Source organism: Chaetodon trifascialis, chromosome 2 (assembly GCF_039877785.1).
Source record: "Chaetodon trifascialis isolate fChaTrf1 chromosome 2, fChaTrf1.hap1, whole genome shotgun sequence".
NCBI lineage: Eukaryota > Metazoa > Chordata > Actinopteri > Chaetodontiformes > Chaetodontidae > Chaetodon > Chaetodon trifascialis.
This window is the reverse complement of record NC_092057.1, coordinates 3,894,914-4,039,092: the sequence shown is the minus strand read 5'-3', so window position 1 is coordinate 4,039,092 and position 144,179 is coordinate 3,894,914. Positions and strand designations below refer to the sequence as shown.

The 144,179-nt window shown below is 43.2% G+C and overlaps 1 protein-coding gene across 12 annotated transcripts; it reads left to right on the top strand.

Annotated features, from left to right (window-relative positions):
• Positions 1–64,726: 64,726 nt before the first annotated feature.
• Positions 64,727–140,813, top strand: fat1a (FAT atypical cadherin 1a). 12 transcript variants are annotated; one of them, XR_011603460.1, is made up of 32 exons: positions 66,600–66,772; positions 68,292–71,581; positions 83,137–83,451; positions 94,290–94,351; positions 99,588–99,917; positions 101,692–101,908; positions 102,853–102,921; positions 103,460–103,599; positions 111,021–111,296; positions 111,534–111,744; positions 112,371–116,444; positions 117,332–117,528; positions 117,660–117,813; positions 119,060–119,293; positions 123,420–123,806; positions 124,664–124,878; positions 126,461–126,598; positions 126,798–126,941; positions 128,319–128,516; positions 129,160–129,750; positions 131,240–131,462; positions 131,551–131,682; positions 131,885–132,042; positions 132,844–133,312; positions 134,023–134,176; positions 134,494–134,604; positions 134,742–135,382; positions 136,243–136,380; positions 136,597–136,659; positions 137,611–137,670; positions 138,065–138,100; positions 139,247–139,279. XR_011603460.1 is itself a non-coding variant. In XM_070990171.1 (30 exons), exons 2-30 carry the CDS (start codon positions 68,320–68,322, stop codon positions 139,924–139,926), a joined length of 13,956 nt encoding a protein of 4,651 aa, XP_070846272.1. In that variant the 5' UTR covers positions 64,727–65,086; positions 68,292–68,319; the 3' UTR covers positions 139,927–140,813. The 12 variants fall into 12 exon arrangements, 8 of the variants coding, with proteins under 8 accessions (XP_070846272.1, XP_070846264.1, XP_070846341.1 ...); XR_011603458.1 differs by lacking the exon at positions 137,611–137,670 and having other exon boundaries at positions 139,247–140,813; XM_070990171.1 differs by lacking the exons at positions 66,600–66,772; positions 136,597–136,659; positions 137,611–137,670 and adding an exon at positions 64,727–65,086 and having other exon boundaries at positions 139,247–140,813.
• The last annotated feature ends 3,366 nt before the right edge of the window (positions 140,814–144,179 follow it).

Sequence of the window (144,179 nt, the reverse complement as noted above, 5' to 3'; positions counted from 1 at the left end):
AAAAGACACCCGCCCAAACCTGGTCCTCAGCACTGGTGCCTCTGTTGGCTCGGGGCTCGATCAGACACCACAGACCTTCCTCAAAGTGGGCATTTTGACCTGTCAATCACATGTGTTACTAATTACATTCATTACGTCTACACTGCATTCAGGTGTGCTCGTTCCAGGACTCCAGCATTGTGCTTTATGGCTCACTGGCACATCTAACTGGAGCACAGCCATCATTCATTCATCACACTCACCTCTTCCTATAGGACAAGTCAAAGTGCGGCACTTGGTTTATGGTCCGGCAGCCTGAAGCTTCTACGAGATTCTGTTCTTGTTGCTATAGTGGAGACTCGTACTGGTTGGTTTGGGTGCCTCTTGCAGAGGGACTGGGATCTGGAAGAGCACCCATTCATTCCAGTAGAAGCTGCTCGGACAGCGGAGACGTTTTTCCTTCTGCACGTGTGCATTTGTGTCGAAACTGATTTAGGAAAAGAACGTGATTTGGTTAAAATACGTGTGACTTACAGTTAAAATAAAGTCCGGTGTTGACCCATCCATGTGCAGACTTCGGTCTTTATGCTACATTCATCCTTTGCTCCTGTAATTAGCGCCCCCTGCTGGTACTGCACCTTCATACACCAGTGTACTTTTAACGCCTTTCTTAAGCGTCACCGCTCATAATCTGGAAGCTTGTGGAGTTAAATGTGCCAAACGTTCACACCTTCAATTATCGATCAAAAAAGTACACAGCGGGGTTTAAACACATGCAGCCGTCTGAATGAGCAACCTCTTCTGCCGACATCGTGACACATTTGTGCTACGGATCAAAGCATTCACGTGTTACAGGTTTACAGTTAAGTAACTAATTCTGAAATCAGGTTTCATCACAAGCGAGTAAAGCGTTTAGGTTATCTGCTCTTGAGTAGCAAAGATCCTCACCCTGCAGGATTAGAAAATACTGTCACCTTCCTCTCTCACCTCTTTTCTCTCTCACACGATTGTCCTCTGGCTAACACACACACACACACACACACACACACACACACACACACACACACTCTCTCTCTCTCTCTCTCTCCGTCTCTCAGCTCGTCAGCTCCTTTATGCTCAGGTATGACATTTCCCAGAAAACACATTAGCCTTTGGTGCTTTGACTAGCGACCAAGACCAAGAGGAAGCGAATCAGACAGAAAAAAAGGTTTATGTCCTGGTGGAACATACGAAGGGTCACTTGGTGAAGAGGTCACAGGATATTTGGATGTGAAATAAAACACGTCTAATGAGAAAAGGTTGTTGCAGTTTTTAATCCACTTCTAGCTGATTGATTCATTACAGAATTATTGCACAATTCTGACATTACCAAATTAAGCTAACAACTTCCCAGCTCTCTAATTACTGCCCGTCATGGGATCTTTGATATCTCACAACAGTCAGATAAGGCCAGGCAAATGTCAGGAAACTGTGATATGAATGCATATTTGACAGCAGGGGAATGATGAAGAGGGAAATGAACTCTTTTGCATAGTTTTGAAAACTACTTTAAGTGAACAAAACAGCTTTTACATCACTTTTAAACACAGAGAAAAAAGCATTCATTAATGCTTAAATAAAAATACAATTACTGGCAGTGATATGAATAGTGTTAGGTTCTTGTCTCTGCAGAGCAGATTAAGTAACTATGCGATGACTCACTTTTTAAAGTGGATGGGTGAAAAATTACACTTCATTTTGTTACATTTTGAGCTCAGAGAGAGAAAATTGTTGAACGAACATTAAAGTTTTTTGGTGGAGTCGTATTTTAAACTTTCCAGCCTTAATGGAGTGTCAATCTTTAATACTGCTTGATAATTTGCACTAACTGCTGATGTTTATCTGGCTTTTATCGCAGCATTCTGTCACTCTGCTGAACGTGTTTCACAAATTAGATTAAAGCAACTGAATAAGTTCTCCTTGGCAAGGACTTCCAAAGTCGTTAAGCTGTCGAACGTGTGTGAATATGACAATTCAACCATCGTCCTCACACTGATGGACCGTAATCACTCTCAGCCAAAACAACTGAAGCAGCATTGCTGGTGCACAGATTAACATGATTTAATGGTAATCTTGCAGATTTTGGCATTATTAGCCTGTGATTATGTGACTAATCTTGGCCTCATTGAGCTGGCCAAGTGGTTTAGTGGTTTCCAAGGGTTATTTCTGTCTCTGTCCAGTATTCTACTGATCCAGTGACATATGGCACGCTCGCGAGCCAAGATCTTCAAGCGCCGTCAAACTGTGTCATCACAGTTTTCTTCCTGAATAATGTTGACATGGTGGTGAAAATATCAAGTCTAGGCACGTTCAAATCAGAATATTTTCATGGAAAGTTTTCCTGTTTTTTTCTCTTGCATAAAAGCTTTGAACAAAAGCATTTGGAGCAGGATGGAGATTTCTGTCCTGGTTGATTGAACCTGTGGATAACGGTGGGAACACCAAGTGTGCTCTAATACCAGCAAACACTCCTTCAGCAGCTCAGACGACCATCAAGGTCAGAGCTCTCACCTCAGTCACAAATGCATGTGTGCTGCGTTTCCTGCGACTGCTTCCCATGAAAAGCACAATGTGTCTCAGCAGGTAAATGCTGTGAAGCAGCAGCAGAAAGGTCCAGCTGGTATTAGCAGCACCGTGTAAATAAAGTGAACATTAAGCAGTGAAGCTGATGTCAATGGGATCACATAACTGTGGGAATCCAGTGTAGGAATGGCCGCTAAAAATAAAAAGCTTCAATACAGAGATGAAATTACAGCATGTAAATACACTGAATGGCCATTGCTCAAAAGTGCAGATCATAATTAGCAGCAAAGGCGGGGTTTCATGTGAGGGTTAAAGCAGGTGGTCATATACGTCAGCCTTCATCTCATTTCTCTTTGACCAGAGGCACGATCAAGCCGGGGTAAAGCTCGCACTAATCCATCACTGATAATCTAAGCAGAACCTGGCTGGAAACCCTTTTCACCAACTGTAGCGGCAGAGTTCATAATGAAGCCCTTCGTCACGATCTGTGTCTATAAACCCAATTCAAATGCTGCAGACGTGTCGTTGGATGAGCGCGTCTTTCTTCAAACGCTCTGTATTCTGATGACCGTGTTTTTTACCGTGAGGCGCTAATGAATCACAGTTGCCGATGTTTTTGTAGATTGCTGATGACTACATTCCTATTGAACACAATCAATTACTCCCCAAGCCTGTCGATACATTAATCAGGCTTTAGAAGGCCTATTAGCAGTGATCAGAGACCACCGCCTTGTCTGGACCCCATCCAATCAGACAGAGTGACTCAGAAACCAGCAGGGTTTCACTGAGTGCTTAATTGTCTCTTTCCTCCAGCAGTTTCGTATTAGTACTCTTATTATCAGCAGTCTTTTTTTGGACAAACTCCACAGAAAAGTTTTTGCTTCGTTTCCTCTCACTCGAAGCCCATCCGTCATTTTTATTCGCGTTTTGGTCTCCTGAGAAGCAGCCTCATGTTTCGTCACTGACACGCTCTTAAATGAGGACAACAAATCGTCAGCTGTTAATCGTGGTTCAAAGACACGTAGGCTTCAATCAGGTATTTACTGTCACTTCATAAGAGGGACTAAACTGCCATTTAGTTTTGATCCCCGGAGCGTGACTTGTCAGTGCGTATTTGATCAAATTTTACAGGTAATTTGCTGTTTCCTTCTACTTTTTTCTTCTGCGCCCCGATCAAATACTCTGCTCAGCGCGCCTTGTCAAGCCAAGTCAAAGCTTCAACTGAGAGATGGAAAAAAAACACTCTAAGTGATTGTTTCCAATTAGCAGTTTCATTAAATGTACATTCTGGGTAAAATATAAAGGCCTTTTGTATTTCTAATAGAGGCAGAGTTGTCATAACAGAGCTAATGGTTCTTCAGCGATTCTGTAATTGTTTTGGACATTTAAGTTGACTCGCCAGTTGAAGCAGCTTAGCGTGATGTGACAGTCACTATTAAATCCTCAGCGCAGGAAATTAGGAAAATGGATTTTAATTATCTAATTAAACAGAAAACAAATACATTTTTAAGTCCCCCTCTGCTCAGAAATGTGTGTTTCTTCACTTCAGTGTGCAGATTTTGACACAATCTGTGTTTTAAATCTGAGTTTAACAAAATGTAGTGTGGAAATTTAAGTCTGCGAAATCACAGCTAGCTCAGCTTCATGGGCCAATATGCAGTTTTCTTAATGAGGGATAAGGAGCAGACGTAGTTTAAACATTTTTAAAGATGTAATTGCATTTTATCTGACACATATTAATATCCAGTGAAAAGTTCATGTCTTCGATATGCCTGGAGGAGGTATTCAAATCATCTTTTGAGCGTGTTTGTGGATATAAATGGCAACATGAATGAATTAGATTTGACTTTGGTACAAAAAACCTCAACAATAAAATAATTAGTCCTATTTTATGAGCTTGATTAGGTTTTGCCCCAAAACAGCTTTGTTAGGTTAATGGAAAGATCACGGTTTGGATTAAAATAAGTACTTAGTTAAGAGTACAGAAACATCTTGGTCTGGGTTTATTTTGTTGTTAAGGTTAAGAGACGAAAACTGAAATGAAAATTAAGACCTACTTGGTAGAGATGAGGGAACGAGTGTGGTCATAGTCGAAAGGGACGTTGACTGTTGTACATAATTAACAGGAAGTGCGAGTTGTGTTGGCCCCACCCTGTGAGGATTCTGCGGCTTAATCCCTGCAGCCGCTGTTTCGAGGCGTTTGCTGAAACGACTGACGTTTATCCACAGCTTCTTCATGCGACGAACGCTGAGCATCACCTCTGCGTCAGAAGTCATTTATTATCCCCATCAGGCTGACAGGGGATGCTGGCGAACTGCTCGAGGTTCAGGTTCCTCTACAGTCGACTCAAGCTGGACAAAGTGATTTAAGCAGCCCTGTGGGGAAAAGGCGGTCACTGTCAACAGGCTAACGTCACCAGAAGTGGCAGCGTGATGGAGTGGGTTTCCAATGAGGCTGGAAAAATGAAAAGTCGATAATGCTTTTATGGGAGCCTGAATTACATTTTTCAACTGTCTGTCTGTTGTGTTCTATTCAAAGTAAAGTAAACATGGCAGAGAGTGTTTGTTCTCGAGTCTAGTTTCACATAATGTTTCTGTGGCACCTGCCCCCCTCACGGCAGCGAGATTGGATTTTATATTAAACACGATCATCGCTGCATCCTTTGATGCCAGCTTTACCAAATAAGAAGTCAGTTCTCACTATTATCTTCAGCTGTGTGAATTTATCATCGTTTGCAGCTTTGTGTCTGCGGGGTCAATCCTCTTAGGCTCTTTGTTTCCCCTTTAAATCACATCCCTAAATCTTAAGCTTTTGGACAAGCAAAACACTTTCAATGCAACTCATATTTACAGCCACCATTCTGGCTTACATTGTGACCTTAGCGAGCCCCTTCTGGCAGCTGTGTTTCAGGGTGAAACTTTGAAATATCACCCCTCTGACTAAAGAAATGCATGTGTCCAGGTTTAATTCAGTCTGTTGTGGGACTCGTCTCTGCAGAACGTAGGGAGACTAGTGTCCCTCCAAACAGCAGATAGCGGTTTTCTTGTTTGATCGTTGTTTATATTCAGTTTGTCAGAAATGAGAAAGAGACAGCTGCAAATCTGACTAAACAAATGGATTGGGAGCTCAGTGCTGGGCTCAGCCCTGATTACCTCCCATAAGCCCCATCAGCTGATGCCTCTGAGGCATGTGTCTGCTGTTCTTCATGAGCAAATCCACAAATTGGGGGATCCAAAGAGGATTTATTAGGCTCTGGTTTGGGTTAATCTATTCACAGGTAAAGATAATAGCTAATCATCATGAGGAAAGTCCTCTCAGCCGCTGAACGTGTCTCCTTGTGTGCGGCAGTCAGGTGGAGGTCTGCTCAGCCAACCCACCGTACGTGTTGTCAGCTTATCTCTGCGCTCCGTCGACATTAGGAGTATCGATAGCATTAAATATTAAATTAGCCGACGTGCAGGCTGCAGTTTTGCGGTTGCAACGCACCGTGTTTACTACTGAGCGCAAGAAGTCTGCAGTAGTGTGTGGATGCAGTCAAAGTTCAGCAGCAGCCAGTAATTAATCACAGCAACTTTGGAAAACTGTCACAATGTGATGAGAAATGTGCTCGCTGAGGTTGCATTTAATTATTGTCTGTCAGCTGACGGGGAAAGCGCTACATGGTTCACCTGTAAGCACAACGGACAGGTTCTTCAGCCACATACGTGTTTTCTCCAGAGTACTTGCAGTTCTCTTGATTGTGGAAGAGTTTTCTCGTGTTTTAGTTAATGACTTTTATCATTTTGTGACATTTATGTGCATTCCTAAAGTGTCCTGGGACACTTTCACTGTGTCATACCCAATCATGATACTATCACCTGTTATGAATGTACTAAAGGATTAGCACATTTTTTCATTTATGTTTCATACAGTTTTATCCAAATGTTTTCATTGGGCTTGTATACGCGCCGTATGACGTCACTGCTTGCTATTCCTGATACAATCATTCCGGCACCATTTAAGCGACTGCCTGGGTATTATCCATCAGAAGAAGACAGAAAAGGTCAGATTTTGCCGGAGCTCCTCCTCAGAGGAGTGGGACTGTGTTCAGTCCTGCAGAGATCATGGCTTCCACCACAGGCCTGTCAGCGTGGAGGCTGAGCTCTGAGAGTTTGATCCTCAACATGGTCACAGGCAGAAATATGAAAATCGGATTAGAGCTAAAACAGTATGGGAGCAGCCCTGAGTGTTTGGGCCAAATCGTGTTTTCTTCTGTGTTTTCAAAGCATGTTATATCATCAGTAGATCAAATTAGTAGATAAATATAGACTGTTGAGGCAGTCCAAAATTTCTGATTGTCGTTCTTATCTACTGTGCAGGTGGGTGAGTTGGACTTTTGCCACTGCTCACATGCATCAGTGTAAAGAAAGAATTCACAATCAACTGATGTAAAAGGACTCCAACGCTGTGCATCCAATTCTTTTATAAAACTGCTTTTGTTTGTGTTTCTTACCGGTTTTGGAATCTCCATCCTCAATGTAGAGGAATAAAACAAAACAAAAAAGTCTTTTGTCTCTTGGCGCGACGTAAAAATGAGTTTTTGGGAGAATAACGGTGCAGTGAAAAGAAATCTCTGTATAATTTACTGTTTGCTAAACCCCTTCCCAGAGCAGCTATTGTTGAATAATCGCTTTCCATAAGTAGACAAAGCAGGATTGGATTTTCGCACATGCCAAACTGCAAGGGGAGGTTTTTAGGTTTTTAGCCTCCCCAAAACCTAACACGAGATCCAAAGTGCAAAGAGTTCAATGATGTGTTTATCTGCTCCAAGCTGCCTGTCCAGCTAGCTATCTACACTATTTATATAATCCAGCATTACTTTGAAAAGAACATTGTGAGGTTACATTCATCATAGGATATCTAATATGTCGTGTGTGGGAGCCGATATTCCAATAATATCAGAGTTTTGGGTAATGTTAGCAGCTCTGTCCTGCTTTCTATTGGATCTGGATGAGCAACCTCAGCTGAATCCCGTCGTAGAAGCACACAGGTTCGTCCTCATCCATCTTTCGTGACGTTAAAAGTGAAACACACTGTCGAAAATGCAAACAGTGCAACATAAATCTAAGCTTTTGTCCAGGAATGCACACCGTAACATGCTAAACTGGGTGAGGTTAGAGTGAAAAAACAATTAAATAACTGCCATTTTTCCCTATTGTACTTATGATAAAAGCACTAATTAGCTCTGCGCTGGGACTCAAACAACGCTCCTTGATTTCCATATCTTCCACATGGATAATTAACTCGTAGGGATTCTGACTTCTTGGGAACTGAACAGCTTTAGCCTCAGTCTGTTAGCATGATGTCATATGTGTAGCATTCGTGTGCATATTTAAACTCGTTTTGTTGGATTTTTAAATGCAATGCGAGGCAGCATTGAGGACAACAGTGATGGCGGACAACATGTTCAATATGTATGTATGTGATCATCCTTATTATGACTATCTTTAGATAATGGATTATTACAAACGGCCATGGTAACGCGTCTCCACGGAAGCTCTCCACACTGACATGCACACTGTATTTATCTACACAAAGTGTGTTGAGTGATAGCACACATATTGACTTTGCGGTGCCTGGTATGGGCCCTGAGCGCGTTCACGCTTGGAAACACGTATGTTTTGTTTGCATCGATTAAAACGTAACTCAGCTCAGATGGGTGAAGGCGAGAGCTGCTCCGCTTTCTATTCCCCACATATTTACAACCTCAAATATTCCTCCATGAACGCACACGTGGAAAACATCTGCAACTTTTACGCTCCTTCCTCTCCCTGCCTTATCGCGTGCAAACAGCTTCGGATGAACGAGGTGGCTGGAAGAAAAAACCCTTTTGAAGCTTGTTAGCAGTTGCATGGTTACAGTGGGGAAGCTCCGCTAAGGGTGCTCCGTTTCCAGCGACAGCCGTTCGGAGATTCATTTGTCATCATCCATCTGATCCTTTCTGCCTTCTAATTAGGAGGAGAATACAGGGCCGTGGTGTGTTCGCGAGAGAAAAGAGGCGCTGAGAACAGAGGCTGAGCATCCTCTGTGGATGTGTTCCGCTGGAGAAAAGGCTGTGAGAGCTGTTTGTGTCAGCGGGGTCCTGAAATCACACTCATTGTCTGAGGAGCCATCGGGGCTGATAAATGACTCTCGCTATTACAATATTCTCCCGCTAAATGGCCGCTGAACAGGTTGGACGCGGACATGGCAGAATAACCGTCCATTATCAGAAGTGGCCGAGCACATCTGAAAAGCTCCCATTCAAAATGCATTGGTTTCTGTGGTGTAAAGAAAATGCCCTATGAATCACACACTGAACGTAAGAGTCATGAATCTGGATTCAGAACGCATGGATGAAGAAACCTGAGCAGATATCATATATACAGAATATGTCAGTGGTGGGAAATCAGTACATTTTGAGGTACTTTTACTTAATTATATGCAATTTATCCTACTTCATGCTGTACTTCTGCTCCACTACATGTCAGAGGGAAATTCCGTCACGACCATTTGTTTAACTGAAGTAGCTGCTAGTTACTTTCATCCTACAGAGATGACATGTGGTCACCTTCTTAAATAGATTAAAGGCCCCACGTAGCATAGCAGGTGTTTTCAGACCTGCTCATCCAGCCCAGTCTCTGCAATCTGCGTGCAAATAACACGACTTCACGCGTTCAAACTGAGTGAAATGCACTCACCAAAGTCAAATTCTGCGTGCAGGTGATCAGCCAATCCTCCCCTTTAACTTACAGATGCGACAAATACCGCGCAACATATCAGGTGACGTAGTATAAAGAGCAACTTACATAACGTAAGTCACGTCACATATTTTCATCTGAACCACGATCTGTTCCTGAACCTGGACTATATGGACGTATTACCAAAAACTGTTCTGGGTTAAAAATGCAATTAACAGATGTAGTAAATCACGAGATGCTGTGAAGGTGCTGCCAGTCCTGTGCGTGTGATGGATGAAGGGGGTTTGATGAATGTGGTCATTACAACAGCATTTTAAATCACGACAAGCTGTCCTGAATAGACTGCTAAATACATGTAATACAAACAGTCAGACATGTTTCTCTTCTCTCTTTTCTGTTGTTTATGCCCTTTGTGATGTAAAACAGTAGATTCCTCCATTTATGCAGTTTGACAGCAAAAAAAAAAATCCCATACATTTGTTAATGTTACACCTCGAGGAACGGCGACTTCCTCTCTTCTCCGCTCACCCTTGCTTTTCCCGGCGTTTGTTGCAGCTGTCCCCCCTCTGCGTTTAGCAGAATAGTAGGCAGTTAAATTGGTTCCCTGCAGTTTCAGATGACCTCTCTGTCTGTCAGACACTTCACACCTGACTGCCAGCTGAAATCCCCATATTATGGCCAGCGACTCCCCGCTGTGTCTCGAAATGCTCCATTGAGCATTGGGAGGGTGTTCAGAGCGGTACCGTCTTATTCAAACCCACCTCTGCCTCTTCACGCGGCCTCATGCGGAGATTCGAAAGGATTGATGGTTAGAATATCAGAACACGAGCCAACAGTACCTAAACAAAAGGAATCTAAGCTGGTTTAAGATAAACTAGCCGTGGGGAACATTGCTGTTGTTTGGTCGAAAGCCAAACCTTTGACCCAGAGCTTCCCGTCTAATGCCTGACCCTCTCACACGGTTTAAGAAGACGCTTTCTCCCTCCTGAAAGTCATTGACATGTAGGGCAACACGCTTCAGCAACGCCTCGCGTCTTAAACAGATGGTGTGACATAAAATGCGCCATCTATTATGGAATGCAGTGCTGTAAATCTGCTGCTCCACATCCATGCAACATTTCATGCTGCTCGACACGCAGCGTGTGTGGATGTATATACCCCTGAAATGATGCCAGTAACCTTTTTTTTTTAGATGGGATTAAGTTCAGCGGCGTCATCCCTCTGTGTCATAGCTACAAAAACAGTAAAACAAAAATGGCCACAAGCATTGATCCCGCTTGTTGTAGGTCAACTTATGTAAATAACTCCTAAATCTGCACCCAACATTATGTCAGTGGACGAGATGCATCATCGCTCCTGATTGTTAGGGGCAAAATAACTCCTTGTAATCAAGAGCTAAAGGAACACAGCATGAGACCGAATGAAGGAGTCAAAACAAAAAAGCAATTCAGTCTGATAATCAGGCCACGGGGATGCAGACAGCTACAGACAGACGAAACTAATAGTCATCTATTGACTTAATTAGCTTAATTGACTTAATTGTTTAATTGCCATTTCCTTAATTTCTTTGAAATAAGTCGTCGCACTTTAAATTGCTTTTGTTGTGTTAAGTCATCTTCATGCAGATAAATAGAACAGTTTCACCTTTTTGGAGTAGGCCAGTGAAGAAAAGGAGAATAAACCAAAATATATCTAAAATCTGAGTCTGTCCCTGTGAATGATCTGGTATTTGGAGTTTTCCGGACCCTGTCTTGGTTTTATCTTTGACATTTTCCCCCTCTTGTAATTAGTCTTCAGCCATATTTATATTCTCACTTTCTATTGAAACATACATAGTTTTTCAAGCTGCCATGTCATTTGAATCGAAGCATTCGATATCTGTACGTGATGTGCAGCGTTAGCCAGGCACAACTGTATTCTGACATAAAGCTGAAAGTTTTGGAAATATATCCGTACATATGTAGTGGTTGCACTCACAGATTAGCATAGAAGAGCATTTCAAAAGTCAGCTGGCAGAGGACGCCTTGTTCTCGAAGCATCGCAGAGCCTGAACGCTGCTTTGTTGTATCATGTTTGGAGGTGAATGCCTGAAATCTGTCCTCATCCCACTGAAAGCCTCACACACGGCAGAGGAAAATATACTGTCTCCTATTTCCATTACAAAACCAGCTTTGATATATATTTATCTAGATATTTATTATCATGAGGAAATGGCTGAAGGCATTTCAAGGTCTGAACATGCATCACTTTCTTTCAATATACCAACTGAAAACTGCAAAGTACTTAAATCATAATTATTGAATTTCATTTGAAAGAATTAACACTTCACTTTAAAAAAGAGATATTTGGTATCATAATATTGACAGTGGGAGTCTTAGATTATGAAAGCTTTAACAACAGCTTTAAAGTAGACTGGACACAGCACAATGGATCATCTTTCCCAAAGACTTATTTAGTGCTGCTGGTGGCACTGAATAAATAATCAACTAATCGGACTTAATGATTCATCTCTACCCTCCATTTATTTCCCTCTTCGTCTCTTTTCCATATTGTTTATCTGCAGCTGGAATAGTTTAACCGACCGATAGTCTGTGTTGTTTCCTGTAAACTTTGTTCATCTGACCTTGATGAAAGATACTGCCCGTGTTGTAAATGCATTCAATGTTTTTACCGATGCTGAACATTTTAAAACGTATGTAGTCCTGTGTGCACACTGTAGCTATGATAAGCGTTTTATTCAGATAAGTATTGATTCTGACTGTTCCTTCTGGTCTGTTTCCAGGTCCAGCTGGCCTGTTATCAAACTGAGATCTGTTTTTATTGTTAGTCACATTTGGCCACAGGTTTCTCATATATTCTGTTTTAGTGTCTGCAGGATATTGTCACGGGTAGTCGAGAGCCCATTATGGATAATTAAATCCCTCCTGTCAACCTGGTACTTCTACTTAAAGGACACTAGAAACCTCTTTCCTCCGCTCTGGAAAATGTTCCATTTGTTCATTCAGGCCAATAGGTAAATCATCTTATTAGAGGAATTACAGATGGCATCTGTGTGTGAATGAGTGTTGCTTTCTTTCATGTTGTTGTTGAGCTACATTGGCATTTTATTTTCTTGCATCGCGGCTCGCTGTGAAATATCGTCCCATTTCAAAGGGTGTCATTGTTTATTCCTTCACTGTTCACATCTGCCCCTCCGTGCTCAAGTGTTCGGTGCCATTGATCAAGAGCTTTCTTGTCTTTTTAGATTTTGATTTGTATGACTGTATGAGTGTTGCTCCCATTTGTCATTCAGTTTCGAAAGATTTCTTGCCTTGAGGATGTTGACGAGACCTCTGATTTAAGGTCTGAGGGCATAATTCTTAAACTGTTGAGTGACGGCACGCTAACCACAAGCGTGTGTTTTGTGTATTAAAGTCATGCCCACTTCATAGTTTGCAGCAATGTTCTTGGCACACTGAGGAGGTACAACATCATCAGGTTTTCATGTTGAAATCCTAAAAATGTTTCTCTCTTTATAGTTAGACTTTATATGTATGTATTTATCTCATAGTTCTCAGCTCCAGGCAAACTAAGCAGGGCCCTGTAAAAACCAGATCTTGCCTCGGGCTCCCTGTTGTCCAGAGCCGACCCTGCCATCAACAGCTTCCAGAGGCATCAGAAACCTTTAGGAAAAAACACCAGCAGACTCTTTTCATGGCAGACACACCGTCTGTCGGCTTGTCGCCAGCAAAAGTCCAGTTGACTGACTGGGACACTTGAAAAGAAAGAGTAACACCTGCATTCCCTGCCAGGACAAGTGAAAATGCAGTGAAAGAGGCTCACCTGCAGTTCCTCACCTGTCCACTAGCTGCCTCTGCAAGGGGTCCTTCTTGCCAGCTGCCCTAATCCTCTGCCTGCCCAGCTGATCTCAATTAGAGTTTTAAAAGAGGGGAAAATGTCAGCTTTAAAAAATATCCGTATACGTGTGCTCAAAGCGTTTGTCTCTGCCTGATAATCGATGTTTTCTTCTGTACCTCACCAGCCATTTCTGTTTCCTGCCTGTCTGCTGACTCTGTGCCTATTTGCCTGATTTCAAACCTGCCTGCCGGGTGCAAACAGGAGGCCTGAACTTTGAACTAGCAGAACTGCTTTTAACAACACCTGGAAGAGTCCTCAGTCTTCCTTTGGGCCCAATTACCTGTTGTCAGTTGACCTCAACTGTGGCGTTGTTCCAACACAAGGTGTGTCAGCGGTATCCATTCTGTATCTTTATCTCCACCGGCTAATTAGCTTGATAGCGAAGGATGAAGTAGATTAGAGGTACTAACAATTTAAAGCCACATTAGCCAACCTTTTATACAGTACATCAAACTTACGGTCATCTGAACTTCACAATAACAATCACTTCAAGCAAGGATGCACGCTAAATGGTGGAAATGTGATCCACTGTGGAAGCATGTGTGCACCGGGTCAGTCAGCAACAGACAAGGAATACTGCTCCCAAAATGCCTCTTTGGATGATTCAAACAGAACAGAAAGGATTTGAAAAGTTTACAAGCTTTACTGTCACCGTCAATGATTGACCAACGCATTGTATGTTTGCTCTGCTGCAATCAATCAGAGCAGCGCATCACAATGCACGGCAGAAGTGAGCTCGTCTATAAATTGGGAAAAGTGGAGGTAAATGCTTCAATCCGTCACAATCAGGTGGGAATGGGTGAGGGGGCGGAAGAGCGGGAGCAACGCTGCTGGTCAAACACCAGCTGGAAGTTTGATAATCACCACCTGGCCACGTTTTACTCGAGAGCGTCTGCATCGAGCCTCATTGCGTTTTCTTGTGTTTTTGTACCAGTTTGTATGTGGTTGATCCCTCCGCATCCTTGAATCCACCTTATAACCCAGAATGTATGCCATCTGTGGACTTCCTGAGCAAACTGTCAGGACTAATAACTGGAAAACGGAGCTGGGTGGCACGTACGTCGTACTCATATATGTCAGCTTCCTGCAATGCAGCTGCTGTTGTTGTAACACAAAAGTTTGCACGGCCGTTAACATGCCATCCGCATCCAAGGTGTTCTGAGAGACACCGAGTCCTGAAGTAGTTCCTTCAGTAGCAGGAAAACAGCAATAACAAGTCTCAGATGAAAGCCAAGATTAAGGAAGGAGAGGCTGCAGCAGAAGCTCGCTCCTCAGATAATTCAGGTCTAATCTATGCTCTGCAGGTGTGCAGTTAGCACCAAGAAGGTGAGCCAAGCACCTCCACAAAGATTTACTCTCAGCACTCACCCGCCGTTATCGTGCCAACAGGAAGCGCGGACACACACCGGCACACACAAACACACAACATTACACGGGTGATTTCGAGAGTTTGTCATGATTAAGCTCCATCGCAGAATTATGAGCTCTGATTTTAACAAGCCTGATGTCTTCAGAATTTATGATTCAGAGAAAAGGTGTGAATCACGTAGCTGCATCCAGAAATATCACCTTTTTAGTATTTTTGAAACGGTCTATTTTCAAATGCATTCAGAGAACACACAGCCGAGCAGAGCAGAATAAATGATAATTTAATCATGTTTGTATGGTAGTGCACTGTCTGCCTGATTAAAGCAGCCTGAACAGAAAGTGAAAAACATCTCTAATGAGCTTTAATGTGCATTCAGACCATTTTAAAATCACACTCTGCTGAGGTATTTGTTTAGAGAGAGCACATACTAATGAGAATTAACATTTTGCCTGTGAAAGGAAGGTAATTACAGCTGCTCTTGGATTCTGTTGCAAATCTTAAGTAACTCGTTTTGTTCTGTAAAATATTCAACTTGGAGCTTTTGTGTGACTTTTGAAAAGACGAGCCATTTAGAGCACATTTATGAGGATTTATTTGTCTCTGTCAAGTAGATTAATACTGGACCAGTAGATTTCTCTTACTAGGTTGATCTGTTAATTTATTGTCAATAAATCGACCAATGTGAGCTTAATAAGGTTGTGCATGAGGAAGCGTTTGACCAGATCTGGTAGAAAATATGGCAGTTTCTGACATGCTGATGGAGCGAAGTGGTTCCATACATGTTTTCCTCTTTTTAATGCATCGAAAACTCTTCGCAGTCGGAATCAATATCCTCCAAACTGATCACACCCCCAGTTGTGTGTGAAGAGGCAAGCAACACGCTTCTTCACAACCGCCTTTCAAGCCAACAGGGAAAGAAATCAAAAGATTCATTCTGGCTGGAGTATCTCCGTTTGAAGGGCCTGCGAAGGTGTGTTCATTCAGGCTGATTAGACTTCAGCTCAGGTTCACGCTGGAGATGACGTGAACCAACAGAGCTGAGTCTGACCTTCATACTGCGCAGGCTACTCATTGAATATACAGTACTCATACTGACATAGTATCTTGCTTTTTTTTTCGCCAAAAAACATATGTACTTTACAGTTTTGTGTTTCTTACAACAGGAGTCAATCAAACTGTGACTTTGGCATAACATTACTAATTAAACATCGCAAAGATGTGTGTATATTGTTTTTGTTGTTGTTGATATTTCTGCAGCTGCTTCACCACCACAACCTCCAGTTTTATTTTTTGGTGTTACTTTCGTTGACAGGTTCACTGATCAAAAGAGGCCTGAAATAGAATAAAACGCAGCGTACTCGCTGCTTTGTAGGAGTGTGTAACAGGGAATTGGGACACAGCTCGTGCACTAATTCAACTAAATAGCAAAGGAGCAATCTCAGTGCCAATCAGCCACAGCCACAGTCCTGAGGAAGCTCTAATCAGGTGAGCAAGTGAACGCACCTGTGTGGGTGGACCGTGCCTTTGCTGCTAACAGGAGCTTTGAGCTTCTGAGGCTGTTTGATCAAACCAACTTTCTCTGTGCTATTACATCACTTGATTTGTATTAATAATGGAAGAGAATACAAAGGATAGGATGAAAGACGTTACATACAAGAAGGCTTTATGTGGTTAAACATATGATATTTGTGCTGCCACCATATTTGTGCTTGGGCAACTTCTTTCAAAGCCCTTTAACACCTTTAGTTTAAAGCACGCAGAGGATCTGAGGCTGCACCCTGGCTCAAAGAGAATTAAAAATATAGCTCAGGGCCATGTAATCATGTTTTAAGGTTGAGCACTATCATCTTCAAATCAATGCTGAACAGGTAACCGGTGAGGAAACGCCAGTCTTTGACCTCAGCAGCGTTTAACATCTTAGCTGGTGCATTTGGCAACATGTTAAAGAAATGTGGTTGTGACCAGGAAAAAAGTGGATCTGGGTATATAAATGTGGTGAGAAAAACACACGGTTGACGTTCAATAGATCATCAACTGCTTAATGCGGCTTCGTTTACGCCTCCTGCTTCACGTGGTCTATCAGAGAAAAGACTGACCGTTAGTGTCTGTGTTATCTCAGTGATAGAAGTGATTCACCCTCCTCCCATCATGAGATCATAGCCTTTTAAACAGCCAGCAATCTCCATTTTGTTCAGCAAAGTTTGGTATTTGGTATTTTTTTAGTTCCCTACAAGTCAGCATTTCCCTCAACATTTTTCCTACCAATCGGTTCTCGAAAAACCTCCAGCACATTCTTCTGTTCCGGCTCAGCAGGATAAGCTATAAAACTGCACTTCATTTGTCTCCTGCACAGATGGAGCATGTAGATGGCTGCAGCCTCGTTTCTGTGCTTTAGCGCTGCGGGCTGTGGTGTGGCGTACGCCCGTGCTACTCAGCCTCCTCCTCTGCAGAGTTTGCCAGCTCTCAGCTGGCAAATTCCCTTTCAACTTCATTTTCCCCACACAGGAAAGAAGCATTAGCCAAATGGACCATATATGAGTGTGTGTGTGTGTGTGTGTGTGTGTGTGTGTGTGTGTGTGTGTGTGTGTGTGTGTGTGTGTGTGTGTGTGTGTGCTCGCTCGACAAAAGAGCTCCAGTCACTAAAATGCTTTGCTGATGCCTCGTATGCCTCATTTTGCAACTACTTTATACACAAATCACACTAAAATAGTATTTGCTTAACAGTGTAATCATTTCTCAAAAGCATTGATCAAACAGCTTTATCAGCAGCAGCTAAAGTCGAGTTTTGACGCCTCTTAGCTGATGTTTTTTTTACCTTTTTGACAAGACATCAAGGTTTGGTGCACGGCTTGACTTTTTTTAATCTCATGCCACAGCAGGCCGACACTTTAGTTTCAGAGTGAAATATATCAAAAACTCTGGATTGTTTGCTTGAAAATTGCCCAAAAGCTGCTCTAAAAGTTGTCATCAGATAGCTTTTTACATAATGTACGAGCATTTAAAGAATAAAAATGGATGAAGCTAAAGCTAAACTTCACTGACACTGATTATTTTTTTAGTCGTCATCTTCTCGTGAAGACACACGGAAGCATGCTAGCACGTTAAAGTGAGATGGTTTTACACATACTTGCTAAAAAATCTTCAAGTTAAGGTTGTCCATGTGAGTATGTTGCCATGCTAACATTAGCATTTAGCTCAAGCAGTGCCGTGCAGACATGGCTGTGGAGTATTAATGTTGGACAAAGAAGAAGACGAAAAAACAAGCGAATGGTGCTTCAGTGCTTTCCTTCCTGTCCAGTGTAGACAGCACTGCTCTCTGCACAGGTTGTTTTTGCAAGCTGCTACTCGTGTAGCGTGAGCCAAACACTGACCTTTAATAACTCCATTCAGGTCTCAGTGCCACAGACGTCCCCTGTGAAATACACTCACCTCTTTATACCAACGTGTCACATTTAGAGATGGATGTTTTGAGCAGCATATTCATCCCCTGAATAAATCCTTCAGATGTCAACACACTCAAGGACAGGGACTCCCTGAAGTTATGAGCCGTCCTTTTTCTGAAGCGATGTTTGGAGCTCTCCTGAGAGTAGCTGCCAACATCTTCCCTTTAACCCAGCACACTTGTAATTTAGACATAAAATGCGATCTGTACATTCTGCACAGACAAAATTGAAAATGCTTGCTTGCATTGGCAGGAGGTGGGGAGCATGTTATGTTCCTGCTGAGTACGACGAACCCTTCAAGTTAACATTTCACATTTAGAAACGATTGGATTTGGTTTACTTGTCTCTCTGAAAGTGGTTGCAGCATCGCAGCTGTCATCCATCTGGTTCGTAGCCTACAGCTTGTAAGGCTACGTTTTTAGCATTTTAAACATGTTTACTTTCAATTAATTTCTTCATTTCTTGAACCCCCCTTCCCTCCAATCTAGCGCAGCGTAGATCATCTCCAAGGTCATCCGACTGTCCAGACTTACAGTTATTTAAAGATTAACAATTAAAAAATCCATCTTTTCATTTTAGGATCAACTCTGAGGCTTTATAGCTGATCAGAGGATGCAGGCTGCACTAAGTAGTCTGTGCTGCTACAGTGGTATATTAAAGATTTTCAACCATTTTTAATTCAAAATACATGCCAGTGTTTGTTTTTCCATTGACGAGCTCTATGTGTCCTCGTGGGAAACAGTCACGCTCACCTCAGATGCGTTTAAGCACAAAAAGCTGTTTGTTCCTGAGTCCTGTTACCGTTTCAGATCTCTGACTGCTGACGTGCTCAGCTTTGCGCCTGCAGACATAACATAATCCAGGTCAAACAAAAGAGGAAGAAGACAAAATGAATCACTGATGATGCAGCTGAGGATGGTGCAGCAGGATCTTTGGTGACACTTTCTTTTATTTGACAGTGTAACCACCCCCCATCAGGGTCCAGGTTGTCAAGATGTCGAGGGCATTTGATGGGCTGCTGGTGAGGTGTTTTCATTGCTTAAGGCAAAGTTCCTATTACACTACATTTAGATTGTCCTGCAGACAGTTTGCAGGGAAATTATGGTTTAACTCTGCAGGAAGAACCTCATTAAAACTTTGCATTAATTTTCTGTATTTATTGCAACTCCTTTCGATTTGACAGGTAATTACTTTCATTCTGCTCTATATCATGTAAACATTGAGAAATGTCAGTCAGTGTGTTTACACGCACACTAATATTCCTCCATTACAATGAATAAGAATTTTCCCAATTTTATGTGGGTCGTGTAAACAGTATATTCTGGTTGGGTTTTCTGACTCAGGCCTGATTCCAAAGGGAGCATTTTCCAATTCAGACATGTGGGTTATGCCGATATTCAGCACATTCACAATATTTCAAAAGGAAAGCCCACATTTCTGCTCTGAAGGAGAAACACGCCTACTTTTAAACGTTATGAAAGACCTCAATAGTTTATTTTTTATGTAAGTCCATTTTACACCAGTGAAAAGTATGGCTGCATTCATTAATCGAGTATGGGCGGCCTTGTGTAAACGGTGATATTAGTGGAATATTCGTTTTAATTTTCCATGTAAAGGGAATATTGTCTTTTTCAGAATAAAGGCAAAAAACTAAATATTTTGCACATGTGAACAGGTAGTCAATGACATTTGGAAGTATTCTTTAAAGGCACAATGAAATTTATTTGATTACTTTAGAATTAATTTTTTTTTTTTCCCCAAGCAATTATTTATTATTATTTATTTATGTTCTATTTGAGGCCTGAAGCTGTGGCATGGTGGCATTGTCTTTATGATGGTCTGTCCTTTAATAAGAAAAGAACCTGTCAGTCTGTCGACGTCTTTTTCTCGAATCCTGTTGAGCTTTACGACCTCCAGTGAAGCCAGGCGTTTTCACCTTGGTGCGGGCAGGCAATGATGACACTGACAGGCTTTATTACCCCGTAAACAACCTCCACTTCTTAGCTTTTGTCCTCAAAGGATGATGGTGTTAATCAGAGAACATGAAACGGCTCCTAATTGATCCAATAGGACGTCACAGACTTAATAACCCATAACAACTTTTCGGCGAACCTAATAAAAGTGGTGACATTGAGGAACGATCATAAAAGCCAACTTTGACCGAAGATGACTTGTTAAATCTGACTTAATTTGACTGATTTAACAAATGTATTAATTGAATGATAAAACACTTTAAATGCAGGTTGGAGGTTGCCTTTCTGTTGTTTTCCTGGTGTGTCACGTTTGATGTCACCGACATGTCGGAAAACAAGGAGCCGTGAAAAGAAGCTGAACTGTACACTGGCAAAAGCTGGTGACTAAATCAGCTCATTTCAGGGCCGTCAGTGGATTTGTTTGTTTGGGCGACGTGAATCTGTGCTTTCATTGAGGTCAACTTTGACACCAAACGTCGTCCCATCCACCAAAAGGACACTGCCATGGATGTTCTAACCTTTGAGCGAACTGAGTCCTTAATGGAGGAAACTATCATAGTTTACGAACTGCATTGAATCATTTATTTAACCTTTGTCGGAGTATAAACTGCTCCAAGACGAGGCACGGCTTGCTGACACTTACGAGACAGGAGTGTGTTTTACACACATACATCTCTTGAATAAACGATGTGAATTTATTACCCAGAGTGAGCGAGCTAACTAGCTTTCTAAATCACGCTGTCTCTGAGTGATATTTAGACTGACTGGGACTGAAACGATCCCAGCTGGCTAGCATGTTTGCAGTTAGCTCAGCTGCTTCAGTGTTTGATCATTTAGCCTCACAAGCAGCCACTGGATTACCAGGCTTCTAAAGCACATGTGACAAGGCTGGTGGACGAATTTCTCTTTGCCTCCTTTTAGTCAAAGTGGAACATTTTTTCAACTCTCTGCAGTCTGAAAAAACAGCAAACGCTCAGCGCAGAATCGACGCTCAGCACCTCGTCAGCTGGCTTTTGTAACGTGTTGTAAATACATGAAAAACATTATGGTTTATTTTAGCCGTGGTGAAAGCATTATCATGTATTTATCCTGTCTTTTGCAGCCAGTGTCATGAAGGCGTCAATGTTGCGCTCGGGTGGATTTGTTTACTGTGAGGGTGCATATGAAGAAATGTGTGCATGTGTATGGAAAAATAAATGATATATGTGTGCGAGCATATGGAGAAATAACCGGATATCCTGCTGCTTACCGGGATTTAACAGTTCCTGTAGTTTATTAAAAAACATCTTTTTCTATGTGTTTTGCCTTTTCACCCACACACAAATGAAGTTCTTGGTCCATCACTGGAAAATGTAGAAAATGCCCTCCAGCATAAAGATATTAAATTTGCAGTGCTAACGTGAGGACGGTGACAGGAAAACTTTTTTGCTTGTGAAGACAGAGTTCACGTCTTTACATGTTTATATTTACATGCAGTTACATCACCGCCTGTTGATTTGGCATCGTCATATAACATCCCATCGTCCCATCATCGTCGCCAATGCACGAGTGGACCTAGAAGGGACAACCTGACGCGGATGTCACTAAATCCCACACACTGAAAGCTTCTTAGTTTGTCATTTAATGGAATTTTATTACACTGCATGTCTTGGCAGAATGCTGAATTCATTCTCGAGTGGCTCTATATTTGACCATAATACACTTCTTAGATGAGGGCTCTGTACTCAGGCCTGGATGGATGGCCACAGCAGAAGCCAAATGGACATAGAGCCAAACTGTCTGTGGTGCTTGGAGGGAGAAAGGCGGCATTGTTGTTCATCTCACTTCCTCCACTGTGAGGCTCTGGGTCCGTTCCACGGATGGAAGCTGTGCTTTTCTCTTCACCCTCAGCCATGACTGAGAGCTTAAACAAAAGAAGTACAAGCAGGAGGTTTTGCAGGGAAAAAAAATCTTTGTATGTATGTACATTTTCAACCATGTGGCCTCAAATAAACTGAACCATTCAAATGGATTTCTTTGGCCATTCACCTGTTCAGTAATTTGACAGACATGAATGAGCTTCATGCAGCAAAGACAGAAGAACAGACAGAAAACAGCTCTTGAAAAGCTTTTATTGAACCTGATTATGTGAACTTCAATCAGCTTTAATGTAAACTGTCTTCATTTCCTTCAATCTATAATTCCACACTGAATCGCGACTGCAATGCTAATGCTAATAAGAGAGCGGACAGTGAGGTAGAACTTTGGGATTGAAAAACACACTTGACCCCCCGCAAGTTCACTTGAAATGCCTCCAAACGCAGAAGCAATTCAAAGCTCTTTACATGCATGGAAGACATGCACTAGAACAGGACTTTTTATCTATATGATAAATAAAGCAGGAGGACTTTCGGTCACAATCATCTGTTCAAAGTGCCTCTGGGGGAGCATCTAAACAGTGACTGGATGATGTCAAGATTGTTGGCTAACAAGCAGCCCACTCATGGCAGGTGAATCACCCCCTTGAGTGCAGGAGCCGTGCAGCAGCAACTGATTGGAGGACAGTCATTTTCATGGCAACCGTTCCCTTTGACTGAACGGCAGGAAACACTAATAGGACAAATAATGAAACTTTTTTTTTTTTGCAAAGGTCATGAATGAACTGAGAACCTCAGCTTTATTAAGCATGGACAAGAAATCTTGTAAGTCTCCAGAAAGAGTGGAAATTTTAAAAATCTACAGATTCAGACCTTGTGATGAGATTGTTTTGTCAACAGCTGTTTCCATGATCAAGAATGATCCTTAAGCTTCATCATGTGACGTATGTAGCTTGTGGTGAGATGTCCATCCATCCATCCATTATCTATACCCGACCATCCCTTTCAGGGTTGTGGGGGGCCTGGAGCTGTCATTGGGCGGAAGGCGGGGTACATCCTGAACCGGTCGCCAGTCGATCGCAGGTGGTGAGATGTTTTTACTCATTCTCAATAGATGAATAGCAAAGAAATCTGTCTACAAAGATGGATGAAATACTATTAATGATGTTTTTTAATTAAGTCTTATGAAATGATTAGTACCTATAGTAAGTAATCAATAAAATATCTCACCAGATCCCTGAGTCACGTGGTTCCACTTGCTAATGACACGTATCTCATGGGCAACAAGGTAAAGACTCTACAAAAGAAAATTATTATTATTATTATTATTATTATTATTATTTTAAAATGGTAAAATCAGAACACCAACATGTTGATGTCTAGTAGGTATTAGTATTATTATTATTTTAGTTTCATCTTGGTTTAGACTGTTAGCATGCTAGGATTTGCTAATTACCATGAAACACATTACAGCTGATACTGAAGAGTAATGCCACTCATTCTGAGGGTGATTGGTCATAAACCAAAGTATTGGACAAATTAAAAATTCGACCTGATGGTGGCACCACATGAAAAGTCAAGATCACCAAAGTTATTACAAATCATATTGAGAGGACCATGGATGTGTGGGCGACCTATCCAATAGTCAGTCAGTCGAGACATTTCACTCAACACCACAAATTTCACCCTCGTGGTGGTTCGAGAGGAAAAGTCAGGGCATCGCTTCAGTCATTATGGTTCATACTCTGGGGAGCGTGAATGTGATATTTCAATCTGGAGCAAAATGGGGATCCAGCTGACCGACGGACCGACATTGCCGTCCGTTGAGCCATGCTGCTAACGTGGCTAAAAATCTCCGGCTAAAGCATGTGGCAGAAGAGCTATTCAACTATTTCTGTTGTCAAGGACTGCTCAATTGGTATTTGTGACCATGAGAAACTCCCACTCGACAATAATTGTAAAAGAGATTCACTTTGCTCTGCAGAATATTAATAGAGGAACCGTTGCATGCAATCATGAAATGAAACTCAAATACTATCCAGCACAGGGCCTCGTGTAAAAGTACAGAGCCGGATCTGTGCAGGGTGACACTTCTTTAAGCCGTGATCCATGATACTGATCTAATGGTCTGCAGGTTGGGAGGGAGAGGCGGGACCTTCTGGGCGCTTTGTGACCTGAACATGTCTTCCTGATAAACTGTCAAGGGGTTCTGCTGAACTATCTGCATTCAGCAGAGGTGAAGGATGCTGGTGGGATGGCCTCGCTCTCATCATTCATCCCCAACAAACTGGCCTGCGATCCATATTTGTTTACCGCTGATGCATTTATTCTCCGTGGGTGAAATCATACTTTAATCTACTCTGTGGACGCTGCGCTCTTAATTTTGGATGATGAAAATCATATATTGGCTTCAGCTAAAATATGGCCAACCCAGAAAATAGAGATACAAGCAGCAGTTTGTTAACAAAGCAAAGGCGAGCTTCTTTTCTTCCCCCTGAATATTTCCATTAAATACATTTGTCCCCTGAAGAGAAAACACGCCGGTCTTCGCAGTGCAATTACCTGTTCTCATCTAATTTTCTTCAATGCCATGTTATTTCAAGAATCACACTGACCTTTAGGCATGTTATTGCATACAATTATAGGCACTTCCAAGACCGAAATCAATCAAAGGATGTAGAGAAAGGACATGCTCGTACATGAAAATTGGCATTTTGTTTGAACAGGAAATGGGGAAAAAAGCACTCCACACTGAAGGTTAACATTATGGGACTTATTCTATAATGTGTGAAACACAAGGAAGTGCATTATAATCTTGGTCAGCTCACGTTAGTTAATGTGTTTAGACCTTTTCTTTAAAAGCGGCAAAAAATCTGAGATTTTCTCACTGTTCTTTCACATACATGTTCACAAACAGTTATTCATGTCTAGCACAAGGTTTAGTAAAGTTTCACTCGAGTACTGAATTTAAACATAGTTTTGACTGAAAAAATAAGATGAAAAACATGACATGTATATTTAAAAATGTATTTCATACTGATCCACAAGTCAGAGGGAAAAAAACTTTTATTGGCCAGCTACTGTTACTGGTTATTTAAGAAATTAGGATGTTATATGCCTACTTCCTCCATGGGAAAGGTGTTGCTAAGTCTGTAGTTCCCTCCAAGGTTTACAGAGCATTTTAGCATCTTTCAGCTCATTATTTTGGATTTACTGCAACTTTACTCCTTTCATTCACTTCCACCTCCTTCATCCACGTGGCTTTTGGTTGCAGCAGGCAGCTGCTTCCAGTGAAGTTTGGAAAAACCTGCTGTGCACAACCTGCCAGCACCAGCAAACAACAGGCTAAGCTGACAACTTGCTGGTGGGCGCAGTGCAGCATTTAGCTGCTATAAAGCCAGATGCTTCTTTAGGAGATGGTGGAGACCAAAACAAGAGGAAAAAGAGGGTGAATATTGGATTTTCATTCATCAGTTCACCGGAGACATGACTCAAAATTAATGCTCACAGATTGCTGACCTGTGTGCCATATCAGCTTAAAAGGTGATATGTCAGGGTTGTGTCAATAGCTTGTTTTGCTGCCCCACAAGTGGCCGAAAAATCAGTTATTGTCGGTTTAAACAGCATTCAATGCAAGATCCTAATACTTACTCAACCAGTGTTTTTACATTGTTGTATTGTTTCTTCAAGTTTCTTCTTCATCCACACAAGTATTTTCACTTAATGTGAGTGATTTGAACTCACATTAAACATTAATATATTTATATATACCTACCTTTGCTGGCATTTTCCCTCTCGAGCCTTCTCTCAGTTACATACCCACTCTCCTTTCAGTTTCAGGCAAGATTGCCGGTGGTGCTTTCATGTTGCGCGAACAGTAAATACACAGATAATAAGCTGACGAAAAGGGAGGAGGCTGGAATCTAGATGCTTTGTGTTGATCTCTTGGGTGCTGATTACTGAATCTATATGGCTTCACGCTGAAGTATGCTGCACTGTGTGATTGTGGAAAGTAAGAATTTATGTGAATAAGCACAGCGGCATAACTCACACACCTGAAAGCCACAGGATATCCTGTGGAAACCTGCTGTGAGAAGCAGGGGGTGACTTAACATCAAGCTAACTTACTTTTCAGTAACTTTATTTATCACACACAGCGAGTTTCCTTTGCTCTTTATCCTCTATTATGGAGGCAGCAAGAGCAAAATAGCACGTTGAAACCATTGAGGGAAGTAGCACTTCTTTAAGGCCTAAGGAAGCCTGGACACGCCACTGTTCCATTAATGATGTCCTTGTTCTGTAATTTGTTGTATCCCTGTGCATGGACACAGAGCCAGCAGTCTCAAAGGGCTGTTAGCCTGAAGAATATGATGAATATTGCACGTCGTGTTTGGAGAGGCTTTTTAGAAGGTAATTGTTCCAGCAAAACAACCGATACATCTGCTTAAATCTGAGACACCCCTTTATGCTATTCAAAGCATGCAAAAGCCCATCACTAATGCATTAATAATCATCTCACTTCACACAGTGCTACTCTCTCAATTTGCTGCACAACAATGCAGAATTTCCAACCTGACGATGTGGATCTGTATGCTGCAGCTGATAAGAAAGCTTTTATAAATCGTCATCCTTTTTTGAGGAACTATTGGAGCAAAGTGGCGCTTCAACGCGTTAAACTCTGGCAACCTTTTATCACTGGAAATTAACATGTTATCCCAGCAATCTTTCCCCGTTCTATGAACTCACAGTCAATGTGAGGCAGGCTCGCTGAACATGGTACAACTCAACAGGAAGTAACCAACAAGCAGAATTACAAAATAAATCTACTTCAAGCCACTTGGTTAAAAATGTTACTGAGACATTTTTCTATCCAGAAGGAACATTAGATTCGCTGATACTGTCAGTTCTGTGGTATTGTTATGAAGATGTACCGTATCTCTATGAAGGGCTCTCTTGGTGTCGAGCAGGAAAACAAACTGGAAGTGGATGTGAGTCTTCTGTGTGAAGCACAGGACACATTTCTCCAAAAATGACCCACATGGGTATAAATCAGTGTTGCTGTCACTCACGGCGGCCCACTCTCGCCTCCTCGGCAGTGCTCCCACTCACCATCACTGCTCTGCGGGGTCATAACAGACAGGTCTTGGTGGGAAATTAACCGTTGCATGACACTGAAGGCAGAACCTACCACGTTGGTGCTTACATCGAGATGGTGAACAACTTTTAGTCTCCAGTATGTTTCTAAAAAAAAAAAACACATTCTGGATTATGTGAACAGATTTAAAAGCACATTTCTGCACAGACACATCTCAATTTATTAATATTATTACTTGGCTTTGTACGTCGCCTTGGATAAAGGCGTCTGCCAAATGACTAATTGTAATTGTAATTACTTAACGCATTAGATTATAACCCATAAATTGTAGTGTCACTATTTTGTATATTTGGGGTACCAATAAATAGCTAATAAATACAGTATGTAGGTAGAGGGGTAGACAACAAAGGGTTAGGGAACAAGGGACAAAGATTGTGTTTAGTACCTGCAGTGAAAGACATTTTAAAATGAATGGCTACCTAATTAATAAAGCAGGGTAGAATAATATGCTTCCAGGGTAACAAGGCGTTGAAAATGCAATAAATTTACTTATTTAATCAATTATATGCTGAGAAATGAATTCTGCTTTCAGAATTTACATTGTGAATGATTTACTTTATTATTGTGTACTTGGTGTGAACGGCAAAAACATTATGCTTAGCATGAGAGGAAGGTTGTACCTCTGTGGCGATCCCAGTATGTTTTTAAAATTATAATAAACTATTGGGGGAATGCGTGCAGTGCCGGCATCCAGTGCATGAAATGTGAAACTGATGTTAAACAGGGACCTTGACAAGCTTTTCTGTCTCATTATATCATCAGATCATGAACAGTTAGCGGGCTGAATGCATATATTTTCTCCCAGAAACAAACATTATTCAGGTTTATTATAAAAAGACTAGGGTGGCAAATTAATTTACAAATGCCACAAGAATTTTCTCTGTGTACCATTAAAACACGTCTCTCTTGCTGGAATTACCGTACTTATTCTTGTTGTAGCAGGAAAAGTGACAAATAATATGACTTTTGGCATTGAAAATAATATCTGTAACCTAGTAAGTGACTCTTGATTTAAGATTGTTTTGTCACTTCTCTTCCGAGGTCAAGACAGAACTTTCATGCTCAGAACCTGTTAAGTCCCTCCACTGGCCTCCAGTGCCTTTAAGTTTACAGTATGAGTATCAAGCCTTTTTCCCCACAGACAGCAGCTCCAGTTATCTCTGTGTTTTCATGTTCTTTTCAAATGCACAGAGGAATTAATGAGTCTTGATAAAGACTGTTATTGAATTTAGCCGGTTATTGCCATCAGTTACAAACATGTTAATCTGAAGGAAATTTGTAATTGAGAAATTTGGCCCTGGATATGTAAGGCCTCTGATCAGAACTGTTATCCACTTAGTTAAGATGCATGCCATGCATTTTGAGATTTTTGCTTTTAGTGCATTTTTGTCCACATAAAACTGATATTTGAAGAGTCTCTTGCTAGCATTCGGATCATGTCTCTTATTCAAAAGGACCCTCGACTGACAGGCTGAGAAAGTGCCTTTTCAAACTGTTTTCCTCGCAGACGTTGACATGAGATTACATTTATTTTGTACAGCTCGTTGGATTCTGGTAACCCCACCGCAGCAGAACAGAGCCAAAAAACGCCCCCTTTGTACAGTCACCTCCAGGTTAATTAACACATGGAGAAGGAGCCATCTCCCCTGACTGCCACTCTCAGAATAGTCTCCTGCCAAAAGCAGCTGCAGGTGGGCCAGCCAATGAGCACAAACAAATCCTGCCTTTGTAGGTCACATTAATTGCATCCCAGTCTAACAGAACATACAGTACCAACGCCAGGAGCTGCAATCAGGAGGGTGTGTGGATGCTGTGGCATCACACAGAAATTCACAGATGCCCTCGCATATTATTGTTTGTCACCCTCTTTGTATCAAGAGAGATTTTTTCTTGACAAGGTGCCAAGAGAACTTCTGAGGTGACGCCGCTAAAGCAAAAGCAGTTAACAGCCCTATTGGGTGTTGCAGAGTTCATTCTCACTTATTTGATTTTCTGAGTTTTTCTCAAAAAAAAAAAAAAAAAAGAACAAAGACATGTTTAACTTGAATTGTTTTTGACATTAGCTCATCCTTGTATGTGTCTTGTGTGTTTGACCTCATGGTCGCGTCTCATTTTTGATGTGCCGCCATGAATGATGGCCCCACTCCCCCTACTCCCATGATGACCACTGATGCAGTAAATCTCATGCTGGGGGAGTCCCCATAACAGAGGAGGCGAGGGAGGAGGAGCACACGAAGAGGACTCGCCGTGGAAGGTTTCTATCACTACGCAGTCAGTTCTTATCGCTTCTCCCTTTGATGAGAGGAGAGCGGGGGAAGATAATGTCTGAAGGTCAACTCTCAGCACCAAGCAGGAAACCTGATAAGGACTGAGCTTATAGTGAGTAAGAGAAACCTTCCAGTCCTGACCGACAACTATAGCACTCAGAAGGAGATAGAAAAGCTTCTTTGAACACAGCTGTACGCTGGTTCTAATGTTAAGATAAGCAGCTATTTTTTGGATAAAACTATTTTGAACCTGGTATTTATGTCAGCATGCCAGGAGCAGTGAATGACTGACACGTGAGACCTGGCAATACAAGGAAGCTCACTGCCAAAGGTGTGCTGCTGATTGGTGCAGGTCATAGTCCATGAACATAGATATAATAAATCTTTTATCCTCGAGTAGTTACTGTTGGCTATGTGCAGTTAGCAGCTTAAGATTTATGTCCCTTTACTGAATCATAACATTGTAGGATCCGTTGTAGGAAACATTAGAAAACGGATGCTAGCAAGCTTGGCTAACACACTTGGTCTCTGGAAGCTAGTTAGCCTAGCTTGCTGTCATTAGCATTGATTCCTGCTATCTGTTACGTTTTGTTCATGTTATATCAACACATGCTGAGTCATTCTGCATTATAGACGATTAAAGCTAGCGTTAGCTCTCACTCTTTCATGGGATACATAGGTGCACACTTGGACTCTGGAAGCTAGTTAGCCTATCTGACTACCATTAGCATTAATTCCCACAATATGTTACGTTTTGTTCATGTTATATCAATACATGCAGAGTCATTCTGCATTATAGACGATTCAAGCTAGCGTTAGCTCTCACTCTTTCATGGCTTCAGCTGTGATGTCGAAGCAACAACTAGTTCTGTAACCTCAGCACTGGATACGCTATTACGAACGTACAAAGTCACGTGGATTGCTCAAATCACAGATGTGATTCCACAGCCGCTAAAAATGTCAACCCCCCCCCCCCCCAGCCACGTGTGGCCATTGGAACTGAGGAGATATTGCAAACAAGCGTTAGTGCCCACCCACTCAGATATTGCACCAATTAAATTAGTTATTTCACTAATGCACAGTGCATCACATCACTTCAGGAAATACATTTAAATCTTCTTCTTCAAGAACAATTTGACCAAGTCAAACAAACAAATATACCATATATCAAGTGTGTGAGTATTTATAGTATAGATTACAGTTTGACTTTTAAAATACTGTTTACCTGTTTTGGATTTAAATTCTTCACGTGCAGAAGATAATTTTATTTTTCTGCAATCCCAAAGGCAACATCATGGTAATTAGTTGTAATCACTTATCACCCAACACAAGGCTAAAATGCCTCTCAGGCTCTCTGCTGCAGGTACTCAACACTGCTCCAAAGAGAGTAAATCTGTGAAAACACTAGACGCAGTGACCCTGCTCACAGAGTAATATTTAGGCAGCTGTTCAGATTTCCCACAGTCAGAGTGTATTGACCAAACCCTTTTACTGACGCAGTCTGTTTTCTTAACTTGACATTTCCTAAATTTCCCATGGAAACAGTTTTTATTGCCTTACTACTTTTGCCATTATCAATAGTTATGACATGCTATAGAGTTACAGGTACATTGTATTGTCAAATATGTAATTAAATTCCCCTTTCCTTTAAAACATGCGGAGCCTACACACAATGGAAAATCCACCAGAACCAATCAGCTGATATAAAGAAAATAAGCCAGTTATTCGGTACTTACGTATTGTATCCACATTCAAAGATGTGGGCTGTTCTCCGGTGATAACAGATAGTGGTTGAATAATATTATCTCTTCTCTTTGTATTTGAATTTAAATGTATTTGAATCACAATGGAATGTGCGATACACCATTTCTAAAAGATATAAAGAACATTTCAAAACATTCGGATTTGTGTTTGTTAGCTGCATCTAATTTATGCCCCAATCTCAATGAGTGACTGAACTAGCCTATTTTTTAAATAGGCGATACTTCAATCCATCTGTCACTCACTTTTGCATTTGCAATAACACATTTCCATCAATCATGCTTTTTCCTTTGTACAGTGCCTCAAATGCTTTCAAACCAAACAATTGTGAATTTAATTAAGTTCATGTTATCGTTTTTCTTTTAATGTTGTCTTTTAGTCCTCACACTTTCTATTGTGGCAGTAGCCCAGCATTGTGGAAGTGAATGATCAGTTGACTAAGTTCCCACAGAGAAAAACTTTGGACTGAAGGAATTTGAGCCAACTGATGCCAAAGTAACAGCAACAACAGCAACTATCAGGAGCTAATTTCCATTGGCTGCTCCAGAAGCTACGATCCAGCTCCCATTTGATGATCTGGAGTCCTGAGATGTTAGCTTAAGTTTGAGTGGATTTGACACCAAATATGAAACACCAACTTGCTGACAAGTGAGCGCATTGTTAGTTTGGGTTCAGGACATAAGCGTCATTGCCTCTGCAGTACTGTGGAGCAACCTAGTACACTATGTTTTCAATTCAGATTCAAGTAATTACACTGCAGGGGAGGACCGGAAACAAAGAGCAGCCTGGGAATTTGCCATCAAGTAGCCTGTGTTTCTTGTGATGCAACAATAAATAACCTGAATGAAGCAGACCAACCTGAACTTATGAATGATGTGCTGTGCTCTCATTTACTTCACAAACACACAATAACAGTCAATAGTATCATTGATATTTAGTATAATTGGATCTGTGGTGGATCCTGCTCCCTCCTGCTTCATCCGCTGCCTTCCTTGTTCAGATCCATGTTTGCCTGTGAGGTATTTAGCAAAACATTTTTATTGTTGGTCTGGCTTTCAAACAATTTGCTTACAGACAATATGGTGAAGGAGAATTAATGAATAGCCTTGAGGAAAATTATCATATTTACATGTTTATTTTACCCATTTACTGTCAAATTGATGAGTGGTTTTTAAACCTCACTATGTATGCCACTCATTACTAGCCAGACTCAGGGCTAAGACAAGAATACATAACCTACAACCTTTTATTATGCGTGGCTCCCCGTGTTGTTTGTATTGCACATGCACACTTGAACACACATGCACGCAAGCATCTGAGTACAGGTGACATGATTCGGAGTCCTCTTTCCAGTTTCATGCAGTTCGACCAGTTGGTGGCAGTAAAGTGCATAGACACATAACAATATGCCAACAAAAGCGAGAGGAAGGAGACTGAAATCTAGCGCTCAGTGCATTTAAATGCACTTAGATATCCAAGTTACTCCTTTAATTATCTCTCCTTTCATCCCACTGCTGCACTGTTAATTTGCTTTTTCTCAGTCTGTTGTTTCCTGTAAAATTAGACACCAGGTTTCACGTAAACATGGAAAATCAGTGCTCTCCTGCAGAAGTTAGGCTTCCCTAATCACCTACCCTGATGAAGATGGCCAGGTCCATATGTTGTTTTCTATGCTGTGAGGCATATCGTGAGCGAAATAATCAGTCGATGCTATGCTTGAGGATTTGCACCTTGGAACTGCAGTGGATGGATGACACTCACACACATGGATTCAGAAACCAGAGTTACTGAAGGAACCAGTCCTCTCAATGCACAGAGTGGGGCTGCAGTGAAACGAGGGCTACCAAAGGAGAAGCTAGGTGTGAGCCTTAGAACTTATATTGACACCCAACACTGCACCATCCATCTATCCTGGGAGTTCAAGCCAACAATAAGCATTTTTCTCCTGTTTATTGGTTGGCTATGTCCAAACAAATCTGCTGCTTCATGATGTTAGCCAACGTTAAACAAGGATTCATGTCAAATGCCGACAGGACATTTTATACGGCTCCGGGGTGCTGACGAAGAAAGTAACGGCAAACATTACTTGAAACAGTTTTTCCGATAACTAAGCTGCTGATGAGGTTGATGAGTGGAAGCTGTCGACGAGCAGCAGAGGGCTGGGTGGAGCTAAAGGTGGAGCCTGCAGAGCCGCACATGCTACATGAAGGCAAAGGCGTCGAGTTACATCTAAATCAATGAACAGCATGAAGGGATGTTTTCATGGGGAAAAACAAAACATAACCCAGTCATTTAGGTACGTGCATGTGCACAGACTGACTGATGTAAACAATGTATGATTTTAAACAGTGAAAGAAAAAACACCTTTGCAAATGTTTTATGAGGAAGGAAATGCATTCACCATGTTTGTTAGACCTCAAGGGAAGGCACAATCCATCTTGGTGAGTAACACTGACTGTTAATAAGAAAGAAGAGGAAAACTCCACAGGGCAGCTTTTAAGACACATTTGCTGGCAGTTACCTCAAGTATTTCTGCAGCATTGTTGATTTGTTTTTCTTGCTCTCAAAACTAGATTCATATCATGACTAAGCAACTGTTCCTTGATGGTGATGTGCTTTAAGCTTCGCCTTTTAGGGATCTGTATTCAGCCAAATATGGCCACAGTGTGTCCACCAGTCATCTTTAATCTACATTGTAAGCAGCCCAGTGTTTGTGTAATGCCATGAAGACAGCAGGCTCCATTGTGTCTTTCAGACACGAGTGCATTACACAATCAGTATAATACATGGAAACTGGAAAGGATGATGTTAGAGGATGAATTTTGGTTTTGCAGTGTTAACATTGAGGTGGCCAAGTAAAACCTTTAGAGGAGCATTACAGCAAAGAAAGGCAGTTTTACTTGGTGGGGGGTTCAGCTTGTGGTTACATTTTATTACGTCTAAATAACTGCAAATAAAATCCCCATTGATCGTGTCATGTGTTCCAGATGTGAAAAAAAAAAAAAATAATAATAATAAATGCTTTTGACCAACAGTAAAACAAATAAAATCCTGGGCAGGAAACAACCAGCTATCTGTGAGGGAGTCAGGACGGAGTCTGCTTTCTGACCAGGTAGCCAGTTTTTTTATGAGCTGGATGCTGGAGTGAAAAATAGGGAAGGAAAGGGAGGCAGAGAATACCAAAAACCTGAACAGACTGAGGGAAATAAATGAGAAAGAAGAGCAAAGACGGGAGTTACAGTGAACAAAGGAGCCAGATAATGCCTTATCTCACTGCGGTCAAGGGTACTTGCACCACAAAGTCTGACACTGCAAATAATCCCACTCTGTAACTCTTTAAAGTTTCAACTCTTATCTATGAAACTTTATTATTACTCTTCAATCTATTTTCTTTTTATTTACATAGACATTCTTAAAACTGACCTTGCAGTTTTTTGCTGCTCGCTGTGCGATGAAATTGGAATTGATTTTATTGATCTGAGGTCCATATGCATCTGAGTTTCACTAAGCTGCAGTTACTGTGGACTTAGCTGCAGTTTCTGATTAAAACTACAGACGTTTTTGTGGGTAATGATCGTGATATAGATCTAATGATGAGCATGAGGCTTCCAATAATTGAAGAGTCAAATGTTAACATTGCACAGCCTTACATGCAGTGTTATAGTCACAACAGAAACTGGTAGAGCTCCATTTATTCTTCCAACCATGCAAAAGGTGGTGCTGGTAACTTAGCAGCTTGTAGGTTGTGCAGTGGCTAATGTTGACAAGATCTGTGCAGACTTTTCAGGCAGAGATTCGCATCGTTTTTTTGAAGTTTTTGCATGACCTTCCATAACGTTTCACAGAAGAAGAAGAGAGCTTCTATCTTCTATATTGTTATTGTTATTTTATTAATGTTATTGATGCTCATCGTCTTTCGCATTAGCTTGCTGAGTGACGTCACTGTCTATTGGACAAATTTTAGCTCGTTCACAAACCAAAAAACTTTGCTAACTGCAAAAAAAACACCTTTATCTCATGAATGTACTCGTTTTCATTAGATGGTGGGATGTCTGAGCCTCCACATAAGAACTTTGACATGAGACAATCCCAATTATCCAATAACCTTAGCTGCAAGTTTATTATATATATAAAATCATGATGAAGAAGAATTTAAGGACTTTTTGGAACATTGGTGCAGATTATTGGTGACGTGCACAACCATCATTCATGCTTTGCTGAGGTCAAATCCGTTGATCTGTTGTTTGGTGACACTGGGCCTAACCTGCTGTACGATACATCACGTGGAACTTAAGTGGCACTTAAGGACGGACTCCCGGAGGAGGAATGAAGTGAGGGTTGCGCTGTTCTTCACACAGTGATTTATCCATCTGTAATGAGTCTTAAATGAATCAGGAGTAATGACAATACCACTTTACTGAAGACTCATTATCTACTACGGTCCTTGCAGCTCCTTCAATTCAAATGCATGAGTCCATATTCTGCCCAGCTGTTCTTCTACATTATTAAGGAAAACTGGAAAAATAGTGAATGAAGAACAACTAAGATTTAGGTCTCTAATTAAAATGATGTTCGAAGATCTGCAGGAACCATGTTTTCCACCGAGTATTCCTTGAGATGACAACCACTCAGTCAGGCATGTGTGTGCTTTGTATGAGGATACTGCAACACAGAATTGACTGAATGACACTTTTTTTACCTGTTAAAGTGATTAGAAACATTTCACCATGGCCTTAATGCCTCACTACATCTTAGCTTCACTGTCATCAGGAACGTTTCACGAATCAATTCAGTCTGTCTGTTCATCTGCCTGTCTGCCCCTCCCCAAACCATTTGCATGTGCTCACACCCACGCACTCACTTTTTTCCATCAGGGATGAGATACGAAGATCACTCATAAGAGGCTCTCTGTGCCCCCTCATATCAGCCTGTTCGGTCTCCTCTTGATTCGAGTAGTCAGTGGCTGGCAGTGAGGAAATTTTCTCTGAGACTGGGCTGATGCCAGAGATGCTGTGCGGTGGTTCAGTTTTCAAGTTTTACCACAGCAGCCCATTAGGTCATACGTTTATTACTCATGACAGGCCAGGGAGGCAGAGAGAGATAGGAAGAGATGAAATACCCAAAAGTTTACATTTCTTCTGAGGGTAAAATGGAGAGAATATAGTAAAATAAAGAAAACACAAGCACACTTTCCCTCTTGCCTCATACATTTTCCACGTTTCCCTACAAGGCTGACCTATGTGTGATTGTTGTACATTAAATTCATTAATCTCATATCTTGTGTTCAATGGCTTAGTGCAAAAGCATGAGCATTAAAATTTACTTAAAGTACCAAAAGTAACAGTGCAGATGACCCATTTCAGAATATCTATTGTATTACTGGATTATGATTATTGATGCATTAATGTGTTCATCATGTTGCAGCTGGTAAAGATGGGCCTCATTTTAATTACTTTATATTCTGCTGGCCAATTTAATCTATACCATAACACCATCATTTATTCGTTGATTTTAAGTTTATATGAGTAGTCTGAATCTGCAAAATGACTAAAGTTATCAAATAAATGGAGTAAAAACTACATAGTTGCAGAAAATGGAAATACTTAAGTAATGAGCAACTACTTTGTACCTGAGTACAGTACATGAGTAAATGTAATTAGTTATATTCCACCACTGCCCATCAGATGGGATGTCGTTCAGGTAAAGTGGGAAAGATTGTGCTTGTGGCAGTCATTCTTAAAAGTGCATTAATTTTTTGGCCACTTGGGGGCAGTGCAACAGGCTGTAAAGACAACTGTGACATATTAACACCTTCTAAATTCAATATGGTGAACTTGTTAGCAAGCAGTTACGGAGCAACATTAGCTTTGGAGTCATACCTCCGGCCACCCGGTGAGTTTCCGTTCAGCTTTCTTTAGCTCTCTTTTTTAGCATCTTCTGTCTCTTTAGCTGCTTACTTCTCCACTATGTTCGCCAGCTAGTCGCTAACTTTGTCAATTCGCTGTTTGGTACGGGACAGTTTTTGGAGCTACCTGCTGCTGCTGAAAACAACTCTGAGGCGAGTCAATCAAAACAGGAAAGTTGTTTGCCATCAAACAAAAACAGTGCTTAAGATATGGTTAAAATGCTAAAATGCTCCACAGAGCTGAGCCGAGGTGCAGAGTTAGTAACTCTCTGTGTGGTTGTTACTGATAACCTCTTTCACATTACATTGTTGTTAATATAAGAATATTAATTAGGGTATCTTTAAGCTTTGGTTAAGCTTTAGTTTTGATGTAGGCTATTAGCAGCTTATAAGGCTGCAATGGTGGCAAAGCCATTCAACTCATTATTTCTAATTAGCCTGCCTTTTCTGTCCACCACAACTATCCTTTATCAATGCCTGTGTCAACAACTGTTTGAGCTGCCAGTAACACGACAGTCAAACCAGAAGATTTTTGATGTAACACACCGAGTCCTCAGCCTTTAGTGGATAATAGTTCACACTGATCAGACTGCTAAGGACTGAGAGGATCCATTTTTTATTATATAGTAATTTAGAGTTTTGTGCAGCTAAATTAACTAAATCCAGGTTTGTCGCCTTTAACTGAACAATGTAGCTGAAAAATGTAGGAGTTGTGAATTTATGATGATATTATACAATGAATCTCCTGTCGCCTGCATTGCTGCTTCGACAGTGCAGCCCGAGTAATGGAGAGCTGGCTTTAACAAGGCTAGTGAGTAGAATTATAATTTTATAGCGCGTACCTTGTGCACCTTTGATTAATTTCTCATGCACACAGAAATGAAAGTGCTTACATACTAAACCACATTGCAAGTCAAACACTGTAGCTTGACGAGGTGCAGGGGACATTAAAGCAGCATTTTCTGAAGATGATATGAAGTAATTCCCATAGGTTTCCCCCCTTTCAGCAGCGATGTGCAGTGGCTCACAGGTCAACCGTGACAAATGGTCACCATTAGACATTATAGAGCAGTCAGTTTAATGATAAGTTGTGTTTTCACACAAAATTACTTTGGTCTGCTTCCTAAGGCTCACCTCATTTATTAGCAAGTACATGGACTGCGTAAATCAGCCAGTTAATCGTTGGTTTTACATCAATGCTTTTTTCACTGAACAACCTGCATCACACGCTGCTGGCACCCTGATCTCAAGGTGGAACGTCCTCACGGGTTGCTGGACACGGGCAGCACTATCCCATTAATGGTCGACTCATGTCTGACATGGGTCAAGGACTCAACCAGCTGAAAAGGAACTCTCCCCATAGAGCAGGGCCTATGGAAGTAGAGACAAAATAGGCAGATGTTGATCTGTCTGCAGTGAACCGTAGAAGTTCATTTTTTTCCACTTCATTATATGGAAATTAGTGCAACTGACATCAGGATGAATTCAGCTTTGCATTTGTATGGTTTGACTCTATAAAGCAATAAAGCTTAGAAATTTCCTTTGTTATGCAGGTGTAGGATTTCAAAAGACTTTCTGCAGTACCTCTGAGATTTGAGATTTATCAACAGAACACAACACATGGTGAATAATGGCATTTTGATGAATGTTTTGCCTGTTTGAATTTGTCCTCCATCAGGACGTATGAAACTGTGTTGGGGAACCAATGGCTTCCAGTGAAAGCAGTTATTAAGCTGCCCATTTGATGTGCCAGTTAGGATGTTATTGGAGGCAGAGGGGAAATGTAAAGGACTCATTAGGTTTAAATCCAGGACAGGGAGCAAGGGAGGGGAGATGAGGGAAGGAGAAAGTGGAAGGGTAGACTTTATAGTTTGCCTATGACAGGAAAAAATCATCCGAGGGAGACGGAATAGAGAAGGAGACAGGCAAACTTCTGAGGGGGAGAGTGCAATGATTGTGGTAAATGATAGACAGCTGCAGGGGTTGGATGAGCTGAGATGATAAACGATACATAATCCGAGGCTCATGAAAATCATCACTCCGGTTGATTGACAGATAGGCCAATTGGTGGCCAACGAGAGGAGGAGGCAGGCTACAAGTCATGACTAAGCCAGAGTCCATCATTCCAGTTCCCGATATATTTGTCGGAGATAAATCTGTGTGCTCAGTGTGACAGACGGGGTGCGCTGTGTGCAGCGCTCAGGCTGGATAAAAGCGGAGTGTCTCGCTCTGTGATGTCCACACAGCAGCCGAGTTCAGAGATGAGATCGGAGTAAATTATAATGCCAACCATCTTCATTAGCCTGTGGCTGCTATCAATGAGAAATAACAAATAACAATAACAATAAATAACAATTCTCTCAATGCAGGCGAAGTGTTTTAAGACACACATAATACAGTCATTTCAAGTAGCTCATAATAAACACCTGTGTCAGTGATGGATGCAGTACGTATGCATAGAATAGCTGAACGTTATCACAGCGACGGAGAAGCACTAAACATCACAGTTAAGGGATTAATGGAAGCACATCAGGGCTGATGTGCCCTGGGTGAGGCCTATTAACAATGTGGCTCTAAATGTTTCTCATGTTAAAATGATCCTTCATTCACTCAAAGTGTGTGAATGGAGGATCATATTCCGGTTTCACCGGTGAACTTCTGGATTTATTCACTGAGCACTTTTCATCTAATTTATGATGCACCTAACTGTCAATAAAGAAATCCTGCAGTGCATGAGCTGTTTACATTCCAAAACAACACTGCTCAACTATATTACTGACATGATCCTGTCATTTGCACTTACAGCATTACTTCAGACTAGCGAAGCAAAGCTTGTGCTTGTTATCATCCTTATCAGCCAGGTGTTTAAACAAACACACAATATGACACCTGGAACTTTCACTGCGGGTCCTTAGATTCTCATACCATTTCACTTTGTATTAACACGTCCGTCTGGCCCCTCTTCACCCTCAAAAGTGGACTAAATGCTCCAACTTTGATAATAAAAGTCAAGGGACAAATGACAATAGAGCCTTTGGAAAAAATGGGACCACACTAAAACTTGACATACAACACCAAAGCATTATCAGCTGCCATTGTGCTTCAGCTTTGTAGTTTAGTCAGTGGCGTCAGATATCATTCACCAGAAACACACTTCCTGGTTTGTGATGGAGTCACTTGTTATGAACATCATTCTACATGCAAACTTAAAGGTATCATTCAGAATAACTGTGGTGCCCAAACGTGTGCAATTTATGGCAGTTTGGATGCTCTTCGAGCGACACGTCAAAGAGCAAAAACTCAATCGTATGGTTGATAAAAGAGTATCGGCTCAGTGAGTAATTGCCTCACCTTCTCCAAACGTTCCTGCCCAAAAGGTGGGGCCCGATTCTTATCAGCGAAGACAGGAAACTCTGATGCTTTTCCTTTGGACAGCTTGTACTGTTATTTGATTCCTGTGCAAGGAGTAAATGAGCTGTGAAGGTGAGGCAAGAAAAGAGAGCGATTGACACCTTTCTGACCATGGAAATGTGTTTACACTAAACCGGGGGGGGTTTAAGTCAGCAGCTGGGTGCACACACACATGGGCACACACACACCTTCCCACCCAGTGGAGACTTCATTATTCGAGGAGAAACAAGCCTTTGTTCAGAGCACAAGCCGATTCAGAGCATAGTGGAGGACTGGCAGTCTATTTCCAACAGTGAATGAACTCAGTGTGCGCCGTGTGATCTGCCCTTTGTGGCCGTCTATTGTAGCTGAGAGATGTGATCAGAGCGCTACTCAATTATTACTTCACACTCTTGTTTTTTCTTTAAAAAGAAGAGGAATGTGTGAGCACTTTATAGAGACATAACAGAACATCCTCTGCAGGATGTGCTGGTGTTGATGTCAAAAAATCCCCACACTGTTTGCATTGAGTTTATGAGTGTGTTTTCCTATTTCCCTGTCTATCTGCGGCTCTGCACTGCATGGCTGACAGTCCCGCTGCTCTGGGACTCTGCTCAGATGTTGCTAACCACAAATCTGTCCCTACAAGTGAAGAACAGCAAGGAAATAGATTCTTCACTCATTCTAGACACACACACACACACACACATAGATATATACTGATATAGTGGTGGATGCGAGCCTGCGACCATAGAGACCATACTTTATTACAGCCATACAGATTCTACTGCGATGCCTCAGTGAAGTCAAACATACAAATATATGATGTTGCCCTTATGCACAGAAGGCACACTGTACTTTTTAAGAAATCTTAAAGAGACATGAGTATATCTTAGCAGTGCAATGCTTTAAGTGTAAGACAGCTCTAATTAATTAAAGATTTTGTGGAATTTAAATTCTCAGGATTAAATTAACCACTTCATTATACCAGAGAGGCATTAATGCTCCAAGGAAGCATTGGTGGGATAGAATCTGTGCTAAATATTAATATGTGTGAGATTTAATTAAGGTAGTGAACAAAGTGAGGTTTCGTGTTCATTTACTTCACTTTAAATAACAAAACACAGATCAAGAAGAATATGAAAATAACAGAAGGTGCTGGTGAGACAACATCTAACCTCCAAAATCTTCATGTCTATCATGCATACATGCTGTATATCACTAATGTTTGCGTGTTCTCCTCATGGTCCCACTTTCTGCTCTTTGCATGTTCTGATACGTTCCAGCCCCTCCATGACCCTGCACAGGAAACAGCAGGTGAAGAAAATAAACAAATGAGTAACGTTATCTCCATCTTAGTGGATATAAAATACACTCAGGCATGGAGAGGCAAGGTGAGGCAAGTTTACTTATAAAGAACGTTTTGTACAGGCAATTCAGAGTGTTACCTGAATGGGGTAACACAGTGGAGTTTGAACCAATGACCCACTAATGAAATTTCTGGGAAAAATGCTGTATTAAGTCACATTAAAAGCATTTAACTGGCAAAACATGAGTTGACTTTTATTTTGAGGTAGTCACAGGAAATACGAAGTGTTGTCATTGAGCTTTGCATTGACCGCTATCGATCATCAAAAATGTGGGTACAAAACAAAACATGACATGTTTTAACAGTGAGCTGTTACATGAAGAGCTGCAGGCAACAGGCTGCACACCTCCAACTGCTCAACAAGGTAACCAACTCCTTTCAGTTTGACTGTGAACAAGACTGATCACGATTGCACCTTAAAGAACATTTTAAAAGACATTAAAAGATCAAAACAGATGTAATTGTTAAGATCCAATCAAGTGAAGAACAGAAATGTTGTTAAAGGTAATAAAAGGTATGATTTTTTCATCATATGTTTTAGAAGTTTGTTCCAGCTCTGTGGAACATGCTTCTCCATTTTTACTTTACACCCTGGAAACTGGTCTAGATGGACTAGACAGTCAGGGATGTGTTTTATCCCAAACCACTGAGAGATTTAGAGACGGGAAGCCACTGCAGACACTTGACAGTAGGTGTGATGTGTTCACTTTTCTTGGTCTTTGTTAGGATCCTTGCTACAGCTTTCCGAATGAGCTGAAGCTGCCTCACAGTTTCTTTTGGGAGACCTGAGAAAAGATTGGTACAGTTGTTCAGCTTACTGGAAATAAAAACGCTTTCAAAGTTAGGCCAGGATATAATATAGGACATCTTATCTCGGCTTTTTCTTTATTTAACTCAAGGAAGTGCAGGCACATCAAAAGAGTGGAAAGAATGAGGATGTAGCTGCATGATGACAGGCCTTTTCATAATGTGGCACAATGATATATAAAGAAGAGGCCCAAGGAAAGAGCCTTGGGGAACGCCACATGTCATATTGGTTTGATCAGATACATAAATCAAACCAAGCTTAGCTAACTGCTCTCTACATATGTACAAATACACTGTATGCATATTTGTTCACAAACAGCCTGTGTAAATGTATTTGCATGTGGTGTTTGTTTAGTGTCTCATGCCTGTTTGAGTGTGAAGCATTTGAGAGGAGCCCACAGCTCTTTGTGTCAATCTCTTGACCAAAACCTCTCTAAAATGAGCAATGAATCACAGGAGAGGGAAATGTAAACATACCTGTAAAACATGCCGGACTACAGATGCAACATTTACAGATAACATCTATAGTACATGACAATCTCTCCCTTGTGTATCAGAGTGCTGTGAATAGAGGACAGAGACATCTGCTTCTTCCTGCCTCATTACATTGTACTGTATGCCAGCTCACAACAGCCATTCTTTCACATACAACTGAACGTAACTCCGATCCATTTACCCTGACATGTTATCGCGTTTTGAGATCAGACTGCCAGAGTGAGCGAAAATAACCGAAATTACCGAATATAATCTCTGTAGCAACCTGGGTTTCACTGCTTTTTACCTAGTGCGCAAGGATAGGCCAGGGGCGACTGTGGGGCGATGGATGTATGGATACATAAACAGAAGGACAGACGAGCAAATGGACGGATAAATGAATGGAGATATGAATGGATGGATGGACAGATGGACGGATAGATATATGGGTGGATGTGCATGGATGGCTGACTGGATGGAAGGGTGGATGGATGAATGCATAGATGTACAGATGCACAGACGGATGGATGGATGGATGGATGGATGGATGGATGGATGGATGGATGGATGGATGGATGGATGGGTAATTGGGAAGCTGGGTGGGTGGATGGATGGATGGATTGAGGGGTAGATGGATGGTAGGACAGGTATAATGAATTCATGAATGGATGAGTAACAAATATATTGATGCATGGATGAAGAGATGGAAGATATGATATACTGGTAGATAGATAAATGAACTGATCAACAGATGGATGGATGGATGGATGGATGGATGGATGGATGGATGGATGGATGGATGGATGGATGGATGGATGGAGTAATCCTCTTTATCTCTGTGAGAGATGAGCGTCAGTTACAGTGACTTCCTGAAACTGAGTCATGCTGAAAACAATAGATGAAGGAATGAAGTGTCATTTGTGTGTGTGGCTGTTGCCCCATGAGTGCCATTGTATCTGAACAACCCTCCTTTCTCTTCTTCAGAGGCAAACAAGTGATTATGCAGCTAACTAAGCTTACAGACAGGATGAAGAGGAGTCTCTGTGGATGTGTGCCTCACCACACAGAGCAAAGCTTTGTGGTACGACACAAACACACACACGTAAATGTGAGAGGGCTTTCGGTATAATAAAACAACCTACCAACTATGAGAAGACGCCACACACATTTCTCTGATCTCATTATTTTTGAATAGACACCCTGACACGTTTCTTTATGATACTGAAGGGTTTCATTCCAATGTGTACTTGGTACCCACTCAAGCCAAAATTTGCATTTAACAGCATTTATGTTTGAATTAAGCTCATCATGGGTAGCTATTCAAAAACTGACTGAAACATCTCATGCAAATATTTCCGGAGTGGATTCAGGCAGTGTTTTGGAATCAGCGCTTTGAATTTCCTTTGGTGAATGCAAGTGTACGCCTGTGTGTTTTTGTCTAATGCTTCACACTAACTAGCGCAATGTGGACGCTGTGTGTTTAATGGTCCATTGGAAGTGCAGATGCAGAGAGGTCAGCAGCAATGCCCTCCGATTGTTTTTCGCCCTCTTTTGCATACACATGCCGACAAGCCATGCCAGCTGCTATCTGCCACGATAGCTCCTGGAATTGTTTGTGTGTGCGTGTGCATGAGTTAGGCAGATTATATGTTAGAGGTAAACAACTATTTCACTGGTCCACGCTTCCAGAAGAGTCGTAGTTTTCACAGTTTTTCTCGGGCGTGATCATTCTCGTCCTAACTGGCTGCTTAACAAAAGGAAATCGTTGGCAGAAGTTGCTGTTTGAACAACTTCACAGCAATATTTACTCTTGCCGAATACTTTTCTGGTCTAAATTATTTGTTTTCCAGATTTTCAGCTACAAGTATATGTAATTATATTAATAACACCAACAAATAATTGTGACTGTGACAAGGCATCTGACCTGTTCTGCGGCTGAATTAGACATCAAGCTGCACCATCTGCAAACTGTCAGCATCAGCTCACATGTTTGGACCGTCCTTTGATGTTGTGCCTTACAGCGGACTCTATCGGTTCAACCAGCACCGTGATCCACTGGAGATTTATGACCGGACTATACACAGCTTGCTGTTACCTTGGCACTTATTTCATGTGAACGCTGCTGTTGGAAGCACTAAAGATAATTTGTACCTTGGGTGAAAAGTTTATTTAGTGTGTGTGCCCCCTTTAGAGTTTAAGCACAGCAACTCTGAACAACACGAAAGAAGTTTGCTGGATTCCCTTTCTTTAATAAAGCAATCCCACTAATATTTTAGTGCCGCAAGGCCTCCTCAGCTTTTATTGCCAAGAATCACCTCCTCATCTCTAAATCAGACTCTGACAGTTACCTCCAACAAGGAGGCTAAAAGACAAGGATGGCAATCTTTCATATTTGTCTTACTGGCAACGAATTCCATTAAAAGACCAGAGCTAACAATAAATTGATCCTGCTAACAAGTCTTTGACTGTGCAGCCAAAGCTTGATATATAGTATCTTAACAGCAGCTTATTCCTCTGTGCAGTACACTTCCTCTCTTGTCCAGAAACTTAAAAACACATCAATGAACCACAGCATTGACTCGGTGACATGGTCCTAAATTACAAACTGGGCAATGTAGTTTATTTTGATTCAATGCCAACCTCCTTATTCCTTCAATAATTGCCGGTTTGATGTCATCCACGGCTGAAAATAGTCCCCCACAAACTTGCTATTTCCTCCTGTTTGAGAAAGAAAGCTGCTAAATACAGTGACCAGTTGCTTTAGGAAATTACAGAGCTTTTCTAAATAGTGAAACTACATATTTGTGACATTGTTCTTAAAGTTTTATGCCTCCAGTGGCCACCAATGGGCTCAGGGCTGATTGCCACAGACTGGGTTGACACTATTTTCCGACTATAACAGCACTGGGTTTGGCTCTTGCACAAGTATCCCATCATGGTTTCAGACTACATTTTGTGTGCTAATCCGAACCAGATGCGGATTTAAAAGGAACATGTTCTTTTGTCACAATAATGAATTCAGGTGGTGGTGCACCCTTGGCAGAGGTATGCAGTGTTTCCCACTTTTGATCTGTGTTCATGGTCACATTGTTTCAAGTATTAATATCCCAAAAAATAAAAAAAAATCTAACAACAACAAGCTGGCAAAGCTGGATGTTGGTTGTGACTACAAATGTCCATAACATCCATTAATCAGACAGAGTCTGTTCAGGCATACTTAGCATGAAGTTGTGATCAATACTCTGTCCTTGCTGTGCACTTGGCAGTTGAATGCGATTCTGTCTGCTCACCTTTGGAATCAGTATTTCTTTCCATATTGCCCATCAACCTCTGCCACCACCATCACAAACTTTTACTCTTCAGTACTGGTTGCTTGCCTGCAGGCATAAAGCACCGGGGTTAATTTTCTGATGTCTAAATGTCTGCGACATTGTAAAGTAATGGCCCAAGGCACAGTCCAGGTCTCAAATCAGGCAGAAAGTTGGAACGCCTGTGTTGATAATAGCATAACTGTGGGATATACAAGATTATAGTGATCACACACACGTGTAGGAGGCCACAAGCAGCGCTGTTACAGCTGTAATCGAGTGCAATGGGGTGTAACATCACTGCCCTTTCCATGTGAACCACCAATGGCCACTGCTTCATTTTCTCTCATATAGCTTTCAGCATCAGCGGTATATCACTGACCAGCCTGAGACTGGTCCACACACACACACACACACACACACACACACACACACACACACACACACACACAGTATATACAAATGAAGATATCACACACACATTGTGAACAGCTGCCTTACAGTTTCACACTCCCTCCAGGCTAGCAGATGATGGATGTGAGCAGAATGTAACCTTATTTAGAAAGCACGTAACATCCTCTAGATGGGGAACTCAAAATCTCAAATCTTTTAATATTTTTGAATGTGATGTCAGCCTCGCTTTGAAGACACATTACGAACAGTGTCTAAACAAAATCTGGGTGGTTTTACATATTTTGTGAGGAGCTCAGCGTTTGTCTGTCGGTTTGAGGAGTAATCTTCTATCGACCCTCCTCTATCCTTTCATCTCTCAAACCCAATTTCACTTTGAGTTCTCATTTCCATAACCAAGGAGGATAAAATTAAAATCTCATAGATGCAAACAAACTCTATTTCAGGGGAAAACACTTCCCTTGTCTCAGAATTACATGTGTGGAGTCAAATTTCATCAGGCTTTACTTTAAAAATCTATATTTCTACTACAGATCACTAAGACCTGGGGACATTTTAATGTAACTTTTAATCCCGCAAAATTACAGTTAGCTGATAATATACTTGGCATTGAAAGTGTTGCGAGGTTACTAGGCCAACTGTAGCTAGTTAGCTGGCATGCTAACATTGGCAGCTTACCTTAAAGCAGGCAGAGCGCAGTGTCGATTCCTCGCTGTGCTCCTGTGTTTTTGATTTTGGAAAGACGGAGAGATCAGAGAAAATCCAAAGCTTGACAGGCTTGCAGTGCTAAGTTACGGTTGTTAGGCTATGACTGGACAATCACTGCTTGGGGGCGGGGCTTAGCAAGCGGTCAGTAGGTTGTTTCTAGTCAGGTGTTAAGTTAGTTAAATTGAAGTTAAATTCAGATGGAGGGCAGGAAGGGAAAACCTTAACGGACAGCTTTAAACGATGCAAAATAAAAGCATTTTGAGTGTGTGTTATAGTGCTTCCCATGCAGAAAACCACTTCCTGCCCTCCATCACTTCACAGTTTGTACTACAAAATATATGCAAGCGACCTATTAATGACAGATGATACAGAGCACGGTGGCTCAGTGGTAACACTGTCGCCTCACAGCTAGAAGGTCCCCGGTTCAAATCCCTCGAATGTCCTCCACCATGCCTTTGGTGCCTGCCTGCTCGAGGAAAAATAATGTGCGGAGTTTGCATGTTCTCCCCGTTTTCACCTATGGTATCCTCCCTAAAAATACCCCCAAGATCACCATCTGACCAATGGTGACAAAGAGGAACTGGTCCCCGGGCGCTGGTCGACTGGCAGCCCACCGCTCCTGGTCTGCTGTGGAGGAAGGACGGATCATGGATGGGTCAAAAAGCGGGATAGAATTTCACAAATGCATGGCGTGTGCAGTTTCCCCCTCAACTCTGCATGTTGTGTGTAAAAAAATGTGATGAATAAAGGAATTCTTAAACTAATGAAACATGAACTAATGAAACACCCATTTTATAAAAAAAAAGAAAATTGAATCCAACAGGCATATTCTTTTTATCACAATTAACAACATCTATCAATATTATTACTATCTATAAGTAGTGGTGTGGTGGAGGTATACGTGTTGTAGTGATGTCTAGTATTTTTCAGAAAGCACGCTATTGTACAAGCAGTACCTCTACATACCTATGACATGTCCCATTTGTGTGTTTGCTAATGGTTCAGTTGTTAATGTTAACTAGCAAGTCAAGTGAGTCGATGTCACTGTATTCTCCACAGGATAGATGAAAGCAAGATGAGAATGAATGGTTAATTAATCAGGTCTATTTGTCATTGCCACGAGTGTGCCGTGGGACTCCACTGAATCTGCACTTGTTGATTCTGGTAGCTGCAGCTGTGGGGGTGTCAGATTTCCCTGGGGTGTCCGTGAGGCGCAGGCGGGCTGAGAAAAGAGTGAGCGTCTGGTGGCTGAGGCGCAGACAGACACGGCCTGCTGACCTTTGAGCCAGTTGCTGATTCTGCGGGTGGCGGCATGAGAGTAAATAATGGTGACGTGCCTGTCACCTCAGGGTACAACTGCTCGGAAGTTTGGGGGAGGGAGGAAGCTGTCATAAATTCACCAGGGGCCAGATTGGGTGGTCTGCTGCCTCAACTGAAGGGCATTTCCATTTCCCTGTAGTGGAAGTGTAATGGACTAAATGCAATGGCAGGAAAAATAGCAATTTCAACATATCTTTCATCAATAAACACAGCGGCTGAGGCATTAGCAAACAGAGTGGCTGCTTAGAGGCAACGTCCACCAGGGAAGCCAAATGAACAAATTCTGCTCTTATTTTGGTCATTGAAAGCTTAATGAATCAATATATTTTAACAATGAATCAGGGTAATACGAAAGGGGTCACTCATAATGATGAACCCACAGAGAAATATCACTCAACCTGCTTTTTTTGTGCCTCTTCAAGCTCATTGTTTTGCTTTTACTGTACGGTCGGGTCAGAGCGTTCTCATCAAAGCCACTTCCAGCAGCGGCAGGCAGCTTTTTTCAGCAAACAAGCTCTGATAAACTGGCTCTACCTTATCTGAGCAGCCAATCCAAACAGCAGGCAAATGCAATGGACAACCTGCTGGTGAAGAAACAGAACATCTGAGCAACCTGAGACATTAGGAATCATTATGCAAACAAAAAGATGTGAAGAAGTGTTGTTTTATCTTCTGCATTGTACACTGCAGCAGTGTGTCAAACTGAACAAAACACAACTTTAAGACCACCACAGCTGCTAAAGGTGACCGCATAGGAAGGCGCTGAAGTTTGCAGATACTGCACCATGGCCCCAGTGATAAATGCCTTATTCCCATTCACAAAATCAATTCAGCTCATTTGTCTCATTCCACTGCTAGAAAGGTCCCAGCACCAACATACTACTGAGCAACTTCAGTGATCAATAGAAAATTAAAGCCTGACAGAGATTTATGTTGGAAGCTCCATTGTAAGAATAAATGAGTTGGAGGGAAAGAGGAAGTGCGTACCTTTTGTCCAGAGGATCCGGTCAATACGTGGGAAATACATACTGCCGGTTGTTGGCGACAATATAATTGTATTGTCGCAATTTCTACTGCAAACAAACGGCAACAATTTTTCTTGTCTCAGTGGAAATAGAAAGTGGTAATTTCAGATCCTTATCGTCAATATGGTTGAACAGGAGACTCTAATTGTTTGTTGTTGTTGTTTAACTCTGTAGATAAAGCTCAGGAACCATTTGGCTGATGTAATCTTGATAAACCTTGACAAGGAAATCCAGTTTTACAGATAAGCAGTTTGTGCAAAAAGCACTTCACTGGTGTACATCAAGATTTAGCATTGCTGCTCGTTTCTAGTTTAGTGGGACACTGCAGTATATTGCCGATAGGAAAGCAGATATCTTCACCTTTATAGGTTACTATTATTTCTCATAGTAGGAAACAGCTAACAGAGAAATGGCCAGAGGCAGTAGAAAAAAATGTTTTTTAGCCTTTTTTTCATTTGTTGCAGATAAATACTAATGAAGGAATATATGAAATTCAACAATAGCCATTAAATGTATTCACATTTTGTTATGATCTCTCTATAAAATAATGTTTTATTGTTCGCGCTTGAGTCTGCGATTCATGAGCTGGATTATACGCACAAGGGATTCACAGGAAACTATGCATGCATGTAATCCAGCTTTACTGTGTGTAGTTTTATCTCGTCGACATCAGCCTCACTGTTTACTCCCTGTCTATAGTTTCAGAAGAAGCTGGTCAATAATTGCCTTTTTTCCCCTCATCATGCCACCATAGCAAACTGGGCACCAGTGACTGGAGAGCTTTCGGGCATGGCTGATACTGGAGAATCAAAAATACTCCCTCTCCAGTCACTGGTGCCCAGTTTCTGAGAGCAGGTTGGGTTCAATAACAGCATGATGGGAGGAAAAGGTAATTATTGACCAACAAATTCAGTTTGTTTGGCTGCACTCTAAACAGAGACTAAAGCCGCTCTTCTGTCTTATTTCTGACAAAGCAGCTGCACAATGAGTGCTGTACTGAACCACTGCCACCATAAGGTCACCAAATAAACCAGGGCTGAAATCTTAAAGGGGGATCTCACTGATTTCAAACATCAAAGTCTGTTTACAGGTCTTGGGGAGCACGACTACATGTGTGGAAATAGTTGTGTAAAGCCTTTGGAGGCTCCAGAGGGAGTTGAGAGAAATCTGCAAGTTTGAGAAAGTTTGAGCAAAATCTGGAGGCGGAGAGAAGTGAGCTTACAGACCTCTATCCATGCTCCTCATTTTAATAAATACATTTCATTAAGTAGCCGCCAACAGAGTCCCAAAAGCACGCTATGCTGAGCATTTAAATGTGTTATTTTTAGAAAGAACCTGATTAAAGGAACAGAATAACATATGGCCAAGCATAATGCCCAGATGTCACTGCAGCAGTGTTGCCCTCCCCTTGACTTGTGGGTCACAACATCAGCATCTGCAAAGAGAAGAAATGTATATTCAATTTGTTTTGTGTCTTACCATGAACCCAGGAGCCGTGGTCGTGTGTTCATGAGCCTTTAATGACCTGCCTTGATGCCCGAGCCCCGGCCATTCGCACGCTGAAAAAACACCAAGGGTTATAAACATGCCAGAGAGTTTAAAAGGTTGAAGATTGGACTGCATGTCTCAGTGGCCAAAGGCAATTTCAGGATGGGACTAAATGAATGATGATGATAATAACATCCCAGGAAGTCACCCCTGCAGTTCTGTGAAATATTTCCCTCCTATCTAATGTATTTTTGATTCTCCAGTATCAGCCATGTCCAAAGGCTCTCCAGTCACTGGTGCCCAGTTTGCTGCATATTATCAGCCTGTGACGAAATGAAAGAATTAAATATTCACTTCAATTTCACTAACTTAGCAAAGGCCCTGAAATTTTCATGATTTCTTTACTGCTTATGATAAAATAGTTATATTATTCTTTATCAATATTTTAACTTCCGTCCTGATGGCTTCTGTGCCTCTCACAGAAAGATACAGACTGCTGCACACATTATAGCAGGAAAATTATTATTGTAATCACACAGACATTACCGTATTGTGTACAAATGGCTATGTGGATGCATAAAACCCATTTGCAGATGCACATTTTCGTAACATATAACTGCAATGACTCAGTGCTGCACTACACTGCATTCAGGCTGCACAATCCCCGTATAAAGACGACTTCTTGTCTCCCTCCTAATGGTCCAGATCTCCTCAGTTTGTCTTAAATCCCAGAAGAGTTGGGAGATAACTCTGTCTGATCAAAGAATTTGAATGAATCATTCTGCAGTCTGTGGGCCTTTAGCTCCAGGGAGAGTCACAGCCTGATTGGATTTTCCACTTTCAGGAGCAATCCTCTGTAATGTCACCGACACCTTACTAAAGCAACACTGTCATAGTCTGTTATCTGGTTCAATATTCTTCTATTGGCATTTCCCTGTCGGTGAAGAGCAGGGGGCACACTGAGAAAATGAGACAAGTGAGGGAATATTCCCCTTGTTATTTCCAGGCAGCGAGAAAGAGAGCAAAAAATGGTGTTTTGTTCGCAGAAATGTGAAGCTGCCTTTCTCTGCAGGGAGTCGACTGTAACAGCATTTTGATACAGGTAGCATTACCCAGCGCCACATAAAACTATTAGATCCACAAGTACAACAGCACTTCATCAATTATGCTCAGAGACTAAACATGCAGGCTTATTGACTCTCATGGGAACGCTCTGTCAGTTCAGTTAGCTCGTGTGTTTATGTATCCACATCAGAGTGTGACAGCAGACTGTATGTGCCGTGTTTGTTTATGCGCGAGCATTAATCATTAAATCTCTGAAGGAAATCTCACCAACACGCTCCATAAGGGAACTCTCTTAGGTGGAAAATGGACAGACTCCAGAATATAGATGGCATGAAAACAGTGCAGTTTTCGCCTCTTGCTTTTATTCATCAGAAATGTGCTACAAGCTTAAAATAGCAGATGAAAGCATTCCTGGAGATTCGTCACAGCAGTCTGTCAATTGTACTTATGTTACCTCATCACTTTCCTTCTCATAATATATGCATAGTCTGATCTGATTCTTTATGAAAATATTGAATTTATGTAGCTCCAAATCATCACATTACGCTGCTTTTCTCTCTTTCCTCATTTCCTTGTTTTCTCACAGGTGTGCTTCTTCTAGTCTGCTGATGAGCAAGTGCAAATTGTTTTATATTTCCCCATGAAGCAAAGTTGGAAACCTGAATCAACTAAGCAGGTGCATAAGCAATCTGCATGTGTAAGCTGTTCAAGAGGCTTAAGTACAGATGTTTTACACTCAACGTCATTATATTGTGGAGTATATTCAATATAAAAGTATATTCTGTCTTTCGCATCACCCACCACCAATACCTGCTGCAGAAGACAATGTCAAAATTCGCAAGAAAGGGGGAGTGACTACATTTATTTCGCTCTTTTTGTTCCATAATTTATTCCACATTAAAACATTCTCCCTGCAAGAGCACAGTTGGTTAGATATAAGCACCATATGTAATGATACACTGTGTGTTATAAAGCTTTTTAAATAAAGAATGAGATATCGGCCACAATTCATCTCTGACATGATGGATGCAGTGCAGGCTGTGCTAACCATATCAAATGTTAATACGGCCATAAAATTAATGTATTATCTACTCAGAAGTTATTCAGACGACTGTAGGCCTTTAAACTCTAATGCACCGAGCTTAACTCATCTGTGCATCACACATGCATCGAGGCCAGCGTTGGCCAGTAGCACCATATTTAGGAAGATATTGAAATAATGTGATTGCTCAAATGATGTGAGGGATTACAATTTGTAATTCAGCAAAGTTTGATGGAGGGTTGGCAGACAGCTGCAGGGTGCATCAGCTTGGTACCGGGGCAGAAAGGGGTGGCAGGCAGAGAAATGTAGCTCCTGATAGCTCAAAGCTGTCTTACTCATATGTGTCTAATTAGCTGCCAGCTAGCCACAGGTAGCTTTGCCTGCATTTGGCTTCAGCTGAGGATCTTCCCTGCAGTGCTGCATGTGGTCAGCTGCAGAGCTAAGCTAACGTGGGCTGTTAATAGTCAGTAAGTACCTCCTGACTTAAGCTGGCTGCATAAACCACAATGTCCAGTTGTATTTCTACACTGTGAATCAAGAAGATGTGCTGTGGAGTTGTTTAAAGGCGCCATTGACGGAGTGAAAGAAACAGCACAGGAGTGAAATGGATGTTAGCTAATTAGTAGAATAATGTAATTACTTTTTTGACTAACTAATATGTAATTAGTGTTGCCCAACACTGATCAGACCATCATTTATCTTCACATTGTCAGCTAATACGTCTGTTTGCTATTATACATCTATATTGAGGAGCCGCTATAATCGAGTGTATCCAACCCAATGTGAACTTGCCGACTTCTCTCTGGAATTGGCCTGTACATCAGCCTCTTGACATCACAAAGGCCGGTCTGTTCTCTGGCAATTTCATGAAATGAGCACGATTTTGTAAAATGCTAACCTCCCCTGTGCAAGAAAAATGAGACAATTATATTTTTCAATCCCAACAGGATTACATGGCTGCAATACACCTCGAGAAAGGCAATAGTTTGACACTGAAGTAGAGCAGTGGAGAGAGAAGCTGCAGAGGGATGGTTTGTCTAAGCTCACAATGTGTTTGTGAGTGAAGCTTTTATTTTCACAAAATCACACCTTTATATACTAAGTTGCTTTAGGTAATAATACAGGTAAAATCTATTTCACATTTGCTACATGGGAGATTTTGTGACATCTTTACACATTCGCCCACAAGTCGTGTTTTACATTTCATGGTTTGTGCTCGTTTCTCCAACTCTTTTGAGGTTGTTTTGTCGTTCTGACAGCGCCGCTCTTGGACTCTGGGAAACTGCCACTGTACAGAACAGCCTGTTCCCAGGTGCAGCCATATCAAGGCTTGCACAGGACAGCAATGTTTGAACACCCTAATCCTCAGCCTTCATTCTTCCCAAACTTCAATAGCCGCCGCTGTTGCCACTTCCCCCACAACAACTGCCTCCGTAATGTTTTGCACACAAACCCAAAGAGGGCCCGCGCTGCAAGAGACATTCGTTAGACCTTCAAAGGGGAGCCGAACCTGCCTGATGATAAAACACTGTTTTGACCCATCTCTTTGAAGAGTGTTACAATGCATGAACTGTACCAAAAGCCTGAACACACTACACAAACTCTCTCATCCACGCACACGCGTGCACACACACGGGCACACATACACAACGACACGGGGGAAAGATGGATGGCAGGAGCGAGTACAGTCCATTTTGCAGCAACCTTCAGATCAATCCAAAAAGGAAAGGGCAGGGTTCTCGCCCTATCAGTATTACAGAGTCTGTTGACCTTTTTAAATGAGTGAAAGATACGCTAAGGTAAAGTAAACAGTGGTTTGTTTGCAGCATCATGGCAAGCTGTATTGATCCCTGTTCTCAGAAAAGGTCATGCACTTGAGAAGTGATTGTTATTAGATAAGCAAAAAACCGACCGTGAACTTTTCAGTTTTGCTGGTGCAAAGACAGACTATGACATTTAATTGCATTAACCCAGTATTACTTCAGCGCCACAAGTTTATTGTCATTAAATGCACATTGTTGTGTTACGTACAGTACTTCAGCTTGGCTTTGGCCGGACATCTGTGCTGAGTCAGCAGTTGTGTGTGGCAGGTCATTAGCTAACAAGGGCCAGTCTAATGTCTGTTAAATAGCTAATAACTGCAGTCTGAGGGAAGGCAGCCAGAAAATGGATGAATGTAAATTTCGGCAGTCTCACACTGGTGCATTTAATGTCTGCGGTCATTTCGGTAAATAGGTCATCAGTGTAGCTTTGGTTTTAATAGAAAATGTATTTGGGAAGTTGACAGTTCATCTATCCATCATCCTGTCTGCTTCTTTGTTTTTGTCTTTTCTGATCTGGAGCTCAGCAACATAAATAAATTATGTCTTCCGAACTGTTCAGCAAACATATAGAGGCACCTTCTGTTCCGCTGTATCTGCTCTGCAGGGGGCGCCCCTCAGGTGCTCTTCCATCTGCACAAGTGCTGGTGTGACTGACAACAAAACATGGAGAACACATTTGGCTTTAATTCATTTAGGGCTCCTAATAGCTGATTTCAGTTCTAACGTGGAGGTTTAATTGTTTCAGTAAGACGATGTTACAGGGCGTGTATCGAGGTGCGTTTGCTTTGATTGACAGGTGTCTCATGCTATCACTCCCAACTGGTGCTTGGTGCCTGACTCGTCCCTGTTTTCCAACTTTGAATTTTAAGGCTTCAGCTGCCAAGATGACAGCAAGCAAATCAAACTCGACTCCAGACCTCAAAACATCTGTTCAGAAAGTCACATGTGACATCACAGAGGCGATATCTGTATTTTCCTAACATGTACGGCATGAAACGTCTTCTGATGCCAGATGTGAGCAACTTTCCCTCTCAAGTGGATTTAAACACAATCTGGATACACAACATAAGAGGGTCTCAGAAACCTTCATCTTTAATCCCAAAACTCCTGAATCCTGCTTCAAGGTACCTTCATATATACCTTACACCAGTATAGCTACAAGGCATTATTCAGTTCAAAAAGCCATATGTAGTGTCTAAAGCATGAGCATCACTTGACTCTGTCTGTCTGACGTGTGCAACTACTCATCCAAATGAGTTATATATTACAGCAGCGTTACCAGTTTCAAGGTTTTTTTATGCCAATGAATCAAAAACTTTACAATGGGATTACTGAGTAAACCTGCTCGAAGGCGACAGGTCTTTTCTGCAGTAAGTATCAAAATGTCTGCTCGCATTGTGTGTGATGTCATTTTTTGAGGGGCAGAGGGCGGAAACTGATGCATTAAAAATAACCCTGAGCATGGCGAGCAGAGGCACATTTTACCCCATTATATTTAATTGAATGACAGACAGTGAAGAAAGGGCTTTCACTCATAGAGCAGCTGACAAGCTCCCGCAGAGACGAGGAAGTTGATGAAAATGGAATGAGTTTTTCTTTCAGGGTCTTTTTCATTCCTCTGAAATGTTTACGTACAGTATGGACTATTGATTCAGACAAAATACGACGTGATAATGACCCTCTGCGCTGCTGTTTGGCTGCGTGTGTTTGCCTCTTGCTCATCTCTCTGTGCTGTCCTGAGTTTGCCAGACTGCTGCTCAGAAAGAATGAATCCCATCAAACATTGATGAATGCCACTCTCCGCCTGCTGCTCCACTGATTTGCATCTCTGTCCTGGTGATGATTTCCAGCTCTGGGTCTTGCAGGAGGGGACTTTAACATTGATATTCACGTCAATTAAAGTCGGTATCCTAGAGCCAGTTCATTTCTATAAAGCGTTACACACAAGCATGACAGGCATGCACGCACACACCCACAGAGGAACATATCGCCTTATTACAATGACACCGATGTCGGGGCCACCGCCGCAGCCCTCTCTGAACATGTCCTGAGGGCACGTTATTTGCCACCGAAGCACTTTGCTATTTTCCTGCTGCTGGTCTGTGAGGAGACAAGACAGGGCTGACGTCCATCTCACAGTGTCAGTTTCTTGCACATAATGCAGCATGAGAATACATCTTTCATGTCCCATGAATGTTAGTAACTCTCGGGAGCAAGAGGCAAGCATGGGGCAATTTTTCTGGCTGGCAGTCTGACAACCAAATCAGTGCTGCTGACACATTTCCAGGGGAAGTTGCTGCAGGCAGGTCAGTCTGTTGCTAAATGATGTTGTGATGTCATGACGTGAGGACATAATGATACTCAAATCGACCGTTCGTCTTGAGGAAAAATATGCTTTTATTTTTTTTTTTCTTAGTTTAGATGTGCTTCTTTATCATCACATATTCATTGTCACTCTGTGGTGAACTATGTCTCTATGTGTCCACATTGAGATATTTTTCATTTTAAACACAACAGATTGAAATTGAGCAATTGCTCACATTTGTGTCATTTAGAGGGAAAACGTGTCGCCAGGTGCTTTTTGCCCCCCCCAAAAAGAAAGTTGCCTGAAAATTTGTTAAATCTGGCAACAAAATTGTTAAGTTGGCATCAGTGAGCCAAATCAAACAGACGAACACATTCAACTGAGCATCAGCTAAGCCACACCTCCTTAGATACTGTTGCTATGTCTAGTTTTTGTTTGGGCACATATGATAACTGGTAGATTTATCGCTCAATATACGAACAGCTGGTTGACAAAAGCAGTCTTAGCCAGCCAGCTGCTTAACATTAGCATTAGTTGAGAGGAGAAGCTATGTTATCTAAGGTAGTGACTGTGCTGGAGTGTCAACTTCCCAAAATCAGAGTGATACTGAACATTGACATATCCAGAGCTGGCTCACACATTTTGGGTAGATATTAAGTGGATCTTCCAGTCCGAAAGGGGGCTAATGAATGTAGTAAGCTAATGATATGCTACTCGGACTTGGTGTGGGTAGCAAGACAGTTAGCCAGACATGCTAACATTTGCATCTTACATTAGAGCAGAAAAAGAAAGAGTTTAAAACAGCATGATCCATTCCAAATAGAGAAATAAATAAATAAAAAAAAGGAAACAACCCTTCAGACTGATTGACTCATCTTGTTACTCATATTTACTTTGCTGTGATTGGGCAGTTGCTGTTCTTGGGAGGGGTTTAGAGAATGGCTAATTTAGCATAAAAGTGGCCCATAGTTAAGGGTTAGCTGTGGCCAAGAACTGGTGATTCACCGATCTCAGCAACAAGACACCTACAATTACACAAGTTTAATTTGTCCCTGCTGTGAAAATGGTCTGAATGTGGCGGCCTGTCTGTTTGCTGCAGACATGATTATACAAAATATTGTCTGCAGGCGAGGACCGAGCACCCATCCTCTGCTGTGACTGTGCCAAGGACGTGCACACATTATTCCAGCACTTAGTCACACAAATGTTCTCTGTTTTGTACACAAGATGGAGAGGAAAAACAACGAGGGAAACTTTGGTCCTTTTAGGTCCTTTTATTCACTCCCAGGAGTGATATGACATCCCCAGATCTGAGGATTAGGAAGCAGTGCGAGGGCCTCGGGGCATTCCCTGTGCTGTCTAAATCTGAGACACGATATGGCTCCTATTAGATAAGCAAATGTGTCTGTAAATACATAATACATGACTGCCAGAGGACTATGATTGGCTTGTTTTTTGTACAAAGAATGCGATTGAAGAGCGAGGCGGTGTCTCGTGGAGCCTGAATGAACGCACTGTGAAGTACTTAATGGTTTTGTTTTATTTGCAATTTTCTGTTTTCTGAGCAGCCGTTTGTTGAAGAGAAAATGTGGCTGGGGGAGAGGGAAAGGCAACATCATCCTCAGGGGTTCAAAGCACTCCCAATCCTCTGTATCACTGTCTTAAAGCCCTGAGCTGTAAGTGAACATACAGCGTTGGGTGTCTGTTGTTTCGAGTGGCTTGTTGACATGTGAAACTGTCCTTGTAAAGCAGAATGTTTCTGACTCGGGCATCTGTTTCTTGCTGATATATACAAATTCGCAAGTTTCATGGCAATGAGAAATTATCTGTGCTCCCAGGGTGGGAGATGAGTAATGTGTGTTAACATGAAGTGGAGCGCTGCATCATTTTTATGTGTAGCAACAAGAAGATGGAGGTTTCTCTACAAACGCGAGCCTCCATTACAAGGCTTTACTAATCCATCCATGCAAATCCATGTCCAAAATGCGCCTTTTGTGTATAATCCCGACACAATTTCTGTGGGATTAGGATTTAGCAAGGCAAAAAAATGCCTTCTGGAATACAGTACATCAAAAATATCAGTCGATGTTGTGTTCAATTTGTATTTTTTATCCCTCACCGCCTTTATATATTACATCACATCAAAGAGCTGGCCTCTCCAGAGGGAGAGCTGAAGGAGGTGTGCTTGAGAAAAAATTAACCAATTTCTATATGTTGACATGCTGCTTGTGTGTGACAGTAACATATATAATGCAGAACCAGAAAGTTAGTCTGCATGTAAAAGCAGATTAAATTCCTCTATCCTAAGCCTTCACAGTTTTTTCCACCTAGTTGAGCTTTTTTCTTTCGCTCCCACTGACACTGCACAGATCGACTGCATTGCATATGCTAAGCAGTCATCATATGTTTCGCACACACTCTTCAAAGATATTATCTCCCTGAGCCACCTACTCCACCAGCCAGTCAATCAGCACTCCAGAGCCCAGACTGTGGAGTCTGTGGTGGAGAGGAAAGGTGATTGAACAAGAAACTTGTTTCAGTGCATCTGAGCTACATGACGAAACAAGACCAATCACAGCTCCTCTCGGATAAGCTCAACATTTTCCGAATCATGCTTTATTGGCGTTCTTAGACACAAAGATTGATATGAGTCATTGTCTGTTAAATATGATGCAAGAGCTTGTTAGCTTAGCTTAGCATATAGACCGGAAAATGGGTTAACAGCTAGCCTGCCTCTGCCCAAAGCTAACAAAACCAGCACTTCTTAAACTCACTAATTGTAAAAATTAAATAAACAAGATATAATAAGTTCATTAGTAAGCTTTGCTTGTGCTGGTAGGCGTTTAGGGTGGGCTTTAGTATGCTAAGCTAAGCTAAGCTAAGCTAAGCTAACCAGCAGCTACATATTTACAGTTGTGCAAGAGTGGGACCAGTCTTCCCATCTAAAGCACACTTTTTTGCATTTGTGTATTTTCCCACAATAGTTGGCCACATTGAAAGAGTTAAATAAGGAGACAAAATCCATCTTCCAGCACCTCGAAAGCACCTAACCCCCACAAAACCACAAGTTTGCTTTTATTAGCATTAAACAAACAATGCATAGCATGTTCACTGAGCTTTAGAAGTGCTGGTAGGCCGATACTGTTATCTTTGGACAGAGGTAGGCTACCTGTTCCCAGTGTTCATGCTAAGCTAAAATAACTGGTTACAGCTTCATACTAACAGAGAGTGATATCGCTATTGTCAGGAAAAGGAGGTAAATGAGTATATTTTGGATATTTCTGAGGCATTCCTTTAAATATTTCTCGCCTCTGCAGTTTACAAGCACAATGGAAAAACTGTCGCACTTGACTGTAAAGAAGAAAAGAAAAGAAGAGACGATAAAATAAAATGGGAAAATCACTGTCACTGCCTCCCTCTTCAATGGACTTTTCTCAGAGCTAATAAGGTGAACGGTCTGTTTACAATGCATCTGAAATGTACTGCTGCGATCCACCTGGGCTCGTCTCCAGGGACAGCCATCTTATTAGGATTATGAGCCAGTGAATAACAAAGAGCTTCGAAATGCAACCCCAGTCAGAGTCCAATGCAGAGTTTATAAGCGGGAAAAAGGGGGTTATTGATTTCCCAGAGGGCACCGTACAGGTTTTCATGATGGCCTTGCATGCAGAGAGATGTGCACTTATCTATTTCACACATTTTATTTTTCACTTGCATGCTCTCTTAAAGTAACAACACCAAATAAATAATGCAGAAATGTTGACTCTCCAAACAGGTCGCTCCAGATATAGCACAGTGTATTCCTGTGTCGTTTTTTGGGGTAATTACGGAAGCTTCTACAACCAAGAGGCTTTGCTAAGATAATCTCCTGCTTTGCTTGAGGCAGCAGAAGACTTTATTTTCAGAGCGCAGCAGTTTGTCTTCAGCTGTAGGGGAAATGTCAATTGTTTATTATTATTTCCCACATTTCTTATGTTATTTTCTACATTGTGTGACAAAAGCTTATTTAGACGCCTGAAAGATCAGCTCTGTGGGCAGTACTTCATGTCGAAATAACGTATATCCTCGTTTTGGCCCATCTTAAGAACAGTGGCACCAGCTCCGGGAGGGTCAGTGTCTTTACTTGAGGACACCACAGCAGGGTGGATATTGAATTATTCTAATCTCTCTTACAGTTAAGCTCTGCCTCAGGATTCAGATTCTACACAGATTGGGTGGTGGGAGAAACAGATACCTGGGCGCTCTATTGCTGCAGGCGCACTACAAATCATCTCTATCTTTTCCTGATCTCTAACCAGCTTCAAGTTGCAGGGGGAACCTTCAGCTTAAGACATTAGTCACGGAGAAAGGAGAAGTAACTCACTCGGCATGCCAGTCCGTGCCCATTCCCTAACATCTCTCAACAACATGAGGACGATGTGCAGAGGATTAGTGTGATTTTAAGAGGAAATAGAGCCTGCCGTGTGTTAGATGAGAGAAAATGTGCAGCATCCTGCAGACTTTCATAACGAGGCAATTTGACTGAGGACTGACTTGTTCTGCCTTTCACACCAGTTTGTACACGATGCAGAGACATGACTGATATGTCAGTCATCAAGATATCGCACTGTGGTGGAATGTAACTAAGTACATGTACTCAAGTACTGTACTGAAGTGCCATTTTAAGGTCTTTTCGTCTCTATTTTGTTACATTTCATTATCTAACAGCTTTAGTTACCAGGTACATTAATGATTATTCAATTTATCAGTTAGTCTATTTACAGAAATTTCATTGGTGAGTAACGTGATAATCATTTAAGGCGTTTTTTCACATGAAACCATTTCATGTGTTCGAGCTTCACAAATGTGAGGATTTGCTGCTTTTTCCTTTTGATTATTCTAATAATTTTGAGGTTGGACGGTTGGCTGCACAAGACAAGCGCTGTGAAGGTGTCACTTTGGTCTGTGGCACGCTGAATTTTTTACAAAACAAAGAATCGATTGATGAATGGAAAACACACTCATGAGTTGCAGTCCTATGCTAAATAGTTCCACCTCTACCGACAGTTAAATCCTGCTTTTTACATTAATGCATGAGTAATAATAATCTAATGATATGATATATAATAGCATAACTCTCACAGGGGGCAGTTTCCTGCATTGGGTACTTTCAATACTTTTCACCTTTCTGATTCTAATTAGATTCTCTTACTTGAATAACTTTCTCACTGCAGAGCATTTACTACTTACAGTAGTGCAATAATTCCTCCACCACTGTCAGTCTATGTAGTTACTGTAAGTAGTTATTAAGGGGCTGGAGATGTTCTCCAATGCAAACACTCTACATCCATGAGGTCTATATGGCACTAGGACCTGACCCCCAGCAGCCAGGACTGCAAACACTTGGTGAGATCAAAGCAGTGGAACCAGCCCTGGGCATCACCTGACCTGAATTCAATTAAAGCTTTACAGGCAGATCAGAGGGGAGGCTACGAGAGACAGAGAGCGCGAGAGAAAAAGAGGAAAGCTGTTTCAACATTGTCTGGAACAAAACTGGGAGCGAGATAGAGGAGAGACCAAGGGAGGAGAGAGAGATGAAACATTACACACTCGCTCTCCAACACACACGCTCAGTCTTTCCCTCCCTCCCTCCCTCTCTCTCACACACACATATGCGCACACACAAAACCCATAGGTCTGGTTCGTTTACTCAGCCTGTGGGCAAATGTGACTTTAATGAGCCAGTGCTGAATGGACATTAGGCAGAGATTCTCACGCTGGACCGCCGGCTCAAACAGCTCCTCTCTGCTCTGGCATTTTTTGGCAGCCACTTCACAGCACGGTGTCGAGTTTAGCCGTTAACCACATGTTCGAGGAGGTGAATGAAGACATTTGCTTCTCAGATGCTCGAGTGCATTCACTCATCACTGTTAAAACTATGTGCTGGTTTCTCAAAAGGGCACGAGGACGCCATGCATAAACAGAGTGAAGCGAGAGAGTGATTGAAAAAATAAAATGCTGGGAGGTGGTAGCTTAGATTTTGGAGGGAGGATAGTTAGACTCAGTAGGCAACCTGAGGAAGGATGAGGGGCGATGCCACCCCCCTTGTTAGCAAAATTACCAAAATGGATCCCCCTTGTTAAGCTGCAATGCCCCCTCTCCACCCCCTGATAGCAGAGAGAGCACAGGGGCAGACGGGTTGTTTAGCTGAATATCTCATTGATCCTCCATCTGACTGAGGTTCGTGCAAGTTAGAATCTATGGCTGGACCACGGCTCTGAGATATCAGTGGTATTTGTGCTGTGTGCTGATCAATCCATGCTGCTTTCTGTGGTCTTGAAGTAGCAGATGGATTTGTAATTGTGCCTTTTTCTCTCAGTCTCACCCATCTGTTAGTTTAATCTTTGATCCATAATATTCTCTGAACTCTATACCATAAACGCTCGATGCATTGCAGCCCATATACTCTGCAGGGTAAATGGACTACATTCAGATTTCACAACACACGTCACATCCACCCATTCACACACTCTCACATCTCCATGGCACAGCTGTCAGGAGCAATTTAGGGTTCAGTATCTTGCCCAAGGACACTTTGACATGTGGACTGAAGGAGCTGGGGTTCGAACCGCTGACCTTTTGATTCGAGCCACCTCCTGAGCCACAGCATGTCGGGAAAGAGCGTGAGGATCATAGAGACACACTGCTGCCTGTAGTATTTTTGTAATATTCATGTAGTACTTCTATGATCATTCAGCAGTGTCAGCATAGATGTTCGGTGTGAGGCGTCCTGCAACAATGCGCTTTTTTTGTGGTTGGTGGTGTGAAGGCAGGGGGTGGTGGTCCCATCATGCTAGAGCAAAATGAAAAAAAAATCACTTGCAGGCAGATCCCGAGCTGTGCATGCATGGTATGAGAGAGGAATCCGTGACCTCAGAGCCATTTCTCTAGACGGAGGCGTCAGATCCTGGATGCCTTCAAGGAGATCTCATTTTCTCCTTATTTCAAACTTTGTGGTTTTTCAAGTGACTTTCAAGTGCATTTAGTGTGGAAATTATAATAAGAAATGACCCTGTAACGAATGGTGCTTTAATGTCTTTTTTTTTTAATTTAAGAGAAGGATCGCGTTGGGCTGTGCAGAAGGAGAAATTGCGCATCAGACAGCGCATCAGTTCATGAGCGGGGTTTGTCTTTGTGACAGATAATCCGCAGATCTACAAAAACATATGGGCTCATAATCAAAGGCACCACTTTCACCTTCAGTTGAGGATGTGACTTCCTTTCACTCCGCCCCTCGGCAGCTCTGTCACTTCGAGACGAACGTAGGCAAGAAAATCACGACTTTGCCATTTCTTTGACTATTTTTTCCGTCTTCTTGCGCGCTCCTATCAGGGTTGCTATATTTCCGATATCACCTGAAGGCAGCAACAGAATGCAACTCCACCTGAACAGTTGGAGAGGAGAGGAGCGAGGCAAAGCGTAGCCCAAAGCTCCGCTGTGTGAAGCCACCAAGTGTGGAGCCTGTGCTGTGAGCGAACAGAAGGCGCTGAGGGGACCGGAGAGGAAAGACGGTGACGGATTCTCACAAACTGAGAGATGCTCGCCAAAAATTATTTACCTAAAGCTGCCAGGATTTATGTGAAGTGAAGTTTGGAGCGGCAGCCCGCGATCATCCAGCTGGTCTGGTGAGTGGCTTTGAGTAAAATTCAGAAGCGTCGGGCTCTTCATTTTGTTTCTAAGCATGACTTAAAACTTTGCGCTCAAGTCGCGGCGTCTTTTCCAGTGCGGCGAATAAAAAGTGAGCGTGCGTGTTTGACTTGTGCCAAACGACCAAACGCACTAATGCGCACACTTGGCGCACTCACACGCACATGCACGCACTCACGCACGCTCGCGCACAGGCAGGAGCGGTACAAGTTGACAAGTTGTCAGAGCTGCATGCAGCACGGGCTTTCTGCAGGCGCACCAGCTGTATCGCTGCAGTCCGGGCAAGAGCAGTGAGACAGCGCCATCAATCGCATGGCAGCCACACTCCTGGGCTCCTGTAGAGGGAACGTGGTGCAGCTTTGGTCTGAGAGGCAGTCAGCATGACTGTGTGGGGAGGGGGGTCGATGGGATCAGCGCCTTCATGGCGAGTGTACCTCCACCATCAGTCACCCTGCTCCAATGCCAAAACACAAACCGTGGGACGCACTGCTGGGCACTACTTTTTTTCCCCAGCACAACCCAGGCTATTAAAAAATAATTACATCAGTGAGAATAATGAGAAGAAGAAAATCTCCAGAATTGATGTTAAAACACATAAAATGCAACAAGGCGCGCGAGGAACTTTGCATTTGCAAGCATTATGAGTAAATTTATCATCATCAGAGAAGCCCTGAAGTGCGATTTCGCTCTTAAAAGAGAGTTAATCCTTTTTATGCTGACAAACAAAAATACGATGCGAATTCACGGGTCATTTTTCAGCACAGCGAGCAAAAAATAATTGTATAATTGATCTTTACAGTGTTTGTCTGCTTATAGAACCAGCTTGAGGTCATGCTAAACTCGCCTTTTTTAATTTCATTTTGTTTTTACAAAATCGCCTTATGACAGCCCAAAGTGGTTTGGGCTGCAGCTGAATAGGTGAATATTGGATTAAGGTTAGTCCCATTTGTGCGGGGCAAGGTTTTGCCCTCTGTGAAGGAATCTCGCGTGTCATGCCCTAACCTCCGGAGGACTTAGGTTATTTTATTTCTAGCTCATTGCAACAATAAGCGAACATAAAACGCAGAGAAAAAGACAGAATTCATGCAGGGGGAAAAAAGTCACATCAGGGATTCACATAATCCTTCATCATCTCATGCGCGCAACAGCAAAAAAATGGTCACAATGAGCAATCTGAGAAGAAAATACAGTCAGCATCCTGCAATTAGGCCTGTAGCCATGATCAACATGCTCCATTTAGAGTTTTAATAGCAAATATTCTTGTGAAAGGACGCCCATAATAAAGAAAATGCTGCCTCGGGACTATGTGAGATTTAAGATTAATCTGATTTAGTTGATCGCAGCCTTTTTGGGGATATTGTGGATAAATATAGGCCACGGTCAATCAGAGCAGCCTGGTCCTGGGTCCAGAGCGGAGAGGTTTTCTCCTGCTGCCAGCCGGCCTGGAAGTAGATCCGGACGTGCGCAGCGCGGAGAGATACCGGGCAGCTCAGTGCGCGAGAGAAAGGGAAGCAGCGAGGGGCGAAAGGAGAGAGGGAGCCTGCCGCCGCTGCTGCTAGATGGAGTAACGGAGAGGAGGCAAGTCCACGTATTACCATGCCGAGATTTGGACAACATAAACTACACGAAAAACCTCCTAACATGCGAGATTAATAGACGAAGAGGTATGTGAATCGCTGTTTTTGCGCCCGGTGGTCGTTTTCCGTCCGCGGCGGTTGAGCTTCGGCATCGTTGTAACGTTTAAAAAAGTTGAGGCAGGTTAGGTCGGCTATTGTGAGCGGTGAAAGAAACCGACCGCCGCAGCTCCGTGTGCTTTTGGAGAAGTTTAGCCTCGGCCAGACTGTCGGTTTTTGAGAACTCGTACGGGTTTAATGTGCATTAACATTCATGTTGAGTTCAGTTTGTGCGCTGTTGCGTTGGGAAAAGTGCTCGTTGAAGCGGCTGCCATCGTCTCGTGAGGTGAATGGCTTCAGTTGGGGGATGGGGTTGGAAATGAAGCAGTCTGGAGGCTCCTAACTTATTTTCTCAAGCTTTTAGTTTTTTTTCTCAATGAAAACACCGACTAGAAGCTGCACGGAAACCGAATATAGCAAATGCTGAGCTCATTTGTATGTATGCGTAAAAATGAGATCGAAGTTTTATTTTTTTTCTCTTTTTCTTTTCTTTTTTCTTCTTTTTTTTCTTTTTACAATGGTCGCCCCCAAGCAGATGGTTCTTTTGTACCTGCAGGCGATACTTTAAGATTTAAGGTGACTTTAGCTCGGCTCTGTCATTTATTAACCCCGCATAAAGCATTAATAACTAAACCCTTCTCGGGTCATTTTGACACGCCAAAAGTAAATAATGTGCGTTTTACGACGAGCAGTCCTGCGCAGACATAGCAGCGTCTTGCTTTTATTTGTCTTTGTACGGACTCCCACGCAGCCCGGGACGCTGTAAAACGGCTGTGAACGAATGAATCTGCGATTTTAAAGCTTTTCCAGAGTCATCTGCTCTGTTGTTTTAGCGGTTACTGTGGCTTGATGAGATAGGAAGGAGCGATCCCGTGCTTTGATTTTCTGTATCATCATTGAACCACAAGTTATTCTGTTGCACAGTTTCAGCTGCTTGTGCACATTGCGTTTTAAAATCCCCACTGTGTGATCAGAAATCAAATAGTATTGCATTACCATACGCCAGTGAGAGAAAGCATTATTAAATGTGCAGTCTTGTAATGAAAATAAATTTGCATGAGCAATGAAATGAAAGATTTCCATGTTTTCATATGAAGAGTTCTTTCTCGGAGCTCATTAAGCTGATGTTTTGGATAAATGAGGCTCATCTGTTATGAAGTGCACAGCGTTGGCATCTGGCACGGTGCAGACGTGGGAGCAGTGCAGGCTTAGATCTCATCACCTGACTGACTGCTTTATCTTATTTCCACATGGAACCTATTTAGCCATTTATCAGCACAGCCATCGCTTGTTATGACATTAAAAGCAGTCTGGAAAGTGCACAATGAAGAAAAGAATATGGTTTTTAGATGTTTCCACGGGGGGGCATAGTGGAAAATGATGATTTCACATGGTTATTTGCTTGTTGTTTTTATTTTACTGCTTGTTATTACCGTTAACTTTGAGCACTGACTGTATTTTGTGTGATTAAGTCGTATCGTACTCACAGTCGCACTCTGTTTGTTTCCAGGTGGTTCTGTGAAGATCACGGTACGATAATGGGGAAGCGCTTGGTTTCACTGCTCGTGCTGCTCCTGCAGCTCCTCTGTGGCTGCGCAGGGAACGAAAGGATGGTGAGGGCAGCCTCCATGCAGTTTACCCACCCTGTTTACAATGCCACCATATATGAGAACTCTGCTGCTAAGACTTACTTAGAGAGTCACACCAAGATGGGGATCTATATCTCAGATCCGTCCTGGGAGATACGGTACAAAATCATCTCTGGAGACAATGAGAACTTGTTCAAAGCAGAGGACTATCTGCTGGGAGATTTCAGTTTTTTGCGAATAAGGACCAAAGGAGGCAGCACAGCCATTCTAAACCGGGAGGTTAAAGACCACTACGTGCTGACTGTTAAAGCGTCAGAGAGGAGCAGTAACGTGGAGTGTCGCACTAGAGTTAAGGTGCAGGTACTGGACACCAATGATCTGAGGCCCCTCTTTTCACCAACGTCCTACAGCATCTCTCTGCCAGAGAACACGGCCATACGCACCAGTGTGGCCAAGGTGACGGCGACAGATGCAGACATCGGTACGAATGGAGAATACTACTATAGCTTCAGAGAGTGGACGGACATGTTTGCAGTTCATCCGACGAGTGGTGTGGTGACGCTGACCGGCAAACTCGACTTCTCCGAGACGAAGCTGTACGAGTTGGAGATCCTCGCGGTGGATAGAGGGATGAAGCTGTACGGCAGCAGCGGCTTCAGTAGCATGGCCAAACTCACAGTGAGGGTGGAGCAGGCCAACGAGCACGCGCCTGTGATCACCGCTGTCACCTTGGCCCCCTCAGATACAGACCATGACCCCACTTACGCTATCGTTACAGTGGAAGACGGTGACCACGGACCAAACGGAGAGATCGCATCATTGAGTATTGTGGCCGGTGACCCTCTTCAGCAGTTCAAAGCTGTGAGAACCAGCCCCGGGAGCAAGGAGTATAAAATAAAGGCAGTCAAAGACGTAGACTGGGACAGCCAGCCTTTTGGATATAACCTCACTTTGCAGGCGAAGGACAAAGGCAGCCCCCCTCAATTTTCATCTGTTAAACTGGTACATGTCACTTCGGCACAGTTCAAAGTGGGCCCTCCTGTGTTTGAAAAGGCTGTTTACAGAGTCAATCTGAGTGAATTTGCCCCCCTTCACACACCTGTCACTATGGTAACAGCCGTGCCGAAGTATCCACAGCTAAAATATGCTTTTAGACACAAATCTGACAAGAACAGATTTACTATCAATCCAGACACCGGCTTGATCAGCACCACAGGACCAATCAATGCTGATTTTGCTCCCCGATTTGAGCTCGATGTGATCACCACTGACAAAAAAGCGTCAACAAAAGTGATTGTGGATGTGATTGATGTGAATAACAATGCACCTGAGTTCCAGCAGACATCTTACAAGGCCACCGTTGATGAGAACGTACCCACGGGGACCAGTGTGGTCACGGTTAAAGCCACTGACCTCGACAGAGGTGAGAACGGCTACGTGACCTACAGCATTACCAATCTGAGCCCTCAGCCATTTGTCATTGACTACTTCTCCGGTGTCATCAGTACCTCAGAGGTCCTAGATTATGAGCTCATGCCCAGGATTTACAGTCTCAAAGTCAGGGCATCAGACTGGGGATCCCCTTTCCGGAGGGAGGTGGAGGCATCAGTCACCATAACACTAAATAATCTGAATGACAATAAGCCCCTGTTTGAAAACGTGGACTGTGAAGTGACTGTGCCGAGAGACCACGGCGTGGGAGAGCAGATAACAACAGTGTCTGCCATAGACGCCGATGAACTGCAGCTAGTACGGTACAATATTAAAGCCGGTAATGATCTTGATCTGTTTGAACTGAACCCCAACTCTGGCGTGCTGTCGCTGAAGCACTCGCTGAGTGAGGGAGAAGCAGCTAAAGTGTCCCTGCATAGTTTACAAATCATTGCGACGGACGGCGAGCGTGAGACTCAGCCGATGATCATGAACATAACTGTCATCACAGCACGCAAGCCTGTCCAGTTAAAGTGTGTTGAGACCGGTGTCGCCACCATGTTGGCTGAAAAGCTACTTCAGGGCAGCAAAATCCACACGCAGACTGAGCTGGATGACAACTTAATGGACATTCACTCAGTCAACCGGTACTCTCCCCAGTTCGCAGAGTCTTTCCCCAGTGTGATTGAAGTTAAAGAGGACCTCCCTGTCGGGGCCAGAATCGTCCATTTAAGTGCCACGGACTCAGATAGTGGCTTCAACGGGAAACTTGTGTATGTTATTTCGGGAGGAGACACAGAAAGCCACTTTGTAGTAGATATGGAGACCGGCTGGCTTTTGGTTTATTCTCCTCTTGACAGGGAAACAACAGACTATTACACCCTCAACATCACAGTTTATGATCTCGGCATACCGCAGAAATCCTCATCCCGTCTCTTGGGTGTTAAGATCCTCGATGCCAATGACAACAGCCCTCAATTCTTGCAAGATTTGTATTCAGTTGAAATAAGTGAGAGCACACCTGTCGGGACGGAAATCATCCAGGTGGATTCGACAGACAAGGATCAGGGAGATCACGGAGTCGTGAAGTATTCGATTGTGGGAGGCACGGATCATTTCGCGATCAATGAGGAGACCGGCGTGGTGACTGTGACGAAGCCGCTGGATCGCGAGCTCCATCCAGTTTATGTCTTGAAGATCGCAGCACGTGACCAGGCAGTGAACGAGCCTCAGTTAGTGTCCACTGTGCCGCTTAAAATCACCCTGGAGGATGTGAACGATAACCCACCTAAATTTGTCCCCCCTAATTACCGCGTGAAGGTGAGGGAAGACCTTCCTGTCGGTACTGTAATTATGTGGCTGGAGGCTCATGATCCTGACATTGGACCTTCCAGTCAGGTACGATACAGCCTTATTGATAACGGAGACGGGAATTTTGAAGTGGACAAACTCAGCGGTGCCCTGCGGATCGTGCAAAATCTAGATTATGAGACCAAGCAGGTGTACAACCTGACGGCGAAAGCTAAAGACAAAGGGAAGCCCATGTCCTTATCGTCAACCTGTTTCATTGAGGTGGATGTGGTGGACGTGAACGAGAACCTGTACAGGCCCATGTTCCGATCGTTTGTGGAAAAGGGATTTATAAAAGAAGACGCCCTTGTTGGGACTTCTGTGATGACTGTGACAGCGGAAGATGAAGACACCGGACGAGATGGAGAGATTCGATACTCCATCCGAGATGGATCCGGCCTGGGGATATTTACCATCGACGAGGAAACTGGTGAGTCTCTTTTCTCAGTGGCACTGTGTGAAGCTTGTGTTGCTCTCTGAAATAGCGGTGTCAGCTTGAAGTAATTTGCATAAGGAAAGTCTGATGCTGCTTGAGTTTATTCAGTCATGTCACTGTGCGGTTCAATGAGGAAAAGGGGATCGTGCAGGGGGCCGGTAAGGTTCCTGATTCCAGTCATTTTCCTTCTTCGGGGGAATTGACGGCAGGAACAGATGGACCAGCTGTCTCTCAGACCTGTGTGGACATTCCAGAGTAGTTGCTGTGGTGCTAAGAAGATTCTGAGTGATTTCACCACCTCTTACTGCCACCATGCTCTCACCGTGTACATGCTCTTTATAAGATCGTTTTACCTTTTACCTGTAAAACGTACAAAATCGCTTAAACCAAAAAGTTTTTTATACCCACATATTTTTCAGCATACTGTACTGAGGGCAGGCTGTGCATGCTTATTATATTGAAGAAAATATGTTAATACTGGCTCAGCTGCCCAGAATGATTTTAACAGCTGACTCAAATTAGCTCAAAATAAGCAGTCTGGAATTCCAGGAGTTCCTGCCCAAAACCTAGCAATCACCTGACATGGATGTTTTGGCCTTGGCTGGCTGCCCTCCTTTTTAAACTTGGTAACCACATTCTCGGGTGGCTTAATGTGACTTTCTCCCTGATTTGAAATTTAATTTCTCTCTGCATTATGCATATTTAATGTCTAAATGAGGCAGTGAAACTCAATGCATAATACATTGATTTCTCTTGGCACATGTAACCTCAAAGGTTTGTATCTACATAAGAGAGCTGTAAATGCAATTTATTAGTGTGCTGCTGATGTAAACTGTTGTTTAAGTGCTTTATATCTTTAGTTTAATGTTTATTTAAAACCAGGTGTATGTGAATCATTCCATAAGTTGACAGCATGTCTCCTCATCCCCTCCTCATCTCCTCACTTGGTAAGTTTAGCATGAGGAGATGAGCCTTTATGAAGAATCTGTCCTCCAGGCCTGTGTGTCAGCTGTGGTGTGTGTGTGATTGTTTCTGTGGTAGTGGTTGTTTTTTTTTTTTATTTGTAATAGGATTTAGTTTTATGAACTAAGATGCTTTGATACTTAAAGCTTAAACTAGTTACTGTCTGTGCTGTCTTGGAAGAATTACAAGCACTGTTCTGTGTTGTTTTAGTTCAGTTTCTTCCTATTTATGTACTAAATTGACTGTGGATGAAGTTTAATTGTGCAAGGAAGAGTGTAGATTTAAAATTGACTGCAGCATTACAGTATTAGTCTTGGTGGAGCCTCATGCAGGCCAGCGGCTAGTCCATTTCTGACTCAAAATCTTGTGTCGGGTACAGACTCAGGGAGCCTGCTCTGATCTTCTTAATCCCGGAGGCCTCTATTAAGTGATTATCAGGAGGTGCAATGATAGGATTGTCCTGGGTTGGGTCCTGTTATTATGGATTACATCTGAGGTCAGTAGACAACTAAATACAGCCAAGGTGGTGATGCCCCTCCTATGATTTCACTGGATGAAGGGTGCGGTCTTTAAGGGTACCATATGCATTTAGAATATTTTGCTTCCAAAAGGAAAATATAAGCATGGGTGCACACCCCGCTATATACTCAGTGCTGCAGCTGCATGTTGTGAATCTTAACCAGAATGTTTTAAAAATGGTTTAAAATTAGAAAACAAATGAAAAAGTGGTGTGAGGAAAAATGCCAGGAGCCACACACCTTCAGTTATGGAATTTGTGGGAAGGACTTCGGGAACACTGTTCAAGTCTTTTCCTGTTTTACTCGACGCTTGTAACTCTAAACCCATGCAGTTGTGTTTGTTAAGAGTACATCCGCCTTGCACGGTTTTATCTAGGTTGCAGTGTTTTGTTTGCTTTATCACCACAGTATAAATCACTGTTCTTTCAGCTATTCCTCTTGCAGTGGCATCCACAACAACACAGTACCAACAATACTACTTTGTGGGTTAGAGAGTGCTACTGTGGAAAGCATTGGACTCTGTGGTGGTTGATGCAAGAAGACAGTGAGTGATTCTCACAGAGTAGGTGCATCCAGCAAATCTGAACAAAGCTTGTGTTTTACAGCAGGCAAACAGGCCGTGCTCGCTACCCACTTGACTGACGTTCCCAAACCACACGAGGAAGAAGCGAGTTATTTGTCTGTGAGAAATATCCATTGCATTTAAAAGTGGTGTCTGTGATTGCTGTTTATTGAATGCCATCCTGTTCTCATTTACACCAATTTCAAGTAGAGCCCTTGTATGCGAGCCACGTCGTCTTCCCCAGATAAGGTCCTTTTTCTGTCAGACTGCTCTGGGAGTCCATGGCAACTGTTTGCCCAGACATTCTCTGTGTTATTAAAAGCTCCGTGGTCACTGGCTCGGTGCCACCTTAATTTAAACTTACTCATATCAAGACTCTTTCTTTTCTGGGCCCCTTCTCATGCCGTAGACCAAATTTACCATTCCTCGCCTGAATCGGAAAATTTGCTAAAAGTCAAGCAATTTTTAAACGAAGGACCTGGAGCAACCAAACCGAACTTTGATATACTGAAAGCTTTCCAAGTCCTTATGTTTAACATGTTACCCAACTCTAAGATTCAGCAGAAACAGAGCAAGCTGGACAGCATTAGCTTTTAGCCTCAGTCCATTCAGCAAACTTTTTAGAAATATTCCTGCATCTCATAACTTGTGATAAGTTCGAGTTCCTTCACCAGCCACCAGTGCGCTTTGTTTCTCCACCATTTTGTGCTGGAGAGGAAGCATGCACGTCACTTGCGAGGGCTTGTGTGCCATAAGTGGCTGCCTACAGCTTTACATTTGGGGCCTTAGAGGTCAACCGACATAGATCTTCAAGAGTTAAGTGCAGCAAATGGCTGTGCAGTGGCATTTTTCTTTTGGACGTATTTCCTCTTCCCAAAGACTTTGTACCTGGTGTTCTGTAACAATGCAAAGCAATTTTTTTTTAAATGCTAACACTTTCAGGCTGGACACACACACTCAGCTGACAGTGTGGCTGTAGGGTAATCCGGAAGAGCACTACATACTGTATGTGGGTCAGTAGTGAGGAAAGTTGTGAGGATTATAACTCCTTGTGCAGGGCCCACAAATTAAATTTAGCCAAAGAAGTATGTGCCTGTAGAGGGTCAGCTAAACAGAACCCATGTGAGGTCAGTTTCCACCCCTAGTCGGAACAAACAAGCAATAAAACAATGCTTATCACAGTGAACCCGAACAAGTTTCCACTCCTCCACAATACACCTGATTCACATTCACTGACACACCTTACATCAGGCAACCATCAGCAGATTTAAAGGGCGAGTTTATGTCTTTATCAATGAGTAACTGTCTTTTCATTTCTTATCATCTGGGATGACTAAGACAGATTGTGCAAATCAAGGAGCCGAGCCCTAATTGATCACAAGCTCAGGACAGTTACAGGAATATTGGAAAGGACTGCACTTTTGAATGGACCATTGCATGGCTTGTTGTAATGTCTGGCGAAGGACATTTGGGACACCAATGTCTGTGGCTCTACTTCTGGACAAAAGACCCACACTAGTCAAGAGTGCCTGGAGCAGTAATAAGCAGTGTGTTGCATAGTTAAAGAGGCTGGGGAGATGTGATGATGGAGGGCTGTGCCTGATTGAAAATATAGAAAGAGTAAAGGTACAGCTATACCTATCAGCCTTCTTTTGTTAAGTACATACATATACATTAGGGCTGAATGACATGCAGAAAATTCATAGTGCAATTATTTTGTAAGATACTGCAACATGTTTTGTGACACATTAAGCATTTATCAGAAAAATGAATTGTTCAGCCCTAATTCGTGTACATTACATATGTAGGTCTCTAGATGGATTAGCCTGTCTTTGCTCTATTTAGATCGATATATTGTTATGTCAATTTTATGCATATTACTTAGTCCTTGAGTCAATATCAGCTAGCATGCGTTAAAGGATAATCAGGGTGTATGTGTGTGTGTGTGTGTGTGTGTGTGTGTGTGTGTGTGTGTGTGTGTGTGTGTGTGTGTGTGTATGGAGCTAGACACAACATACTTGAAGTGAAATCATCCAGAATACAAGGTGACCAGAGCGGAGTGTGTTCAGTCCAGAGGAGACGCAGATGCTCATTGTATAATGTATGCACTGCCCTTTCTTGTTGGATAATATATGCGTTGCCCTTTCACTGTGCTGTAAATGCGTCCTTTGTCAAAGCAAATGAAACAGTTTGATGCGTAATGACAAAGTCCCGTTAGTGTGTTTTTCAAAAACATGCTGGCCCTTCACTTTTTTTCCACTGTCCTCTTGTTAAAGTAAACACATTTTTGACGACGACGAAAAGACGTGTGCTCGTATTTGTTTATGGTCGGTGTTTTGAGAAGTATAGTTTGTGAAAAGTGAGAACGCTTGCCCCCCGTCCCGCCTATATGTTTGAGATAAAAGTGGGACTGCAAAGTGGCACATGATTCCACATAGTCTTTGCTTGAGTGCTGTTACTGTGGAGACGGGACCAGGAATGTGCAGCGGGACAAAGTTGATTGTAGGTTGCTAAATGAAAAACACACTTCCCCTCGTTAAATGTATGTTGTTCTCTCAGTCCATTAAATCTTTTTAAAGAAACTTAAGGCAGCCTTGTGCAGAGGATGTGCCTCATTGTGTGCTGATTCTTGTCATGCTAAGACCTTCATGAATTAGATTTATACTTTCTATCCCTGTCAATGCACTGTGGATGATATCGCAGATTTTACGTTTTTATAGCAGAGTCTTTCATTGTGGGCCCCAAGGAACACTCAGAAGTCCACAATGATGTTATGCACATTAGCTTATTTTGAGTTTATTGTTAACGTCAAGCCACGGGTGATGAACAGAACCAGTGCTCTAAACAGCAGTCTGTAGCATTAAGTGGTACAAACGGCAGTGATATTTTGCAAACATTTGCATCTTCCCCACAGACACATCTGAGCGTCTTCACCAGGGGCTCTTCGCTAAATTACGGCAAGAGATATAAGAGATACTGACATGCTTTTATCCTTTTATTCAAATTCCAGCAACTGTTTCAGGCATTTAAAGCCAATTTCATGCCGTCTGATGCTTGACAAGTGACAGCCCTGACCATAAATACACTCACATACAGGTGCAGTGAAGTGGGTGTAGTGAAATACATTTGCCTGTCTGTCAACCAGTAATTTCTATGGCCACGTTGGCTGTTACCAGAGTGTTTCATCTGTCAGTTGAAGCTGTGGCATAAATTTGAACACAATATTGACTATAATGCTGTGGTATTTTAACAGTGTTTTGGGGAAGTTTTGCTTTTATTCCAATGCAGGCAGTACAGAAGTGATGGGAGAGAGAGAGTGGGAGGAATAACATGCAGCAAAGTCCCACAGCCGAGAATCTAATGGAGGACTTTACAGCCAAGCAACTGCAATCATCCGGTTAGCTTAGCTTAGCATAAAGACTGGAACAGAGAGGAAAACCCCCCACCAGCACCCCTAAAGCTCACTAATTAGCAGGCTATATCCAAAGCAGTAAATTCTGTTTTTGTGGGGAATTACCTGCCAGGTCCGGTGACTTCAACCAACTTAGATGCTCTGGAAAGTGGAGTTTGTTCCTTTGGACAGAGCCAGCCTTTCCAGCCTTTATGCTAAGCTAACCTACATGGCTGCTGGCTGTAGCTTCATATTTACCATGCAGACATGAGAGTGGTGTCAGTCTTCACATGTAGCTGTCAGCAAGAAAGGGATGAAGCAAAATCCCCAAAATGTCAAACTGTAAAGTTTTTGCTGCCACTGTTAGAGGGGTATTGATCTGTAGTCATGTACTACCACGTTTGGTTTGGCTTCACGGACATGAAGCCCTCTGGTCACCGGAGTCGTACCTGGGGAGAGAGCATGTGTCCCTTCTCATATTATGCTCTCTCGGGGAAATTGTTTGCTGTCAGCTGAAAGTCAACATGCTCTGCTTTGGCCAGCGAGCCTGCTGTACACAGAGGAGAGTAGAAAAATATTCAGTGGTGTGAGGGTAAAGCAATGAACGGAGACGGACCCTGTGTTTCCCTCATTGCTATCAGAGACGCAGGCAGAGAGCTGTACAGGGCTTGGAAGTATAGTAAGTGCTCCTAAATGATACTGTGATATTGAATCAAGGAGTATTGCTGTGAGGCCTGTTCAAAGGCCTTTGAAATAACACTGTTCCCAGTAACAATGGAAGCTTTGTATCGTCAGCAAAGTCCCAAAAGCTATCTGAACTGGAATTAATAGGCAATTTTTTAGTAAAGGAAAAAGCCATTCAGTCGTGCATCACAGAGACGTAACAGCTGTATCAAAAGATTTTTTCGGTGGCTTTTCAGTGCTCACTCGCAGTCAAGGCACAAATAATTTCATTTCTTCAGATGTGAGTTTTACATACATTATGGCTAAAGAGATTCTGAACCTATCATCAGCATTGGCTGTGAAGCAGTCATAAATCCCACAAAAAACAAACAGATGAACAAAAAACAATAGGATTACACTGACATTCACACTATCAGTGTTCTCCATTGTTAGGCTGGTGAAATAATGGAGCTTGTCTTAAGTACTAGTTCCCTTAAGCCAGCTGTTGACAGTCATTTTTCTGGCAGCGCTGGCAGTATACAGCGTGCACAGTGACGCATGAAGTGGAAATGGCTCTCTGGCTCAATAGGCCAGGATATTGCAGGAGATAAGATAGACGCGTTGTTTTGTGATGCTGGATCATCGTTATGGTTATCTCAGAGACCTGTCCTAATTATTATCGCCCCAGTGTGCCCTTCAGACGACACACAGGAATTAGTGTGAGTCAGAGAGCCATGGTGCTTACAACAGGCGTGTCCATGGTAAAACATGCAGTGTGTTATCACGAAGTGCATAAACATGTCATCTAAAGTAATCAGGCCATTGTAACTTCAGATTTAGCTTTGTTAAACGGAAGTACTTAAAAAGATTGGAGCTGTAGATTTACTCATGGCTAAAGTAAAATGAGTTGCACTACACGAACTACTTCTAATGTTACTATATACTCCCAACACATTGCCAGGTGTAGCTGTAGCATAGCTAACTGAATGAGCTGACAGAGCTAACTTTAGCGTGCCAACGTACAACTTCTTTAGAGCGAAAAGTACAAGAGATAATACAGAATATGGTCAACACATCATACACACATAAACTGGGAAGATTTTAAATTAAAACTGTAAAAGTTTGAAAATTACACTTAATCCCGATTAATGTTTAGCTAAATTACCTTTTAACATTAGCTAGTTTAGCATAATCAACTATTTCCAAACTACAAACAATTCAACAATCTTTGCAAATATAAATAAACATTTAAGTGATTTAGTAAAGAGCTGGTTTGAAACAAGCCCGTGCAAGCGAGTGCATTCTTCTCTAATGCCGTTAAAATAAGTATTTACATACATGGTCTTCTTTGCCTTTGACTAATAACCGCTGCATCATATTGTACTGAAATGATGAAATCAGTGCTTCAGGCAGTGCTTTTAATAAACAACAACAAAACATACTTTTGCCTCGGACCACACTTGACACTATAAGTTTTTCAAAGGTTTCAGGCATTAATACCAGTGGGCTTAGCATCTTTGAAGCATGGATCCCAGCTACAGATGTCTGGGAACTCTGGGATGATGTGATATTAAGTTGCTGGGTAACAGAAAGCTCAGTTTAGGACTCTCTCTATTACACTAGGCCCTACAACGTGGTTGTGGAATTTGAAGCATTTTGCCAGGGCTGTGGAAAGAGGAGGGAGGGGGCACTGAAAAAGTTTATGCAAGCATGTGAGCTAGAGGCCTGAGAAAGCTGAGGAATGTGGGGTAGGGGTGAGTCGAATTAACGGAGGTGGTTCAAAGCAAGCCCCGACTGCAGAAGTGCGGGTGTACGTTCAATCTGCGACACATGAGCACAACGTTTTGGGTGAATTGTTAACGGTTAAAGTTTCCAGAATCAGGGCAGGAATGAGAAAACCGGCACAGAAGACAATTAGGATATTCTGCGCCTTAATGTTGTGTTGACGTGTGCTATATTTAGTACTCTGCTCTGTTTCACTGGGCATCTTGTGACACGCAGTTAACGGTTTCAGGCTGCTTTTCGAAAGGAAATTTCACCCTCTTTCAATGCTGCCCTCCCACCGACCCTACGTTTACAGAGAATGAACTCATTATGTATCTGTGCTGGACGCTGCTTCAAGTACACTCGTACATAAAATACCTGCTGGCCTTGATAATTTGAAATCCTTCGACTGTCTGAAGACTCCACCGCTCTGCCACTGTGCTCAAGTAACTTTGAAGAACAAAGCCAAAGGGAAAAGAAAAGAGCAAGGGAAAAAAAGCGGAAAGCAAATCTGGCAGAGGCTGATGCACGGCCTGTTTTTTTCCTTCTTATGGCCTAAGGGCAGGTTTTGCTTCTGCCTTCGTGGATACGTTAGGTATATGGGATGGGTGTGGCAACTGGATTCTTAAGATTCACCTTTCATGTGCTTTGTTAGCAACTGTTCAGCCAAAGGCCATGGCAGATAACTCTTTGTGTTCTGTGCTTCTTTAGACGTAAGGTAAAGTTCGTCTATTTTCGACTCTCTTCGGAGATAAGCATCAACAAAAAGTGTGCAGGTTGGCATTGACATTTTGCTTGAAAAGGCAAAAGCGTGGACAGAAAATGTTTTTCTTGCGGCTGCGGTTGCATTCGAGTTTTTTTAACTGCAAAATATGAAGTTATCTCCCGTATGCTGATGGATACGAGGCGAAGAGCTGTGAGCAAAAAGCATGACCCCTGTGAAAGTGGAATTGTTCTGCTACGCTGGTGTCTGCCAGTCAAAGAGAGGAGCACTCAAGCATGGGTATCTCCTTGGCAGAGGCACAAAAGATGTCTCGTACTTTCCCCGTTTGGCTCGTCTTTTCTTTTGTGCTTTCTTATTAACACGTGTGCCCATGCACACATGACCACCTGTGCTCGCCTGTAGCCCCTCTCAAGCCATTCTTCACTTTTATTATAACAACCTTTTGTGTCTCTGCTCAGGATGGCTCGAATAAGCATCAGCATTTCTTATTTATGTCTATTGCCTTTATGTGTTTTTGCTCCTTTTTTATCCACTGCAAGTCAGCGCCAGTAATATCATAAATTAGTCATTACCGTTATTTCTAAATTACTGCCAGCAACGTATCATTACACCTTACTCTTATTCTGTGACTTCTCCAAATGTTAAGTTGTGTTGCTCACTGCGTATTGTCAGCTTTAAGCCATCAGTGTGATTATAGAGAGTCATTTAATTTGCATTCGCGGTTCACTGGTCGATGCTGTTTTGACGTGGGTCTCATGGCTTTAGGAAACTTTGGGGAGCCTAGCTACCTATTTTCCCTTGCCTGACTGCCCTTCTTATTACATGCCTCAAGCTAAGTTGAGAGAGCTATAATGATGACTAATGACAAGAGAGGATCCCAGGCCCAAAATGCAGGGGATGCTCAAAGTAAGGCAGGCCGGGAGAATAAATGAGCTGAACCCCCAAACTCCCCCGCCGTGTTAAATTTGAGAATTCTGTGACAAGTCATTTGGAGTGTTATCTCTTTTCTGTCATTACCCAAGGCAAGTTGTTTGGCTGCTCTCAGTTACACTCCTTCACAGCTCTTCATCAAGTTACAGTGAGTGAACAGAGGCAGCAGCAGTGGAGAGATAGTCTACGTAAACTGTTTGAACCTTTAAAATGTGTCCGCGTGTATGGTTTGGAGTTGGAAGTGTGCGATGGATTCAGATTATAGCAAATGGACAACACCCATACATGGCAATGATCCGGGTGTGACTATACCATGATTCACTTTAATCAGTGTCAGATGATAAAATCAAGTATAGCTGTACATTTTCATTGCACTTGTGCAGGTTATGAGACATGAAAATGGTCATTATAAAGGTTGTCATGGTTTCTGTTGTTTAGAAGATGTTTGTGTGTTTATTTCCTGCTTATCTTTAGTTCTTGTTGAAATAATGAGACCTCACATGTGCAAGTTGTACACATGCTATAGTCTTGATTCTTTAGCAGCAGCTCCTCCCTCGTCTTTTTTGCCCTCTGAGGACCTTGTTTTTTTGTTTTTGTCAAAGCAACAACAGGAAAGCATGTCAAAATGTTATTAATTTAGCATCACTCAGTTTGTTTATATTCACACCATAACCTGATTACAGTGAAAAACCAATCAAGGTGACGGCTGGCATGGCGTTCGCATGCCTCGCAATTCATTAATGTCACAATTAATTTGCATTTCTGTTTGAAGCGAGTCATCTGAAAGATGTGTTGCAGCCGTCAGAAACTCAACAACGTGAGACAAGAAAAAGAGAGGAGCTTTGTTATTACGTTGATGAAAACTGATGAAAAACGCTGTAAATGTTCTCATTCATTAGTTGTAACACGAGAGCCTTTTTAGTGCCACCTCCAAAATGACAGCAAAGCTTTTTTTTCTAGAAACATTGCTTCGCATCAGATTCACTTTGTGATGTTTTTCATGCTTGCATAGAATAAAAAAGAAAGAGGAAATAAGGTGTCAGGCATTGTTCAAAAGATTTAGAGTTTACTGCTCATGACAGCAGCAGTAATTATGATATAGCCTTCATCCAGTTATCATTGAATTATTAGTGCGCATGTAAGCGCATTATCTAACACTTCACAAGCAAACACACACAGAAACATTTACACACACGCATACACATGTACCAAATGTACCTACTGAGCACCTGGTGAGCACTTGTAAGTGGGTCGGGTGGAGATGAAAAGCACTAAAGCGAATTCACTCCTGTGAACTTTAGCTTTTCCTCCAAAAGATCAGCAAGTACATTCATGCTGCATTTTCCCACATTTTGACATCTAAACTAGTGCTGTCAGATGTTACACTCACAGGTCAAGCAGGTAAATGTGTGTCTGCAGAGCTGCATTGTTTGTACCCTGTAGTTTTAGCCTCATTGTTTCAGTAATTACTTTTAAGGTTTATGACATTAAAATGTTACAAAACTTGCACCTCTGAATTCTGTTTTGTAGAAATAACCCAGTTTTTGCCTCGATCCGTGCGCAAATCGTCTTCGAGAGTATAAAAAAGTAACTCTAACTGCACTATGCAACAAGGTTAAATAGCCAGGCCCAGATTTTCAAAGCCAACCCAACCCATCCTCCACCCTTCCATTTGACCATTGTCAACTCATAGTACTCGCAGGCCTCTGAAAGCACTTTTGTTTGCTCAGCTGAAGGCTACAGCCCCCACATGGCAGTAAAAAAACTTCCCTGCCAGTGAATGTAAACAGGACCAGCACTGGCTGGTTGTTGTTAATATCCCACCTTGACACCTTTCAGTCGAGGCGCCTTCATCCACCCCTGCCTGTTCAGGGGCAGCTGGTGCTCAGGCTTCTGTTCTCTTCATTGCCACAAATCGATCGCAGAGATCAATGGCAGTGCAGGCAGAAATGTGAGAGTCAGGGCACATGTTGCAAGTGAAAATGTTCCCTGACATGATGCAAACTGAGTTTGTTTATGTCTCTCGTCTCTCAGGCATTATCCGCACGCAGGAGCTGCTGGATCACGAGACGACGCCTCACTACTGGCTCACAGTCTATGCGATGGATCGCGGCGTGGTGCCGCTGTCTGCCTTTGTGGAGGTCTACATCGAGGTGCAGGACGTCAATGACAATGCGCCGCAGACCTCCGAACCTGTCTACTACCCATCCGTCATGGAGAACTCCCCTAAAGACGTGTCAATCATCCAGATAAATGCAGTTGATCCAGATGCCAAGGCCAGTGATAAACTCACCTACCGGATCACCAGCGGCAATCCCCAGGGTTTCTTTGCCATTAATGCCAAGACAGGTAAGATTGCTGTTACTGTGATGGTAATTCATGTCACTATAAATTGCATCCTCAGAGCAGGAAGTCCCTGCTCTCAGTCACGACCTTAAATTGTATTCCTGGACAAATGGTAACCTTGAATACAGCAGCTAGCTTGACTGACTGACTGACTGATTGGTACATATACATCAGAATAGGACTGAAGCATGAAATGTCACATGTCATCAACTACCTGAAAGGCCATGAACACAGCACACATGTAAAGAAGTGTGCTCCATATTGAATTATCCTTAGAGACTTAGGGCCATGTTCTGAGATGTACTGTAATGCATAGCTGGCAAGCTGGTGAGCTTCCTGTTCCCTTTCTTGTGAAAAGGAAGAGCAGTGTGAACACTATTTTAACCCACGACAGGAGTGGGTTGAGCCTACAGGGGTTTTTTCCACTCTAACACTCTAAAGTGTGTTCTCATATGGTTCTCTGAAAATGGTGTGATGATTAATATTTCATTGGACTCTTTTAAAATTGCAGGAGCAGGCTATGTTTAGTTGAATAGCAGAGAAAATACTTGTAATAGGTGCAAAGTGAAGCACCGTGTACACACAGAGCCTCTCTGTAAATGTACAGATTTATTCTTGTTATGCTGGACCGACTCAGAATTCAGCCATGATCCCGTCGAAGAATTAGTTCTTCATGTTTGAATGAACCCACTCACAGTCATGATATATAAATACAGAATAGATCAAGGACATCCGTTCGTAGATTTAAATGATTTCCATTTTGACTTACATAGATCGCAGCAGCAAAATGAGATGGTTAAACTATATCCGTCTCAGAAAGTGCCAATTACTGCATTTGTTATTATTTCTTACGGAGCTTACACACTGTCTTATTGCTATGAATGCAAGTGCTCATTAAGCTGAAATGAGGAATGAAGCAGTTGCCCCAGTTTGTCCTCGCGGACGTGTGTGGTCCTGTTTCCCGAGGTTGTCACATCAACAAACTGGAGTTATTTTTGTTGGAAGTGGCAACGTGAATTTTCTGACCAAATAAGGATTGATCATTCAGCACGTCTCCCAAACAAGCCTCACAGTAAGGCTGGGCACTCCCCAAAGGACAGGAAAAGAGAGAACAAATAAATGATACAGAAAAGGGGAAGCCTTAGGTATGTGGACACACGAGGAAAGTGCTTCGTCTTCATGCATGACAAGATCAGCTTACGCACGATGATAAGAAGTCTGGGAGGCTGGAAATTCGAAAGCAGCCAAACATAACGCTTTTTTAACAACGTTGAGCTGTGAAGAAATTTTCTTTTTTCCCCCCTTATGGATAAGTAACCTGTGGTAATATGGCACCATAGCTGGAAAGGCATGCTTACACTTGATATTTCATTTTGCTGCACAAGACTATATGGTAAGCTTACAGAACATCACTTATTCAGCAGTTGAATAAAGTCTTCTTAGCCCACATATCTGAAGTAATTATGTCCTACTCCAAGGATTAGAGTTTTCTGAAGCTTATGGTCAAGTCCACTGTGGGCAGAACCTCTTTGCTGTAGAGCTGACAGTTTGTAAGCATCAGAAGATAAAAAAAAAAAAGAAACTAGTTATAGGACACTGAAGCATAAGGATAAGAGCCATTCATGCATATCAAAGCATGTTAAAACTTTTATTAGTAGGACACCAGAGCCCCTCGTGTCAGTTGTTTGGACAAAGAAAACTTCATTAAATCACTGCTTTGTTGCTTTGATTTTCCTTCTTATTTGTTTTGGAAGATTGCAGCAGAGAGTGGAGGTAGAGAAGTAGGTGGAGAGAGAAAACAGGGAGCCAAATGCAGCTGACTACAAGAGAACACTGATTTATGCAGAGCGGCAGCGACAACGGCAGCAAACAGCCTCTTTTTTCACTTGGGAGTTGGATTTAACGTCTTGAGGAATGATTACAAATTATATTTTATTTTCTATTTCTGTGGTATTAAATAAGATCAAAATAGGCCTGATATCTATCCACATTATCAACTCAATATGGCATTCTCACCGCATATTACAGGTTTTTGAAAATGTTTAAATTTACAACATGTAAGTCTCTGTAATTACATGTTCTAAAATGGCATTGGAAGCATATGCCCTGTCTTGGCGAATCTACAAAGCTCTACAAAGGGGTGGGAAAAAGGAAAAGACGTTAAGGCCTATGTTTTGTCTGTGGGTTTTGGAACTTCATAGGCATGTGTTTCAAGCTAACTAGCTAGCCTTCTATCACGGGCTACAGCCTTGTGCAGCTTTCCGGGCAGCCTGTTAAGCTTCAGACACATATGAAGGCTTCACTTGACGCCTTGGGTGGCGTCGGTTACCCTTTTTCCGCAACAGACCCACATTGGCTCAGTAAAGTCCAGGATGAAAGGCTTAAGCATTCTTTATTTCTGCCAAGTAAACAAGTCCTGCTGTTTTGGCTGTTCTCTGACTTTAGTTTGCCATTAAAGTGCAAGGCCAGCTCTTCTCTGCAGCAGACACTATTGCAATCCTAACGTCTGAGAGCTTAGAACTTAACGGTTTGATATAGCCTCGCTTTGGATGGGGATTTGAACAGGAAGAGAAAAAAACGAGGCAGAGCCGCGTGGGGTAAAATTTGTGCCAGTCAGCTGGATATGAATTATGTGCTCTAAATCAGTAAGAGATCAGTGAATTTGAATAACGCTGCTCGGGTGTGAAATTTTAACAGATGAACCAGTGCTCAGTTGTCTGGTGGCACAGATCTCATCCCACCCACAGACATGACCACGGTTGTTCCAGGCTCCTAAGCCCTGATTTGGCAGCTGAGGAGAATTGTATTTCCTGGATAAAGACTCATAGGCTCGTTGTCAGCAGATCACAACAGGATACGGGCTGTGTGAGACGGGCAGATACATAATTGTATGTGCTCTGTATAAAATGTGACTCGGTTGCATTGTGGAGCAATCGAAGGTTGTTTATCGCTGGGGTGTAGATTAAGAATAAGGATGGTTTGTCCACACGCACAGCACTGGAGACAGCCAGCCCACTAGCTGCCTAGTTGTTTTTTTCTTCCTAAAGAAGGTGTCAGATCTCCGAGCTAGTTCATCTGAGGTTGTTGACACAACTTGCCCACCTTTTCTGTGGGAGAGTGAGCAGCGATCAGTACCTGGTGAATCACTCTCTCTCTTCCCTGAAATGCTGTTACTGCGCTGTGACTTTGTGGACTTTGAGCAGAGCTCTTATGCCAGAACATGTATGTATTAGGAAAGGGCAACCAGGCAGAACGTGCAGTCAGAACACACACACAGGCGCACACACACACACACACACACACAGGAAGTTTGGAGCAAAGCCGGAGCAAAGATCACTACGATAGCAATCTTATCTTGCTGAATGCTCATTGCTCTACTTCCTCTTGTACCTATTCTACCTTTCTAGGTGTAGTATTAGCACGTTCTAAAGCTTCCCTAATTGCCCCAGTGTTGTCCATTGACTTTGTAGAACATGCTGTCTTCAGCGTATGGTGACCTGACATATGAGATTTGTGCTCAGAACACCTAAAGCCCTTTGAAAACTCCACCCTACAATGATGGCGCCGACCTGTATTCGTCAGCAGACAATGGTGTCATAGCTGACAAGAGCATGCCTTTACTAGGACATGACTGTCTATACCTGATCGTTTTTGCCCTTTAATGGTAGCTGTCATTTCATTGGTTAAACCACAACGAAGGACGATGCACCCAGGTGAATTCCTTCAGTTGTATTAAACAATTTGGGCCCATCCCTTTTCTTAGCCTGCAGCCGGCAGCTCATTGTCATCCATCGAAAAGGCACACCGTGGGTAATGCTTTGGCAAGCTTGGATACCTTCGACAGGTCTTATGTGCATTTGTCATCCCTGGGGCTAAATGAAAAGGTAAGGGAAAACAGCCACTGGGACTGCAACTGTGAATCATCCACTTTTCGTGGTGCTCATATCAACTTTCAGTGACACCCTCTCTGAGGGTAAACACACACACGCACACACACACTGGTGCTATCAGTGGTTTACCAAAGCCCCTCTATCAGGGGAAGTGAGATAGGAAATGGATACTTCCAACAACTTCCTGATGTTTCCGGTGATTTGGAGGCCAAACAATTGTCACAGCTCTCAAAAGAGATTGTGAGAAGAAAATGTGGAAATGAAAAATGGCTGATTTTCCTCTTAAAACTTCAAAGCACCGTCATGGTGGCTTAGCTGGCTGAGATTCAGTCTAACCACAGTATCTCTGAAACAAATACAACCTGGGTCCGTTGTGGCACCATACCTTATTTCACAATGTGACATTCGTTCTGTTTTTTCCCAAAGAATGCCACGTCTCGGCATCACGGGTGTCTCAAGTTTTCATTTAATCTCGGCTGATTTCCGTGAACACAGCGCCTCTGGACTTTCCAAAAACACCACAGAAGAACTGTGATTTATTGTGTGCAAAGCGAACGTACGAACGCCAAACTATGTGCAGGGCGACCAACCTACAAAGAGGACGGGAGAGGTAAACATTTACATGCAGTCAGACAGCTGAGCCGATTAAACACTGTCTCTGACATTTCAATATCACTGCACAGTCAAATTACAATGTGCAGCGTTTTAGTTTGAATGTTTTATCACTTCTAATGCTTCAGCTCAAGGGCTAATGTGGAAGTGCTCTGAGACACCTCTGTTAAATGGACCAGGTGGCTCGTGTTGGCGCACATCAAAATGCTTCACCTACTCAAGTGAACCATACAAGCAAGCACGATAGATGTGGAAGGTTTAAAATGGCTTGAAAAATTAACAGTGCACATCTGCGGTGGCTTTGTGCATGTGTAGGCAGAAACACATTTGACTTTATTGGTGGACATTCAGTTTCGTTCTCAGTGCAATGTCGCCTTTAGACTCTGCTCAGTGAAATTCATACATGCTCCTTTCCTCCTGAAATGTTCTTCTAGAAGTTACTCGAAGGCTATTTTGTAAACTGCTGTAGCTGGCAAGCTAACTGCTAACATGCTAACCAGGCGGGAGCATGCATTAATCAGACACAATAGCTCTCTAAGCTAATTTCTCCTTTTTTCTACTGTGTTACTCCACCAGGGCATGTTGTTGTCGGGGTTGTACGTTATTTCATTCAATAAAGTTGGTGACAAGAGAAATTAAGCTGTCCAAGCTAACGAGATTGCTAACTCAGTTAGCAGCCTGTTAGCTCTGTCTCTAATGAGCCGAGACCACAGTTAATTCAAAAGAATGTATTTGTGCCATCGACTGTCTGCCTTAACAGCCACTCCTCCTTTGTGGAGCAGTTTATAGTCGAATAGTGGAGGTTAAAGTAGATGCAACACAGCCAATAAGCTTCAAGAACTTCTTCTATTCTGGACTCTCCTCGGCAGCACTGTGGGTCAAAGTCAACCAAAGTTTGACTCAACATGACAAATTGACTTAACGAGGGAATCCTGTTCACTGTTAACACTAGTGTGACACTGCAACCTTAAAAACAGACAAAATCCCAGTTGATGTATTTCAATGAGAGCCAGGCATTCGTGTATGAACACAGATATCCAAAAAACATTCGCTAAAGGGTGAAATTTTCATTTCGCCCAATAAAAATTGTGTACATGTGCTCGCTCTTTGAGTGAGTTCTGCTGTTCCTTGCTAAGGATTAAATTTGCATCAATTATCAGGCTTTCCAGAGCTCAGTAGCTGGACTTCTAGCATTTGACTGACAGATGGTCTCCAGTCTAATTGGCCTTGCAGATTTGGCCTTAAGACATGGCTGCAACAATACTACTTAGGTTGTTTTATATGTAAGCTGGACCTGTGCCTAATGACAAATATGAAATCCACCAAGGTAGAGAGAGGAAGCGGAAAATCATTTAACAGGACTGCCTTAGCGTGCAAACACCGAGCAGCATGTATCAAAACCAAATAACCTTCCTGCAATCTCAGCAGGCACCAGTGTGCTGCTTGCACACTCAAAGTGCCCACACAGTCTCATGCTTTTACCGTCTGTAATGCCGTTCCTCAGCTGCTCTGCTGCTTCCAAGCATCCCATCCATTTGCACAACTCCCCACGACATTCACTTTCACAAGCTCTTGGGAACGTGAATCCCCTGCAGCCCCAAGTCTTCCATGACATGGTTGTCTTTTCAGATTACAAATAAGCCTCGCAGCTGTGAGGTGCTGAGATAACTCAATCCTAATGTAAACAATGCCCCCCCCACTAAATGCCTTTTTCTCATTTTCACAAAGACCATAAGTATGCATTCATGTGTTTGTATTAGCTTATATGGCCTCTCTTTGTTGTGTTTGTTAAATTCTGTGTGCTTCTGGACATCAGAACGGACTTTATTTGGGCTAGGCTGCCTTTTAAAAGGCATGCAAAGCAATGTTTCCCTCCTCAATAAAAGAGAACTGCCAGTAGCTCTTGCTCAGCAGCATTTGGGGGACTCGGTTATAAAGCGACAAACAGCCTTTACTTTGATGTACCAATCCCTTCTTAAACTCCCACAGTCCTTTGGATTTTGGTGTCCCACAGTTTTCATTTGAGAGTATAGATGTCATCATGAGCAGCGAAAGCAGATACTTCTCACAGTGTTGTTTTAGGCTCGAGTGGTAGACACTTGATTCATAATGAAGCTGAGAATATTGATATAGTTGTCTGGGGTTGAGCGTCGGGTTTTGCGATAAGAGTGTGTTCATTATCGATTTCACACAGGAGAAAAATAACAGGGGAGTAAATAATGGATTTTCATAGCTTAGTGTCAGTTCATCAACAACAATACTAAACATCTGAAGGACTCTTAAATTGCGCAGCCAGGCGGGCCGCTGCAGACACCCAGCACATTCCCGATTGTCTGGAGTTACAGCTAAATGTGTGTCACATAAATATGTGTGTCACTCTCAACACTGCTAATCACAGCAGCAGGGCCCGGGTATGAACCGGCCCAACAATGTCCTGGACTCCTTAGCTCCCCCCAGGCCTCCATTTTGGAGCAGCGGTTGTAGCGCTCAAGGACATGGTTGAGAGTGCCACTGCTGCTTTGCTGTTGTTTTTCTCTCCCTCTCAAAACAGCATGGCTATAATTACTGTCGGCCCAGCTCAGCCCACGCCTGAGGATGGCTTGTGTGCGTATGTGTGTGTGTTGTGACAAAGGCTGTGGGTTGGAAGTGCAGACTTCTCTGGTGAGCTCTGGCTTACCAACCAATCATTTTACAGTTCCTTAACGTTTAGGTAGAGATAGAGAGGTATGCACCTTTATTGGCTGGACCGCCGGTGCCAGCTCAGTCCTACGTAAGACCACCATTCCTGGTGAGCGTGTAGCTTTGGGTGGGTGATCCAACTTGCAAGATTAGATGTTTGAAAGTACAGCGTTTTTGGAAACTAGTTGTTTTGAATTATTTTCTGAAAGTGATATTGGTGCTTGGATATTAGAGTGGGCGGCAAGTCCTGTGGTCAGAGATCTGGCGGTGTGTGAGACACACATGGAACAGAAGCAAACAAAAGCCGTTTAAGCCACAACATAAAATAACTGCGCGCATCCACAGCCCATGCAACATATTTTCTGCGTTTCTGATTTGATTCTCCTCCCAGACATCTCTACATCTTGAAGTGGATGCTGGTTTCACGCTCCATCAAAATCCTTAAATACTTTAAAAATGCGAGAGAGCAGTAAAATTGGGCTCGCGGTTTCAGCCTTTTCACCAAGAGGCCCCAAAACCGCTGAGCTGATTATTGTTGAGCTGAAGCTGTTGGTGAATTATTACTATTGATCAGTTTATTGACAGAAGCATTATACATTGCAAAACAATACCCACTTCCTTCCTCTCTGATTTAAAGATGTGCTATCTTTGGGGTTTGGACTTTTGACATTTGATGCTGGGCTTTAGGAAATAGCGGGAGACGTTTTTAACTATTTTCTTGCATTTTAGAGACCAAACAATTAAAACGTCAATTGAGAAAATAATTGCAAGATTGCTCTATAATGAAAATAAACATTAGCTGCAGCGTTAGACTGCTCAGTACACCCTCACACGATTGAGAAAAGAAAGCCAGTACAGACCACAGGATTAAAGGCAGATGCTCACCATATGACGGGATTGTCTGCTGCTTTTGAGATGTGTATTAAGGATGCACAGTTTGGCCCCGCTGTGAGAAGGTCGGCACCCCGCTGCTGCTAAAGACAGCGTATCTGGAAGAAGTCTCATGGTTATCAAACACCTTTGATATTTATGACACCTTGCCAGTTGTATTGCCTCTCTGGACAATGGAATTTCAGCAGGGAATAGTGCATGAAATCTGAGCGCGCTCGCTCCCTGAGCTGTGCCGTCGCTATTTTTACTTCAGCAAGCAACCGCATTGAAACGGGGACTAAATAACTTTCCACTTCCTCTTTAGTTTGGCTTTCTTAATTGCCCGTGCACTCTCTCCAGCTCATTTTTTAAAACAAACGTCCCATTCCTATTTCCAGCTCGAGGTAGCTGTGCAAATTCGTGTGTGTCAGGCTGAGAAAGAGAGAGATTGCTCCAGCACTAAAAACAAGATTTTTGAACAAGCAATCGCAACCACAAATAAACGGCGTCCAGTAATGTGTCATCTTCCGCTGCGCTCGCTGTCGCAGCATCAAGGTGTAAATAATGTTTGTGAAATGGGACTTCTCTGCAGTCTTTGCAAAGCAGAGCTGAAACCAAATTTCCCTTCTCCAGTGTCGGCTTTGGATACAGGCCAGCCGTTTTGTGATTTCATTGGTTTTGCGAATGTTATGTTTGTTGCGGTGCTGTGATTCTGTACTGACAGTATACCGTTTGCAAGTGCTGTATCTGTTATGATACCCAGTCAAGCTGTGATTCGGCAGCTGATTTGCACAGGAATTATAAATCAGAGACGTGGACTTGGTATGGTTAATATTGTCATCTGTATTCTGCTCTATAATGCATGTACAGAGAGCGGAGTTACCTAACACAGCACACGGGGGAGCTTAGAAACATTATCATCCATCAGCTCCAGCCTCGCTAAAGCACATGAATAATTAGTCACCGTGGTCTGTTTTGATGTGGCACAGCAGAACTATTAGCTTTGATGGTAATAATCTACAGCTCGCGAGCTCATGCAACCTGTGATGATCTTCTGCAAACTTTTCTGCAGACATCATGCAACACTGCAAAGAGTAATTCCTGCAGGTCGTATAAATTCACCAAACTTAATCTGAGCTGTCAGTTACGAAACACCTCTTTTCACTTAGCGAGGGGGTGTGTGTGACAGTGTTGGGAAAGGGGGCTTGATTTAGATTCCTCTCGCAGATTTGTACTTGCAGTCGCTGCAATTTCATGTTAAATGAACATTTAAATGAATTGCTCATCAGTATGTAGCCATGTTGGGTAAGCACAGCAAAAAATGTGTCGCATCTACAGGAAGTGTCTGGTGTTTTTTCTAACCGAGTATCAGTGGACCCAGATCTTTGCAGCTCATGGTGAAGATTAAATAAAGCCTAAGAAGCAGAGGATAAAGAAGGGGAGCAAAAGCGCCTTGCTCATGTGCCTCAATTGCAGTGCTGAGGGAGGACTATTTCAGGACCTGTAAGTTGTGGCCTGCTATTCTAGTCACAGGCATATGCGCCATTGATGGGGTTGGGTTTCGGAAATCCTTTGCTTTATGCTAATCAGGCGCACTGTGGCAAGCAGACAGCTCTGGTGCGGTTGGAGTTGGCATGTCTACTCTACACTCAGTGTCTCTGCAAAGTTGCAATTACACTGGTAGTGAGAACAGAACGCTGCTTATAACGTAGCCGTGCAGCAATATGCTCCCCCCTTTTCTTCTTTTTCTTCTCTTCGCTGTGAATTTGATCGAGAATTGGATGAGACGGGAACTCGAGACTCCGGCTTGTTTTATTTTTACTTTCGTCAAAGCCTTTCTTAACAAAGTCCCCTCCGCGCGATTGATGTCGCGCAACATCAATCCATCCACTTAAAATGAACGATAGAGCTTAAAAAGACCCTTGAAACACTTCAACCAGCAGCAGGATCTTTCCGGAAGATTCATTTTCCCCGTTTCCAAAAGTGCTCAAGACTGCAGGCGCTGTCTGACTGGCTGTCTATTTATTCAGCTTGTGGAAGAATTAAAAGCGGGGTGTCAGGGCTACGCTGCTGTTTGGGCACTGTTTTGCAGACCTTTGTGATATTTCACATGTGTAAGGCAGTGTGGTGGGCTGTCTGGCATGTGGTTTGACCAGAAACAGGGAAGACCTACGGGGAGAGCACTCTTCCAGACGCAAAATCTCAACTCATGGGTGACTGATGAGGTAACCAGCAGGGTTCAGATCATGTCACCCAACAGTGAGTGGGAGTGTTGTTATTTTAGTTTTAGTAATCAAATATTGCTCTTTCCTTCACACTGTCCCAGCTATCTCTTTGGTTTTTAACTTAAAGATTAGGAGACAAACTGAGTTTTTCCATCATGGAGCCTACTGATTTCTCATAAAAATCCCTATGATTTGCTTATTGAAGAACAGATTTATGAGTGGGACATGAACTTTGCAGTGCTTGCTGATAGACAGACTGTGAGACGCTGTCTGTAACCTTCCTCAAACACATCTTTGGAATTTCTACAACTTCTTGTTCCTTATCGGCCAATATTAGCTCATTGTGGACGGCGTATATATCGGTATCAGTGTGTGTGTTGGCTGATAAGGCCTGAACAGCACATGTGTTTGAGGTAAATATGTCAGCCTAACCCATTCATTTGCCAGTGTATTCAGCCATATTTAATTCAAGGTTTTATGGTGAAAAAATGCGGATTCATGTAGTTGTTGCCTTATATGATGATTCTGTTTAATTAATATTCGTATCATCGATTGTCTTTAACAGGTCTGGTTTCAACAACTTCCAGAAAACTGGACAGGGAGCAACAAGATGAGCACATTCTGGAGGTAAGCGCTTGATTTTTTAAATGATGAACTCTAAAGGAAAAGCTGGAGACAGGTTAGTGTCTCTTATATATGAGAAAAGTAAGATGATAATCAGAAACCTTCAAGGTCATCGTGTTAAAAAAAAAAAAAGAGAAGTTGTGGTTGAGAGCTGCATGCTGCCAACTAAAACAAACCCTGTAGGTGCAAGAAGGGCACTTTTGGGATAATTTCCCCCTGCACTGATTTCCGGATGGGAGAGGTGGGAGGCGTGTGGGAGATCCTGGTGACTGTTCCTTTGTTCTTTCCCACTGTTCCGTCTCGTGGATGGAGCAAGCTGGGACAGGAAACTGTTGTCAGCCCAACAGGCCGATGTCTAAACTTGTGGGTTTTAATTGAGCCGGGCTCTGTTCCCTCTTGATGCCTCCCTCCCTCTTCCTCGCCACAAACCCGAGGTTGATAATAGCGTTTTAATTGTGTTTCCGGTGCTGACAGGGAGCAGATTGGACGCCTTTTAATTATTGTTAGAAGTTACACAATTCAGTGATCACTGGGTGACAGTTAATGCCCGTGCATCTGGTGCCAGAGCAGTGTTGTATTTCATACTGTGATTGTACATCGCACTGCACTAATTGCATGACAGGACTGAGGGTAAATGATAGGGATGGAACTGGAGAATAATGGAAAACTGAGCTCCTTTACAGCTGAAAAAAAAAAAAACAAGTGTAAAATTGAATTTTTTGTACCATACCTGTTGAATTTGTGAAGACTATTTGGCATCAAAAGTAAAAACAAAAAGCGGTTTGCTGTTGCCGCCTCCGACATGTGGTCGTAAACTGTTGACTCATTAGTTTGGACCTGGTGTCTGATTTAAAAAACTAAAATTTCAGCCCAAGTTAAGTTTGACAGAACGCCTCCAGACAGACATTTAATAACCACATTAAACAAACTCTGGTAGACTTTAATGTTAGGCTGAATGCAGCACATCTTTCCTCCTCGTGCTAATATTCTTGCTTTTCTTCATGCAGAAAGAGCAAATTAAAAGTTCCTCTTTAATTTGAGTATGAGTTGGAGGGATCGTTTTTAAAGCGAGCAACTTTTGACCTAAATAGGTAGAAAGTGGCTCAGTGAACAGGGCCTGGGAAGAGCAGTGTCACCATGGCAACTTAAGAAGTTTGTTCTTGTTGGTCACTGGGAATCCAGCAGGAAGCTCTTTACTGGGCTAAACATTCATGGGGCAGCCCAGACCCCAGACCCTTAAACCCTACAATTTGCCCCACACACAGCCACACACACACACACACACACACACACACACACACACCTCAGTGTATCCTCAGGGCAGCTAATCGAGTGCTAATCGTGACTCAGGAGAGTACGCGTGTGTGCACATGCCATCGTGCGAGAGCTGGGTGCTGGCAGAACAAATCAAACCGAAGTCCCAGCTCGCGTTGGACTTTTTGTACGAGCTTGTTGTCGGAGAAGAAACGAAACATGTGGGGCCATGTGGAACATGTGGAGCAATTAGGGTGGGGGCTGTGTCAGCATTGTTTGCACCAAATGCCAGGAGGAGGTGGAGGGAGCACAGGGGGCCTTCAGAGTTTTATGATGAGATGGATGGGGGTTGGTAGGCGGTAGTCGTGTGCCTGTGTGTGAAAGAGAGAGAGCTAAAGGCAGAAAGGCAGCGGGGGAATTTGAGAAAAAGGCAAAGCTGCTCCGGATGGTCTGAGTGTGGGCTCTAGCGGCAGGATGAGAGGCCTCCGTCCCAGGAAGGAGGGGGGTGGGTAAATAGCAAAAGTGGGACATGCCAGGACATGCTTAGGATTCAGGCCTGGGACTGCAGAGAGAGCATTATGATGGAAAAGCGGAGGTGAATGGGCTCTTCACATCTGTTGTGTGAAGCCTATCCCAGCATACAGCCGGGCAGATGCAAGGTACACCCCAGACAGGTCTATAACCAGGATGTTTGATCCCACTCAGTCCTTTTTTCCTGATTAAACATTCAATGTTCATCCACAAGGACAGAAACCAGCAAATCCTCAGCTATAAGTAGCTGAACCCAACACTGCAGCTGTGGCACAGAAACAGCGTAGGTAGAATTAAGTTTTTGACTAAGTTTTTAAAGTTTAGCAGTTCCAGGCACTAAGAAGCCATAGGGACGACACTCAAGCCCCAGCTTCCTGTTCGCTTGGGCACAGGATTATTTCTGGAGTAGGAACTTTTTTGCATGAACAAAATTGTCTCATTCCTCTGGTCAAAACACCTTTGATTAAACTTGTCACCAACACGAGTTCTTCAAATGGTTCTTGGTCCCCTGAGAAAGATCCTGCAGTGGAAACGTCCTGAGAGTAGCAGTTTTATACTCTTACTTAATTCAGCAGTTATTGCAGCAGGCATTCGTATCTCCTCCACAATGCATGCTTGCTCATCAAAAAAGGGTGAGTTGCTGTATTTAAACAACTGTTGCGGAACGTCGGCTTCAGTTAATTCTTTATTATAGCACAATATGCACTTTTATAGTGACTAGCTTACAGAATCCTGCACAGTTTGTCCTGATTTACACCTTATTTTCATTATTGTCTGCATTAAAACAAACAGCATTGCTTGCATATGGTGGATCAGATACAGCTGAAAGTTTTGCAATAGATAATCAGAGCATAATGGGCTGGCTCAGCTCGCTTCACTTCACAGCAGTGCTTTACTGATGCAATGAGACGCACTCCCTCTGGTGTAACTTCTCTGTCTTTTGTGTGGTTTACCTAATTATCAAACAAAAGGCTTTTGATGAAAACGCTCAAAAGAGAGGCTCGTCGTGATGGATACTGTGCATGCAGACACACACAAAGCAGTTTTGCTGAGGTATCACGCTGGGACATTTCATTTCACCAGTCAAGAGTGCCTCAAGGTGTTTTATATAAGCGGGGACATCAGTCACTAAACCCACACATATGAGGCCAAAAAGCTCATGTGATCATAATGGAAATGTTCATCGCGCAGCACAGATCGGGCACCATCATATCCTCCCTGAGAGACACATTCATGCTCAGGTTCCTTGTCAACCCATTTAATTAATTCTGCTCATGCGAATTGCACGGACAGCTGCAGACACTGTGAGAAAAACCAAAACACATTACTTTAGTAATTGAAACTATGGCACCAAATGGCGTGTGCCTTGTCCTGGACTCTTGACTGTTTTTAGTGAAGCACTTAGCAGATGGTTTTAAATGACGGTGACATTTGTTCTGCCCTTCTACAGTATTTTGCAGCTTGAAGCTAGAATTGCTCACATCTCTGCCAGCGTTCAGATGCACAAACCCTTGAGCACATCTTCCTGGGACTAGATTGATATTAGAAAATTGTGTTTGTTTAGGTCAGACTGTGGCTCTTGGCTTTTGATTAAACTCCTCAAACTGTGCACTCAAACGTCTGAAGACACATAATCATGGCACAAATTACAAACCGTTAGCATGCCGCCAGCATCACTTGATGTTGTGACTTAAATTAAGCCACCATTAATGATTTAGTTCACTGTCTTTTATACCCAGTACTTCTGGGTTTTAAAAAAGCCCCCAGCCTTCGATGGAGAGCAGTAAGTCTCAGTGTTTATTAGCAGTGCAAAATCTTAGTTCGTTCGTTTGACACACAGCAGCAGAGTCAGTGCAGCTGGTGCTATCAGAATAAAGAGGTGCAGCTAATTAAAAATAATTAGCTCTGGTGGGTTGTTCGTATAGTAGCCACGCGAGCTGCTGTTATTGTGATCACAGGAAAACATAAAATCAAGGTTTCTGCAGGTTTCAACATGTTAAACATGAGACCATTATTTTTTGGGGCTTTTTTAGCCTTTGTTAGAGAAAACAGTACAGAATGAAAAGAGGCAGAGAGAGGAGACAATATGCAGCCAAAGGCCTGAGGTGGAAATCAAGCCTGGGCTGCTGCAGCGAGGGCGCAGCCTTAGCCCACGGGGTGCACACCCGACCAGGTGAGCTACCTGGGCACACCTTATGAGCTTAAGAAGTATTTCATGTCTCGCTATCCAGAGGTCACCAACCAGAGTTGCAGGAGTTGACGTTGAGTGCAGAGTGGGTCGCACTGGGGCTGGACTTTGGTGAAGCTCCTGATGGTAAATATTTGGTGGTAGCAGGCCATATGTAATAATTTTAAGACATTTTCATTTTTTTTTGCATTATTGGATTTCAGACGTTTTAAACATGTTTAAGGACCCACAGAAACCCTGTAAATGTTATTTCAGATTAGAAAAGCTTTTAGCCTCCAGATGAAGCAAATCATGTTTACCTGAATACAAAAACAGTAGCTAGAAAGGTCTCTCCTGCTACGTCAGATTGGCTCCTCCACCTTCATTTCTAAAGTTATATGTTGATTGTATTTCCATGTATAAGAGCTGATAGATATGCTTGTCAAAATGTGACAGCATTCCTTTAAATTCTTATTATTTGGCTCAAGAATCTGAAAGCCAGTCGCGCTGCTTCTTGCATCCAACCAGACAAAAGCGGTTTGACCACTGAACAGTCACACAACTAATGGACCAAAATTGCTGCTTTTAAAGTCCTGCCCTCTCTCCTGAGCAGCGATGAAAATGAAGAAATCCTATTTAGTCTATTTTGTATTGCTCTGCTGGATAATTCTGCCTTACGAGACTCAGAGATTTGTATTTATAGTTCTGAAAAAGTCCACTTTTCACAGCACCAAAGAGATTTTATGTCAGGAAAGAATCACGCTCTATAGAGTACATTATGACCAAGTGTTTTAAGGTTATTTGGTTTAAAATTTAAAGAAAACAACTGATGTGTGTTTGTTTTTTAACTAAGAATATGTATTCAAAGAGACCCCCTGACGGCAAATCTCAGCCTTGCCTTTACTTTTGGCTGCTAGTTAAGTTGGAGAGAAATAAGTGGATTGAAAGCATGATGAAGGGAAAAAGCACACATCCCCTTTTCATCCAAACTTTGATTAAATTTAGACTCTGAAATGATGAATTTCTAAGACATCTGTCTTCATCTTTACAGATTCCCATGGCAGTTTTACGTAATGTTCAATGACATTTCGTGAATTATTAAACCTTTTCTGAATTATTTACTGCCTCTTGTTCCAAAAGTCTAACTTTGTTACTCTGAAAGGGATTCATTTATCTCTGTCGATCAGAGAGGTAAACAATAAGGACATCGTGACTCAGGGAGTCAAGTTCGGCCTCAGGCATTTCAGTCTTCTCCTTCATCTCAAGCTTTGTCTTCTTCCTCCTCAGATCACGGTCACTGACCACGGCGTTCCTGCCAAATCCACCACTGTCCGCGTCATTGTCCGAGTCCTCGACGAGAACGACAACAGGCCGCTGTTCCTGGAGAAGATCTATAAGATCAAGCTCCCGGAGCGGGAGAGGCCAGAGAAAGAGAGAGCCGCCAGGAGAGACCCGGTGTATCGGGTCATTGCTTCTGACCGCGACGAGGGACCGAATGCTGAGATCTCTTACAGCATCGAGGAGGGAGACGAAAACGGAAAGTTCTTTATCGAGCCCAAGACCGGCCTGGTGTCTTCTAAGAAGTTCTCTTCTGCTGGAGAATACGACATCCTTACAGTGAGTGTCTGATCCCAGGCCTTCATCCTGTCATAGTCTCTCAGTGAGCTGATTTTTTATCCACCTATGTTATCAGGCTTTGTGTTGAAGAATGCAGTAAACAGTCTCCGTAAAAGAGACCAAAAGCTAATTGATCCACTTACATCATGTTCAGAATTTTACTTCCAAAAAAAAAAAAAAACATCTTCAACGCCCGACTCAGGAAAACAGCGTGATGGTTTGCTGCTCTCTGACATTTACACAATTCAAGACAGTAAATATTGTCGTGATGCTAATATATTCGTGCAAGCAGGAGATACAATAACCAGAGTTAGAGCAGCATCTGCCTGGTTTACAAAACAAGACGTCCAGACGAATAAATCAGTTTCCAGACCAATTACAGATAGTGACACTGATGGAGGTATGTGGGTGTTCAGGCTCCGGCTGCTTTTGTGACTGCATACATAAGGTACACCATAACTGCCTGCTGACATATACTGTAAGTCTGGATACAGCTAGATTTCCCTGAACGGAGCTGAACGGGAGTAGAGCTGAATAGAGTGGAAGCAGAGTCGAATAGAACAAAAGTGTAACACAGCCCAAATACACAAGTTTCCCAAGAAAATAAATAAATAAATAAATAAATACATTAATAAATCAAAACCTCACATTCATAATGAATGAAGTTTGAAGGTCAAGTTAGCATGTGCTTTTTCGCATTTAGAGCAGTGCTTTTGGCAAACATGTTACTGTGACTGACTGGTTGTATTGAAATAAGCTTGTCTTAACGCAGCATAATTAGCAAAAGAGAAGGTGTAAGTTTGTTAGTTTTGTGCCGTGAATGACGCTGAATCTCACAACCCCAATTCATCCTGGAAAGGCTCAGTCGTTCACAAGTGAGCATGCAGCGAGGTTCACCACTTTGTGAACACATGATTGGATGAAGGAGACGAATGCATGGGCTCAGGAACACTTCATAAATCGTTGCTGTACAGTTGGAATCAGGGCTGTACTTAAGATTTGAAGGAGCTAACTGTTACAGGATGCACAGTATGTTTGCTTTAATACCACGGTGCTGGTCATGAAGAGCTAAGTTTGTCAGCCATCGATGTGACACATCTCTCTGGCCGTCAAAGTGTACAGCTCTTGACATTTTCTGCTCATCGCGGCAGCTGTTTTTGCAGAGTACCATAGAATCGCAGGGAAAGAAATGTGTTCCAATGTGTGAAAATGAATATCTGTCAATCTTCCACCTGTGAGACAAACATCATTAATTCACCTCTAGTTTAGTCATTGCACTTGGCTGTCGAGACTGTGGTGATACTTCTCACTCTTCTTTTTTGGTTTAAACTGATTTCCACTCAGATTTTACGTCCCCACACACCCGAAGTCGTGTTTCCTGCTGCAAGAAGAAACTACTCACCACAGTTTACAGTAATTGAAGTCCACACAAAAGGTTGAATCACAAAAGAATTCCACACAAAGGCTGTTTTGTCACTGCGAATACAAGCTTCGCCATGTGGACAGCTCGGAAAAGCTTTTACTGTTGAGACACATTCTGTGGATTTGTGCATCAAATCAGCGGCTGTAACCAAAGTCTGTTGGCACTGTGTGGAAAATGTAATATATTTGCTGGTGTGTTTTATCTGTTAGCATTAACTAACCAAACTTTCTTGTATGTACTTCTGAGGAGTCTCAGGCAGAGGATACACCAGAGAGCTGTGCAGAAACTCATTTGCAGCAAAAAGTTGCATAACACTGAGTAACACAGCCGTTCATTCTCTGCCTCTCTCAGATAAAAGCCGTCGACAACGGACGCCCCCAGAAATCCTCCACTTGTCGCCTGCATATCGAGTGGATTCCCAAACCGGAGCTGCCGGCCGATGCGGCCCCTCTGCTCTTTGAGGAGTCCCCCTTCACCTTCTCTGTCATGGAGAGCGACCCTGTGGCGCACATGGTGGGCGTCGTCGCCACCGAATCCTCTGATGTTCCCGTGTGGTTTGAAATCACAGGTACGCCTCCTTCCCAAGCGTCTCAGTTGTTGTGCGTGTGCATGCGTACTCTAGAAATGCTCAATGTCATAGAAATGCTTTGTAGATTTAGCACTAACTATAGTGTTTGTGTGTGATATGTCTGTGAAATACGGACATAGAGTAAAAAATTCTAATGTAACAGTAATGTTCTGTAGTATACTGAGAGTTTGTCATATTAGACGGCATGTCAGTGAGAAGTCAGCCATGTTAGCTGCCTCACTAAGCTAATACACTGTACCTCCACACAGTATTTAGTTACAATTTACAATTATTTTGCCATATGTAGAAATATTGTGTCATAGAAATATATAATGTGAAAACAGAAAATGAAATCGTTGCAGAGTTAGCTAAAAGCAGGAGAGCTAGCAGAAACGAAAGCCACGGCTAGCCTAAGCTAAAGCTAAAGCTAACTTACAAACTAATTTTTCCCTGGCTATATTCTCCAAATTAACCATTTTGATGAACCGATATCTTGATAATTGATAACCCTCTGAAGATAGCTAGCTTAGCTTACCTGGTCTGAATTCTGCCTCTGCAGAAAAAGTTTTGATAACAGAATTTAATCGTAACTTTGAGTAAATATTGATACTTTTCTTAGCTTTCGCATGTGAGCCAATTTAAACGTTGCATATTTCTTTACAATTTTAATTGCCAGCTCTTTTTTAAAGCGTTGACGCTTAATCTGCAGTTTCTTGAATGTGTCTTTCTTTCATACTTATGATCAGCACTGCATGCATGAGAGGACTTAAATTGACTGCCTTCAAATATGCTCGCCTCCTCTGCCTTCCTCCCAGCCTGTCCTCCCTCTAATCAATGTCCGACTGACACGTCTCTTTTCTCCTCTCTCTCTCTCTCTCTCTCTGTGCTCTGCTTCGGCTTTCCTCTTTTCTCTGGAATGTTCTGTTTGGTTGGATTTTTGCAAGACGGCATAGAGGATGCTGAGATGTTTTACATCCTTCAGATGGCTTGTGACCACAACTGTACAGCAGAAGGTAGCTGCTGGGATCTCCTAATAGGCTGTGCTGTATTAAGAGATCATCCCACACTGTGTGTTGCTGCTTCCTGTTGGCTGTGGTTGAATGGTGTTGTGCCACTGGATTGATGCTGTGCCACATTTTCCCCTTAAACCTGTGACCTGATTAAGAGTCTCAAGAGAAGCAGGAGACCCCCCTCTCCTCTCCTTTAACTAGAGCTCCATTTTATTTCCACTGTTTTGTGGTTTATCCATGACAGTTAAACATCTTGTTGTCCAGTATATAAAAGAGTGTGTTGTTATACATTCATCACTTTGTATTCATGTCCCAATGTGTGTTAGGGTTAATGTTAACGCTGACAGTAAATTTCATCAGCATTAGTGTATCTTTTCATTATGTATGACATCAGCACAGCAGAAAATTGATGTTTGTGTGTCCATCTCAGCGCCTCCATTTCATGTTTGTGTAACCTTGCTACATGCGGACAGCCAAGCAATGATCTGCCACTAATCTTTTGTCCTTTCTCGCTGTTTGTACGAAAAAAAAAAATCCACAGGTGGTAATTATGACAGCCGCTTTGACGTGGGCAAGGCCAGCGGAACCTTGATTGTAGCACGGCCCCTGGACGCAGAGCAGAAATCAAATTACAACCTGACGGTGGAAGCCACAGATGGGACACGAACTGTCAGCACCCAGGTAATTGAAACACTAATGAAACAGTTGGAAGCTGATGAGGCAGTTGTCATGGTTCTATTTGTCTCGTGTGAGAAATAGTGGGAGCGAAGGGACGGCCGATGAGTGAAGCTGCGGCCAAACTGTCCTGTTTGATGGCATACGTTTATGTTCTGATGCTGTCGTTGAGCTCAGCTGGCCTGGCAGAGAGACAGAGTGTAGGTTTGAATCTCATTACATCCCCACACCACCTGACCTCTGTTCATATAAAGCTGCCTTGGAAAAAATGAACAGATAACACAAACAATATGAGATCTGATGTAATAAGGCTGTTTCACTGCTAGATTTACTGTCGCACTTTAGCTTTAATAAGATGGATATTTTGAAAATATGCTTCTTCTATTCAATATACGGCTCCTGTATTACCAGCAGCTGATTAGCTTAGCGTAAAGCCTGGAAACGGCGAAGCCTCGCTCTGCTGAAAGCAACAAATCTGCCTACCTGCGACTCTGAAGCTCACCGATTAACACTTTAAATTTCATTTGTTTAATTCATGCAAAAACAAAGTGTAAAAATGACATTTTAAATGAGTTTTCAATGACTGTGCAGAACTATTTCTTCGCCCTTAGTCAGAGCCAGACTAGCTTCATGCTAAGCTAAACCAACCGCCTCCATCTAGATTCATATTTACCGCAGAGACACGAGGGTGCCATCAATCTTCTCATCTAATGACTCTAAGAAAGTGAAAAGCTGTGCTCCCCAAAATGTCAAATTGACGTCGAGCTTCCTTTGACTTAACTGGAATGTTCGTTTGTGAATGGAGGCGGTTTTCCGGCCATGATATGGGTCGCCATTGTTCCCCCTCCTCTGTTCTCTGCCATCTCAGTTGAGCGTTGAAGCGAAGGAATCTTCCATTGTCTCACTCCTGACGCGGGCTGCTGTGATGATAGTCTAGCCAGAGGTTTTTTTTAAAGTGTACATTCTTGAGCCCCCTCCCTCTGCTTCGTCTCTCTGAACCCGTGAACCTTCTCTTACTTTTCTCGGAGACGAACAGCTGGCCTTGGTCTTGTCTGAATTGACTCAAAATAACCAGATATATAGCACTCATAGTCCATGTATACAAGCACAGTCCTGAAAAGATGCTTTTATACAGAGAGAAAATCAATAAAATGTTATTAGATCTTGTAAACCATATGACCCTATTGGAGCCATTTTGATGAAAGATGAAACTAAAATTGCTTCCAAAAACCTTCAAAAGCAGTTACAGACTTTTATTTCAGTGTATTAATATGCTGATTTATTCCTGCTTGGATGTGTCTTGCTCCCCAGCTGATACCAAAGCTGAACTGCCATGATAAAAGCTGTTAGCATGCAAGTTGTCTTTGGTTTTTTGTTCACATGGTCATGCCTTGTCCATGAGATTTTGAACGTTTTTACATGATAGTTTGGGTCATATGGGATGGTGGCATTCAAAATGTTTTGTCCTTTGTCCTCAAAGGGGAGCTTCAGAGAACTGAAGCTGGAGAAGAATCTATTTGTTGTCACTCCGTATGAATAAAGCCTTTCATCATCTGGCTGCTGTGCTCCGCTGAGCCTTGGATGAAGCGCCGCCTTCACTGGCATTTCGCAGCTCATCCGAGGAAGCAGCACGTCCTTTCGTTTAGCGCAGAACCTTAAAAACAGCCACAGAGTGCCGATTTTCTCAGCCACGATTTTCTCTCCCCGTAAAGCACTTTTTAAAAAAAAAAAAAGCCCTGGAAACAGACACTTATTTGAAAGCACCTCAGCAATATTGCATGCAGTGACATTTTAAGTTAAATTAATCACATTCAAAGGTTAACCTATTCAGAAGGTCTGATTCTCAGTGGGACTGACTGTACGAGCAATCCTCTGACATTACAGGAAGTGGTTTCATTTTAAAATACAGGGGGGGCTTCAAAACTTAACTTTCGTTTTGTTTATTCCACAGAAAAGCAATGCAATTACATCAAATGCAGTGGTAAATTTTAATAACACTAAAACATCAAGCCTGCATGACGTGACATATTTTTGAACTTGCACTTCATCAGTCTGTTGTGTGTTTTGGTATCTTTGGCAGTAATTGCCAATATCCTCAGGACGTATCAAACTTTATACACTACCTCAGATTCCCCTTGTGGGATCTGACAGTGTGATTATCAGCTTTATGAATTCCATCTCTACAAGCTGTCGCAGCTCAACTCAACCATCACTTCACATAAGAACACGGGTCTAAGAATAATCACTTGTACTGTATATCAGATGAAGGAAACCAGCGCGCTCTTTCTCACTGCCTTGCATGTTTTTGAACATATTATTAGATCTGTGACTGATGCGCTCTCTTGCACGTGAGTAATGTGTAAGACACAGTCCTGTAGAGGGAACAGATTTGCTGAATGTATTTCCTCCATAGGCCACACTGCGTTTCCACCACTCCAACTCTTCCTGTACAGTACTGCTATACCCGTGCTTTACCATACATACATGCATGTAACTAAATCTTAGATCTGCTCTGCGTCCTCACCGCAGACAGCAGGCAGGGTTGTCTCCAGAGCTTCGGGGCTAACCTCCTTCGCTTTTACAGCAGTTGGGAAACAGCTTGAGAAGCTGCAGCATTTATTAGCTGACACACTGTAACCTGTACTGTACATATACTGCCAGATTGACAACTCACGGCTAACCTTTTCCTCTGCTCGCATTTACCTTCACTTTTCAACTACACACTCACAGCGCACACGCCTCTCATGTTCGTTCTTCTCTGTATTTGGCTGTTTATTACAACCAGGAAACAAGCTTTGTTTGAGAAAAGGCTGCAGGCAGAAAGACAGAACAGGGGACTGCAGCGTTTCTCACTCACAAGTCCCAGATCAGTGTGCTCGGTACCTCAGCAAAGGGGCAACAAGAAAACGTGTCGGCATGAACCGGCTCCATTAACCATCCACAACGTTTGACAGTGAAAACACAAAAATGTCCGCTCTAATGTCTGACAAACCGGGCTGAACTGAACTGGAGTGGAGTGCTTGGTGGAAATGTGGTTTATGTGATTTGTGCAGCTGTCTGGGAAGTGCTGGGAGCCAAATAGGTGATTGAAAGAGGCATCCGGTGATAAAATAGACAGTAGTAAATACCCACGTTTTGTTGGCTAGTAATAAATACATCCCTGAAAGTAAAGATGCATCACTATAATAAATTATGCTCCACAAAAACCTTTTGTTTAGAGCTCTAACGTGTACTTATCTCTATGGTTTTGTTGTTCTGAAGACCAGAATCCAGGTGAGAAAGAGCCATTTGTCTTCAGTGTAGTGTGTGGCCTTCATATTACCTGCATACACATGTGATATGTACATATTGTGTAGTGCCAGTTGAAAAGGGATCGCCTTGAATAGCAGCAACATACTGAGTGCCTCATGTTTCAGGAAAGCCATCTGAGTGTTTTGGCTACTAACTTGTTTATCCGATAACATCGTTCAGCCTTGACAGTATTGACTCTGTTAGAGGGGTTTTAACAAACCCTGTACAGTGAATGCATCTATTGCTGGGAAGTGGTTTTTGTTGCAGTGAGTGACTAATAGGGCTAAGATCTGGAAAAGGTTGTATCAGACACACCGACTTCCTCTTCAGGTAGGCTTACTCATTACCTTTTCAAGGCTGGCAGCCTTAGTTAATAATCAACCAGACTGTACAGCAGTAGGTTCAATCATTGAGCACTTGAATAAATATTAATCTGTAATTTTAGAAATAAAAGACAAGCGTTGAACAATCAATTTTCTCCGTCTCTGCAACATGAAAATAATCCAAGAGGAGTGAATTTCAGTGGGAAATCAAACTCAAAACAGTCTTTCATTGTTTGTTATTCAGCATGAAATTGTTTTCCTCGGGGACAGTATGTTGTTTACATTTTAAAACAAGTCACACAGAATTTCACCGCCAATTACATCTACCCGATCACACACATGCAGCGCACCTCGTGAAAGCTCAAAGTTGGACTTATCTATTCCTCAAATCAAAGTCATGTGGAAGCTGTGCTGCCAGACAGGCTGGCCTATTTTCTCTCTCCTTGGAATGTTTTTTCCCCTTTTTGTTATCTCTCTCTCTCTCTCTCTCTCTCTCTCTCTCTCTCTCTCTCTCTCTCTCTCTCTCTCTCTCTCTCTGATTTTCTTCCACCATTTTTTCAGAAAGCTCCACATTTATTGGCCAGGCATGCGGAGATGATGATTATTCTGTTTGGGTAGAATAAAGCGCAAACAAGAGCGGTGGATCTCTGTGGGTATTGGGCTGTGTTAATCCTGTTTTGGGAACATGTTGGAGTGCCCGGTGCCAGTGCCCTGCCTTTGCCCAGAACCTGCCACCTGGCAGGGGGGCTTCCTCTCCTACGCATTGCTCAGGAGGACAATGAGCACAATGAAAGCTCCCCCCGTGTCCTGTACTGGACGCAACGCAAAAGGTGTTTCGTTTCCTTTGTGGTCTCTTAAGCACGCTTTTGTTTTTGAATGTCTGTTTTATTTTCAAATGACGGTGTCAAACTGTGAGCTGAAAATTGAAAATGATTTTAAATCCAACATTCTTGCGACTCCGGTGGCGATCCCAGTCTGACGCTCACAGTCTGTGGGAGGTCTGTGGGAAACAGTCGGCCTTTCTGCCGCACGCTTTCCATTTGACCATTGTAGTTTCTCGGAGATCAGCTGATGTAGACAAGGGCTGCCGCATTCTAGCTTGGGCACCTCATAGCCAGGGGCTGCGCCAGCAAGGCAGCCTCGGCATGCAGCCCAGCCTCCCTTCCCCCCATCTCTAGCTATATGACATCCTCCCTTGGCCGTGTAGAAGTACCTCAAGCTGTTCTGCTCACAATCTGTTCCTGGTCTCCTGTTTCTCATGTTATCCGCGTCCACATTACAAAGACTCTCTTTATGTCTCACTTGAAGGTTCACTGTATTCACTCATATGTTTGCTTGTGTTCAGTATCAAACCTGACTCTTGTATCTTTGTTTCTTTTCATTCTTTGTTGTTGTTTGCATAGTATTTTCAGCCACATTTTTTGTTTGTGTGCTTCTTTCGTTCCCAACCACAACCCGTGTTTTCTAAATTTGACCATTTCCCTTAGATTTCTTTGGTTTTTCGCTGTCACCTCTCCGTCTTCCTCTCATCTCACCCTCACAGCACTTTTTTTTCTTTATTATCTCCATCTGTCAGTGTCTGTGTCTCAGTTCCAATCTTGTTCCTCTCCAGCATTCCCAGAGGAAGCCATATACAAAGACTACAGAGTTTTCTTCCATACCAACATTTCTGCTGCAGTCAGGCTGTATCGTGCTGTTTTGTGATGTTTGGGGGGCAGAGTTCCTTTGAAGTGTTGTAGAGCCTCCTTGAAAAGGGAAAGGCAAGTTTGTGCGCATGTGGGGGATGTGGGGGGGATTGAATAGCCTTTTGTGTGCTTTCTAAGCCACATGAAATAGTACATCGTGCATAGATGTGGATACTACTGACCAGGTTCCATTCCTTTCAGCTTCTTGACAGCACTATCAGCTCTCGCCACCTTACTCACTATTCACGAGGAGCGTTATCTGACGCTGGCCAGATTGAGACACATTGGACTGCCTCTTTGTGTGTGGAAATGCGCATTTTGTGAGCATGTGTATACGTGCTTGCATGCATCTGTGTGTGTAAAAAGTGGATTGTGAGACATCAGGGATCTGGTGCTATATGATGTCTGGCATGACATGAGAAGACATGTTTGGAATGAGATAGATTGTCAGCCCGCAGAGGGTTCAGCATGCACGAGAGGCTCAATTTCACACACTTTGTCAGGGTTAACATGTGATTATAAAGTTGTATTTATTGAACATTACGCCTCCTGATTAGCAGGTGACATGGGTCGCTCATGACACATGACTTATGGCAAACAGCCAGCGCACAGCACTGACAGACAGCATGCATCCCAACGCTCCCCCTGCAAGATGACATCTGTGAGCCTCAGCAGCGTTGCCAGCATCACAGCACACAGCAGATTGTAAATGTTATCAGTGCTGTCAGGTTGAGTCTATATTTGTCTCTGATATAGGCTCACAGTGCTCAGCAAACAGCATTATGACAAAAAAAACAACAGCAGGCAGTTGTGTCGACCAGAGATCTGACAAATCCTGGTCAGTTAGTGAGCTCTCTACTGGTGAGCTTTTGCAACCATCGTCCCCTTCACTGTTCCTGCACCGAGCAGCTCGGCCTTGTCTGTTTCCTTATGGGACATCACCCCCTTGTGTTTGGTATGCAGGTGTCTAATCTGGGCTGATCCCTTTGTTCCCCATGTTTGGCAACGGTAGAAGCCCCTCGCTGGTCTGGGAAGCAGAGATGGCATTCCAGCAGCTCTCCATAATCCTCTGTCGGAAGTCCAGTAGACGAGTGGCTGGTGTTGATAAAACATGCTCCCAGTGGAATTTTACAGTTTGGGGATGTTGTCTTTGTAGTGTGCTGGGGAAAAAAAAACACAGTGACTGCACTTTTTGCTGGACAAAGTAGAAAGCACATACGTGTAGAAATTTGTTTTGTGGATTTGAGTCTGAACAAGTTGTTGCAGAATATTTCATCTGCGAAACAGTAACATTAAAACATGTTTAACCAGACTGAAAGTTCTATTACTTTTGGACGTGTTATATATTATTAATATCACTGGATCGACAGCTCGCTGTCACATAGTTGATGACTCATGTACTCTGAATTGAATCGCCTGCTCATGTGTGTCATTTAGATGCATTGTGAGTATTCAGCATTGATTTCTTGTTTAGCTACATCAAGTGGCCGTTCAGTTAAAATATTGCTTTTGCCATCATATGTATCGATCTGGTCTATGCCTACGCAAGGCTGCTTATTACTGAAGAGCATGGGGAAAGGACATGAAAAGTTTATAGTGTGTGTGTGCGTGAGTGTGTGTGAGTGCGGGCGTGTGCGTGTGTGGATGAGAGAGGAGTACAAATAAAGTGACTATTTGAGTGTACTGAACTATTTTTGTACCACTGTAGATGTCTTATTTTTAGTGATTCACTGGCACATTCATTGCTTGCTGATCGCTACTCTGTTTTAAACCATTAAGAAAATTTGCAAATTTACACTAGTATTCTGGTAATTATTAGGTTTGTAGAGTACGAAAGTTTGTGTGTTTACATGTGTAAACCTAAAACTAACTAAAACTAAACTGAAGCCAGGTTGGGGACAACTGCTTTAGCTACCCTCTTCATGCTTTTTACCAAATAAATGTTCAACATTGGATTTATTTTGACTGATTCGACTAATTCCAGTTAGCCTCTGTGACATAGCAGTCCTCAGAACACACTTAGAAAATTAGAAAAGGTTCAGAAAATAGTTTTCTTCACAACAACTGTTAAAAATGAATGTTCTCCACAATTTCTCTTCTCTTCTCTTCTTCTCAATTTCTCTTACAGGTGCTCATCCGTGTCATTGACACCAACAATCACCGGCCACAGTTCTCTCAGAAGTGGTATGAGGTGAACGTCTCTGAAGACAAACCAGCAGGGACTGAGGTCTTGCAGATCAGCGCTGTGGACAGAGACGAGAAGAATAAACTGACCTTTACGCTCCTGAGCAGCACTGATCCCTTCAGCCTGAGGAAGTTCAGACTCGACCCAGGCACAGGGACACTGTTCACCGCCGAGCGCCTGGATCATGAGACTATGCATCGCCATGTCCTGACCATCATGGTATGAAACAATGAACATTTACAGTTAACCAACAGCTGGATTAGTTTATTAGTTTATTTTGCAATTATTTGTGTCATTATTAAGTTAAACATCCTTGAAATTAAGACAAGCTTCACCTCTTTATTATGTTACTATTCAGGAATTAAATTTCCCTTGAGGGTTCTCACACACTCGCCTGTCTCTGCCTCCCCCCCCCCCCCCCCCCCCCCCCCCCCCCCGTCTCCCTGTCTCTTCTAGGTTCGAGACCAGGACATCCCAGTGAAGAGGAATCTTGTGCGTGTCATTGTCAATGTGGCTGACACCAATGACAATGCGCCCTGGTTTATAGGCACCCCGTACTCTGCCCGTGTGTTTGAATCTGCAGCTGTAGGCTCGGCCGTGCTCCACGTCACAGCTCTTGACAAAGACAAGGGCCATAACGCAGAGGTTGTCTACAGCATCGAATCGGGTAAATGCTCACAAGGTTGCAGAATTTTCCTCGTTTTTTTTTTCTCATTGTAGAAAGCCTTCGTTGTAAAATGATGCAAATGAAATCAGCTTGTAAAAATGTATGAGTCATCTTGAGTCCTGCGGCCCACTGGATCTTGATCATGAATGGAATACTTTGCAAAGAGTAGGAGAATATTGAAGACTTTGTCCAGAGGATGTCCAGATACGTGGGAGATGGGCAGATCCCCCCTCAGAATTTCCCACGATGGTTTTCTCCTACAATAGGCTGTTATATGCGATCAAGAAACACGCAGCTATGAGCTCTCTGCTTGAATACATGCATATTTGGAATAATTGGGATGACTTAATATAATTGGATTGTCGCTTGCTTTGCTTTCAGTCAGACTGAGAGCTTAGCATGACTTGCTTGGAAAGGACAGATGCATTCCTGACCAGCTAATGTTGAAGGGGAATAACATTGGTTTTTCAAAGGCTTATCAACCTCATCTTCCTGATACAACATGTAGCAAAGTGTTTTTTTGTTTTTCTTGTGTTAACATATACATTTTGCATGCAGTGCCAGGCACATGCAACAGGTCAAAATGAAAAACATTATATAATTCTTTTGTCTTTTCTTTCTTACAGGAAACTTTGCAAACTCCTTTGCCATCGACCCTGTTCTTGGGACAATCACGGTAGCCAAAGAGCTTGATCGGAGCAGCAAGAGCCTGTTTGAACTCACTGTTAAGGCGTCTGACAAAGGAATATCTCCACTGTCGACCACAGCCACTGTACACATTGTGGTCACCGTTTCTGACAATGCAGCCCCCAGATTCACTGATAAAGAGTTCTCTGCAGAAATCAGTGAATCAGCCCATCCCGGAAGTTTTGTCAGCTTGGTCACAGCCGTCAGCCAGTCGTCTGTTTTCTATCAAATAAAAAGTGGCAACATAAACAATGCATTCGATATAAACCCAAACTCAGGAGTGGTGGTGACCCAGAAAGCTTTAGATTATGAGACCGTCTCTCAATACGTGCTCATCATACAGGGCACAAACATGGCGGGACTTGCCAGCAACACGACACTTCTGATTCATCTGAAGGATGAAAATGACAACGCTCCAGTCTTTCTCCAGAGGGAATTCAGAGGAGTGATCAGCGAGTCAGCCCCTGTCAACAGTGTTGTTCTGACCCATGAAAACACCCCTTTTGTCATTCGGGCCTCTGATGCCGACTGTGACCAGAATGCCATGCTCATCTATCAAATTGTCGAGCCTTTTGCACATAACTATTTCGCCATTGACTCAAGCACCGGGGCAATAAGAATCACAACAGCTCTGGATTATGAACAGAGGAGTGTTTTCCGCTTCACAGTCCAGGTCCATGATCTAGGAATGCCACGCCTGTTTGCGGAGACGGCGGCCAACGTGACCATTGAAGTAATTGATGTTAATGACTGTTCTCCAGTTTTTAGCCAAGAGCTCTACGAGACAGCCGTCATAGTGCCAACATACAAAGGAGTGGAAGTTATTAAGGTCAACGCTACAGACTCAGACTCTGGGCCTAACTCCAGACTTCTCTTCTCCATCTCCGAGGGAAATATTGGTGATAAATTTAAAATGGATCCAATTACAGGCATAATCTCTGTTCAGAATGTCACACAGCTCAGGAGCAGATATGAATTAAAGGTGAGGGTTTCGGATGGTAGATTTGCCACTGTTGCTACAGTAAAGATAAACGTGAAAGAAAACAAAGAGAGCAAGCTGAAATTTACCAGGGAGTCCTACAAAGCCTACGTCCAAGAAAACTCAGCTGAGAAGAAAACACTAGCGATCATTGCCGCTGTCGGTAGCCAGGTGAATGAGCCTTTGTTTTACAAAATTTTGAACCCTGACAGCAAGTTTGAAATCAGCCGAACATCTGGAGTAATCTCAACCACTGGGATTCCGTTTGATCGTGAAGCACAGGACACATTTGACATCGTTGTTGAGGTCACCAGAGAGGACAAATCTGAGGAAGGGGCTCATGTTCTAGTAACTGTGACAGTAGAAGATGTGAATGACAACAAACCCATGTTTGTCAACCTTCCCTATCATGCCCTGGTCCAGATGGATGCAGAGGAGGGCCAGGTCATCCGACAAGTGACCGCGGTGGACAAAGACATGGGCCCGAATGCAGATGTCCATTATCACCTGAAGGAACACCAGGAGCACTTTCAAATTAGCCCCGCTGGTGAAATCTCCCTTAAAAAGAAATTTGAGAAGGAGTCGCTTAACACAGACTTTGTCGTTGTTGTTGTAGCAGAGGATAATGGAGAGCCAGCACTTTCAGCAGAAGTACAGGTGCCAATAACAGTGGTGAACAAAGCAATGCCTGTGTTTGAGAAGGCTTTTTACAGCATTGAAATTCCTGAAAACATTCAGCTACACTCTCCTGTGCTTCACGTACAGGCCAATGATTCTGAAGGCCCTCGTATTGTGTACACAATCTCTGAGGGCGATCCTTTCAAACAGTTCTCAATTGATTTCAACACAGGTGTAATTCATGTCATCCAGCCTCTGGACTTTGAGACACATCCCGCCTACAAGTTAAATGTTCGAGCCACAGATTCTCTGACTGGAGCACACTCTGAAGTTTTTGTTGATATCATACTGGAAGATGTAAATGACAACGCCCCCGTGTTCCTGTCAAAGGCCTACTATGCCAATATTTCCGAGGCCTCTGTCATTGGCACATCCATTTTGCAAGTCGAGGCCAAAGATTCTGATACTGGTAATAACCAGGAAGTGTTCTTTCAGTTGGTTGAGGAAAAGGGAAAGAGTTCTGATTATTTCACTATCGACCGTGACACGGGAATATTATCTACGGCTCAAGTTCTTGATCATGAGGAGACCCAGCAGCACAAGTTGAGAGTCCGCGCTGTGGACGGAGGGGTTCCAGCCCTCTCAAGTGACGTCATTGTGACGATAGACGTTACCGACCTGAACGACAACGCTCCAGTGTTTACAGAGCACACCTACAAGACTACTGTTAGTGAATTGGCCCCACGTGGACACTTCATCACCCAAGTCCAGGCATCTGATGCTGACAGCTCGGACTCAGATAACTTGGAGTTCTCCATTACATCCAGCAACGAGGATATGAACTTTTCCATTGACAAACACACAGGTGCCATTGTTATTTCCAATCACCGTAGGCCACACATGCAGCCTCTTTACAACCTCAATGTGTCGGTATCCGACGGCGTGTTCAGAAGCTCAGCCCTTGTCATGGTAACAGTTATTGGTGCCAACTTCCACAACCCCACCTTCTCTCAGGTGGACTATGTGGTAGAACTTGTTGAAAACTCACCTGTTGGTACTTTGGTAGCAGAAGCAAAAGCGACAGATGACGACGAAGGCATTTATGGGCAAATAACATACCAGATTGTCAATGATTTTGCAAAAGACAAATTCTCTGTCAATGAGAATGGAGAGATTTTCACTCTAGAGGTCCTTGATCGTGAGAACAACGCCGAGAAGGTTATTCCTATTTCTCTCATAGCTAAAGACGGCGGTGGAAAAGTCGGCTTTTGTATAGTCAATGTCATTCTCACGGATGTCAATGACAATGCCCCACAATTCAGGGCAGCAGAGTACAAAGCTACTATTGCATCAGATGTCCCAAGGGGAACCTCCGTTGTTAAAATTGCTGCTTCAGACATGGACGAGGGAAGCAATGCTGACATTGAGTATTCAATCGAAGCAGATGTTGAAAATGTGGAGGAAAACTTTGAAATCCACCCAACCTCTGGGGTCATTGTAACCAAAGAGAGCCTCATTGGGCTTGAAAACGAGCTCTATGCATTCTTTGTTAGGGTGAAGGATACTGGGAATCCACCCAAACATTCCGTTGTACAGGTTTACATAAGGATTGTTGCACCAGAGACCCCAATTCCCAAATTCACTGAAGCACATTACCGCTATACAATTGCTGAAGACCTTCCCATTGGCACAGAGATTGAAGTAATTCAGGCTGAGAGTGAACAACCAGTCGTTTACAGCCTGGTGAGGGGAGACACTCCCGAGAGCAATGAATACGAGGTGTTTGTTGTAGACAGAGACAGTGGAGCCTTGAAGCTTCAGAAGAGCCTCGACCACGAGACGACCAAATGGTACCAGCTGACTTTGCTTGCCCAAACCAAATATGAAAACTATGAGGTAGCGGCATCTGTAAATATCAACATCCAAGTGAAAGATCTGAATGACAACAAACCTGTCTTTGAGTCAGACCCTTATGAGGCTGTTGTTGTGGAAAACCTTCCCAGTGGAACTCAAGTGATCCAAGTCAAAGCCAATGACCAGGACTCTGGAACCAACGGCCATGTTGTTTACAGCCTGGACCCCAAGCAGAACTCGCAGGAGATCTCTGAGCTGTTTGCTGTTAATAGTGAAACTGGATGGGTGACCACCTTGAAAGAGCTGGACCGCGAAAAGATGGACAAATACACAATCGCTGTCCAAGCCACAGACCAAGGCGATAAAGTCCAGCACGTCACTGGTACCAAAGTGGAGGTAACAGTTGCCGATGTGAACGACAACCCGCCCCGCTTCACTGCAGAGATCTACAAAGGCACCGTCAGCGAGGACGACCCTCCTCCCAGCGGGGTGATCGCTATTCTCAGCACCACAGATGATGATTCTGAGGACATCAATAAACAAGTGAACTACTTCATCACAGGTGGGCGTTTATTATTTTGCCAAACAGATAATTGGTACGCCCAGAGAGTTAACTCCCTATTCCTTTGTGTAACAGTTTTTCATAAACAGAGCTTAGAGGGGATTATCCGTTTATGCCACTTAATATGATGATAATATCTCATCTTTGAAACATTACACAGTCCTATTATCTGCTAGGAGTGTGAGTTATCACCTAATCTGCTGAAGCTCAAGGCAAATATTTAGGTCATCAAAATACAGAAATGTATAATTATCTAAGTATGCTTTGAAATTGAGTGGGAAAAATATTTCCTCTGGTGCTAATTAGCAAGCATGAATAACTCTGCCAGGTCTGGAAACATCATGAGGAATCAGAAACCAGCACTATCATTACTTCATGTCCATTTTTTGTAGTTTCTTCAGTTGCAGGATTGCTTGTGTACCAAACATATTCATTTGAGTGAGGATTTGCTTTGTGAAGTACTGATGAATAATTACAACTCTGATTCCCAAAAAGCCTAAATAAAAACACAATGCAATCATCTGCAAACAAACTGTGTTTACTGACAACAGTTTTACAAAGAGTTCTCGAGCACTTGTAATAATATCCTACAATCATGTGTTGACAAAGCGGTGAACCTCGCTTGTGAACAGCTGAGCCTTTCCAGGATGCCCAATCACGATACTATCACCTGTTACCAGTGAAAGGATTATCACAACAAGGTTTATTTTTGTTTTCCACAGCATCCCAGCTTTTGTGGAATCTGGATTGTAATTGATATTTAGCTGAATGTAGTTTAATAACCAGGACAGATACTTATCCTTGTGTCTTTTTAGTGGCTTCCTGCCTTGCTGCTTCTGAGTTTCTGATCATTCTGAAGTGGTATATTTCTCTGTAACACCAAACAGGAGGGGACCCACTCGGCCAATTTGCCATCGAACACATTCAGAATGAGTGGAAGGTCTCTGTCAGAAAACCTTTGGACCGTGAAGAGAAGGACAATTATCTTCTGAACATTACTGCCAGTGATGGCATCTTCACTGCCAAAGCCACCGTGGAGGTCAAGGTGCTGGATGCCAATGACAACAGCCCCGTATGCGAAAAGGTAAAGTCACCTTTTATTCTCGACTCTGATGTAATTTCAGCACTATCAGTTTGTCGTGCCCTTTTTTTACCTGGTAGTCACTTTGATTTCTTTCCCTCTTCCATTTTCCTGTCATTCAATCCGCACTTCAGTCCCTGTACAGTGAGAACGTCCCGGAGGACTCCCCTGCCGGCAGGCTCATCTTGCAGGTCTCTGCCACAGATGCTGACATCCGCTCAAACGCCCAAATCTCTTACGAGCTGCAGGGAGTTGGATCTGAATTGTTCGTCATTGACTCTGATACAGGTGTGTATCTGCGTGTGAACAGGAATGGATACAAATGCTCATGTGTGTGAAGATGTGTGCAATGTAAAATAAAGATGCACTTAATATTTATATGTTTGATTATATATACATTGTGTTCCAGTTCTGTAGTAGGTTATTCTGAATATTTGGCAGCAGTATGTGGGACACTCATGTTCAAGTCTCTCATGAAACACTCTTGGCCTTTTGCTTCAAGCCACAGAATCAAAAAAGCGGCTCGGCATGACAGCAGTCTTGTATTTCTGTAGTTTCTGTGTGTGTGAATCATTATCGGCGATGAAGGAGGCGAGCATGTTTTCTTGTGCCCAGTTGTTATTTACTTATACATTTTTAAAAGAGCCGAGAACATTTCCCTGCAGCGAAACTGAAAGACCCGCAGTAGCGCTGAAACACAGAGCTGCACACTTACATTGAATATCTGTCTGCTATACTTCTCGCTTGCAAATAATTTCTTCTGGGAGATTCTCTTGAATCAGACATTCCATCTGGCTGCTAAGGATGAAAAAAGACAGAAGAAAAAACAAAGAAAAACGACAGTTGATCACCGCCAAACTGACTTTAAAATAAACGCAGAAGTAAAAGGAGTGAAAGTACAAAACAAACGAAGCCAGTAGATTTAAACAGCTAAACAGCACATCTGCTGCTGTATATAACACCTAAGCAATGGCACAATCCAGCCTTAATGTGCTGAGGGACTGACACCAAGGCAGACAGTGAGGCAACAAGACATCAAGCTTTCTTTTAGCAACCCTCAGTATTGTGTTACCAGCGCTGTTGGTATGGAGAGGGTGTGTTATTTCTTTTTTTTACTGCAGACAAGTAGGATTATTGCAGATGAGGACTGCCAAGAGGCTCTGGAGTTTTCCAGAGAGGTTGTGGTAATGCTGGCTGCCTCACATCCCAGGACACTTCCAAGCTGCATTTAGCTGCCAACTCTGATGGGTTCCTTCATCAGGCCGCTCTCTTTGCCATTTTCTCCCTCCTGTTGTGTTTCAGTTACTTATTTATTCCCCTCTTCTCTCTCTTGAAAGCCATTTGTTGTTTGGATGTCTTGCATTCGGTTAGTAGACAGAACAAAAGGTGGTACATGTTTGTCCTCATGTACATAAACTCAAGCTCCTGTCTGTCTGTAAACTGAATGTTTTTTTGTCTTATAAATAGCACATTGCGTGAGTGTGTGTCTTCAAGTTTATGTATTTTGCTCAAAATTGTTCTGTCTCACCTTCAGGGGAGTTGAAGACCTTACAGCCTCTGGACCGAGAGGAGCAAGACGAGCACAGGTTCAAAATGCGGGCGGTGGACGGAGGAGGGCGATACTGCGAGGCTGACATCCACATCACTGTGGAGGACGTCAACGACAACCTGCCACAGTTCTCATCCGATCCCTACACCATTACTGTCTTTGAGAACACAGAGATGGGCACATACGTGGCAAAGCTGCTGGCAAACGATATTGATGCTGGTGAGTTCACAGTGTACAGTGAGGAAAGTGAATCCATCATCTGTTATGATAGATTCACTTTCCTTCGTTCCAAAGTCTGTTCAGACCATTTACAGTGACTGAAGCTTAAAAACAACGCGTTTAACTTGAGACTCAGGTTATCAAAGCGATCATCGTCAAACAGCTGGTTAAAGAATCAGACAGCTGTGCTCCTTTTGTTTTAGCTTCCTGCTTCAGCTGAGTTTTATGTTATTTTGGAAAAGAAAAACATTATCCATGTAATTAAATACAGTGGAGTACCTGTGGACAGAGGAGTGGCTCAGATTTGAAGCCAGCGTTCATCCCACCCCCTGATTTACTGTCACTGCGCTTGTCAAGCTCTCCATTCTCACACATTATGCAGTTTACAGCGATAATGGGGGCAGATTTACCTCTCTAAATAGTTCACAGTGGTAAATAAAAGTAGGCTTAGCGACCTTCGATTTTGCTGCCTGAAATGACAACATATCATCTGTAGTCATCTAGCTAATTAAGCTAACGTTAGCTTTATGAGATGGTTGAAAGCACAGTCTCAATGCAGACTTTTTAATGTCTCCAGTTGGCTTGATTAAAATAAGAGCCCTGTTTAAAGGGTGTTAAATATGGATAAAAATGTCCGAAGGCCAAACAAAACTACACCACCTTTCAAACGTCAAATCCTGAGAATCCAGCCCCATTCTGGTACAGGCACTAAGCCATGATTGGTCAGTTGTAGTTCAGGGGAGGGGTTTAGTAATATTCAATTAAAGACACATTCAGATTATGAAACCTTTAGACTTGCATGCATTACATAGCTAGATATGGCCCTGTGAGCATCGGATGGAGTGTTTCCTGTTCTTTCAGTACAAGGTGCTGTTACGTTATTGCATCAGTGCAGTGAATGAATAATGAAATATTAAAACTATGTTTGAACTTTTGCTGAGCTAATAGACAGTTAAATGTGAGGCAAAAAGCTCACAAATGCCTGTGCATTAGTATGCTTAAAATGCAGTTCATGCCAAACAATGGCATTGCTTATGGTCACAATAAAAAACATCACTTGTTAATTAAGAATATACGTTTAAGAGGGTTTTTACTAGCGTCATGGTATAGTCTGCACATGCATTTTGAATGCTGGCTCACAATGCACCAGTTATTATCTTTCCTCCACGCAGCTAAATGGCAGGAGGGAGGGATAACAAATGTGGAATTTCATGAGTGATCAACCCCTCAAATTAAAAGCTCCATTACACTCTAATGAAATTCCTCTCTCTTCAAACTGAATTCTCAAAAGGGCTGATTGCAATTTTCCACGTGCCTGGTGCAAAGCCACAGGGCCACATATTTTATCTGACGCGTCTTCACCTCTCAGCAAGCACTGCCGTCCGCCGAGAGGCTCACATGTGGATGAGACTGAGAACTTAAACCATGCAGTTAAACAGTCATTTAAGCTCCTCACAACTTTATCCAGGAAGCCACTGGAGCTGCCGGTCCAGATTACACCTTTAGTTCAGTGGAGCATGACATTCTAGCTCCAAGAACCATTTTAGCCTGTTTCCCGTCATGGAATCAACGCCCTCTCTCTCCATTTGCCTTTTTCAGTCCCTGGTTTTGGCTGGACTGACAGCTTGACAGAATGAAAGGGATGCTAGAATTGGGTCCCTCGGAGTATAATGTTAAACGGTGAAAGGAAAGAGCTGCTATTAAGACACTTCTCCCCTGAGGCTTTGCTGGCACAAAATTTGCTTCAAATCTTGAATATCAAGGATAAGGGTACTTGAAGGAGAGGTGGAGTAAAAAAGGTGCTCCCTGCAGCTCAGCCAGCGGCTGTAATTATTTAGACTTACAGTGAGTGAAAGCAGAGGGGCATTTGATTAGTATTTCTCTCACGTGTGCGGGTATCGCACACATAGAGAAGTCCTTTCTTGTATCTGTCGTGTATTTTTTGATTTAGGTGCAAGCTTGAAGCGTAACCGGCAACTCCCAAGCAACATGTAGAGTGCATAAGAAAAAGCAGGCGTTGGAGCTTTGACCTAGTTCACTTCACTCAACTGTCTCTGCAGCCAACCATCAAAACGTGAAGCCTAATGTAACCCTCCTCCTAAGAGAAAAGACTTGCCTTATCCTCCATCGATATTTGACTGCATTTCTCTCGTTCTTGGCTCTGGCTGCTGTGTGCCACAGACTCTGTGATCCGCCTGCCCATTTGGCTGGAAGATGTTTGATACTTACCCACATTGCTTCTGCTCAGTTCAGCCTGCTGTTACAATCTCTGAAAGGCAGCAGTTATCAGTGTGGAATGGTTATGAACCAGACAGACAAACAGACCCAAACTGATGCCGTTGATCTTTGGCGAACTAAAGTTGTGCAAATACACATTCCTCCTCTGATTCTGCTTTGTCCTTTATCACTCTGCCTGGACCGAGTGTCTCTCTTTGCCCTCTTGGCTGTTGTTGTTTTCTCCATTCGATTTCTCGGGTTTCTCCAGTGTGGAGGAACATAATCATTTCTGCTTTGTCCACCTTGGTGCTTTGCCATGTTCATACAAGTTCATGACAGTCTTGCCTCTAGTACGGTAGAGAAAGATGTCTTAAAGTACCAGCTGTCCTGAAAATGAAATCTGCCTCTGTTGCTTTAAAGATCAGTGTGTAGTTAGCACATTTGCTAACATATTTTCATGAATAAAGGTGCTGTATAATATTGTCTATAATCTATGATATAACAGTTGCAACTAAGGAATATTTTCATCAGTTAATCTGTTGGGTTCTTGATTAATCACTTAATTGTTATTGTGTTTGATCAAAAAACTAGCAAGTGAGCAGCTTTGCTAACACAGCCCAACATCAAGCAAGTGCAACAATACACAACACAATTTAGCAAGCTGGCTAATAATACATACTAGTTAGGCATCTGTTTTGCGGCCTTTTATTTCCAAGGAAGATAAGCCATTCCCAGATTTACTTTTGTCTGGCCTCTTGCTCCGTCACAAAGGCTACTGAGCCCGGTTACACTGACGCTGCCTGGCTCTGGTGTCTACCCTGAAAAGCTCCTCCTGATGGTCCAAAGCTCCTGTGCAGTGCAGTCCAGGAAGCGTAAGCGAGCTGCACAGCTAGCTGAGCTAACGGCAGCAATTAGCGGTTCATTTAGGAATAAGTAAAGCTATTTGCCATCAGGAAGCTCTGAAAATCATCAGCCGGAGGACATCAGACGGACAACCTGAAAGTTTTTTCCATAAAATAAATGATCCAGTCTCGCCAAAATTAGTGACATAGTTGGTGGTGCGTGACGTAGTGACGGCGACCGAAATTACAAAGTGCAAGAACAGGTGTTGAGTTGCATTGAGTTGTGGAAATGAAAGAGGCACCATTCTCGTTATTACAAGAGCGATTTCGAAGCTGTTATTTTAAGGTGAAATAGCTACATAGTGTCGCTTTAAACATTCCATCCATGTGTTGAGCATATAATCGTAAACATAGCGCGTGAGGCAATGGAGCCAATCGAGATTCGGTACAATTCACTTTACCAGCATTAAGCAATTGTCTCAAGGATGATCGGACCAGATAAAAGTGATGGGAAACCATAAGCAGGGCTCCCTGTGGTAGTCTCTCCAGCACGATAATGAGATCCACAGAGGATGGGGGCACTTACCTGATAAATGGGAATATAATAGCGTATTCCAAATGGGGGCCACCTGCAGAAAGGCATTATGATTATCATTGTGATCTGTCTCTGTCTTGTTGCTGGGAGCGTCTTGCTCGTGGGAGGACATGAGTTATGAGGATGGCATGGATTAGACGTTTACAGGTGCTGTTTATCAGAGGCTGTGAGAAAGATGGATGTTTTAGAACGAGAATAGAGAATGACAATTTTATCTTTTAAGAATCAATACGTCAATATAAGAATCAATATGCTCGTCCGTGCCCTGTACTTAAAGCAGTATTTGTGTTGATGTGGCTGTCAATCCTATTAGTGAGAATAACATTTAACAGCTTACAGGCTGAGATGTAGGACAAGCAACATCAGCGGACAGATTGGGGGAGTGTGAAGTGAGAGGTATCACATCACTGCAAACAGGAATGAATGTCAGAACTACAAAAATCCTCGAGCTGTCTTTTGTCTGTCCTTCCAGGTCTTAACAGTGACATCCTCTACTCGTTGGTCGATTCCGCTGATGGATTTTTCTCAATTGACGAGCACACCGGCGTCATAAGCCTGGAGCGTCCCCTGGATCGCGAGGTGCAGTCGACGTACGAGCTGAAGGCCCGCGCCAGTGACCAGGGCTCCCCGCGCCTCTCCTCCCTGTGCCAGGTGGTGATCTCAGTCCTGGACATCAACGACAATCCGCCAGTGTTCGAGCACCGCGAATACACGGCAACCGTGTCGGAGGATGTGGCGGTGGGCACGCAGTTGCTCCGAGTGCAGGCAGCCAGCCGGGACATGGAGGCTAACGGGGAGATCTCCTACAGCATCATCAGTGGGAATGAGCACGGCATGTTCAGCGTGGACCCCCGCACTGGTATGTGTGTCTCTGTGTACTCTTCTTGACCATTTGTTTTTGACCATTACTAACGCTGAGGACCAATCTTTTTGCAAATGGGTTTTGTTAATATCTCGTAGGCACACGGGGAAGCACGTTGGGTAGCGTGCAAAGAAGCACAGCGATGCCGCAACAAACACAAGAAGTGTTTTATAAGCAAGGAAATACATTTATCGAGTTTGTTAGACTGCAGGGAAACACACAATAGAGATGATTATGTTTACAAAAAACACTTCACAGCACACCTTTAAACGCCAAGAGCCCACACAGTCTGTGTTCATGTCTCCATCACCGTGGCATCATGCTGCTGTGCCATGGGAACGAACGACGGCAGCATCACTAAGCAACCCCAGGCCTATGTGTTTTTACAAATGACATCATCTGCAAATAAAACTCAACGCAAACAACATTCAACCGTCACTGAATTTCCCTTGAATTTCAGAAACAGCACACTAGTTTGTCTCAGGCTGCAGTGTGATTGGCTGGCTGCAACACGACACCGAAAAAACAAATAGGACACTGTTCTGTTGTCTAGCTGCAAGCAGTAATCCAAGTTGAAGCAGCTGAGCCGAGCATAAAAGTTTTGAATTCCAGATGAGAGTCAATGACGGATGGCCGGTCGACTTCTGGTTTGTGGTGAATTTCAGCCAGTTGACAAAAGTTTTAACAGAAGCAGAAAAGGAATGACTTACAGCACTGCAAAAGAAATAACGAAGCACTGCGGTTTGTGGGTTTTTTCATGTTTAGATCGTTGTTTTGAAGTGTGAGCTGTTGTAACATGGCACCGGCTCCTCCTGCCTCCCTGACTCTTCTTTTTGATGTGTCTCCGTCCTCAGGTGACGTCTTTGTGATTGAGCCATTGGACTACGAGGTCTCCCATGAATACTACATCACCATCGAGGCTACAGACGGTGGCTCCCCGCCGCTCAGCGACATGGCCACCGTGAACATCAACCTGACTGATATCAATGACAACAGACCTTCCTTCAGCCAGGACGTCTACACGGCCGTCATCAGCGAGGACACCGAGCTGGGGAAGACTGTGATGGCGGTAAGGATATACATACGATCTTTTGGGACATTTTTACGTACAATAGGAGCTTGTTAGGAAGGCAAGCACACATACTTACCATATAGCTGCATGTGGGGCGAAAGACATTTCCATCTCTTTCTCTTTCATTTACATTTTCAGTCAGTTGTTCATTTACTCCCTCGCAGCCTTTATCCTCTCTGCCCATTACTCTCTGCGTACACTATCACATATCTGCACCTATGGCAAATCACCGTCTGGTGGAACAGCTAAATTAGGACCAGTGCTCTTCGTGCTCTCTGCACTCCTGTTCTCGTGCATTATCTGACACATGCTCAAGCACTTTAATTGAAAGGCATTTGACTCATTAAGCCTCTATCCAAGATAAGGGATTTTCTACCTTTTGCATGTTGCATTTTCACTCTAGTTCTGTCTGCCCACCTCTCGCCCCTCCCCTCGTAAATACCTGTGCTTATGTGCATTTATCTGTGTGTCTAATGTGCCCAAATATAAATGTTTAAGGAGGGCGCGCAGGACAAAGAAAAGGTCGTATGCTTCTGTATGATGTTGCGATAGCAGGTCTTCAACTGACGATCATTGTTTTCTTCACAAATCGTTTTGTCTGCAAAATGTCAGAAAATAGCAGCAACGGTCAATTCCAGTTTCAGTCACTGCAGTGGCATCTTCAAATCAGGGTTTCCATCTGAAAAAATGTCCACGTGTCAGTGTCCCAGACAAATGAGAGAAATTCCAGTAAAATATTACCCATGTGTATGGACCTTATTTCCCCATGTTTTTGCATCAAAGTGACTAATAGAGACAATGGTTTCTGAAATTGTCCCAGTATCGAATGAGAGAGCGCTGCAGCCGGCAGCTACAAAACCGGCTGTAATGTAATCCCTCCGGGCATTTGAGCGTCGTCAGTGTGCTTCTTGTTTTGGCCACTGACAGGCTCAGATTGTTGTTCTAAGTGTCTGACATTATGGAAAGGATTCCTGCAGAGAGAGACCTTTTTGTGAAGGAGTAAGATCCTTTTTGTTTAGCCAGAAAGAGCCATTATATGTCTCTCTCCAGAGCCACCAGACTGCATTTACAGAATCAGTCATTTTATCTTCGTAAAACACGCTCAACAGAAACAAAATCAAACTCAACCAAGGCTCTTCCATCAATTGAGTTAAAAGTGAAAATATCAGGAGAGGAGGAGCATCAGAGACGAGAACAAGAAAATGTTTTGCTTGAGAAATAACTCAAATGATTTATCCATGATCAGAATCGCTGATCGACTAATTGATTAATTGACAAACGTTTCAGTCTTGCAGACTTCATTTCAAGTATTTCTCTCCAACAATAAACTAAAACAAAAATCCAAAATAATTGCTAGAAAATAACATCCTTGGATATTATTTAGTAAGAGTTCAACAAGAGTTCATTTGCTTCATCAGGACTGTGTCAACAATCCACCGACAGTCATCAGATATGAATGCAAATGCTGCTGAATCCTCACTGGTGCATTGATTTCTATGATTTATTTTCACCCACCCGCCAACTAGTGAGAAGCATCTTCAGGGATTATTGATTGATTGTCGTTTCGATTGATTTAAAGGTGATTGCCGAGGATTTGGACGGGCCCTCTTACGACCGCGTGCGCTACTCCATCGTGGACGGTAACCAAGGCAGCCCCTTCACCATCGATCCGGTCAGAGGAGAGCTCAAAGTTGCTCGCCAGCTGGACAGAGAGCGAGTAAGAGAAGCAGCAGACGCAATGCTGACTGTACACATGGAGTTTAATCCACTGAGGAGCTAATTGCACTCTATGCAGAATCCAATCAGAGTCATGTCAGGCCTAATCGGGAAGCTTGTTTACTGATCTCCGCTGCATTAGTGCTTACAAAAGCAGCTTTGCTTATGTATGGTAACTCTCCCCTCTCTCTCTTTCTCAGACGTCAGGGTACACTCTGACGGTGGTCGCCTCAGACAACGGCGTGCCCCCTCTCTCCAGCAGCACCATGATCAACATCGACATCTCGGACGTCAACGACAACCCGCCGCTTTTCTCCCAGGCCAACTACAGCCTCATCATCCAGGTGAGGGCCGGGGGGGAGAAAGGGGGTCAGCGTAAACGGCTTATTAGAGGAGAGGATGAGACTGAGGGGCAGATGCAGGGGGACACAGAGAGAGGGATTAAGAGGGAGATATAATGGGAGACGGTGCAGCTAGAATGTCAAGAAGCAAGTAAGAGGATGGAGCAAGAACAGAGGTGAGGACGAGGGAGAGAGAAGAGGGGTGAGGGGGTGTAACAGAGGCTGTGTGGTATGGGTGAGAATGAAGATAAGGGAAGGGAGGGAAAAAGTGTAAGGCAGGAGTGATGAAGAGTGGGAATGTGAAGATACAAAGCTGAGAGTGGATGGTTGACTCGAGTAATGGGAAGAATCAGAAGAAGATGCATCTGTATTGCAGTTTAAAAAAAAAAAAGAAAAGTCATGATTGAAAAGGAAAGAGGGAAGATGATTCATTTCCAGCTCTCCTGTCTGTTTAGAAAACCTGAAAAGAAAGCAAAAGGAATGCAGCGAGGAGGCACTGTACACTCTGCACACAGCTCAAGCACTTCAGGATGAAACATTGTTTTGCCTCTGATAAAATCCTGACTGGCTTTATTTTACTCGCCATGGAGCGGTGATCAAAGCGAAGCGCAGAAAAAATAAAAATATCGTCCACACCAGCTGAAATACCAAGAGTTTACAGAGTATAGCTTTCAACACAAGAGAATTAAAAGTCAATTCTCAGTCAGGACTTGAAAGAGTCAACAGACGGGAAGCTCTTTCAGGGACACCAAACACAAAAGACAACGCTGTGAAGCTGACATGTTTACTTAACTGTCATCAGAAACCTCGCACCACCAGCACCAGATTAATAACAGTAGAAGAAGATGAAGCTGACTGTAACTTTGCCCTTATTTAAAGCTGCTATAATCAGTATTTTCACCTCAGCAATGGATCAAATGACTGTGTGTGTCGCTTTATTAATTATTACCCATCTTTCAGATCATTGTTTTGGTTTTCTGGCCTCAGCTTTACTGTTTAGGTTCACTCCCACCAATCTCACAAAGTCATTTTCAGCCGTGGCAGACAACTGTATTCAGCGATGAAGCACTAAAAACCAAGCGTGCACTGCCTGCCCACCACCGAACGACGAGTTAGCGGCTAGGTGGTGACGCATTTAGCTACTAAAGAGATATTTCCCTCAGGAGTCATATCAACTTAAAAGGTTGTATTATGTTAATGTTCTGTTCACAGACGAGCTTTGGCTTTTCTGTTTTCAGCTAGAAAACATGTCCGCTCAGTCACTGTTATGTTTCCCCCCCTGATGTGGGCGCGCATGTGAAAAACACACAACTGAAGAGCATCAGGAGAGCCACCTCCTCTCACCACAAATATTAAACATGCCCCTCTTGTATGCCGCAGGAGAATCGACCGAAAGGCACAAGTGTTCTTCAACTCACCGTAACCGACCGGGACGCTTCCCACAACGGCCCACCTTTCACCTTCGCCATCGTGGACGGGGACGAGGGCGACGCTTTCCGCATCAATCAGCAGGGAGCTCTAGTGGCCGTGGGGGCGCTGAATAGGAAAAGTAAAGAACACTACCTACTTCAAGCACAGGTGAGTCACGGCACCGAGGAGAAACCAGAGCGGAGAGGTTGTATTGATTGAACCGTCAAGCCACAGCGCCCTGATCTATTTGTCTTCCCTGCACCTTTTCTCTGTCACGCTCACTCCCTGCTATACCTTTTCTTCCAACTAGACAATGTTTGCCTCTGCGTGTATGTGCTCTGCATAAAGCTTTTCATCTTGTCAACAGCTGTACAGTATGTAAGATGCTGAATTGGAATAAACATCAGAGTGCATCTCAGGAGAATCGCAAATCAAAGGCATTTGTTTTGAGTTGGCGTGATCACGTGATTCGCTGGGTGTTCATGTGTCACCTTAGAGGAAAGAACAGAGGAAAAAAGCGAGTGGGCAGATGGGAGATGAAATCTGAGTGTGATGTCTTGTTACACACGAGATGCACACTCAGATTTGAGTCAGAGCTGTTTTTTTCTTGCAGAGCCGATGACCATCTGTGTGAAAGCGTGAATGTTAAAATGCGCGATCTGTGGATGTATTTGTTGGCTTTAACGTCCAGTCTACCTACAGCGTGTCGTCAGCTCAGGGCTCGCAGTGGAAGAGCTTGATTGCCCTCTGCTGCTGGAACAATAAGGCTTGCATCTGAAACCTCACACTGCACATCATTTTCCTCTTTCAGGTGTCAGACAGCGGCAAACCTCAGCTCTCCTCCACCGCCTTCATCAGCGTACGCATCATCGAGGAGAGCGTCTATCCTCCTGCCATCCTTCCGCTGGACGTCTTCGTGACCACCGCTGGTGACGAATACCCCGGGGGTGTCCTGGGCAAGATCCACGCCACAGACCAAGACGTTTACGACACTCTCACCTACAGCCTCGCCCCCTCCTCTTCCTCAGACGAGAGCAGTGAAGTGTTCTCGGTTTCTGCCTCTGATGGTAAAGTTATCGCCCTACGACCGCTCGACGTGGGCCACTACCCTCTCAACGTGACGGTGACCGACGGGCGTTTCACCACGGCTGCCGATGTCAACGTGCATGTCAAGCAAGCGGCTCGTCAGGCTCTGGATAACTCTATCGCTGTGCGATTTGCAAATATCGCCCCGGAGGAGTTTATCGGGGACTACTGGCGCAACTTCCAGCGGGCGCTGAGAAACATCGCTGGAGTTCGGAGGAGCGAGGTGCAGTTAGTGAGCCTGCAGCCCTCAGAGCAAGGAGATCTGGATGTGCTGTTGACTCTGGAGAGAGCTGGCAGCCCCTACCAATCTCAGGAGGTAAGAGCAGCCGCCATTACATTTTATGCTTATGATGTTCATCCGTATCTGATGGTGCCAAGCTGTTATTTTCTTGCTGAGGTCACAGATTTTATGATACTGTGTTTTGGGCATCAACTAATCATCAATTGATTAAATGTTTCGTCCATAAAATGTCACAATTTCCAAGAGCCCAACGTGACGCCCTCAAACTAATGATTTGGTCCGATCAGCAGTCCAAAACCCAAACATATTCAGTTTATGATGATATTAAAAAGAGCAAAGCTGAGGTTTATCACTTGTAAAAATAGTTGCAGGCTGATTTTCTGTCGGTCAAACATGTTCAGCACACAAATATTTTATTACTGATTAATCTGCTGATTATTTTTTTGACTAAAGGATTAACAGGGTAGTCAATGACCAACACATAACATGATTACAGATTGACTTAAAAAACAGTCATGCATCTATTGAACTGGATTGTCTTGAACTTTAAACATAATTAAACTAAAAACACGGTGGCCTTTTGTTCGGTTCGTCTTTCTCTAACTCTCTCAGTAACGAACATGCTTGGCGAGCAGCGATGCTCTGTCCACTCTGGCATGTTCGGCGCACTCAGTCGGCGGCGTAGAGAGCCGATACGTGCGCTGCATGTGCAGAGGCTTTCTTTGTGACCAAACGCCCCCTTCCCGTCATCTTGGCTCGAGCTGAACTGAACATGCCACAGAGCCTGGCTGAGAGTTTGGGCTTTTGGGAAGGGGTGCACCGCAGCAAAGGAAAGGGGTGCACTGCTTTTATAACACCAGACAAAGCAAGAGCGTCAGTGCTAAACAGAATGTGGTGTAATAACGGTTTTATCTTGAGTATCTTGTTTTTATAACCGTGGAAGCCAAAATCATCACTGAAAACAGAATTTGATTAATCGCCCCGATCTGATACTGAAATGACTGCAGCGGCAAGAGGAACATTTTTAAGGTTTGACAGTAATGATTTGATTGGCTGATAGAAGTTGTGGCAGAATCTGATTGGTTTAACTGAAAGAGTGAAGGCCCTCAGTCAGCTGATTGAATGGAAACGGGAAAAGGGAGAGAAAGTAAATAACTTCCTCTAAGCTTCATGTCAGAAGCTGAAGGTAACTGGAAATGAATTTTATTATTGATTAATCTGCAGATTACCTGTTAGATTAATGCTTTAATTAAATATTGTGAAAAACCCCCATTCCAGTTTGCTACAGCCCATCAGTCCAAAAAGGTTTTCTGTTTACTGTCGTCGAAGAAAAACAATCCTGGCAGCAAGCGTGTGAGATTTTTCTTGAGAAATAACCCAAAAATCCGGCACATTGTTCATCACTTGCACACATTTTATTAACTTTTTAGATATTGTTTTAGCTCCAATCGTGAGCTCAACCTTTAATCACTTATCAGAATGACTGCTGACTGAGTTTCTGGACTAGTTTCAGCTCTGATCGTCTTCATCAAGTCTTTCGTGTTCACGCTTCAATCGTCCTCAGGTGGTCTTCCGTAAGCTGAACTCCTCTGCCGCGGTGATCGAGGAGATGACGGGGGTCCGGATCGTGCGGGTGGTGCAGAAGCTGTGCGCGGGTCTGGACTGCCCGCTGCTCTTCTGCGATGAGGTCATCTCCCTGGATAAGACGGCCATGTCCACTCACAGCACGGCTCGCCTCAGCTTCGTCACCCCACGGCACCTGAGGACTGCAACCTGCCAGTGTGAAGGTACACCATTACACCTCATATACGCACGCACATTTACACATTTACTGTTAGAAACTGTGGTGCTGAGTGGACGTGTGTCGGCATTTAGGCGGCAGATGTCCCGTGCTGAACAACCTGTGCGAGAACAGCCCCTGTCCTGAGGGCATGGAGTGTGTGGCAGACCCCAGAGATACGGTGTACAGTTGTGTGTGTCCAGAGGGCAAAAAGGGCAAATGCTCCGGTAAGACCACCCACCTTTTAACCTGTGTTCTATGATATCTTTGCCCTTCACCCAACTTCTTCCACTTGTACAACTCTGATTCCAGAAGAGTTGGGACGCTGTGTGAAGCATAAAAACAGGGGTTGCGATGTTGAGGAAAATAATATGAAGCTAAAGATTTAGTCCCAGCTCTTCTTAATACATGTCTGTTGCTTCGTGTCAGACGGCCACTCTCTGACGTTCAGCGGCAGCGGCTACGTGAAATACCACCTGATGGAGAATGAGAACTTGGAGTTGATGAAACTGTCTCTGAGGCTCAGGACCTTCTCCAGCCATGCCACTGTCATGTACGCCAAAGGAACCGACTACAGCATCCTCGAGGTGTGTTTGCCTAAACCTGCTTGTCTGCCCTTGTTACTCAGCTGTAACAACACGTTTATTCTTTCAGCCTCTAGAAAAACTGAAATGATAACCTCGTTTATCATAATTAAGTCTAGACTGACTGTCGCTGTGCATTTCTTAGCTTGTCTCCGTATTACCGCCCAACATTTCCATATCAGTCAGGCTTAATAAACACATAACTGACCCGCCCTCCCAGGAGACCGTCCGGGCATGTGTACTAACCAGCTACGCTGAAGGGTTCAAAAAGCCATTTTTAAAACCTGTTTCACATGAGGGACTATGGGAATGTGGTGGTGGCCTGAAAAAATCACACACAAGAGCTATTTTAATACTGGGAGGGAAACAGAAAGCAGTTTTCCACACATTCCTTCTCGAGTCTGTCTGGTAGAGCAGTCTACACGCCAGACTTTAGACTGAAACCTGGCCGGCTAAAAGGCAGTTACTGTGTATCACACTGCCATGTAAGGCTCTTAATATCCCCAAACTGTTGCATGTTCGGCTTAAGCCGTGATGCTGTCGGTAGAAATTAGTTTGCTCTTTATTGAGATAAATTCATGGCATGGCGATAAATTGATGCGACCTGTATTTTGATAGCAAGTGATTCATGACACTGTCAGACATTGATTTATAGCAGTGACTTGATGATTTGATTCCGATTAAGTTTCCATCTTGCGGCACGTTAATCGAAAAGGGAAATAAAGAGTCGAAGCGATGAGACGGATAACCTCCCTAAGTCTGATAGATGCTGTTCTAACTCCGTGTTTTCTGACTCTAAAATAGATCGTGAACGGGCGCCTGCAGTACAAGTTCGACTGTGGCAGCGGCCCCGGCCTCGTGTCAGTCCACAGCGCGCAGGTTAACGACGGGGAGTGGCACACTGTCTCGCTGGAGGTGGACGGTAATTACGCAAAGCTCGTGCTGGACCGGGTGCACGCCGCCTCAGGCACAGCACCGGGCACCCTGCGAACCCTCAACCTTGACAACAGCATTTACTTTGGTGGTCACGTACGGCAGCACGCCTCGGCTCGCCTCGGACGCAGCCTGCCCGTCACCAACGGGCTCCGCGGCTGCATGGAGGCCATCACCCTGAACGGCCAGGAGCTGCCTCTCAACACCAAAGCTCACCGGGCCCACGCTGTGCTGGAGGACATCGTGGACGTGGCTCCGGGCTGCGCGCTCGCACCTGCTGAGAGTTGCTCCAGCAACCCCTGCACCAACGGAGGGAGCTGCACCTCGCTGCCTAATGGAGGTACTTACCGTCCGCCTCAGCTCATTGCACTCACTCAGAGCAGCTTCAGTTACATTTGAAGCTGGTGTTTTTTTGTATGCTCTCTTACTCTGGTGCCTGTACGTTTTCTTAGATCTGGGGCAGATTACCTGTGCCCTAAATTGCTGACCTGGTCAATCCTTAACAACAAATCAAGCATAGCTTCCTTCCTGCTTCTCACAACCAGGTGTAGTGACTGAAGAGGTGAACTGGTCTTTTATTGGAGGCCATCTTTTATCATAGTTTAGTAAGAGGTGTGTCCCTGTGCTGTTAATTTGCTTTTAATGCTGTTTGCTGTCAATGCAGACTCAACACCTTTGCACCTGTTCATTAAAAACCCTCCCGAGGTTCAGGGGTATAACCCCTCCACATCCCTGCAAGGTTTCTATGTGAAACACCTGCAGGACGTGTTGACTTTCAGTGACATCAGCTCGATTTAAAACAAGAAGAGACAGTGTGGTGGGCATATCGTGGCTCCGTCATTGTACTGTTAGAATTCATGTAAATTATGCTGAATTTACAAAATGAACCATTAAAATCCCTGAAATTATTTTTCCACACGGCCTTAATGTGTGACTGAGTTTTTCACACACACCCCAGCGATCGCCTCCACACGGGCTTTGACTTCAGAATTGAACAGTGCTTTAAAAACGTCCACTTGCTCAGTGTCCTTGTCTTCATTAATTCCATAGGCTACTTCTGTAAGTGTCCTGCCTCTTTCGTGGGCACCCACTGTGAGATTGGCATCAGCCCTTGTGCCTCCAACCCCTGCCTGTACGGGGGCACCTGTGTACCTCGCGCAGACGACTTCTACTGCCAGTGCAGAGGGCAGTACTCAGGACAGAGGTATTACAACTTCCTCTTCTTGGAGTGGATTAGAAATAGAAAATGCTGTCCACATGCATGCCTTTATCATGCATTTGCTTTATATCATCATTTTACTCATTGAAATCTAAACCTGCTACTAGCATTTAATGTTGAGAAATGACATTTGTAGTTTTAGTTTGAATCTGCATTCATGAATTATGTCTGATCCGTTACTTCTACACCGTAGAATATCCTGCAGCAACATAAAACATACTTTTTGAACACAAATCTTTCACACTGCAAAGACATGTTTCTTCCATTTTTTGGTCTGCTTAAGCAAACTTGTTTGCTTTCAGGTGTCAGCTGGGGCCGTACTGCAGAGACAACCCCTGTAAAAACAGCGGGAAGTGTATTGACAGTCTGGATGGTCCAGTATGCGAGTGTGAATCAGGCTTCCAGGGAGACAGGTATGTTATTTTTTTAACTTTTTTACTAAATCATTTAGTATCTCCAACTGGAGAAGTGATCTTGTGCATCAGCAGTTTGTAACACACAGCTTTTCACCTTCAAACACACCTCACTGTGTCCGAATGTGTGTGTCCAGGTGCCTGAGTGACGTGGATGAGTGCATGAAGAACCCCTGCACCAACGGAGGCCAGTGCCAGAACACCTACGGCTCCTACAAGTGCAACTGCTCGCAGGGTTTCAGCGGGCAGGTGTGTGAACTGCGCGCCGAGGTGCGCAACGAATTAATTTCCAGCTCCTGGAACATCGGCCTGGAGGAGGTGATTGGCATCGTGGTCTTCGTGTCCAGCATCTTCATCCTGGTCCTCCTTTTCATCATCATCCGCAAGAAAGCCTGTCGCAGGAAGTCAAAGGCCGACGACGACAAACAACACGGGGGCTCAAACGTGCCCCACTCCTTCCTGCAGAGACCTTACTTTGACGCCAAGCTCAACAAGAACATCTACTCCGACATCCCGCCGCAGGTCCCGGTGAGGCCCATCTCCTACACTCCCAGCATTCCAAGCGACTCGAGAAACAACCTGGACAGGAACTCGTTCGAGGGCTCGGCCATCCCAGAGCATCCGGAGTTCAGCACCTTCAACCCGGACTCTGTGCACGGGCACCGCAAGACCGTGGCCGTGTGCAGCGTGGCGCCCAACCTCCCCCCTCCACCTCCCTCCAACTCAGTCTCAGACAGCGACTCCATCCAGAAGCCGAACTGGGACTATGATTATGACGGTACGTTTGCTCCGCGGTGAGCTGCAGCTGACATTTATTGCACTGAAGGCATTAAACACACAGCATGTTCTTTTTAGCGCTGGTGCACACAGTCTTAGTGCGGGTGGCCCAGCAGTCCCTCCTCTGCTGGACCTGAACATATGCACGAGCAGGGATAAATCAAAATGATCATCGGCTTGGAATCCAATCAGGACGATATTAGTGAAATTCGGGGTAACACAATTTTACAGGTCCATAATTTCCTTGGAGGTTTCCTGGAATGGATGTAATTTGGTTGTAATTACAGGGAAAATAGAGGCCATGTTTAATTGGTGCACTTCCAGTAAAATAATTCCAATTATCTGCTAATTCAACCTGTAAATGTTTCAGTGGGCAAGCGCACAATTCAGCATATATGAATGATAAAGTTTCCAGAAATAAATAAATAATGAACTAATAGTCTCGGAGTCTAAATGGAGCACTTTTTTTTCCTCAACATAACCGACTAAATTCTATTTAAAATTACTAATTTTCTCTATAATTTGTACCAAATTATCGAGCTCTCTCCAGGAAACGTGCCAGGAAGTTGTTAGGAAATAATGGACCTTTAAAATGAAGTTAATTCCAAACTTAATTCAGAGTAAATTGTGGCGGTTTTACTTACATGAAGAGCTTTGCCTCATACACATCAGTGGAGCACAGCTCAACGAACATAGATGTGATATTTGATATTGATTATTTGCCACATTCTGACATTTTGACACCAGAAAAATCTGCATGTTTGACATTGATTGGTGTTGGAGGGGTTTCCAGGGGCGTTGTTAGACCTCGTCCACATGCTGTACGCAAGCACTAGAATCAGACTGTGCGTCCTCTTCCAGCTAAAGTGGTGGACCTGGACCCGTGCCTGACCAAGAAGCCTGTGGAGGACAGCGCCTGTCACCCCTACAACACCAGGGGCAGCATGTCGGAGGTCCAGTCCCTCAGCTCCTTCCAGTCAGAGTCCTGCGATGATAACGGTATGCCGCCATCCAGCATGTGAAGACAGCACAGTTTGAAAAATATTTTCTAACTTGTATAAGACGTCGTTTTGCACTTGCGACGATCAGCCTGCAGGGTTTGTCTTGTAGAGCCTTGCTGGTTTTGATGCTAACACTGTTTCTGTGCATGCTGGCCCGAATGGCGGCTCTGGGGTCACGTGTTCTTCTCTCTTTCTTTTTGCTGCGGGGCTTCAGCTCCCATATGGATCAAATCAGTCCACAGATCCAGAACAAGGTTTTAAATAAGGGGTCCAGCCTGTAAGTCCTCAACCACTGCCGGTACAGACGGAAGCAATCACAGCGTGTGCTGTTTAATTCTCCCGGGATTAGATCTAGATAAGAAAAGCTTTCTGACTCTGTTTCTGTTCAGTTTACCTGCGTTCAAAGGGAGTTTGATGACTTACTCAGAGAGCAGTTCTGTTTGAAACTCACTCACGAGGTCGTTGACTTTTCGTTTGCTCATTTACTGCATGCTTTTTCTTCTTTTCTTCTTATCGTTTGTCATTTTTTGTTTTGTCTTTTTTTTTTCAAAACGTAGCTGCAAACGGATGTTTAAAGCAAACATCAAGGAACGCATCACCAGGGTACACACTCGCATTTTACCTTCTGCCATTTCCTCCTGGCCTCACACTCATTCCCCGCATCATCACCCGGGTGTCGAGCTGCTCATAAGTCATCAAAACCTTCATCTCTTACCTCCAGAATTTGAATGAATCTGACATTGAATCACAAACTGAACGCTGCCTAAACAGGCCTTTTCTGTTTCCTCATGTTTGTTGTCTGAGCGCGCACACACACACACACACACGCGCGCACACACAGGCTTTTCTCTGTGTTGAGGTTAGAAGTGTGTTTATATCTCCGGGGGATTTCTCTGATTCTTCCATCTGTACTGTCAGTGGCACCCCGTAGCATCTCAGTATGTTGTTGTTGTGTGTTATCTTGCACAAACAAAACCAGACCCCCCCCCACCACCACCACCGAGTTGCCTTCCACCATTGTCTTGTGCCAACCATGAAACCCCTCTCCTTCCCCGACATTTGGTGTCAAAATAAAAGTGACGTTTGTGGGAAGTGTCGCTGTGTTGGAATCGCTCCCACCACCATGAGCTCCACATGTGATTCTTTTTCTTTCTTTTCAAATTATCAAAGCATTTATACTAATGCCAGATCTCTTCCACCCACTCTGCTCTCCCCTACCTCTCACAAGCCTCCACAGTGACAGTAATCCACCCTGTCAACTGTGTTGTTGACACGGTGGAAGGAGAAGGTACTCTTTTATTGCTTCCATCTGCCAGTCATTCAGTCCTTGGTGTTGGGATGTGACGTGTAGGTTACACAGCTGCCATTTTCTTACACTGACGAACCTCATGTGCTTCTTTCTGGAGTCAGCTGCTAGTTAAACACATATGCGAATACTAAACAGGCACACAAGTGTTGCCTTCAAGTCCCAGTATTTGTCTTTGCCAACCTTTGATTGTACACCTCAAGAAGTCTGTTTAAGCAAATGGCGAAGCTGTTCAGTTCATTAATTAACCTGTGGCTCTCCTCATCATCATTCCGGTGGTTCATTGTCCTCATTTCATTGGTTGGTCGATTGTTCTTTTCCTCTCAGGTTTTAACGTGACTTTCTCTCTTTCTCCTCCTTCTCGCCTCACGTAAAGAGTCTTTTTTGGCTCATGATCTCAAGAACCCAAGAGGTGACTTTTTACATCTTTGTGTGGCTGATGTTCACCGGTGTTCCCCCGATCCCACCCTCTAACTCTTCAGCACTAACCCCAGAGTTTAATGAGCAGAGGGTTGAATCTCCTCTGCAAGGCCGAGCTGCTGCGACACCGTCGCCCTCTGCAAGATTATTTATAATCCCCAAAACATCCCCATGCATGACTTTGATGCTGTGACATCATTAAAGAAAATGTTAGTCCGACCGTTATATAATCAAATTTAACTCAGTAACTAACTGGAAGTTTAACTGGATGGAAGTTTGTGTCTGTGTGTCCGTGTTAAGAGTTTGTCTCAGGATTTACAGCAGCCGTTTCCAGATCACTCGAAACCCTGAAATGTGCTGCATGTTAACGTGGTTCAGTGTGGAGGAGCCGTCATGTCACAGTGAAACAGACCTTAGAGCTTCTTTATCTTCTGGAATTTGGAGAATTTCCACATGAAACAGAATATTCAGGCGAGGTATAATTACTAAAGGTGTTTAAATCAAACCCTAGAGGTCTGATTGGATTATGGTACGGCAGCGTGATATGAAGCTGTAGAAAGACACAGATCTGTAGAGGACTGTGAAGTATTCAGCTAGCGACTCCCACCCAGGAGGTTAAGAGAGGTTTCATATGTCGGGCGGGGTCACCTGTCGCCCCAAATCACATTTGATTGGATAAATTTATGTATAAACAGCTTTAATTGATGTGAGCAGATGCTCACATAAATAACAGAGAAGTGCAGAACAAAAGTTTGTGATGTGAAACAACGTCATCGCAGTGCTACATGAAACGAAATGACGCTGCAGGGAAGAGAGTCCAAGATGATGCAGCAGAAACCAGGAAAAAGAGGAATTTTCCCAAAAAATGCTTTTTGTTTTCACATATTTTTTGCCAGACATCACTGAACAAATAAGACAGGGAGGCAGAAGCAGGTGTTGTATTTTTGTGTCTCTCAGTCTGTGTGTGTGTGCAGTGTGTTAAAGTTCTCACAAACAGCTCATTGTGTTGGTGTGCCGTGTGGCGTTCTGTTGCATGGTGTGTTAATGTTAACACGATGGCCTTTGGTGAATGTTCTGGATTGTGTGTGATGAGCTTTGTCGCAGAATCCTCATGATTGTTCTTTTCCTGGTCGAACAGGATATCACTGGGACACATCTGATTGGATGCCAAGTGTTCAACTTCCTGGAATCCAGGAGTGTCCACAGTATGAGGTTGTGGAGTCGCCCGCCCCTCTGTACAGTGACCCGAGTGCCATCGACACCGACTACTATCCCGGCGGCTTCGACATCGAGAGCGACTTCCCTCCGCCGCCGGAGGACTTCCCTGTGAACGACGACCTGCCGCCGCCGCCTTTGCCAGAGTACGGCGACCGCTGCGACACGCTGCGGCCCCCGGGCAGAGACTTGGACCCGGCTGCGACCGGTCCCTGCGGCTCGCCCGGGGTCCGCCAGCGGCCGGCCCTGCCCCAGCTCTACAGCCTTAACCAGTACCTGCCACAGCACTCCTACGCAAGCGACACGGGCGACGGCGAGGGCCAAGGCGCCACTTCCACCTCAGCCACCACCACCCCAGCTTCCACCCTGGGCACCAGCGGCTACAGAGGGGGCTACCCTTTAGGTTGTAGTCGGGACTTTGACTCCTCAGCCCTGGACAACATGTCCATGTCTCTGTACACGTCCACAGCCTCTTGCTCGGACATGTCGGCGTGCTGCGAGGAGTCCGAGGTGATGATAAGCGACTACGAGAGCGGCGACGAGGGCCACTTTGAGCGTCTGGTCATCCCGGGGCTGGACTCCCAACAGCACACTGAAGTCTGACACTGGATCCAAACAAGTGCCTGAACCCACAGCTACACCTTATGTTATCCAGCACCACCCACAGTATGTGTACATGGAAAACACACACACACACACACGTACATTCACACACACGATGAATTGAGTCAAAACAGCGGGGTTGTTGCGGCCGGTCGCGAAGGCCAATCGGCTGAGAGGATCCCACGAAGCTCGAAGAGACTCTGTAGCGTCCAGGTCCCGCCCCCTTTGAGTTGGCAGCGTCATTGCTTTAAGTGACTGTCATCATACACAGGAAGTGGATCGTCTGGAGGATCAACATTTCAATGTACAACAATAAAAGCATCATGAAAAAAAAAAAGAAATCTCACCATAAAATCTTCGTTTCTATAAATAAAACCAAGCAAAATGTTTTTATACAAGTCCTCATTTTCAATGTAAATTTAAATGTACAGTTTTGATTTCAAAGTTTACTAGGTTTTGTAGATATTCTATGCTTTTATTTTCAACAAAAAAAAAGAGTTAAATGGTGTGACATTATCAGCCTTACTGTGCTTACATTCACAAAAAAAGAGAGAAGAAGAAAAGAGCGTGGCTTTCCGAACACAGTGTACTCGTAACGTTTATCGTCTCCTGCTCATTTCAAAAAGGGTCTTCAGTGAACGACTGCATATTCTTGTGTTGTTGTTTTTTTTATTTGTTTGTTTGTAAATTTTGACTTTGGAACCTCTTTATTTTTCCACCAAGAAAACGGGACCCAATATATTTATAGTGCAGACTTATCCATGGACACGTGACTTTTTCAGGTGTCTGTGTGTGTGTGAGCAATGCTATGGTCTTGTTAAGGTTTTTATTGAATACTGCCACAAGCTCACGCTTTCCTACTGGCAATAAATTATTCCTAAAAAATACCTCTGCTGTCCGCGTGCGCTCATTTCCAAACTCCACGATTGATGTTTTGTTCTTTTTCCTCGATGTTTCACCTGCTGCAGTTTTCCCAAAGTCAGACATCTAATTTCTGCTTCACTGCAGTTAATAGATTCTCCGTTTTTACATCTTTTTATGCAAAAATGCCTAAAAATCCACCAGCTTTAGCTCCTAAAATGGGTAAATTTGCTGGCTTTCTTGGTTTCGTATGATAAGAAGCCAATAACCGGTCGAACTGAGTGTTCATAAGCTGACATTTAAACATGAGATGATGAGCACATTTCTCTCTTTTCTGAACCCATTTACAGATATTTTAAAATAAGTGACATTTTTCATACAAGGTGGTTAATAGACAGCGATGAAAATACTAAAGTATAACATCAACGACTTCTTTGAGAATCAGAAAGTCAAAGTCAGAAGTCGCTTCATAGAATCCGAAGCTGTCAGGTTGGATGAGATGATCCAGATGACATCGAGAATATTTAGATTTTGAAGGAATCTTGCGGGAATAACAAACAGAGTGTTTGTTTTGAATATTTCACTCAGTGTAAACATCATCAGGCCTGCATGCAGAGAGACAGTTTGAGTCCATCGAGTTAAAATCAGACGTCTGGTTTGAGGACTCCTCACAGTCTGACTGCTCGCGTCTCCCTCCTCCGACTCCCCGCGGCCGCTTGTATCAATAAACCGCGGCCGTCTCGCGCCGGGCCGATAAAGTAACACGACCCCGTCGCCTGCGGGCTCTGACGGTGAGGTGACCCTCTGACCTTCACGTCGTCCCTCCTCAGCCTCTCCCATGAATCATGTCACCCACACGTCTGACCGCCGGTGTGATGCTGACGTCTGCTGCGCCGCAGGGCTGCACACTGAATAAAACCCCACTTCATAATGAGGCCGCCTCCACGAGGGGCTTCTGCCGGCCTCTAGAAACGTAAATCATCAGCGCTCATGAGAGGTAACGAAACGTGTGTGATGACATCTTTTGGGTTGCCAGGTTGTCACGAATGTGCATTTCATCACGTCTTTCCATCAAGGTTCGCTCTCCTATGAACACTTTTATGCGATTACCACTGGCGTTTTCAAAGTGCACACACGAGAGCTGCAGATGTTATGGATTACTGTAATTTAACAGCCCGCTATAACTTTTACAGCCGCAGACCTGAAAGCTTATTATAAAGCGAGAAACTAACTTCCTTTATTGATGACTTACTCACTTTATAATAAGCCTTTAATCTGCGGTTATGATTCTTAGTAAGTCGTTAATAAAGGGTAATGGATTCTTCAGTTTCTAATAATCTGTCAGGCCTGCGGTCGTTCATTCAAAGGAATAGTTTTGGCAAATGCTTTTTCGCTTCCTTCCCTCAGAACTAATGGACACTCCAGAGGTTACTGGTCTGCGCCAAGAAATTGTCCAGCGGATAACCCTCGTAATTGCATTTTATATGAAATAAATGAGATATAACGTGTTAGTTATTGACCCTGGAGGTGCTGGTAGGTGGTTTTCTTTCATTTACTGCAGAGCTGAGCGAGCTGTTTTCCCGTTTCCAGTTTCCATCATAAGCCGAGCTAATGGTCTCCTGGATCCAGCTCCATATTTGACTGGAGACGGTATCACTCTTCCCAATACATTTGGGCCTTCTTACATAAAAACACAAAGCCTCTCAAGCAGGAGGAGGAATGGATTTTTCACCGCCTGGTTCTCTTTATTAAGGCTTACTGATCTATGAAGCTCTAACACCCAAAAACCAAACTCAGGTTACAGAAGTCCTGTATAAAGCCTCATTAGACAGTGGCACCAAGGTCAAAGGTCATCCTGTAATTGAGATCCTTACTTCTCACCTGTTGTCGTTGCACGCTGATCGGGTATTGTCGACCAAAAACAATCTTTTTGTGAAGCAGAACATGCCTTTGGAGCTACATCTAAATGACATTATTGTCTTTAAGCCTCATTAAGAATAAAAGCAGAAGCATCACTTCAGTCTGAGGAGTCAAGGAAGGCGCTGTCGTCATGCTGCGCTACTTTTCTGCACTTCTGTCCATTTTCCACCCTGAAACGAGGCTGCGGCTCAGCCCGATTGGTGGATCTGTGCGACGCTTTCAGCAGAGCATGAAAAGCCGTCTCAGAAACAGGTTTCACAGGTGGGAAGAATGAGCTGCAGTCTGTGAGGTTTAATGTGGAGAAACGTATATTCCAAACTCTAACAGTGGCGGGTAATCGAACCACTTTGCAGCCACTCATGTGCTGCTTAATCTCATGCTTGGTGGATCCAATTAACTCTGGAAATGGCACCAGGTGTTTTTCCATTAAATAAATTAGGATTTTTTTTCTACCTATTAGCCGAATGCATTATTCATATTATGGAAGCAGGAATGCAGTTCTGTGGGTGTTCTGCTTCAAGGGTCGTGTTATTAGCATCCACTCTGGAGGATGTGAGCCTGTAATTCTGTGAGACAACCACAAGGTGGCAGCACGTGCCTGCTCTTCCACACATCACTTTCTAGGACTTTTCCAGGACATTTTCAATGATAATCGTCATTATATATTACTTTTTTGTAGCATTGAGTCATTGTATTTTATTTGGAAATGTGGATAAAAGGTATAATTAGTCTAAATTTCTAACCTGAATCCCTTTTTTGTTAAAGAGTTTTGGATTATTGGAGTTGGATTATTAACTGCCACTGACTCTTATATCACACCAAACTTCAGGCCCTTTACTAATAATAATAAAGGGGGTCTTTAACAAGGTGAATGACACCAACTGTGAGTTACATCCACAGAAATTAAACATTTCATGTCATGTTTTGGTCCATTTTACTTATGTTTGCAGAGACAATGCTAACAAATTAAAAAAGCACTGTTAGCCAGCATTTAGCCGATCTTTGACAGTTGTGCTCCCGTTCATTGTTTTGATCCCAGCTTCCCATTCATCATCATCATCATCATCCAGCTCTCAACGATGTCCAACACACATATGAAACCATGCATCTTAAACCTCTGCAGGCAAGAACATCGGCTTTAGCAACCGAACCAAACCTGCTAACCAATTCAACGTGGAGAAGAAAGCAAAGCTAATCTGTAAAGCTAATGAAAACCACCACAGTTAGCGGCCAGCAGTGACTAACAGTCGCATTTGAGGGAATTTTGGCCTTAACATCAGTCGAACTTTGCCTCAGCTGAAGGAGAATATGAGAGCGTTCAGAATAAATAAAACCAGATTCTTTCTTTTCGGGACATTTCAATTCTTCACGGTCAGCTGTTTTCCTGGTTTTCTAGGACACGTGAGAAACTTTAAAAGCTGACAGCGGCCTTGAGAAGCATATGCATCATCAAATCTTTCTACTGGAAGCTG

What these genes read in the sequence shown, in the direction of transcription:
- fat1a (XM_070990171.1), top strand. Translation starts at nt 68,320, where the DNA reads ATGGGGAAGCGCTTGGTTTCACTGCTCGTGCTGCTCCTGCAGCTCCTC. An exon ending in GGCAAACGATATTGATGCTG is followed by an intron (nt 119,294 to 123,419) that starts GTGAGTTCACAG and finishes CTGTCCTTCCAG; the next exon opens with GTCTTAACAGTGACATCCTC. An exon ending in GGGCAGTACTCAGGACAGAG is followed by an intron (nt 134,177 to 134,493) that starts GTATTACAACTT and finishes GTTTGCTTTCAG; the next exon opens with GTGTCAGCTGGGGCCGTACT.